We start from the raw sequence: 144,179 nt of genomic DNA on the forward strand, positions 1-144,179 counted from the left end.
CATAACATCACAGGAAATAAGAAAGAGCGGCATGGACATGGTCATGTGACCACGGCCCAGAACAGGAGACAGAAGCAATACAAGTATAAGAAATACATTACAAAATTCCAGCTGATTATTTTAAAGGATGTTAAACAAACCAGAAAACCTGGACAGAGGTTTTAAAACAGAAGAGGTCCTCCTGCTCCTTCATTTGTCCAGCTACATCTGATATTGAGCTACGTCTCAGCTCATGAGTTTACAAGCTCTTCAGTTGATTTTTGGAGTCATCAGAGCAAAACCCTTCCTTGTATTTCTTGCTAAATATGTGTGCGTCTGTGGATGATTTCTTCTGTGTATTCATTAAAGCCACTTTATATAAAGTGAAGTTGTGAGAAGGATTTATTCCCATGGATCCCCTGCTCGTAGCTGGATACAACTGTGATGATGTCTAGTCTGATATTATGTCACTAGATGGCAGAAACCTCTTGCTGCTCAGGCCTCGTGATGTTGATACACCCAGTTCAGCAATGATTTCCTTTCCGTGCTAGTGGATTAAATAAGTGACCTGATCTATAATTCATTTTCTTGGGCGACAGGCCAGGTAAGTATAATAGAAGTACAAAGCAGGGTTGTGGAGTCGGAGTCAAAACTGGTTTTGGGTGGAGCCAGTAGAAGTGTACCGACTCCAGCGTAAAAAGAATATTATCTGTTATTGCATGGCATGGTCACATGCACTGCTTCAGCCAATGACTGGCTCCAGTGGGGACATGCTGCTTGTGGCCACATCACTGCTGAAGCCAGTAATTGGCTACAGCAGTGCATGTGACCATGTCCATGGACCGCCAGAAGAAAACAGTGCGGGGACCAGAAGGTAGAGATAGCTATGGTAACATGGAGGAGTGGAGCAGGTAAATTTGAATCTTTTGTTTAAGGGGGCAGGTTGCGGGCAATTGCTTAAAAATATTAACTATTTGAAAACCCCTTTAAAGGCGTTATCTGGAAATACGTAACTTTTCACTGGAGACCGCAGCCTTCCGCTACCATACTTACCTACTCCCCCCTGGTCCAGTCCTTAATGCTGGCTCCTATGTATCCATCTTCCGGTCCGTAATTTGTCCCCAGCACGGGCATGATCTTCTGCTCCACTGCAGCCAACTGGCTTCAGCAGTGATGTGTCTCTTGTGGACACGGCACCACTGAATCCAGTCATTGCAGAGCAGATGTTGGGGACGAATTAAAGAAGCCATGGACCGGAAGATAAGCGGGTAAGTATAAATTTTCCCATAGTGGAGAATAGCAGCGGGCTCCTGTAAAAAGTTATATATTCCCAGACATCCCTTTTATGGCAGCATTGAATATAGAATATAGTAGCTATACTTTTTACATGTTTCTTTTATTCCCATTTAGACTTCACATTATTATGAGAGTAACCTCTGTGTGCAGCACAGACAGCAGCTAGAAGGACTAGGAGTGACTCAGTAAGGTCCTGGTAGGTTGTCGCAGGTATGTGGAGCCATGCTGACTGCACTGCATCCCACAGCTGCTGGAGGGAGGATCCACAGAGCGAACACGAAAAGCAAGACGTTCCCACAGATGTTCAACTGAATTGAAGTCTGGACAATTAGGGGGCCAGGGAAGTACTTGGAAGTCTTGGTCCTCCAACCAATGTAGAACTTTTCTAGTCGCATGACATGTCGCATTGTCTGGCTGGAAGATCCCATCCATCCCAGGGAAGATAATCACTCCGTCCGTATGTATGGATATATATGCCGGGGTGGACTGGGAACTTAAAGTGGCCCTGGAAAAATACCTAAAAATGGCCACATGATGTAGGTCCAAATTGACAGAAGGTGGACAATGCAAGTAGGCAGGGACAAGAGAAGTATGTCTGGCCAGCAATATCATAGTGTAGCTCAAAATACAGCCCCAGCAGAACCAAATACCACAGTGCAGTACAAAATACTGCAGTATTTAACTGTGAGGATGGCGATACAGTTGAATTCAGAAGGACACCTGCGGCCGCCAGCCAGGTGCATAAGTACCTGATGCTCCCAGCATAAATTGATGTTTTGAGCATCGGATCATTATGTGTCCGGCAGGTGCCTGTGAGGAGGGCTTGGGTGGCCACCTGGGGAAATTTCCCTGTGGGGTCTATGGCCAGTCCGCCTGTGGGTACACGGGATCTGCAAGGATGGATTCATACCCAAATCTGTTGAGGGTGCCTTCCACATGGATGAGTGGGGCCAGAGAACGTCACAAAAGCATTCCCCAGACCATAACGCTGCCACCACCAGCTTGTGTTCTTCCAGCACTGGTTGTAGGGTGTTTGTTCTCTGATGTCTCTTGCCTGACACGCCAACGTCCATGAATGAAAAATGAAGCTGCAAACGTAACTCATCAGAGAAGGCAATCCTTCGCCAATCAGTAGAAGGCCACTACGTATCTGCGCTGCAGCGAGCGGTGGCCATAACCCCTGGAAATAGGCAGAGTATAATGCGATGGAAAAATAATGAGATTTGAGCAGCATCATGGTGTCATCAGGAGGCTAGGAGGTGGAGAGAAGAAGAGGAGGGGAAGAGCAGGGCTCCGTTCTGATGGGTGCAGCTGGGTTCATTTAGGCTTAAATACAGGCCCTCGATCTCTCTTATTCCTCATGAGCATAATTATAAAAACTTGTTTTTAGGGGTCAAATTAAGAGGTTGCAGGACATAAAGATATATTTGGAAATCACAATAGGAGAGCTACACTGCAATGCAAAGGGTTAAAAATGGTGGTGAGAGACTCCCTTTAAAGGGGTTGTGTCACTTCAGCAAGTGGCATTTATCATGTAGAGAAAGTTAATACAGGGCACTTACTAATGTATTGTGATTGTCCATATTGCTTCCTTTGCTGGCTGGATTCATGTTTCCATCACATTATACACTGCTCGTTTCCATGGATACGACCATCCTGCAACCCATCAGTGGTGGTCGTGCTTGCACACTATAAGAAAAAACATCGGGACCGTGGGAGCTCACATAGGCTGGTGCTTTGTGCAAGCACGGCCACCGCTGCAGGACTGCACGGGGGTCATATCCATGGAAAGAAGCAATGTATAATGTGATGGAAACATGAATCCAGCCAGCAAAGGAAGCAATATGGACAATCACCATACATTAGTAAGTGCCTTGTATTAACTTTTTCTACAGGACAAATGCCATTTACTGAAGTGAAACAACCCCTTTAAGGTTATGTTGCTAAGTTAAAACTTTTAATAGGCACATCGTCTTAAGATGAGGGTATACCACTGCCATCAGCAATCAGATCCTCTAGCGCTATCACAGGAGAGATTACATGGCTAATTGGAATCAATCGGCTTTCCATGTAACGCAAGGACGTGCTGCTGGGTCGAGTCAAATACAAATACCTTCCAGGCGCAGAAGATAACAGGGATGTTCAGAAATTGACTAATTAACTGACAGTCACTTGTAACCGGAGAACGGGGCATTATTAGCCCTGGAACGTGCAGATTATTGGTTACTGCTCCACTTCTGGACATCCTTGTTGGTATTTGTCCCCGGAGTTTGACTTGACATCTGACTCCATCATCACGATCACCCCCTTGTACTTACTCAAACTGTTTAAGCTACTTACTTATGCAATATTACAGGAATGCATCTATTACTGGCTAACTGGGCAGTTTTCCAAATCAAGAGTCGTGGCAAGTAAATTAGAGCCACTTATAAACAGTTGTTCTCGTAATTTTAAAATAAAGATTTAAAGCACAAATAGACTTCTTTTTATACCCACATACTGCCATAGAACTTCAAATAATACTTCCATATAATGCCTACACAATACTGCCATTCAGTGTCCAAATAGTACTACCATAGAATGCATAAATAATACCTTCATACAATTTCCAAATAATACTAACATATTGTGCCTGTATAATACTGCCTTATATTTCCTACTGCCATTCAATGCCCAAATAAAACTTACATTCAGATTCCAAATAATACTGTTATACAGTGTCTAAATAGTGAAGGGTTAATGGGAAAGTCCGGGATGGCCTAGGATAGTGGACCTTAGGAAATGGGGATCTTGCCCAGTTTGCCAACCCCCTGAAACTAGCCCTGAATTTAATGGGGGTAATATAGGTCGTCACCAAGTTTCCAGAAGCAGAAATAATAATTAAAAGTTTAATAATGTGACAGAAAAGGATAATTCAGTCACTTATCTTTACTGGATGTACAAGTTCTTTCTCCTTAAAGCCAAAAAAAAAGAAAAAAATGGTGTTGCTTTGGCAGGATTTGAGGTGGCCCCCAATGTTATGCTGGATCCCCCGGACACTGCCAAGGTGTCACCATGCTGCTCTCCGGAAGGGAAGGGAAGGTGTGATGCTTCTTTAGTGGAGGAGCAAAACAATACAGGCAACACACTGAGCTGGCTTCCCCAGTCTCTCCTCTGGTAGCAGAGAAGGTTCTGCGCTGCGGAAAGGCCTGAGCTAGCAGTCCCTCTCCTTCTTGGAAGGCTGGTACCCTGGGCAAATGGCTGGGACCCCCAGATGAAGGTTCGCCGAAACGCGCGTCGAGGTTGGCACCATCCCGGAGGAGGCACAGCATGGGTAATATATTCTGCCTTGACGATTCATTATATTGACACAATTGCACTTGCACTTTATCTTGTTATTATCATGTGGAGCAGTGTGAATTGTTGCCAGTGTGCTCTCCTATGGTGATGTCGCCTTGTCCCTGCACTTGTTTTGTTTGTTTCATTATGTATTGTCCTTTGAATCGTGTTTAATAAATTGTTGTTATATTTTCATGCGGTCTGGTAGCTTTTTTGTAGGTTCCAAAGGGCTGGTGATCCAGGGTCTGTGGCTCAGGGGTCTGGCTGGCTCTTTTGTCAAAGGGCTGGTGAACCAAGGTCTGTGGCCGGGTATCTTCATCTTAGCATCTTCTTCTGATCACTCATGTAGTCTGGCAGAGTCTCTCCTACTAAACACTGGTCCCAATCTGCAGACAACTACGGGCTCTGACTGTTCTACTTTTATACAGTTTCTAACTGATCTAGAACCTTCTAATGTTAAGGGTAAAGCTAGAGAAGCACAGCCTAACAAAAACAATGTTGCAGTTCAAGGCTGCTATAGACTTGCACTGGGTCTCAATATAATTCAATGGGAATGACCAAGAAGTTGTCAGTCGTAAAGAACAGTCTGGCAGAGCTAAATAAGATGGTCAAAAGTTCACTGTGTCTGGCTTTTCACTACAAAACTCAGCTCTGCATAGTTCCTTCTCACAGCAGTGGAAATTACTAGCTTCTCAGTTCACAGGTAGGAAATTCCCAAAGTCTCTTAGTGTGAACTGGCTGTCCATTAATCCTTTCCACAATTTAGTGCAATAACAATGAACAATATATATATATTGCGGGGTTTCGCTCTGGTAGATAAGGTAAGCGGGCACAGTACAGAGGCAAAATACAAGTTCTTAACTCAAAACATCAGTGTTTATTCAAACTTGAGGCAATTGCACAAAACAGCACGTAACTTTGCAGTCTTGGTGTTAATTCACACTCAATGGAAAGTTCATATAACACAAGTCACCTTGCTGGCAGTTCTGCCTCCAGTAGTCCACAGCAGGCTTTAGGGGGTCTGTTTCCCCAGCGTGCGGCTCTCAGCCCTCCTGCACGGCACAAAACCTCAGATCCCAAAAACAGAGACATCTCTGCTGAGCCCAGCTGCCTATTTAAGGACAGCCAGGTGCTGCCAAAACCCGGACCGGCACTTAAACTCTGGTCCGGTATTTGACCTCACCTGGCTGGAAATCAGCCCAGCCACACATGCTGGGAGGAAAATACCTGCCTTGCCAGACACCACCCCTTACTGTGTCACACCCCCCCCCCCCCCCCCACACTTTGTTAAACCCTGAGGGGGTGGACAGACACCAGACAATGCACCCGGGAAAGGGCATCCGCGTTTCCCTGCAACCGGCTTGCTCTGTGTTCTACAGAGAACTTAAAGTTCTGCAGAGACAAAAACCATCTGGTGACCCGGGCATTCCTGTCTTTGGCCTGGCTCATCCACTTGAAAGGGAAGTGGTCGGTCACCAGGCGGAACTTTCTCCCCAACAAATAGTAGCGGAGAGACTCGAGTGCCCACTTGATAGCCAGGCACTCTCTCTCCACAATACTGTACCTGGTTTCAGCTGGGATGAGCTTGCGGCTTAGGAAGACAACAGGATGCTCCTCCCCGTTGACTTCCTGAGACAGTACAGCACCGAGGCCTACTTTAGAGGCATCCGTTTATACCACAAACTCCCTCTTGAAGTCGGGCATCACCAAAACCAGTGACCCACACAGGGCCGACTTCAAAGCAGCAAAGGCCTCTTCCGCCTGATCATTCCAGCGAACCATCACTGATTTTCCTCCCTTCAAGAGCACTGTCAGGGGCGCAGCTAGAGTAGCAAAGTGGGGAACAAACCACATGTAATAGCCCACCATTCCCAGCAATGTCTTTATTTGCCTAGTGGTGACAGGTCGGGGCTAAATCTGTATCGCCTTTATTTTGTTCACTTGTGGGTTTGATGACTCCGCACCCAATGACATACCCCAGGTACTTAGTCTCTTCTAACCCTATCGCACATTTTTTGGGGTTAGCAGTTAGGCCAGCTTTCCGAAGGGAGTCTGCAGCCAGCCAGTAGCGCAGGGGCAACACGTGAGGTGCACGGTGGACCGATGAGGGGCAAAATAATAACACACAGTTCATCAGTTTATTCACGGTTAGCAGAAAGCCTCCCTGGGCTGGCAGCACAGTGTTGAGGTGGACAGCACGAAATCCTTCGGGGCACGCTCTGTGGTAGGAAAGCATCAGCCAAGATGGTGGTTGAGGTGCCCTTGATGTTAGGGGTGCTAAGGGTGTTTGTTGCGGCTGAGTCCCTTGATGGTATTTGTCGTGACGCCAGTACCGTTAATGGTGGTACAACCAATAGTGGTAATAATGAGGTAGACAGTGGTAAGATACAACTCACAACTTTTACTGATGTTGGTTCCAGTTGCATTAGGTACATAAAACAAAATGCAGTCTTTGGTTAGCGGTAGAGTTATCCTGTGAATCCATTGTTTATAGGCTTTCTTGGCTGGATTTAAGCTGTGGATATGGAGTACCTTATTCCAGTTGGTATGCTCAGTCCTATACCTTGTCCTTTCCCTCCAAGCTGAATATTGGGACAAGTAGCTAATCTGTTTCCCAGAGTTATGGTGTGGCGGCCAGAAGCCCTAAAGTCCTCCACCATGTGCAAAGGTGTCTGTGGCCCTAAATAACGGCTATTATCACCGATGAATCTTTCTGGTGCTTGGGTCTGTTCCAGGGAGGCAAACTCTCTCCTACTGGTCAGGGATGCAAGTATATAGTCCGGCCACTGAAGGAAAACGCTCTTCTGCGCCTCACACCTTGGTACTACCACATAGCGAAGTTGGCTCCACTCACTAATCTGTGGTGTGAAGTCTTCACTCTGTATTCTCAACTCTGTTGGAACCACTAACTTACTATCTGTCTAAGCTTCACCCACTATCTAGGCCTGACCTAAGTATTTATAGAACCTAAGTGTTATCCCCATCTAGTGGTGGGATGTATAAATTACACCTAATCTGCCCAGTAACAGGGATTTTGCAGATAAGTTAGTACAAAATTACATAGCAGAGCATAATACAATTCTTAGAGGAAAAAGTGCTTTTAAGCAGTGCCCACACACATGTAGTGGGACGCTGCAAGTCCACTACAGCCTGCACTTTGGGTAGGTGACTTTCCCAGTCGGCTCTGTGGATGACAATATCGTCCAGGTAAGCCGAAGCGTACCGATGATGTGGAGGAAGCACAATGTCCATTAGTCGCTGAAAAGTGGTGGGGGCGCCATGCAGACCAAAGGGTAAGACCTTACATTGATACAGACCCTCAGGTGTGATAGAGGCAGTTTTCTCTTTGGCAACCTCCGTTAAGGGCACCTGCCAGGACCCTTTCGTGAGGTCCAAAACAGAAAAATACCGGGCTTGTCCTAACCTCTCAATGAGCTCATTCACCCGGGGCATGGGATACGCATCGAATTAGGAAACCTCGTTAAGTTTTCGAAAGTCGTTACAAAACCGCAACGTCCCGTCCGGCTTCAATACTATAGGACAGGCCCACTTACTTTTTTACTCCTCAATGACGTCTAGCTGCAACATTAGCTGCACCTCCTCTGATATGGCTTGTCGCCGAGCCTCGGGCACCCGGTATGGTTTTAATGAGACTTTTGCCTGAGGCTCAGTGACAATGTCATGCTGGATTATAGAAGTGCGTCCAGGGAGGTCCAAGAACATATCCGTGTTCCGACTAACGAACTCCCTGACCTCCTGAGTCTGTTTAGAGGAGAGGCTGTCAGCAATTTTTACTGTGACAGCCGCTTCTCTTGCATCAGACAGAGGGGCCAGTACCTCTTCTCCTAAAAAACCCAGCCACGGGCTGTCTTCTATATAGGTTTCCCTATCTTTCCACGGTTTGAGTAAGTTCACATGGTAAACCTGCTCTGGCTTTCACCGCCCTGGCTGGTGTACCTTGTAGTTTACATCTCCAATTTTCTCGAGTACCTCGTAGGACCCCTGCCACCTAGCCAGGAACTTACTGTCCACAGTCGTCACCAGAACCAAAACCCAATCACCCGGTTAAAGATCCGGACCCGAGCCTGCCGATTATAGACCCGACCCTGGGCTCGCTGAGCTGCCTCCATATGCTCCCTAACAAGAGGCAACACTGACTCTGCCCCAGGTTGTTGTGGTCACCATCTACTATTACCACATTTTCCCAGGCACGGGATAGGGTTGGGTCCCGACATTGGGCAGTACCAAAATTATCCCCGGAGACATTGAGGTCTGCCAATTCAGGACCCGGCGGCAAGTTCTCCACGTCTCCCACTATCACACTTAGCGGGGTTGTCTCCCCCTCTTCCACCGAAGTGGCGGTCAGCCCTACCGCTGGCCCTTCGGTCTCAGGTTCCCAGGGTTCTGGTCTCCCCCCTGAGCCGGGCAACTCTGCTAGGGTTACCCCTGTCTCATGGGTATCAGTCACTCTCATAGCAGGCCACAGTGCCGGGAAGCCCGGGAAGTCTCTCCATAATATGAGTTCATAATGTAGATTTGTGGCGACAGCCACCTCGTGGGTCCATCTACCGGCCACCGTGGTTAGAGACACCAGCGTGGTGGGGTAGTCTCTTAAGTCTCTGTGGATACACATCACCCTGACTTTCCAGTCAGTATACTCAGTGGACCGCACCAGGGTAGCCCTTACTAGGGTCACTAGACTCCCTGAGTCCAGCAGAGCCTCCGCCAGAGTGTCTCCCACTTCCACCTGGCACAAGTGATCTAGAGACTCTGGGGTACCTGTTGCACACAGCCTCCTGGCATATAGCGACTGATGGTAGCCATAGTTAGTGTCGAAGGGCTCAACCCGATGGGGACAGTCAGCCCTTACATGGCCAGGCTCCTGACACCGCCAGCAGACTATTGGAGCCAGGTCCGCCGTGGGTACATCCCGGGCGGGTTTTATCGGCTCAAATCTCTAGGCCTGGGGTAGAGATTTCCGGGGTTTGTCGACCCTCCTCCCGACAGAACCATCCTTTAGATTCCTGGTAGCTTCATAGCGTTCCACCAAGTCTACCATCTCAAGGGCATTGCCAGGAGACACCTAACCGATCCAGTGCTGGAGAGGATATGGCAAAGCCCTCTAGAACATATCGGCTAATAGTCTATCCAGCATAGCCAGGGGACTCAGCACATTAGGCTGTAGCCACTTTTGCAAGAGGTGGAGTAAGTCATAATACTGGTTCCTCGCAGGCTCAGCCGGCTTAAACCCCTACTGATGTACTCACTGGGCCCGGACCAACACATTCACCCCCACTCTTGCCAAAATCTCACCCTTTACTTTTTGGTAGTCGGCCGCTTGATCGTCCGGCAAGTCGAAATACACCCGCTGGGAATCGGATGCCGGAAATGGAGCGACTATCTCAGCCCACTGGTCACGGGGTAGCTTTTCCCTGATGGCCACTTTCTCGTACATTGCCAGGTAGGTTTTGATGTCGTCTGCGGGGGTCATCTTTGAAATCGCAGCACGGACTGCTTTCTGGGCATCGTGGACGCTCAGAGTTGCTCCTGCTGTCTGAAAAGCCATCACGTGTTGTAGCAGCAACTGGTTAGTCTCCTGCTGCTGCTTATTAGCCTCATGTTGCTGCAGGCTTGTCTCTCGCTACTGCAGATTAGCCTCCATGAGGACCTTCACAACAGCCTCCATTTTGTAGTGGGGCACTGGTTGTAATACCGCTGGTTTAATGTACGACATACAACCGTGCCTGAAATATGCAGAAACCAAAAATATTGGTGTTCACGCCAGCCTCACTGCTCTTGCCCGCATCCTTCACCAATTGTGGGAACTCGCTCTGGTAGACAGGATTAGCGGACGCAGTATAGAGGCAACAACAAGTTCTTTGGATCAAACAGTTCAGTGTCTTATTCACACTTTAGGCAAGTGACAAAACAAGCAGTCATATTAAAACGAAAAGTCACCTCGCGGTGTTGGTGGTAATTCACAATATGCAGTATTTCTGTCTCAAACAGTCCTTGCTGATAGCAGCACCAACCTGTTTTCACGCCAAACAGGTAGCAAGCCTTCATCCAGACACAAGGCTCCCAGATCCTAACACAGAGACCTCGCTTCTGAGCCCAGCTGCTTATTTAAGGACAGCCAGGTGCTGCCAAAACCCGGACCGGCACTTAAAATCCAGTCCGGTATTTGACCTCACTTGGCTGTAAATCATCCCAGCATCACATGCTAGGAGGAAAATACCTGTTTTCCCAGACCAAACCTCTCACTGTATCACAATATATATATATCATATAAAAAGCAATCCAACAGTATAAACCAGTATAAGTGCAAACAACGGCATAAATCACAGTGCAAGTTAAATCTTCAAAGTGCACCAAAGTAGTGAGTTGATGGCTTTGCATAGCAGCAATAGGGGCAAAGGTCCACAAACGTACCTTGCTCCTGGGCACTACAAAGTACTTTAGTATAATACATACATAGATTATGGCAGGAAGCATAGCATTATCACATATGTCTAGCATAACTGTTGAATAGCAGTAATTACACACCATTGACTCGCTCTTATCACATACATAAAGGTTATTGACTAGCTCTCATTGCCCTTTATCAGTCATTGACTCCCAGTTATCGCTCTTCTTTATTCACAGACTACTCTCAAAGCTTTCTGTCAACCATTGACTAGCTCTTATCCCCCTGATTATAATTCTGCCGCTCTGTCCTGATCGTTCTGCATTCCACCCATTATCTTTTATTAAACAGCGAGATATCCAGCTCATTATCACATGGTCGGCAGCAGCACATTCCATCTCAAGGCTTTTATCTGACCAGATGTTCTACAAAAAAAATAAAAATGTACTACCGTACCAGTGTAAAAATGTCAGGGGTGTAAAGATATAGCTACTCACAGGGTTGGACTGACCAACCAAAGTACTGCTGGATCTGGCCTGGTGGGTCCAGGTTCTGACACATCTTCTAGCCAGATCTTCTGCTACAGATTTTGCTGCACCTGTGCCGCACGTATGCCCATAAGATCCGCAATGATTGAACATAATACATACCCATAAAGGAATTGTCCAGGACTTAGAAATTGATGACCTATCCTTAGGTCAGTGGGGGTCCAACAACCTGCACCTCCACTGATCAGCTGTTTTTGCCAGCCGCAGGCACCAGACAGTGGATGAAAGGCTCTGTCCACTCTGCAGTTTCCGGCACTGGTGCACTGCAGCTCAGCTCTCATTCACTTGACCCTGCACAATGAATGGAACCTTCTGCTTCCAAGTTCCTCCACTGTATAGTTTCCAGTGGCTGCCCGAAGAGCTGATTGGTGGTGGTGCCAGCTCTTGGCTCTCCACTGATCTAATGCTGATGACCTATCCAGAAGATAGTTGCAGAAAAACCACAGCCCTCCTTCATGGCAAGCTTGAGAAAGATTTTTTTATAATTCAAAGCATTGCATATGTTTTGTGAAGACTACAGATTCGGCTGCAATGAAGGAGTTCTGTGTTTCTGCCATCAGTGTGAACCGGGACTTTAAAGGGGTTCTCCGGGTTTTTAGTATGGATGACCAGTCCTCAGGATAGGTCATCAATATCAGATCAGTGGGAGGGGTGCACCTAGCCTTTCTGCTGTCTGAGGCGAAAACTGAAACGTCCGGCTCAGGCAGCGCGATAATGATGACACTGGCCTCCGATAGGCTACAGAAAATAAAACTAAAGCCTATTAGCGGAAACGGTGGGCCAGGCAGACATCGCTCCCGTGCCCCTGAGTACAGCGATGCAGTTGAATATGTAGAGATGAGCTCATTGCCTTTGGCCCTTCTGCTGCCCCCCTCTTGCCTCTAACTAGTGCTGCCTGAGGCCTCCTTGGTGGTGCACCCTTGATCGGTTCTGTCTATGGAGTACAGATGACCCATGGAGAGCAAAAAACGGACACAAGGACCAAACACGGATCCTTCACAGAAATCTTGATGGATGAACCACTGACCATCTTGTCATGGATATCATCATAAACACAGATGTGTGAAAGAAGCCTTAGGCATATACTAATAAAAATAAATTCACTGGTTCAGCCTTTTTCTGCATGCTCAGCTCCGGTCACGAGCTCCGTCGAGGAGTTTCTGGCTGGGATGGAATGCACGGAATCTCACACTGTACGCTACATTATCTATTAGAGGTTCTTCATTCATTTTCTAGCTAATCTCATTGGAATTTAGCAATAGGGAGCCCATAGGAGTTGGATAGTAAAAGATTTACCCTCCAAGGGAAAACAGGTTAATCTTCTGTCAAGGAGTCACAGGAAGTCACCTTCTCGAAAAGTAATTGCGGGTGAATGACAGCACAACAGTTGTAGAGAATTTCTACAATGCTGTGAAGAAAAGTATTCGTCGAACTTGTTTCAGAAAACAAACCAAAATTTCATGACAACAAAGGCAGACATTGGGGCGTTCTCTGTCACTTGATCGTTCACTCCTGTGACGTGACCAGCAGTGGTCATGCTAGCGTCCAGGCCTGCCATGTATGGAAGCCTAGTAGGCTAGTTTCACACTAGCGCTAAAATGTTCCGGCAAGATGTTCTGGCAGAGGAACAGCCTGCCGGACTTCATCGCATCCAGCATAGCCAGAAACTGGAGGAGCACTGCCGAGCCCCATTGACTACAATGGGACCTGTTGGGGATCCGGCCTGTTTCCGGCATCAGTGTTGAAATTTGGCCGGACAAATACAGTTGCAAGCAGCGTTTTTTGGCCGGTCAAATCTCTGCACTAATGGTGGAAATGGAGTAAAATGTGCGTGGCCGTGTTTGTCAAACAGATGTTCACCAGATGATTGACTGTTCAACTGCTGTTCAACCATAAACCAGCTTCGGGGCGGTCTGGAAACTTAATGTGGCCCTATAAAAAAAATAAAAAATAAAAGTAGACCCATGTTAACCACCTCAGCCCCCAGTGCTTAAACACCCTGAAAGACCAGGCCACTTTTTACACTTCTGACCTACACTACTTTCACCGTTTATTGCTCGGTCATGCAACTTACCACCCAAATGAATTTTACCTCCTTTTCTTCTCACTAATAGAGCTTTCATTTGGTGGTATTTCTTTGCTGCTGACATTTTTACTTTTTTTGTTATTAATCGAAATTTAACGATTTTTTTGCAAAAAAATGACATTTTTCACTTTCAGTTGTAAAATTTTGCAAAAAAAACGAGATCCATATATAAATTTTGCTCTAAATTTATTGTTCTACATGTCTTTGATAAAAAAAAAATGTTTGGGTAAAAAAAAAAAATGGTTTGGGTAAAAGTTATAGCGTTTACAAACTATGGTACAAAAATGTGAATTTCCGCTTTTTGAAGCAGCTCTGACTTTCTGAGCACCTGTCATGTTTCCTGAGGTTCTACAATGCCCAGACAGTACAAACACCCCACAAATGACCCCATTTCGGAAAGTACACACCCTAAGGTATTCGCTGATGGGTATAGTGAGTTCATAGAACTTTTTATTTTTTGTCACAAGTTAGCGGAAAATGATAATTTTTTTTTTTTTTTTTTTTCTTACAAAGTCTCATATCCCACTAACTTGTGACAAAAAATAAAAAGTTCTATGAACTCACTATGCCCATCAGCGAATACCTTGGGGTCTCTTCTTTCCAAAATGGGGTCACTTGTGGGGTAGTTATACTGCCCTGGCATTCTAGGGGCCCAAATGTGTGGTAAGGAGTTTGAAATCAAATTCTGTAAAAAATGACCTGTGAAATCCGAAAGGTGCTCTTTGGAATATGGGCCCCTTTGCCCACCTAGGCTGCAAAAAAGTGTCACACATCTGGTATCTCCGTACTCAGGAGAAGGTGGGGAATGTGTTTTGGGGTGTCATTTTACATATACCCATGCTGGGTGAGAGAAATATCTTGGCAAAAGACAACTTTTCCCATTTTTTTATACAAAGTTGGCATTTGACCAAGATATTTATCTCACCCAGCATGGGTATATGTAAAAAGACACCCCAAAACACATTCCTCAACTTCTCCTGAATACAGAGATACCAGATGTGTGACACTTTTTTGCAGCCTAGGTGGGCAAAGGGGCCCATATTCCAAAGAGCACCTTTCGGATTTCACAGGTCATTTTTTACAGAATTTGATTTCAAACTCCTTACCACACATTTGGGCCCCTAGAATGCCAGGGCAGTATAACTACCCCACAAGTGACCCCATTTTGGAAAGAAGACACCCCAAGGTATTCCGTGAGGGGCATGGCGAGTTCCTAGAATTTTTTATTTTTTGTCACAAGTTAGTGGAAAATGATGATTTTATTTTTGATTTTTTTTTCATACAAAGTCTCATATTCCACTAACTTGTGACAAAAAATAAAAACTTCCATGAACTCACTATGCCCATCAGCGAATACCTTGGGGTCTCTTCTTTCCAAAATGGGGTCACTTGTGGGGTAGTTATACTGCCCTGGCATTCTAGGGGCCCAAATGTGTGGTAAGGAGTTTGAAATCAAATTCAGTAAAAAATGACCTGTGAAATCCGAAAGGTGCTCTTTGGAATGTGGGCCCCTTTGCCCACCTAGGCTGCAAAAAAGTGTCACACATCTGGTATCTCCGTACTCAGGAGAAGTTGAGGAATGTGTTTTGGGGTGTCTTTTTACATATACCCATGCTGGGTGAGATAAATATCTTGGTCAAATGCCAACTTTGTATAAAAAAATGGGAAAAGTTGTCTTTTGCCAAGATATTTCTCTCACCCAGCATGGGTATATGTAAAATGACACCCCAAAACACATTCCCCACCTTCTCCTGAGTACGGAGATACCAGATGTGTGACACTTTTTTGCAGCCTAGGTGGGCAAAGGGGCCCATATTCCAAAGAGCACCTTTCGGATTTCACAGGTCATTTTTTACAGAATTTGATTTCAAACTCCTTACCACACATTTGGGCCCCTAGAATGCCAGGGCAGTATAACTACCCCACAAGTGACCCCATTTTGGAAAGAAGAGACCCCAAGGTATTCGCTGATGGGCATAGTGAGTTCATGGAAGTTTTTATTTTTTGTCACAAGTTAGTGGAATATGAGACTTTGTATGGAAAAAAAAAAAAAAAAAAATCATCATTTTCCACTAACTTGTGACAAAAAATAAAAAATTCCAGGAACTTGCCATGCCCCTCACGGAATACCTTGGGGTGTCTTCTTTCCAAAATGGGGTCACTTGTGGGGTAGTTATACTGCCCTGGCATTTTCCAGGGGCCCTAATGTGTGGTAAGTAGGTAAATGACCTGTGAAATCCGAAAGGTGCTCTTTGGAATGTGGGCCCCTTTGCCCACCTAGGCTGCAAAAAAGTGTCACACATCTGGTATCTCCGTACTCAGGAGAAGGTGGGGAATGTGTTTTGTGGTGTCATTTTACATATACCCATGCTGGGTGAGAGAAATATCTTGGCAAAAGACAACTTTTCCCATTTTTTTATACAAAGTTGGCATTTGACCAAGATATTTATCTCACCCAGCATGGGTATATGTAAAAAGACACCCCAAAACACATTCCTCAACTTCTCCTGAATACAGAGATACCTCATGTGTGACACTTTTTTGCAGCCTAGGTGGGCAAAGGGGCCCAAATTCCTTTTAGGAGGGCATTTTTAGACATTTGGATACCAGACTTATTCTCACGCTTTGGGGCCCCTAAAATGCCAGGGCAGTATAAATACCCCACATGTGACCCCATTTTGGAAAGAAGACACCCCAAGGTATTCAATGAGGGGCATGGCGAGTTCATTGAAAAAATAAATTTTGGCACAAGTTAGCGGAAATTGATTTTTTTGATTTTGTTCTCACAAAGTCTCCCTTTCCGCTAACTTGGGACAAAAATTTCAATCTTTCATGGACTCAATATGCCCCTCAGCGAATACCTTGGGGTGTCTTCTTTCCAAAATGGTGTTATTTGTGGGGTGTTTGTACTGCCCTGGCATTTGAGGGTCTCCGCAATCATTACATGTATGCCCAGCATTAGGAGTTTCTGCTATTCTCCTTATATTGAGCATACAGGTAATGAGATTTTTTTTTTCCGTTCAGCCTCTGGGCTGAAAGAAAAAAATGAACGGCACAGATTTCTTCATTCGCATCGATCAATGTGGATGAAAAAATCTCTGCCAAAAAAAGAAAAAGGAGGGGAAAGGCGTCTGCCAGGACATAGGAGCTCCGCCCAACATCCATACCCACTTCAGCTCGTATGCCCTGGCAAACCAGATTTCTCCATTCACATCAATCAATGTGGATGAATAAATCATTGCCGGGATTTTTTTTTTTATATATACAAAGTGTTTGCCAAAGTATATGAACACCGCCACCTCCTCAGCTCATATGCCTCGGCAAACATATCTTTTACTGCAGAGGAGAAATCTCGTCTTGCAGCGCCGCATACACCGACTTGCGTGTAATCTGACAGCAGCGCAATGCTTCTGTCCGAATGCACATCAGTGCTGCAGCTAGTCGATCGGTTGGTCCACCTGAAAGGTAAAAAAAACAAAACAAAAAAGAAAAAACCAGGCCGCAAAGCAATAACTTTATTAACTTTAGAACAGAACATATTAACTTTTTTTAACTTTTTAAACTTTTTTACTTACCGGTAATTTTTTTTTTGTTTAGTTTTTTTTACCTTTATAGAACAAACCTCTCCTTCCCCATGGGACAATGTGCAAAGCGCAAATCGCCCAAAGATGTGGCGAAGTACGTTATGCACTTTACCCCAGGTGAAAGGAGAGGTTTGCAGCAGCTGAGAGTAAAAGGGCCCTAATAGCCCTGTGTGCCTGTCCTGTGAGATGCAATCCCTATGCTAGGTGTACCTGTGTGTGGTACTTCCGGAAACACTCACCAAAGCATAGGGCAGGGTGGTCAGGACAGTCAGGACAGAAATAGCGGGTGTCACGCCTTATTCCACTCCTGCTACAGACACGACATCTTTTTCGGGGTGACGGTTGGGTTGAGGTACCAGGAACGACACTGGGGAAATGTCGCTCGTGTAGACGGCTAACTACACTGGTGGATGGGGCCACGGAACCTCCTGGGTAAAGGAGGTTCTCGATGATCTCTTCCTGGAATTTGAGGAAAGATCGTGTTCTCCCAGCCTTACTGTAGAGAACAAAACTATTGTACAGCGCCACGCGACTAGTTTGCGCGGTGCCACAGGCGCAAATCCGTTCTAGAAACAAATGCCTAAAGAGGGCCACACTTGTGTAAAAATTGTCCACATAAAGATGGTACCCCTTGCCGAATAAGGGTGACACCAAGTCCCAGACTGTCTTCCCACTGCTCCCCAGGTAGTCAGGGCAACCGACCGGCTCCAGGGTCTGATCTTTTCCCTCATAGATCCGAAATTTGTGGGTATAGCCTGTGGCCCTTTCACAGAGCTTATACAATTTGACCCCATACCGGGCACGCTTGCTTGGGATGTACTGTTTGAAGCCAAGGCGCCCGGTAAAATGTATTAGGGACTCGTCTACGCAGATGTTTTGCTCGGGGGTATACAAATCTGCAAATTTCTGGTTGAAATGGTCTATGAGGGGCCGAATTTTGTGGAGCCGGTCAAAAGCTGGGTGGCCTCTGGGACGGGAGGTGGTGTTGTCGCTAAAATGCAGGAAACGGAGGATGGCCTCAAATCGTGCCCTGGACATAGCAGCAGAGAACATGGGCATGTGATGAATCGGGTGCGTTGACCAATATGACCGCAATTCATGCTTTTTTGTCAGGCCCATGTTGAGGAGAAGGCCCAAAAAAATTTTAAGTTCGGAAACTTGGACTGGTTTCCACCGGAAAGGCTGGGCATAAAAGCTTCCCGGGTTGGCGGATATAAATTGTGTGGCATACTGGTTGGTCTCTGCCACGACTAAGTCCAAGAGCTCCGCAGTCAAGAACAGCTCAAAAAATCCCAGGGCCGAACCGATTTGAGCCGTCTCAACCCGAACTCCAGACTGGGCGGTGAAAGGGGGAACTACAGGTGCGGCTGAAGTTGGTGACTGCCAATCAGGGTTTGCCAGCACCTCAGGGATTCTAGGGGCTCTACGGGCCTGTCTGTGCGGTGGCTGCGACGGGGTAACTAGTGCACGTGCCACCGTACCAGCTTCAACTGCCCTTCTGGTGCTCGCCACGTCACCATGTTGTACGGCAGTGCTGGTACTAGGTCCAGGGAGGGCTGCGCTGCTGGTGTATGCCTCACCACGTGATCCGGCAGCGACAGCCCCACTCTGCTGCTCTTGAAGCGGATCCTGCATAACCTGTGGTCTAGCGACATGGGGCCGGGTACGCCTGGTGCTGCCAGGGACCTCCACCTCCTCGTCCGAACTTTGGGTCAGAGAGCCACTGCTTTCCACAGGTTCATATTCTGACCCACTAGATTCATCAGATGAGGGTTCCCACTCCTCATCCGACTGGGTCAGAATCCTGTAGGCCTCTTCAGAAGAATACCCCCTGTTTGACATTTTGGACTACTAAATTTAGGGGTATTCCCTGAGACTACCCAAGAAAAAAAGCAAGCCTGTCTTACAAAGGGGAGGCTAGCGAAGTACCGGAGGCCGCTGCGGTTGATAAAAAATATCAAAACTGATTTTTTTATCGCCGCAGTGCGTGTAAAATGAATGTGCAGTGATCAAAAAATATATATTTTTTGTCACTGCGGTGGGGCGGGCGTGGGTGAACGCACGTGTGGGCGACCGATCAGGCCTGATCGGGCAAACACTGCGTTTTGGGTGGAGGGCGAGCTAAGGTGACACTAATACTATTATAGATCTGACCGTGATCAGTTTTGATCACTTACAGATACTATAAAAGTACAAATGCTGATTAGCGATACGCTATTCAGCGAATAAAAGTGACTGCGGTGCGGTGGGCTGGGCGCTAACTGACGCTAACCACCTAACCAAGGGGCCTAAACTATCCCTAAAACCTAACAGCCAATACCAGTGGAAAAAAAAAAGTGACAGTTTACACTGATCACTTTTTTTCCTTTCACTGGTGATTGACAGGGGCGATCAAAGGGGTGATCAAAGGGTTAATTGGGGTGCAGGGGGGTGATCAGGGGCTAAGGTGTAGTGTTGGTGCTACTCACAGTTCAGTCTGCTCCTGTGCTGGATCCAACCGACGAAAAGGACCAGCACAGGAGCAGACAAGCCATATAACAGATCATATTTACTAATATGATCTGTTATATGACTTTTGATTGGATTTTTTAAAAATCGCCAGCCTGCCAGCCAATGATCGTTGCTGGCAGGCTGGTGACGAACTTCTTCTTTGAATTTTGCCGGCCCGCGATGCGCATGCGCGGGCCGGCTTGGAGCGAAATCTCGCGTCTCGCGAGATGACGCGTATATGCGTGATTGTGCGCAGCGCTGCCACCTCCGGAACGCGAATCTGCATACAGCGGTCCGGAGGTGGTTAAAGGGGGCAACCCAAGTAGGCAGGGTAAGCCTACTTAGCGCAAAATACCATCCTATCAAAACCATATAGCACCAGGGGTGGACTGGGACTTTAAAGTGGCCCTGGAAAAAAAAACTAAAGAGGCCCTAATGTTGGAGATGGGTCTAAATTGACAGAAGGCAAGGCAACACAAGCAGATGGGGCCAATACAAGTTGCCAGGGTCAGCGATACCATAGTGCAGCACAGAATACCATCCCAAAGAACCAAATACCACAGGGCAGCGCAACATACCTCCCCAGAAGCTTGTTTCTCTGTGGTGGCCATCAATAGCTGCTATGTTCTGTCCTCCTCCTCTGCCAAATAAGATATAGAGCAGGGGGCTTACGAAGAGAGATGTGGGCCACAGCACCAAATCCACAGGGCTCTTCACGGTCCCTATTACCTCGCCCTAAGATGGCCTCCTGTCTACCACCCCAGGACATTCTAATATATTTGTTATTACCATTGTAGTATCTCTCTGCAATAATAAAAAAAATTCTGTATACGATCATGTTACTCGCTCCGCCATGGCATCATGTAACATTCTGCATCATCTATAGTTAATACATTCCATATGTCTTTAGAAAAGACCTTTGCTTATTAGGCTACTTTCACACTAGCGCTGTTTGAATCCGGCGGGCAATTCCGTCGCCGGAACTGCCCGCCGGATCCGGAAAAACGGGTGAAAACGGATTACATTTGAATCCTGATCAGGTTTCTGATCACAATGAAAAAATGCATTGGAAAAAACGGATCCGCCATTTATTTATGCACATTTTTTTGCACACAGCCGGATCCGGTTTGACGGAACGCACGGCGCCGGATCCGGCATTAATGCAAGTCAATGAGAAAAAATGCCGGATCCGGCTTTCATTCAAAGTGTTCCGGATTTTTGGCCGGAGGTAAAAAAATACAACATGCTACGGTTTTCTGAAAAGCCTGATCAGTCAAAAAGACTGAACTGAAGACGTCCTGATGCATCCTGAACAGATTTCTCTCCATTCAGAATGCATTGGGATAAAACTGATCAGTTATTTTCCGGATTTGAGCCCCTAGGACGGAACTCAGCGCCGGAAAAGAAAAACGCTAGTGTGAAAGTACCCAAAGTTGTACTCTTGTCTATATCTATACCAGGCCGTAAACAAGGTCCAGGTTTGACTGAAACGTTGGCCAATGACTAAACATTACTTCTTTTGGATGGATTAAAAAATTACAACAAAATAAAATAAGTTCATACAACAGAACTTAGGGTACTTTCACACTAGCGTTTTTCTTTTCCAGCATAAAGTTCCGTCACAGGGGCTCTATACCGGAAAATGCATTCTGAATGGAGAGCAATCCGTTCAGGATGCATCAGGATGTCTTCAGTTCAGTCATTTTGACTGATCAGGCAAAAGATAAAACCGCAGCATGCTACGGTTTTATCTCCGGCAAAAAAAACTGAAGACTTGCCTGTTCCCCATAGGAATGTATTAGTGCCGGATCCGTCCTTCCGCATGACAAGTAAAAATGTGAAAAAAGATACAAGACGGATCCGTCTGTCCGCATGACAAGCGGAAAGACGGATACGTTCTTGCAATGCATTTGTGAGACGGATCCGCATCCGGATGCGTCTCACAAATGCTTTCAGTCACATCCAGATCGGCAGATCCGGCGGGCAGTTCCGACGACGGAACTGCCCGCCGGATCACACTGCCGCAAGTGTGAAAGTAGCCTTAGGCCCCTTTCACACGGGCGAGTATTCCGCGCGGATGCGATGCGTGAGTTGAACGCATTGCACACGCACTGAATACCGACCCATTTATTTCTATGGGGCTGTTCACGTGAGCGGTGCGTTGCGTGAAAATCGCAGCATGCTCTATATTTTTCACGCAACGCAGGCCCCATAGAAGTGAATAGGGTTGCGTGAAAATCGCAAGCATCCGCAAGCAAGTGCGGATGCGGTGCGATTTTCACGCACGGTTGCTAGGAGACGATCGGGATGGAGACCCGATCATTATTATTTTCCCTTATAACATGGTTATAAGGGAAAATAATAGCATTCTGAATACAGAATGCATAGTAAAACAGCGCTGGAGGGGTTAAAAATAAATAAATAATAATTTAACTCACCTTAGGGTCTTTCACACCTGCGTTCTTTTCTTCCGGCATAGAGTTCTGTCGTCGGGGCTCTATGCCGGAAGAATCCTGATCAGTTTTATCCTAATGTATTCTGAATGGAGAGAAATCCGTTCAGGATGCATCAGGATGTCTTCAGTTCCGGAACGGAACGTTTTTTGGCCGGAGAAAATACCGCAGCATGCTGCGCTTTTTGCTCCGGCCAAAAATCCTGAAGACTTGCCGCAAGGCCGGATCCGGAATTAATGCCCATTGAAAGGCATTGATCCGGCCTTAAGCTAAACGTCGTTTCGGCGCATTGCCGGATCCGACGTTTAGCTTTTTCTGAATGGTTACCATGGCTGCCGGGACGCTAAAGTCCTGTTTGCCATGGTAAAGTGTAGCAGGGAGCGGGAGAGCAGCATACTTACCGTCCGTGCGGCTCCCGGGGCGCTCCAGAGTGACGTCAGGGCGCCCCAAGCGCATGGATCACGTGATCGCATGGCACGTCATCCATGCGCATGGGGCGCTCTGATGTCATTCTGGAGCGCCCCGGGAGCCGCACGGACTGTAAGTATACCGCTCCCCCGCTCCCCGCTCCTACTATGGCAACCAGGACTTTAATAGCGTCCTGGGTGCCATAGTAACACTGAACGCATTTTGAAGACGGATCCGTCTTCAGATGCTTTCAGTTCACTTGCGGGGTGTAATTCCGGCAAGTGGAGTACACGCCGGATCCGGACAACGCAAGTGTGAAAGAGGCCTAAATCCACTTGCTCGCGCTCCCCGGCTTCTCGTCTGTCTCCTTTGCTGAACAGGACCTGTGGTGAGCATTCATTACAGGAACAGGACCTCTGGTGACGTCACTCCGGTCATCACATGATCTTTTACCATGGTGATGGATGATGTGATGACCGGAGTGACGTCACCACAGGTCCTGTTCAGCAAAGGAGACAGACGAGAAGCCGGGCTGCGCGAGCAAGTGGACTAAGGTGAGTTAAATGATTATTTATTTATTTTTTAACCCCTCCAGCGCTATTTTACTATGCATTCTGTATTCAGAATGCTATTATTTTCCCTTATAACCATGTTATAAGGGAAAATAATACAATCTACAGAACACCGATCCCAAGCCAAGAAGTTCGGGTTTGGGTACCAAACATGCGTGATTTTTCTCACGCGAGTGCAAAACGCATTACAATGTTTTGCACTCGCGCGGAAAAATCGCCGGTGTTCCCGTAACACACCCGCACATTTTCCCGCAACGCCCGTCTGAAAGAGGCCTTAGAGTGCCATGGTTTATTCTGAATTTTAAGAAGCTTTAGTGTACCGCCAGGGGCATTGCTAGGGTCTCAAAGGATCCGGGGCCCAAGCCCCAATGAATATGGCCCAATTCTCTAAGGCTACTTTCACACTTGCGGTAGCTTTCTCCTATAGGCTGTTCCGGCAGGGGTGTGCTACCGCTAGTGCACCGTGCCGCCGGAAGTCCGCTCCGGCCCCATTCACTATAATGGGGCGGGCCGGAGGTCTGGCCGCAGCACGGCAAACATGCCGAGAGGCGGCTGGAATAAAACTGCAGCATTCTGTAGTGTTTTCAGCCCACCTCTTGGCATGTTTTCTGTACTCCCCAGGAAGACGACCCTCCCAGCGCACACCGCATTTTGCTGTACTTGCTATACAGCAGCATGTACCTCTCACATCCCGGGCCTCCCAGGTGACGTCCCCTCTGATGTAGATCTTCTCTGTCATCATCTTCTCCACTCTGTCCAGACAACCTCTCTCAGCCTCCTCGTCTCTGCAGAGTGTGACACACAGACATCTTAGCTTCCTCACTTTTCTATCATCATCCCTCAACCTGGAGTCTCCACAGTGTTATCCTGCTGCCATACAGATATCCCCCCCCCCCCCCATAGTAATACTGCTCCTGGTAGTCCCACCAATAGTAATTCCCTTCTAGAATGCCCTCCTTAGTAATACTGCCCCCTATAGTGCCCCCAACAGTAATAATGCTCCCCAAGAGTGCCTCCATTAGTAGAAGAGTAGAAGAGCCCTCCAGTATTAACAATGCCATCACAGACCCCTCAGTACTAATAAGGCCCCCATAGTGCTCTTTGTAGAAATAAGGCGGATCTATAAGACCCTCCTTTAGAGCCCCCAGTAGTAATAAGAACGCCTAATGTCCCCTGTATTTAAAATGCCCCCACAGTGCCCCCAGTATTTATATTGCCCCCTCTTGTTATAATGATCTCCCCTGAAGCGCCCCCTGTAGTTATATTCCTCCTCTTAGTGTCCTCACAAAATATAATTCCTCAGCCCCTCCACCATACAGTCCTATGTAAATAACACTATTTCCCTCCCTCCGCCATAGAGTCCCATGTAAATAACATCACACCATCTCTCCAGCCCCCTACAATATACAGTCCCATGTAAATAGCATCACTCTCTGTCTACAGCCCCCTCCAATATACAGTCTTATGTAAATACCATCCCTATCTGTCTACAGCCCCCTCTAAAATACAGTCCCATGTAAATAACATCACTCCCTCCCCAGTCTCCTCCAACATACAGTCCCATGTAAATAACATCACTCCCTCCCACAGCCGCCATCAACATACAGTCCCAAGTAAATAACATCACTCCCTCCAACAGCCACCTTCAACATACAGTGTAACAAAACAATAACAAATACAGGTGCACTCTGCAGTCTAACTAAACCCTCAAACTGATTTTAAAATTGAGAGATTAGTCAACATGTCCTACGGTATAGAACATGTCTGAGCCCGGGCACCACGCCAAGGTTTCTCAAGTAGCCCGGGACCTAACACTCTCCTACCTGAGCCGTATGGGCGATACCAGGAGCCAGTGGGCAAATTACAGGAGCATAAAGCCGACACACAAACAGCTCACCAGTCACCAGTTACCTTGTGTAGGATGTCTATTGTGGTACTTGTGGTTCGCCGCGGGCATCCTCCACCGTATGCATTTTGCTGGGGATTGCCATTAGCAACGGGCCACAAGTGCAGGATTTGCTCCCCTATATATATGCACAACTGCATGTGGGTTTGAGCAGCTCCTGCTAATGCCAACCTGTCTTCTTAGTTTGTATATCTAGATTCCTGGAGGTGTATAAACTCCAATTTAAATGTGCCTGTTTTCCATCTACAGGCCACATTTAGGTGCACCTGTGAGGCCTGGGACATATCAGCAAGTCTTGAGTGGGACTCGCAGACTCCTCCCTCCTCCCATTGCAAGCATGGCCACATGCTGTAGGTAACTGGTGAGCTGTTTGTGAGTCGGCCTTATGCTCCTGTAATTTGCCCACTGGCTCCTGGTATCGCCCATACGGCTCAGGTAGGAGAGTGTTAGGTCCCGGGCTACTTGAGAAACCTTGTCGTGGTGTCCAGGCTTAGACATGTTCTACACCGTAGGACATGTTGACTAATCTCTCAATTTTAAAATCAGTTTGAGGGTTTAGTTAGACTGCAGAGTGCACCTGTGTTTGTTATTGTTTTGTTATATTGTTATATTAATTACAACATCTGCACTTGTTACCTTGTGTAGGATGTCTATTGTGGTACTTGTGGTTCGCCGCGGGCATCCTCCACCGTATGCATTTTGCTGGGGATTGCCATTAGCAACGGGCCACAAGTGCAGGATTTGCTCCCCTATATATATGCACAACTGCATGTGGGTTTGAGCAGCTCCTGCTAATGCCAACCTGTCTTCTAAGGCTACTTTCACACTAGCGTTCGGGTGTCCGCTCGTGCGCACCGTTTGAAGGGGCTCACGAGCGGCCCCGAACGCATCCGTCTGGCCCCAATGCATTCTCAGTGGAGGCGGATCCGCTCAGAATGCATCCGCCTGCCAGCGTTCAGCCTCCGCTCCGCTCAGTGAGCAGACACCTGAACGCTGCTTGCAGCGTTCGGGTGTCCGCCTGGCCGTGCGGAGGCGAGCGGATCCGTCCAGACTTACAATGTAAGTCAATGGGGGCGGATCCGCTTGAAGATGACACCATATGGCTCAATCTTCAAGCGGATCCGTTCCCCATTGACTTACAATGTAAAGTCTGAACGGATCCGCTCAGACAACTTTCACACTTAGAAAATTTTCTAAGTTTTAATGCAGACGCATCCGTTCTGAACGGATGCGAACGTCTGCATTATCGGAGCGCATCCGTCTGATGAAACATCAGACGGATCCGCTCCGAACGCAAGTGTGAAAGTAGCCTTAGTTTGTTCAACATACAGTGCCATGTAAATAACATCACCCCCTCACACAACCACCATCAAAATACAGTCCCATGTAAATAACATCACTCCCTCCCACAGCCGCCATCAACATACAGTCCCATGTAAATAACATCACTCTCTCCCAAGCCACCATCAATATACAGTCCCATGTAAATAACATGACTCCCTCCCACAACCACCATCAAAATAGAGTCCCATGTAAACATCACTCCCTCCCACAGCCGCCATCAACATACAGTTTCATGTAAATAACATAACTCTCTCCCCAGCCACCATCAATATACAGTCCCATGTAAATAACATCACTCCCTCCCAAAGCCACCATCAATATACAGTCCCATGTAAATAACATCACCCCCTCCCACAGCCACCTTCAACATACAGTCCCATGTAAATAACATCACTCCCTCCCTCCCACAGACACCTCCAATATACAGTCCCATGTAAATAACATCACCCCCTCCCACAGCCGCATTCAACATTCAGTCCCATGTAAATTACATCACTCCCTCCCCAGTCACCATCAATATACAGTCCAATGTAAATAACATCACTCCCTCCCAGAAGCCGCCTTTAACATACAGTCCCATGTAAATAACATCGCCCCCTCCCCAGCCTCCTCTAACATACAGTCCCATGTAAATAACATCACTCCCTCCCCCAGCCACCATCAATATACAGTCCCATGTAAATAACATCACTCCCTCCCACAACCACCAATATACGGTCCCATGTAAACATCACTCCCTCCCACAGCCGCCATCAATATACAGTCCCATGTAAATAACATCACTCCCTCCCCCAGCCACCATCAATATACAGTCCCATGTAAATAACATCACCCCCTCCCCCAGTCACCATCAATATAGAGTCCCATGTAAATAACATCACTCCCTCCCAGAAACCGCCTTCAACATACAGTCCCATGTAAATAACATCATCCCTCCCCAGCCTCATCCAACATATAGTCCCATGTAAATAACATCACTTCCTCCCCCAGCCATCAATATACAGTCCCATGTAAATAACATCACTCCCTCCCAGAAACCGCCATCAACATACAGTCCCATGTAAATAACATCGGCCCCTCCCCAGCCTCCTCCAACATACAGTCCCATGTAAATAACATCACTCCCTCCCCCAGCCACCATCAATATACAGTCCCATGTAAATAACATTACTCCCTCCCACAACCACCAATATACAGTCCCATGTAAACATCACTCGCTCCCACAGCCGCCATCAACATACAGTCCCATGTAAATAATATAACTCACTTCCCCAGACACCATCAATAGACAGTCCCATGTAAATAACATCACCCCTCCCCCAGTCACCATCAATATACATTCCCATGTAAATAACATCACTCCCGCCCAGAAGCCGCCTTCAACATACAGTCCCATGTAAATAACATTGCCCCCTCCCCAGCCTCCTCCAACATACAGTCCCATGTAAATAACATCACTACCTCCCCCAGCCACCATCAATATACAGTCCCATGTAAATAACATCACTACCTCCCACAACCACCAACATACAGTCCCATGTAAACATCACTCCCTCCCACAGCCACCATAAACATACAGTCCCATGTAAATGACATCACTCCCTCCCACAGCCACCATCAACATACAGTCCCATGTAAATAACATCACTCCCTCCCCCAGCCACCATCAATAGACAGTCCCATGTAAATAACATCACCTCCTCCCCCAGTCACCATCAATAGACAGTCCCATGTAAATAACATCACTCCCTCCCCCAGCCACCATCAATTGACAGTCCCATGTAAATAACATCACTCCCTCCCAGACAGTCCCATGTAAATAACATCACTCCCTCCGCCAACCACCATCAATAGACAGCCCCATGTAAATACCATCACCCCCTCCCACAGCCGCAATCAGCATACAGCCCCATGTAAATAACATTACTCCTGAACATTTAGTCCCATGATAACATCCCTCCCTTTAGCCCTAACATACAGTCCCAGTTAAATAACCACAACTCCTAGCATTGCTTTGCCTCTCCTCTCCCTTCACTTACCTCTCCTCATGTACAGACATCACCACTGCTTCTTCTCCTCTTCACTGCTGTCCTCTCCTGCACTGGTCACATAATAGTGACATCATGGCAGGTCCTTCTTAACCCCTGCCTTCTGCACTGATCACATGACCTGTGATGTCATCACAAGTCCTTCAGCTCTTGCGGTGCATTAGATTCAATTGTATCTGCCTGGCAGGCAGTATATTCGGGGCCTGGGACAAAACATCAGGGGCCCAGGCCCCGAATGTTTTAGCCTAACAACGCCCCTGTGTACTACTGAGAACCGCCTTCATTCTAGAGGTGTGCCGTTCAACTCTTCCGTCTGACAGCACCAAGCCAGACCTACTTTTACATGCTACCTAGACTTCCTCTAATAATGACACCTATAGTGCCCCTAGTAGTATGTACCTAGCCACTGCCAGTGAGGAGGAATCGGGTGGCCCTGTGGGGCATTGGCCCACTGGGAATATTCCCTGTAGGGTCTATGGCCAGTCAGTCCCTGACCAGCTTCTAATGTGTATGGCCACACATGGTTGGCAATGACCCAGGATCAGAGATAACTCAGTTCCTGGTGGTCAAACCCCTGAGATGTCGCAGCTTCTCACAGATCCTCTAATCAGAGCTCCATGGTAAATAAGAGCATTCCGGTTTCAGATGATGATGATCTATCATAAAATTTCACCCAAAGAACATTTGTTTTGGTTTAAATAAATTTTAGACTAACGTGTATGGCCACCTTAACCACCTCCGGACCGCTGTACGCACAGACGCGTCCTGGAGGTGGTTGTTTCATTCCGAGTGGACGCGCCGGCGCGTCCTCTCGCGAGACGCGAGATTTCGGTCACAGCCGGCCCGTGCATGCGCATCGCGGGCCGGCAAAAGTTCGAGGAGAATTGCATCAGCAACCTGCCAGCCAATGATCGTCGCTGGCAGGTTGCTGATTTTTAAAAAATCGAATCACAAGCCAGATAACAGATCATATTAGTAAATATGATCTGTTATATGGCTTGTCTGCTCCTGTGCTGGTCCTTTTCGTCGGTTGGATCCAGCACAGGAGCAGACTGAACTGTGAGTACACCAACACTACACCTTAGCCCCAGATCACCCCCCTGCACCCCAATTAACCCTTTGATCACCCCTTTGATCGCCCCTGTCAATCACTAGTGAAAGGAAAAAAAGTGATCAGTGTAAACTGTCACTTTTTTTTTTTCACTGGTATTGACTGTTAGGTTTTAGGGATAGTTTAGGCCCCTTGGTTAGGTAGTTAGCGTCAGTTAGCGCCCACCGCACCGCAGTCACTTTTATTCGCTGATTAGCGTATCGCTAATCAGCATTTGTACTTTTATAGTATCTGTAAGTGATCAAAACTGATCACGGTCAGATCTATAATAGTATTAGTGTCACCTTAGCTCGCCCTCCACCCAAAACGCAGTGTTTGCCCGATCAGGCCTGATCGGTCGCCCACACGTGCGTTCACCCACGCCCGCCCCACCGCAGTGACAAAAAATTATTATTTTTTGATCACTGCACATTCGCTTTACACGCACTGCGGCGATAAAAAAATCAGTTTTGATATTTTTTATCAACCGCAGCGGCCTCCGGTACTTCGCTAGCCTCCCCTTTGTAAGACAGGCTTGCTTTTTTTCTTGGGTAGTCTCAGGGAATACCCCTAAATTTAGTAGTCCAAAATGTCAAACACGGGGTATTCTTCTGAAGAGGCCTACAGGATTCTGACCCAGTCGGATGAGGAGTGGGAACCCTCATCTGACGAATCTAGCGGGTCAGAATATGAACCTGTGGAAAGCAGTGGCTCTCTGACCCAAAGTTCGGACGAGGAGGTGGAGGTCCCTGGCAGCACCAGGCGTACCCGGCCCTGTGTCGCTAGACCACAGGTTACGCAGGATCCGCTTCAAGAGCAGCAGAGTGGGGCTGTCGCTGCCGGATCACGCGGTGAGGCATACACCAGCAGCGCAGCCCTCCCTGGACCTAGTACCAGCACTGCCGTACAACCTGGTGAAGTAGCGAGCACCAGAAGGGCAGTTGAAGCTGGTACGGTGGCACGTGCAGTAGTTACCCCGTCGCAGCCACCGCGCAGACAGGCCCGTAGAGCCCCTAGAATCCCTGAGGTGCTGGCAAACCCTGATTGGCAGTCACCAACTTCAGCCGCACCTGTAGTTCCCCCTTTCACCGCCCAGTCTGGAGTTCGGGTTGAGACGGCTCAAATCGGTTCGGCCCTGGGATTTTTTGAGCTGTTCTTGACTGCGGAGCTCTTGGACTTAGTCGTGGCAGAGACAAACAGGTATGCCACACAATTTATAACCGCAAACCCGGAAAGCTATTATGCCCAGCCTTTCCGGTGGAAACCAGTCCAAGTTTCCGAACTTAAAATTTTTCTGGGCCTTCTCCTCAACATGGGCCTGACAAAAAAGCATGAATTGCGGTCATATTGGTCCACGAACCCAATTCATCACATGCCCATGTTCTCTGCTGCTATGTCCAGGACACGATTTGAGATCATCCTGCGTTTTCTGCATTTTAGCGACAACACCACCTCCCGTCCCAGAGGCCACCCAGCTTTTGACCGGCTCCACAAAATTCGGCCCCTCATAGACCATTTCAACCAGAAATTTGCAGATTTGTATACCCCTGAGCAAAACATCTGCGTAGACGAGTCCCTAATACATTTTACCGGGCGCCTTGGCTTCAAACAATACATCCCAAGCAAGCATGCCCGGTATGGGGTCAAATTGTATAAGCTCTGTGAAAGGGCCACAGGCTAAACCCACAAATTTCGGAGCTATGAGGGAAAAGATCAGACCCTGGAGCCGGTCGGTTGCCCTGACTACCTGGGGAGCAGTGGGAAGACAGTCTGGGACTTGGTGTCACCCTTATTCGGCAAGGGGTACCATCTTTATGTGGACAATTTTTACACAAGTGTGGCCCTCTTTAGGCATTTGTTTCTAGAACTAGTCGCGTGGGCTTCCCCCAACGGCTTGTAACCACCCGTCTTGCAAGGGGGGAGAGGGCTGCCTTGTGTAACGAAGAACTGCTCGCGGTGAAACGGAGAGACAAGCGTGACGTTTACATGCTCTCCTCTATTCACGCAGACACGACAATCCAAATTGAAAGGGCAACCCGTGTCATTGAAAAGCCCCTCTCAGTCCACGACTATAATGCGCTCATGGGAGGGGTGGACTTCAATGACCAGATGTTGGCTCCCTATTTAGTTTCCCGCAGAACCAGACGCTGGTATAAGAAGGTGTCTGTATATTTAATTGAATTGGTGCTGTATAATAGTTTTGTTCTCTACAGTAAGGCTGGGAGAACAGGATCCTTCCTCAAATTCCAGGAAGAGATCATCGCGAACCTCCTTTACCCAGGAGGTTCTGTGGCCCCATCCACCAGTGTAGTTAGCCGTCTACACGAGCGACATTTCCCCAGTGTCGTTGCTGGTACCTCAACCCAACCGCCACCCCGAAAAAAATGTCGTGTCTGTAGCAGGAGTGGAATAAGGCGTGACACCCGCTATTTCTGTCCTGACTGCCCTGACCACCCTGCCCTATGCTTAGGTGAGTGTTTCCGGAAGTACCACACACAGGTACACCTAGCATAGGGATTGCATCTCACAGGACAGGCACACAGGGCTATTAGGGCCCTTTTACTCACAGCTGCTGCAAACCTCTCCTTTCACCTGGGATAAAGTGCATAACGTACTTCGCCACATCTTTGGGCGATTTGCGCTTTGCACATTGTCCCATGGGGAAGGAGAGGTTTGTTCTATAAAGGTAAAAAAAACTAAACAAAAAAAAAATTACCGGTAAGTAAAAAAGTTTAAAAAGTTTAAAAAAAAGTTAATATGTTCTGTTCTAAAGTTAATAAAGTTATTGCGTTGCGGCCTGGTTTTTTCTTTTTTGTTTTGTTTTTTTTACCTTTCAGGTGGACCAACCGATCGACTAGCTGCAGCACTGATGTGCATTCGGACAGAAGCATTGCGCTGCTGTCAGATTACACGCAAGTCGGTGTATGCGGCGCTGCAAGACGAGATTTCTCCTCTGCAGTAAAAGATACGTTTGCCGAGGCATATGAGCTGAGGAGGTGGCGGTGTTCATATACTTTGGCAAACACTTTGTATATATAAAAAAAAAAATCCCGGCAATGATTTATTCATCCACATCGATTGATGTGAATGGAGAAATCGGGTTTGCCAGGGCATACGAGCTAAGTGGGTATGGATGTTGGGCGGAGCTCCTATGTCCTGGCAGACGCCTTTCCCCTCCTTTTTCTTTTTTTGGCAGAGATTTTTTCATCCACATTGATCGATGCGAATGAAGAAATCTGTGCCGTTCATTTTTTTCTTTCAGCCCAGAGGCTGAACGGAAAAAAAAAATCTCATTACCTGTATGCTCAATATAAGGAGAATAGCAGAAACTCCTAATGCTGGGCATACATGTAATGATTGTGGAGACCCTCAAATGCCAGGGCAGTACAAACACCCCACAAATAACACCATTTTGGAAAGAAGACACCCCAAGGTATTCGCTGAGGGGCATATTGAGTCCATGAAAGATTGAAATTTTTGTCCCAAGTTAGCGGAAAGGGAGACTTTGTGAGAACAAAATCAAAAAAATTAATTTCCGCTAACTTGTGCCAAAAAATGTTTTTTTCTATGAACTCGCCATGCCCCTCATTGAATACCTTGGGGTGTCTTCTTTCCAAAATGGGGTCACATGTGGGGTATTTATACTGCCCTGGCATTTTAGGGGCAGTACTCATTCCCCACCTTCTCCTGAGTACGGAGATACCAGATGTGTGACACTTTTTTGCAGCCTAGGTGGGCAAAGGGGGCCACATTCCAAAGAGCACCTTTCGGATTTCACAGGTCATTTACCTACTTACCACACATTAGGGCCCCTGGAAAATGCCAGGGCAGTATAACTACCCCACAAGTGACCCCATTTTGGAAAGAAGACACCCCAAGGTATTCCGTGAGGGGCAAGGCAAGTTCCTAGAATTTTTTATTTTTTGTCACAAGTTAGTGGAAAATGATGATTTTTTATTTTTTTTTTTCATACAAAGTCTCATATTCCACTAACTTGTGACAAAAAATAAAAACTTCCATGAACTCACTATGCCCATCAGCGAATACCTTGGGGTCTCTTCTTTCCAAAATGGGGTCACTTGTGGGGTAGTTATACTGCCCTGGCATTCTAGGGGCCCAAATGTGTGGTAAGGAGTTTGAAATCAAATTCTGTAAAAAATGACCTGTGAAATCCGAAAGGTGCTCTTTGGAATATGGGCCCCTTTGCCCACCTAGGCTGCAAAAAAGTGTCACACATCTGGTATCTCCGTACTCAGGAGAAGGTGGGGAATGTGTTTTGGGGTGTCATTTTACATATACCCATGCTGGGTGAGAGAAATATCTTGGCAAAAGACAACTTTTCCCATTTTTTTATACAAAGTTGGCATTTGACCAAGATATTTATCTCACCCAGCATGGGTATATGTAAAAAGACACCCCAAAACACATTCCTCAACTTCTCCTGAATACAGAGATACCAGATGTGTGACACTTTTTTGCAGCCTAGGTGGGCAAAGGGGCCCACATTCCAAAGAGCACCTTTCGGATTTCACAGGTCATTTTTTACTGAATTTGATTTCAAACTACTTACCACACATTTGGGCCCCTAGAATGCCAGGGCAGTATAACTACCCAACAAGTGACCCCATTTTGGAAAGAAGAGACCCCAAGGTATTCGCTGATGGGCATAGTGAGTTCATGGAAGTTTTTATTTTTTGTCACAAGTTAGTGGAATATGAGACTTTGTATGAAAAAAAAAAAAAAAAAAAATCATCATTTTCCACTAACTTGTGACAAAAAATAAAAAATTCTAGGAACTCGCCATGCCCCTCACGGAATACCTTGGGGTGTCTTCTTTCCAAAATAGGGGGTCACTTGTGGGGTAGTTATACTGCCCTGGCATTCTAGGGGCCCAAATGTGTGGTAAGGAGTTTGAAATCAAATTCTGTAAAAAATGACCTGTGAAATCCTAAAGGTGCTCTTTGGAATATGGGCCCCTTTGCCCACCTAGGCTGCAAAAAAGTGTCACACATCTGGTATCTCCGTACTCAGGAGAAGGTGGGGAATGTGTTTTGGTGTGTCATTTTACATATACCCATGCTGGGTGAGAGAAATATCTTGGCAAAAGACAACTTTTCCCATTTTTTTATACAAAGTTGGCATTTGACCAAGATATTTATCTCACCCAGCATGGGTATATGTAAAAAGACACCCCAAAACACATTCCTCAACTTCTCCTGAATACAGAGATACCAGATGTGTGACACTTTTTTGCAGCCTAGGTGGGCAAAGGGGCCCATATTCCAAAGAGCACCTTTCGGATTTCACAGGTCATTTTTTACAGAATTTGATTTCAAACTCCTTACCACACATTTGGGCCCCTAGAATGCCAGGGCAGTATAACTACCCCACAAGTGACCCCATTTTGGAAAGAAGAGACCCCAAGGTATTTCGTGATGGGCATAGTGAGTTCATAGAACTTTTTATTTTTTGTCACAAGTTAGTGGAATATGAGACTTTGTAAGAAAACAAAATATATAAAAAAATCATCATTTTCCGCTAACTTGTGACAAAAAATAAAAAGTTCTATGAACTCACTATGCCCATCAGCGAATACCTTAGGGTGTGTACTTTCCGAAATAGGGTCATTTGTGGGGTGTTTGTACTGTCTGGGCATTGTAGAACCTCAGGAAACATGACAGGTGCTCAGAAAGTCAGAGCTGCTTCAAAAAGCGGAAATTCACATTTTTGTACCATAGTTTGTAAACGCTATAACTTTTACCCAAACCTTTTTTTTTTTACCCAAACATTTTTTTTTTATCAAAGACATGTAGAACAATGAATTTAGAGCAAAATTTATATATGGATGTCGTTTTTTTTGCAAAATTTTACAACTGAAAGTGAAAAATTTCATTTTTTTGCAAAAAAATCGTTAAATTTCGATTAATAACAAAAAAAGTAAAAATGTCATCAGCAATGAAATACCACCAAATAAAAGCTCTATTAGTGAGAAGAAAAGGAGGTAAAATTCATTTGGGTGGTAAGTTGCATGACCGAGCAATAAACGGTGAAAGTAGTGTAGGTCAGAAGTGTAAAAAGTGGCCTGGTCTTTCAGGGTGTTTAAGCACTGGGGGCTGAGGTGGTTAAAGGGGTTTGTTACTTTCTGGCTACTTGTGCCTAATGTATAGGTAATATGACTACATGGCACTTAATATACACTCACCTAAAGAATTATTAGGAACACCTGTTCTATTTCTCATTAATGCAATTATCTAGTCAACCAATCACATGGCAGTTGCTTCAATGCATTTAGGGGGGTGGTCCTGGTCAAGACAATCGCCTGAACTCCAAACTGAATGTCAGAATGGGAAAGAAAGGTGATTTAAGCAATTTTGAGCGTGGCATGGTTGTTGGTGCCAGACGGGCTGGTCTGAGTATTTCACAATCTGCTCAGTTACTGGGATTTTCACGCACAACCATTTCTAGGGTTTACAAAGAATGGTGTGAAAAGGGAAAAACATCCAGTATGCGGCAGTCCTGTGGGCAAAAATGCCTTGTGGATGCTAGAGGTCAGAGGAGAATGGGCCGACTGATTCAAGCTGATAGAAGAGCAACGTTGACTGAAATAACCACTCGTTACAACCGAGGTATGCAGCAAAGCATTTGTGAAGCCACAACACGCACAACCTTGAGGCGGATGGGCTACAACAGCAGAAGACCCCACCGGGTACCACTCATCTCCACTACAAATAGAAAAAAGAGGCTACAATTTGCACGAGCTCACCAAAATTGGACTGTTGAAGACTGGAAAAATGTTGCCTGGTCTGATGAGTCTCAATTTCTGTTGAGACATTCAAATGGTAGAGTCAGAATTTGGCGTAAACAGAAGGAGAACATGTATCCATCATGCCTTGTTACCACTGTGCAGGCTGCTGGTGGTGGTGTAATGGTGTGGGGGATGTTTTATGAGCACACTTTAGGCCCCTTAGTGCCAATTGGGCATCGTTTAAATGCCACGGGCTACCTGAGCATTGTTTCTGACCATGTACATCCCTTCATGACCACCATGTACCCATCCTCTGATGGCTACTTCCAGCAGGATAATGCACCATGTCACAAAGCTCAAATCATTTCAAATTGGTTTCTTGAACATGACAATGAGTTCACTGTACTAAAATGGCCCCCACAGTCACCAGATCTCAACCCAATAGAGCATCTTTGGGATGTGGTGGAACGGGAGCTTCGTGCCCTGGATGTGCATCCCTCAAATCTCCATCAACTGCAAGATGCTATCCTAGCAATATGGGCCAACATTTCTAAAGAATGCTATCAACACCTTGTTAAATCAATGGCACGTAGAATTTAGGCAGTTCTGAAGGCAAAAGGGGGTCCAACACCGTATTAGTATGGTGTTCCTAATAATTCTTTAGGTAAGTGTAGCTTCTGTTAATATTCTGTGCAGTTTTCTATATTTCATAAGTCATGTCTCCTTGTAGGTAAATCTTCTGTGCTGTCCGCATAGAGGTCCTGTCCATAAGATGGCCGGTGATGGAGGCACATCACTCCTCCTCCAAACACACTGGACCTACACTAAATTCCCAACCCTGCAAGTGCAGATGCAGGATCGGAGTGGGTTTCCATTGGCCCCCAGAGGAAATTATTCTCGGGGCCCAACCTCCATGTCATTGATGAAGTTATTGGCTCTAAAGGCAGCTCCAAGTATTTTTTTTCTTTCTTCAGGGGACTATGGGGCCCACTATGGTATCAGAGTATAAGGCCACCAAGGATCCTGTGGTACTCTGGTGGGCCAGTCCAACCCTGTACAGATGTCAGGTACAGTGTATTTGAATGGAGCAGACAGCCTGATCACGTGATCCTCCATCAGCAGCCATTTTATGGACAAGATCTCCATGTGGGCAGCACAGAAGTAAAGAGAAATATAGGAAATGGTGCAAAATATCTACAAATGTTATAGTAGTAGGTGCTATATAGTCATCTTACCTACACATGGGTCAATAGTAACCAGGAAGTGGTCAACCCCTTTAACTGTCTAAACCAGTTCTCTTCAGGCTGCAGTAGTAAACACGTTGACCTATAGATAAGCTTTTGACTCCACTTACGTGAAGGTTAATGTATACCCGATTGAATAGCTGTGATTATCCATAGCGGTCAAGAATGTCAAAATGCCTCAAACCAAAAGGAGGACAAACCCCCTAATTGTTCACATTGGGTGAGTGTAATTACATAAGGTGCTGTTCTCTCCTGGAATGTAAGCCGCTTGCATTCTCAGCATTCCTTGGCCAAGTATTGTGGGTGCCCTCCAGACCTCAATGGGTTACAGTAGTTTTCTTTAATCTCTTTAAAAACAAATGCCATATAAAAGAGTCAGTCACATGCGGGGGAGGATGGGAGTCCGAGGGCGTATGAGGAAGATAATGGTATTACAATGGCTATTTACACACTTCTTCCCTCTGGGCTCATTTCGTTGGCCAATAATTTGGCACTGAAATGAGCAGAAGACATGACTAACCGCTAACTGTGTCAGTATAGAGGGGGGTACACCTACCTACTGTCTTGTGCAACCTACGGCTTACAAAAGACAAAAGAATCCTGAGGGCAGTGTTTCGGTATATGGCTGCGCCCTGAGAGTAGGTCCATGGATGACTGTACACACCTGGCTGGGGGTCATATCTTTCTGCATCCATTCTAATGACCTTCTACATTGCTATGTTTTCTTTTCTTATTTTTGTGGATATACATACTATAATAGAATATAAGCCAAGAGCCCAGCCCTATTTCCAGTGATATCTGGTGCTCATGAACAGCGGCTGCTCCGGAAGTAGAAGCACTACGCCACAATTCAAGTGCGGGAGAGAGGTTACAAAAGTATGTTTAGAGCTTACGTGTGTCCCCTTCCTATATGATCCATGTGGTCATGTCTTTATTTCCACCAGTGCCGACTGGCTCAAGGAAATCCAACAGAACAAACCCAAAAGTAGCTTGACTGATCATGTGATTTTCATACTAAGTCATACTATGTCCGAAACGCGTAGGTTTTGTTTTTAGTAGTTGTACAAGATGTTTTTAAGGATTTTCCAATAAAGAAGGGAAGGAGGATTTTTTTTTTTTTACTTACCAGGTGAGCGCTGAGCACTTCTGGGATCACGTCAGGCAGTCTTGGTCGCTGTGAACTGTCCGCGCCATAGGCTGCCTGACTACGCAAGCACAACCTGCAAACTTAATTGTACGTTGAAACGGGGCTAGGATCACGTGCCCAATATACTTTTTGCGAAAACCGTTTTTTTTTTTTCTATTTAATTTCCTCCTTTGCATGCTAGGTGCAAGCGAGGAAACTAAAAAACAAAAATGTATCGTGGAGCATATAGGCTATATAGCGTCTAAAAGGGGGAAAATTGTAGCTGCCAAACACTTCATAGATATTCATGATGGATCGGTAGATAATTTTTTTGGGGGTTTGGAATTCGTTAATTACCCAGAAAGAGGTGGTGATCGGAAAAAGAAAACTATTTAGGAAAGAAGCATATTGGATTTTGAAATTAAACACTAGGGAGGACATTTATCACGACAAATGTGGCGTAAAGGTGTCCGAAGTTTTGGTGCACGGCTTATGTGGACTATAACTTGCGACTTTTCTGAGCTCACGCCACTTTTCCAAAGGAGGTGTGGTGTGGACGGGAAAGCGGGTGGGCCGGCATTTATCATTTTACACACAGGTATTTGGTGTGGAAAATGGCTTAAATCTACTCCAGCAAGAAGGCTGATGTAGAGTTAAAGGGGTTGTGCAGCGATTTGATATTGATGACCTATCCCGAAAATCTGAAAATCACGCAATCAGTGAAGCAGCAGGATTTGTTTGGTTGCGTTCAGTTTTAAACAGGTTGAGGTGTATATACTAGTTTATGCTGTAACTAAAAACATAACTGTTCGAAACGCGTCATAAGGCTTAATGGATACATCATGGAAATCTTTTAATGGATATGAAATAAAGCGGGATGTTTTTATGCAAGATGTGTGGAATTTAAACCACGTTTGCTTTTGTATCACAGGAGAAAGACTCTCAGGGCCCAGCAAGATGTCCGGCCTGTCAATGAAGTGGGTATAGATATTGTTATTTTGTATGACTGCTCCTGAGGAAGGGGGTTTTCTAAAAAAAAAAAAACGCGTTGAGCCCACCTGTGATGATAATAAAAGGAAACCATAAGAAGTAACCCTTGGGCACTGCCGTGTTTGTTCCTAACATACTACAAGCGATCCTGGCGGGGGAGGCAGAGTCATCAGGTGTCTTGAGCGTTATCCCTTTGACCTCCTCCTCATTTTATTTTATTTCTTATTTCTTTTAACATTGAATTTTATTGTTGAAACAGCTTTTACAGCAACCATTGCACGTTTTAATAACTTTTAGGCCCCTTGCACACGGGCGTCACGGATGCTTTGCGGGTGCATTGTGGGAAACCCGCGTGAGTGCGCACGCAATTTCAGTCAGTTTTGTCTGCGATTGCGTTGTTCAGTTTTTTCTGCGCGAGTGCAAACCGTTCTAATGCATATGCACGTGCGTGACAAAAAACTGACTGTGGTACCCAGACCCGAACCCCGACTTCTTCACTGAAGTTCGGGTTTAGGTTCGGTGTTCTGTAGATTTTATTATTTTCCATTATAACATGGTTATACATACAGAATGCTAAGTAAAATGTCCCTTGAGGGTTAAAAAATAATAAAAAAATTACTCACCTCATCCACTTGATCGCGCAGCCGTTATCGTCTTCTTTCTTCTTCTTGCAGGACCTGCGCTGACGTCATCGCACTCACCACCAGCTGCCTCAGTGCTTTACTCAGAGACCATTGGAGTCTGTGGCTCCCCCTTGGTGGCTTTATCCCCTTTTCCTTTTTGGTTTACACTGTCAATGAAGTGGCAGGAGAGCGCTCCTTCAGCAGCAGGGACAACGCCTCGCAGGTGAAGAACGCTCATTGATGAGACAAACCGATTCATACAAAATGATTCGCTCATCTGTAGGCCTGGTGTCTTTTACTTATCTAAAAGCCTTTCATATAATTACTTGAATAGTGTTTGTTCTTGAGTTTCATGGGTTCATTTACACCTGGGTAATATACAGAACCTACCATTGGTGTCATGGAAGCAAGATGGTCTCTCATGGTAGGATATGTCCGAACACCTAAGTCAGTGAGGCAGTTCCCTCAGTACACTGATCAGTTTCTTGATGATGAGAAAGATAGACCTTGGTCTACAAGAAGGGAGAGCATTTGTCAGGTACAAGCAACTGAGTGGTGACTAAGGAGATGACAGGCAACAGATGGCATTGCCAGGTTGTCACAGTGGATTCTCTGAAATGCTGAGCTAACCAGGGCTTTTTATGGAAAGAAATGTATGTGTCTGAATATGGCCACTAGATATGAATCTGGACTTTGCTGCAGGGAGACCCCAGGTTGGGATGTCTTCATAAACACCTACAAAATTGTTCCCAAGGGAACAAATGATGATACCCAGAAACAGTATATACTAAAATATAAAGTTTATTAAGAATAAGATCAAACAAACATGATTACAAAAACATAATAGAGGCAGAAAAAACATAAAACAATGGTTAAGGTAACCATAATTATAATAGAGTACCAGGCCCACAAGTCACATGTCCTCCAATAAGATGAAATACATGTCATAACCAAAAGTGGGAAAAAAAAATAATAATAATACTAATCAGGAGCTCCCATATGGTCCTCATTATAAACTAACCAAGGGGGGCATCCCAATGGTACCTTCCATAGGTGTCTGACCAGGCTCCAAGATAAACACAATATACATATACAGGGAGTGCAGAATTATTAGGCAAGTTGTATTTTTGAGGATTAATTTTATTATTGAACAACAACCATGTTCTCAATGAACCCAAAAAACTCATTAATATCAAAGCTGAATATTTTTGGAAGTAGTTTTTAGTTTGTTTTTAGTTTTAGCTATTTTAGGGGGATATCTGTGTGTGCAGGTGACTATTACTGTGCATAATTATTAGGTAACTTAACAAAAAACAAATATATACCCATTTCAATTATTTATTTTTACCAGTGAAACCAATATAACATCTCAACATTCACAAATATACATTTCTGACATTCAAAAACAAAACAAAAACAAATCAGTGACCAATATAGCCACCTTTCTTTGCAAGGACACTCAAAAGCCTGCCATCCATGGATTCTGTCAGTGTTTTGATCTGTTCACCATCAACATTGCGTGCAGCAGCAACCACAGCCTCCCAGACACTGTTCAGAGAGGTGTACTGTTTTCCCTCCTTGTAAATCATACATTTGATGATGGACCACAGGTTCTCAATGGGGTTCAGATCAGGTGAACAAGGAGGCCATGTCATTAGATTTTCTTCTTTTATACCCTTTCTTGCCAGCCACGCTGTGGAGTACTTGGACGCGTGTGATTGAGCATTGTCCTGCATGAAAATCATGTTTTTCTTGAAGGATGCAGACTTCTTCCTGTACCACTGCTTGAAGAAGGTGTCTTCCAGAAACTGGCAGTAGGACTGGGAGTTGAGCTTGACTCCATCCTCAACCCGAAAAGGCCCCACAAGCTCATCTTTGATGATACCAGCCCAAACCAGTACTCCACCTCCACCTTGCTGGCGTCTGAGTCGGACTGGAGCTCTCTGCCCTTTACCAATCCAGCCACGGGCCCATCCATCTGGCCCATCAAGACTCACTCTCATTTCATCAGTCTATAAAACCTTAGAAAAATCAGTCTTGAGATATTTCTTGGCCCAGTCTTGACGTTTCAGGTTGTGTGTCTTGTTCAGTGGTGGTCGTCTTTCAGCCTTTCTTACCTTGGCCATGTCTCTGAGTATTGCACACCTTGTGCTTTTGGGCACTCCAGTGATGTTGCAGCTCTGAAATATGGCCAAACTGGTGGCAAGTGGCAAGTGGCATCTTGGCAGCTGCACGCTTGACTTTTCTCAGTTCATGGGCAGTTATTTTGCGCCTTGGTTTTTCCACACGCTTCTTGCGACCCTGTTGACTATTTTGAATGAAACGCTTGATTCTTCGATGATCACGCTTCAGAAGCTTTGCAATTTTAAGAGTGCTGCATCCCTCTGCAAGATATCTCACTATTTTTGACTTCTGAGCCTGTCAAGTCCTTCTTTTGACCCATTTTGCCAAAGGAAAGGAAGTTGCCTAATAATTATGCACACCTAATATAGGGTGTTGATGTCATTAGACCACACCCCTTCTCATTACAGAGATGCACATCACCTAATATGCTTAATTGGTAGTAGGCTTTCGAGCCTATACAGCTTGGAGTAAGACAACATGCATAAAGAGGATGATGTGGTCAAAATACTCATTTGCCTAATAATTCTGCACGCAGTGTATAAATACATCCTACAAGGAGAACCCACCTAAAGACATGATCAGAGGTTGTGTGTCCAGGGGACCAGCAGATACCTCAACGCGTGTTTCGCTCATAACCACTGAAAAGTTCCATTTATCTGAATGGGGTTGTTTTGACGGCAAGCACATGGCATTCTGCTTTATTTAGATGAATGAAACTGATTTTCATTTGATGAAATTTCTGCAACAAAATCTGCCCCTTGTGAAGGCATCTGTAGACGTTCCAGGCATAGTTTTGGATTATCGGTGGGGTGCAGCAAGAAAAGGAATAAGTCGTATGTAGCTGAAGTCAGACCAGAGAATTGGTCAGATGATGGAGAACCAGATTGACAGTCAAAGGAACAAAGGAACAAAAACGGGGACAAAACCAAGGATGAGAGTCAAAGTAATCAAAGTTGAATCTCAATCACAAGACAGCGTTTGTTTGCTGGAATCTGGGTCAAGCCTGATGACCTCCGGCACCAATACTCAAAACCGGAAGTGTGGGTCCAGAGCTGGAACCTTTGAGCTACTGTCCCATGCTGGAAAGACACTGTAGGACAGGGATCAAGAACCTTCGGCACTCCAGCTGCTGAAAAACTACAACTCCCAGCATGCAACATGCTCGGCTGCTCTTCTAACTCCCGTAGAAGTGAATGAAGCATTCTGGGAGTTGTAGTTTCTGAACAGCTGGAGTGCTGACCCCTGCTGTAGGAAGAAAATAACATGTTGCCTTAGTGCTCGAGGGCTGGAAGCAGCTGCGTTGCTGGATTGGGAAAACGTGTCCAGTGGCAACTACGGACCCTGTGAGCTATCCAGATTAGCCATGGGCACTATTGCATTTTTCTTTAAAGAGAGTTAGGCCCCTTTCACACGGGCGAGTATTCCGCGCGGATGCGATGCGTGAGTTGAACGCATTGCACCCGCACCGAATCATGACCCATTCATTTCTATGGGGCTGTGCACACAAGCGGTGATTTTCACGCATTACTTGTGCATTGCGTGAAAATCGCAGCATGCTCCTCTTTGTGCGTTTTTCACGTAACGCAGGCCCCATAGAAATGAATGGGGTTGCGTGAAAATCGCAAGCATCCGCAAGCAAGTGCGGATGCGGTGCGATTTTCACGCACGGTTGCTAGGTGACGATCGGGATGGAGACCCGATCATTATTATTTTCCCTTATAACATGGTTATAAGGGAAAATAATAGCATTCTGAATACAGAATGCATAGTAAAATAGCGCTGGAGGGGTTAAAAAAATAATAATAATTAAACTCACCTTAGTCCACTTGATCGCGGAGCCGGCATCTCTTCTGTCTCCTTCTTTGCTGATTGCAGGAAAAGGACCTGTGGTGACGTCATTCTGGTCATCACATGATCCATCACATGATCTTTTACCATGGTGATGGATCATGTGATGACCGGATTGACGTCACCACAGGTCCTTTTCCTGCTATCAGCAAAGAAGGAGACAGAAGAGATGCCGGGCTGCGCAATCAAGTGGACTAAGGTGAGTTTAATTATTATTATTTTTTTTTTTAACCCCTCCAGCCCTATTGTACTATGCATTCTGTATTCAGAATGCTATTATTTTCCCTTATAACCAGGTTATAAGGGAAAATAATACAATCTACACAACCCCGATCCCAAGCCCGAACTTCTGTGAAGAAGTTCGGGTTTGGGTACCAAACATGCGCGATTTTTCTCACGCGAGTGCAAAACGCATTACAATGTTTTGCACTTGCGCGGAAAAATCGCGCATGTTCCCGCAACGGACCAGCACCTTTTCCCGCAACGCCTGTGTGAAAGAGGCCTTAGACTTTCGTCAAGTCATTTTCTCTGATATTGCACATATTCACTGGAATGGGTGTGAGCTGCAATAGTAGACACAGCCCACGGGCATGCATGGCACCATCTGTAATAACTGCAAAAGTACCAGTACTGGTAACATAGCACTCTGTGATTACTGATTATTTGGGTCACAGTGGTCATACCCCCACCAGACACTGACTGCACATCTGATGGATGTCACTAATAGTATATCTTGGAAAATGGACTATGTATGTGACATTAAAGAGGTTTTCCAGGATTTGTTCCCTTTTAAAGTAGGTCCCCTAGCATTTGACACCTGATAAAAGAACCATACTCTCTTTCTCTCCGCCACTCAAGTCCTGCATCCTGGCTTCGTCTGGTGATTTTACAGTCCCCGATTTATTTCTAGCCGGGGCACGGCCAGGGAGGCTGTAGCCAATGACTGGGCTCAGTGGTGATGTGTCCCCAAGCGGCATGTGACCCAGCCTTGACGAGCCATTTGGAGACACACAGGACTGGTGCAAGGATTTTAGCAAACACAAGCAAAGCTACATTTTGGCGCCTCCCCTTCCCTCGCAGCTCACCTGGCCCTCAAAGACGCACCTAGGTTTTAGAGGAGGATAATAAGAAAAAATTTTTTTCCATTACACCTCAGGTCAGACCAACAATCAGACCCCCAATGTTAATCAGACCTCAGATCAGACCCCCAATGCCTCAGATCAGACCCCCATGTCAGACATCAGCCCCCCATGTCAGCCATTAGCCCCCCATGTAAGCCATCATGCCCTATGTCACATTTCTCCCCCTCCATGTCAAATTTCCCCCCTATGTCACATTTCTCCCCCATGTCAGATTTCACCCCCTCAATGTCACATTTTTCCCCCTCCATGTCAAATCACCTATGTCACATTTCTCCCCCTCCAAACCATGTCACATAACCCCCTTCGTGTCACATCATGATCACATCATTACCCCCTATTGTCTCACATTTCATTCCCCCCCCCATGGCACATCCCCCCCCCCCCCCCATGTCACAAACTACAGACATTGTCCCCCCTCCCATCATGTCACGGTCACCATCCCCCCCCCCCCCCCACATTTATTATTGTTGTTTGTGTAATAATTTTTTTAAAACACTCCTCAGTGCTCACCTACCCACCTGTCCTGCTGCTACTGCAATCTGGCTGTGTGCGAGTCAGACTCACAGACACAGTCAGCTCCAGTCCCTGCTGCCACCCGCCGCCGATGTGCCACTCGCCAGTGACACCCCCCCCCTGGCCTGACCCCGTGACTGTGTTGCCGGGCTCGTGCCGCTGTGTGAGTGAGGGCCGGGGCCGCACGGCGCACGCAGACTGGGCTGGGCGGCCGGCGGCGCTGCGGCGCAACTCACAAGTAAGTGAGTAAAAAAAAAAAAAGAAGGTTCATTTTTCCGCCCTCCCCCAGGGTGCGACCTAAGGCAGCCGCTTGGTCTGCCTTATGGTAGCGCCGGCCCTGGAGACACACCACCGCCAAGGTCAGTCATTGCTTGCAGCGTAGCATGTGACCCCAGCCAGAAGAAAACTAACCATGTCTGTCCTTGATATTGATGGGAGTCCCCACACATAGCGTGCGCACGCCTGGCTGGTCATTACTTCTATTACAGGAGAACCCCTTTTCATACATTTACGCAGGGAAGGACTGGAGTGTCTTGGGCCCACCAGAGGAAATTATTCCCAGGGCCAAGTGCAGATGTGATCAATAAAGTCTAGTAGGTTTCTACTCAAAGAAATAGACCCCAGTGGCAAGATCTTGTCTCCAAAGCCACCTCCAAATGTTTTAAAGTTTCTCTTGGACCTTTTGGGCCCACTATAAGAGCTGGGGCCCATCAGTGGGCCAGTCTGACCCTGCATTTATTTTCTCCAGATTTCAGTATGGCCAAGCGGGCAGTCATTGATCTTCCTGTTTCCAAAAGAAAATCTGTGTTGAAGGAATGTAATGGACAATTGCAGAGGTCACATTTTATGCAGATTTTAATCTATGGTTCCAAATAGTTTCTTGCCCTGGCAAGAAGCGCTTTCCTGGCTCCTTACCCTGACATTTTAATGATGGAGCAATAATATTACACAATGTCAGATGGCTGTGTGTAAATGGTAAGCAGTGCACCATCAAGAAGCAAAGAATGTGACAACCGGCTTATCCCGAAATATTAGGCACTGGGTATAATGAACTGTATATGTGGCACGTATAAGGCATGGCCTAGAAGGCCATCAGCATCTAAAGGGGTTGTCCCATGACAAACACTTATTCCCATCGACAGGTCTGACCACTGGGGACCCCATGCTCTATTCAATTCTATGGGACCGTTCAAGATAGCCAAGTACAAGCACGGCAAACCCATAGAGTTGAAAGGAACAGTAGCATTCACGCAAACAGAGGAACACAGGACCCCCATCCTTCTGATTGGCAGGGGACCAAGTGGTCGGACCCCTAACAATCAGATAACTATAAGGGCTCTTTCATATGAGCGTATTCCGTGCGTGGAATCCGCTGCGTGAAGGACAGCTGAGCCCCGCTCCGGACAGCAGAGACACGGAGCAGTAACATGACTGATAATGCTCCGTGCCCCTCTGTGATCTGTGACAACTTTATCTCACCGTGATTTTGTAGTAAAAAGATCACAGAGAGGCACGGAGCATTATCAATCATGTTACTGCTCCGTGTCTCTGCTGTCCGGAGCGGGGCTTGGCTATCTTTCATGCAGCAGATTACCAGCACGGGATCCGCTCGTGTGAAAGAGCCCTAAGTGTTTGTCATGAGGTGTCTACCTTCCATTGTTTTCAATAGGAGGAAGCGGTGCAGTTCACGAGGCCGGTAGTTTAAAGCCTCGGTGCAGCAGAGCAGTCTGTGTCATGTGGGGCAGCAGAGCAGTCTGTGTTATGCACACGATGCAGCAGAGCAGTCTGTAATACATACGGTGCAGCAGAGCAGTCTGTGTCATGTGGGGCAGCAGAGCAGTCTGTGTTATGCACACGGTGCAGCAGAGCAGTCTGTAATACATGCGGTGCAGCAGAGCAGTCTGTGCCATGCGGTTCAGCAGAGCAGTCTGTGCCATGCGGTTCAGCAGAGCAGTCTGTGCCATGCGGTTCAGCAGAGCAGTCTGAAGCCATGCGGTGCAGCAGAGCAGTCTGTGCCATGCGGTGCAGCAGAGCAGTCTGTGTCATGCATACAGTGCAGCAGAGCAGTCTGTGTCATACAGTGCAGCAGAGCAGTCTATGTCATGCTGTGCAGCAGAGCAGTCTGTGTCATACGGTGCAGCAGAGCAGTCTGTGTCATACGGTGCAGCAGAGCAGTCTGTGTCATACGGTGCAGCAGAGCAGTCTATGTCATGCGGTGCAGCAGAGCAGTCTATGTCATACAGTGCAGCAGAGCAGTCTATGTCATGCGGTGCAGCAGAGCAGTCTGTGTCATACGGTGCAGCAGAGCAGTCTGTGTCATACAGTGCAGCAGAGCAGTCTGTGTCATACAGTGCAGCAGAGCAGTCTATGTCATGCGGTGCAGCAGAGCAGTCTGTGTCATACGGTGCAGCAGAGCAGTCTGTGTCATACGGTGCAGCAGAGCAGTCTGTGTCATACGGTGCAGCAGAGCAGTCTGTGTCATACGGTGCAGCAGAGCAGTCTGTGTCATACGGTGCAGCAGAGCAGTCTGTGTCATACAGTGCAGCAGAGCAGTCTGTGTCATACAGTGCAGCAGAGCAGTCTGTGTCATACAGTGCAGCAGAGCAGTCTGTGTCATACAGTGCAGCAGAGCAGTCTATGTCATACAGTGCAGCAGAGCAGTCTGTGTCATGAGGTGCAGCAAAGCAGTCTATGTCATACACACAGCCCGGAGTCTAGTTCCTCCCACTCACGTGACTAATCACATGATCATGACATCCCAAAGGTCCTTTAGCCACCAGGATTTAGCGTATACCTTCCCTGATGACTCCGCCCCCTTCTCATCCTCTTCCAATCCTCAACTTGCAGTGAGATGACGCAGGCAGCGATGGACACGTGATCACAATGGAATGCAAACAATGCGGTGAACGTCCAAGTCCATCCTGCTGTTCTGTGTCTATGGGCTGCGGGGGGAGACCGGAGAGAAGACCCCGGGAAGCTGCACCTGGACCGTAACCAACACCGACTGAGCTACCGGTAATAACCCAGGTCCTCCTCACAGCAGACACATGTACGGCGTGCGCAGGACACGTAACACCAGACACAGCCGTCAGCAGGAATACAGGGCAGCCAGCATTACAGGAGGGCACGAGGCGTTACCACAGGGCAAGCAGTGGTAGGAAGGGTATGCAGCATTACTACAGGGTAAGTACTGGTAGAGAGGACATGCGGCATTACTACAGGACAAGCAGTGGTAGAGGGGGCATGCAGCATTACTACAGGACAAGCAGTGGTAGAGGGGGCATGCAGCATTACTACAGGACAAGCAGTGGTAGAGGGGGCATGCAGCATTACTACAGGACAAGCAGTGGTAGAGGGGACATGCAGCATTACTACAGGGTAAGTACTGGTAGAGAGGACATGCGGCATTACTACAGGACAAGCAGTGGTAGAGGGGGCATGCAGCATTACTACAGGGTAAGTACTGGTAGAGAGGACATGCAGCATTACTACAGGACAAGCAGTGGTAGAGGGGGCATGCAGCATTACTACAGGACAAGCAGTGGTAGAGGGGGCATGCAGCATTACTACAGGACAAGCAGTGGTAGAGGGGGCATGCAGCATTACTACAGGACAAGCAGTGGTAGAGAGGACATGCAGCATTACTACAGGACAAGCAGTGGTAGAGGGGACATGCAGCATTACTACAGGACAAGCAGTGGTAGAGAGGACATGCAGCATTACTACAGGACAAGCAGTGCTAGAGGGGACATGCAGCATTACTACAGGACAAGCAGTGGTAGAGAGGACATGCAGCATTACTACAGGACAATCAGTGGTAGAGAGGGCATGCAGCATTACTACAGGACAAGCAGTGGTAGAGGGGACATGCAGCATTACTACAGGACAAGCAGTGGTAGAGAGGACATGCAGCATTACTACAGGACAATCAGTGCTAGAGGGGGCATGCAGCATTACTACAGGACAAGCAGTGCTAGAGGGGGCATGCAGCATTACTACAGGACAAGCAGTGGTAGAGAGGACATGCAGCATTACTACAGGACATGCAGTGCTAGAGGGGACATGCGGCATTACTACAGGACAAGCAGTGGTAGAGAGGACATGCAGCATTACTACAGGACAAGCAGTGGTAGAGGGGGCATGCAGCATTACTACAGGACAAGCAGTGGTAGAGGGGGCATGCAGTATTACTACAGGACAAGCAGTGGTAGAGGGGGCATGCAGCATTACTACAGGACAAGCAGTGGTAGAGGGGGCATGCAGCATTACTACAGGACAAGCAGTGGTAGAGGGGGCATGCAGCATTACTACAGGACAAGCAGTGGTAGAGGGGGCATGCAGCATTACTACAGGACAAGCAGTGGTAGAGAGGACATGCAGCATTACTACAGGACAAGCAGTGGTAGAGGGGGTATGCAGCATTACTACAGGACAAGCAGTGGTAGAGGGGGTATGCAGCATTGCTACAGGACAAGCAGTGGTAGAGAGGACATGCAGCATTACTACAGGACATGCAGTGGTAGAGGGGGCATGCAGCGTTACTACAGGACAAGCAGTGGTAGAGGGGGCATGCAGCATTACTACAGGACAAGCAGTGGTAGAGAGGACATGCAGCATTACTACAGGACAAGCAGTGGTAGAGGGGACATGCAGCATTACTACAGGACAAGCAGTGGTAGAGGGGACATGCAGCATTACTACAGGACATGCAGTGGTAGAGAGGACATGCAGCATTACTACAGGACAAGCAGTGGTAGAGGGGGCATGCAGCATTACTACAGGACATGCAGTGCTAGAGGGGACATGCAGCATTACTACAGGACAAGCAGTGGTAGAGGGGACATGCAGCATTACTACAGGACAAGCAGTGGTAGAGGGGGCATGCAGCATTACTACAGGACAAGCAGTGGTAGAGGGGGCATGCAGCATTACTACAGGACAAGCAGTGGTAGAGGGGACATGCAGCATTACTACAGGACAAGCAGTGCTAGAGGGGACATGCGGCATTACTACAGGACATGCAGTGCTAGAGGGGGCATGCGGCATTACTACAGGACAAGCAGTGCTAGAGGGCATGCTTTGTTAATTGTGTCCTAGCAGCATCTTGCTCGGGAGCCATTGCTGTGGACATCGATCTCCCTCCTTTCTTGTGATAATTGGCCTCATCTGTCACTAAGTGACCGTTCATTGCCTATTAATGGGGCAGTGCGATGTGTTCCTGCAGGGTAACATCCTAATGACATGTATCACGGAGGTGTCCAGGTAACGGCCTGAAGCCTGCCAGTGCGAGGAGCTCCCGGGACTTGTCATCGTAGTGATGTCCTTATTTCACGCCATTTTGAGGGGGTTATTGATGGGAAGTTTGCTATGTCTGGTCTTTTCTTATTGGGTCAGTTATTCAGGCTTTATAGTCTGCCTCCTGGCACTAACTGAAGGGAGAGGTCCGTATGCTTTGGGGAAGAACTCCACTCCATAGAAATGAATGGGTCCGCAATTCCGTTCTGCAAAATCGGAACGAAATTGCGGACGTGTGAATGGACGCTAACTGTAGTCCTTCAATGTACTGGTAGCTGTGAGTGCGACCTATGACAGATCTGCGGGGCATTGATGGAGTCGGGCCATGTTCACATGTGGTGTATTTGATGTGGATTTTGCGATCGAGTACAGTACAGGGAGTTTGCTAAGCAGAAAAACCGCCTGCCGGGATATGAAGGCACGCTCTATGGCGCCGCAGGTTTTTCTGGCTCTACTGCCGACTGCAATACTTTACATTCAGAACAATCCTGCCGATAAAGATGGTTCAAGTAGCAAATCAGACGCAGTTTTCTGGTGTTCCAGTCAATTTATGATGGCGGGTTTATGATATGGTCTTATGGTGTGTTTTTTTTTTTTAATCCAGCAATTGTTGTGAAACGTTGTAGTTTTGATAGAATTTTATGAAAATCACAGCAAAACCATTATGTGTGAATAAACCTTTAGGCTGGTTTCACACGGCCATTGCGGATTGGGGCCGGATGCGTTCAGTGAAACTCGCACTATTTTGCAAGCAAGTTCAGTCAGTTTTGTCTGCGGTTGCGTTTAGTTGTTCAGTTTTTTCCGCGCGGGTGCAATACGTTTTGATGCGTTTTTCACGCGCGTGATAAAAAACTAAATGTTTACAAACAACATCTCTTAGTAACTATCGGTGAAAAACGCATCGCACCCGCACTTGCTTGCGGATGCGATGCGTTTTTCACGCAGCCCTATTCACTTCTATGTGGCCAGGGCTGCGTGAAAAACGCAGAATATAGAACATGCTGGGATTTTTTTCACGCAACGCCAAACTGATGCGTGAAAAAGAACGCTCATGTACAAAGCACCATAGAAATGAATTGGTCAGGATTCAGTGCGGGTGCTATGCGTTCACGTCACGCATTGCACCCGCGCGGAAAACTCGCTCGTGTGAAAGGGACCTTAGGGGCACGTTTATTAAGACTGACGTTTTAGACACCGGTCTTAATAAAGCCCTGGCATAGCAGTAGACACGCCGAAGTTATGAAGAGGCGCCGGCCTTCGCTGTATCCACCGCCGATTCTTAGGCCTCTTTCACACGGGCGTTGCTGAAAAATGCGCGGGTGCGTTGCGGGAACACCCGCGATTTTTCCGCGCGAGTGCAATACATTGTAATGCGTTTTGCACTCGCGTGAGAAAAATCGTGCGTGTTTGGTACCCAAACCCGAACTTCTTCACAGAAGTTCGGGCTTGGGATCGGTGTTCTGTGGATTGTATTATTTTCCCTTATAACATGGTTATAAGGGAAAATAATAGCATTCTGAATACAGAATGAAAAGTAAAATAGCGCTGGAGGGGTTAAAAAAAATAAAAAATAATTTAACTCACCTTAATCCACTTGATAGCGCAGCCGGCATCTGCTTCTGTATTCTTTTCTTTAGGACCTGGCTAAAGGACCTTCGATGACGTCACTCCGGTCATCACATGGTACGTCACATGATCTTTTACCATGGTAAATCACCATGGTAAAAGATCATGTGACGTACCATGTGATGACCGGAGTGACGTCATCCCAGGTCCTTAAACTATAGTTAATGCTCTCCACAGGTCCTATACAGTAAAAGAGTCAGACGGAGATGCCGGGCATCGCGAGCAAGTGGATTAAGGTGAGTTAAATGATTTTTATTTTTTTTTAACCCCTCCAGCCCTGTTTTACTTAGCATTCTGTATTCAGAATGCTATTCTTTTCCCTTATAACCATGTTATAAGGGAAAATAATAAGGTTCGGGTCTCCATCCCGATCGTCTCCTAGCAACCGTGTGTGAAAATCGCACCGCATCCGCACTTGCTTGCGGATGCTTGCGATTTTCACGCAACCCCATTCATTTCTATGGGGCCTGCGTTACGTGAAAAACGCACAAAGAGGAGCATGCTGCGATTTTCACGCAACGCAAAAGTGATGCGTGAAAATCACCGCTCGTGTGCACAGCCCCATAGAAATGAATGGGTCGGTATTCAGTGCGGGTGCAATGCGTTCACCTCCCGCATCGCATCCGCGCGGAATACTCGCTCGTGTGAAAGGGGCCTAAATGTAAGACAGCTTCTTGCATTTAGATCATTTTCCACGCCTAAACCAGTGGCGTATATCTGTTCGTAAATGACCGCCTTAGGCCTCATGCACACGACCGTTGTTGTGTTCCGTGTCCGTTGTTCCGTTTTCCGTGATTTTCTGCGGACCCATTGACTTTCAATGGGTCAGTTGAAAACTCGGAAAATGCACCGTTTGTCGTCCGCGTCCGTGATCCGTGTTTCCAGTCCGTCAAAAAAAAATATGACCTGTCCTATTTTTTTCACGGACAACGGTTCGTGGACCCATTCAAGTCAATGGGTCCGTGAAAAAACACGGAGGCACACAAGATTGTCATCCGTGTCCGTCTTTTTCCTATCATTTTCAAGGCAAACTTGACATTTTTTTTTCACTTTTCATGTCTGGTGATCCTCCAAAAATCAAGGAAGACACACGGAAACAAAAACGGAACAACGGAACCCTGTTTTGCGGACTGTGAAAAAATACTGTCGTGTGCATGAGGCCTAAGTCTTTGTTCTCACATTGCAGTCCTGCTGCACTAAACCATAAATGTGATCAGACTGTGGTAGTGTGAGCGCCGGACCGGGCGACATATTGTCTGTGATGTGCGATATGTGAGGCTGCCTGTTGGAACTTGGAGGAGGGGTTTTAATTGGATTTCCAATAAACAAAAACAAAAGAAAATTGTGATTCTCATTGCATTCAATGGATGGATGTTGGACAAATGGATGGATAGATAGAAGTTGCATGGATAGATGGGTGGATATGGGATAGAAAGAAGAATAGGTGAGATGGGTGAAAGGATTGATAGATAGATTTAAGATGGATGGATATGGAATGCATAGTTGGATGGTGGATAGATCGATATGGGATAGATGTAGATATTGGACAGATGGATATGGGATGTATAAATATTGGGTGGATATGGAATAGATGGATATAGAATAGCTACATATATTTAGATATATGATGGATAGGTAGATATGTATATGGGATGTATTGATAGATATTTGATGGATGGTGGATAGATCGATATGGGATAGCTATAGATATAGATATCGGATGGATTGATAGATATGGGATGTATACATTTTGGATGGGTGGATATGGAATGCATAGTTGGATGGTGGATAGATCGATATGGATGGTGGAGTGATTGATATGGGATAGATATAGATATTGGACAGATGGATATGGGATGTATAAATATTAGATGGGTGGATATGGAATAGATGGATATAGGATAGCTACATATATTTAGATATATGATGGATAGGTAGATATGTATATGGGATGTATTGATAGATATTTGATGGATGGTGGATAGATCGATATGGGATAGCTATAGATATAGATATCGGATGGATTGATAGATATTGGACAGATGGATATGGGATGTATAAATTTTGGATGGGTGGATATGGAATAGATGGATGGATATAGGATAGCCACATAGGTATAGATATGTGATGGATGGATAGGTAGATATGGATATGGGATGTATTGATAGATATTGGATATATGTATATGTGATGGATACATTGATGGATATGGGATAGATGGGTGAATAGATATTGGATAGACATATGAGATAGATGAATGGATAGGTATTGGATAGATGGGTGGGTATGGAAAGATGCATATGGGATGGCTGCGTAGATAGATATAGATATGTGACAGATGAATACACATGGATAGATGGATATGTTTGTATACTCCATTACTCCAGTATTTCTTTAGTCACTATTATTGTCCGGCCGGTGTGTCTCGCGGTTGTCTTTGCAGAGCTTGCAGCTCCTTAAAGAAAAAATGAAAAAGGAAACCAAAACCTGCTGATCAGTCGGGGTTCTCGCTCATTCCTGCTGCATATATCACATGGGGATTTTTCTCTCCTTTCCTAAGACTCTCTGAAGGGCCTGTAAATTCTCCCCAGCTTGGAATGTGCCTCTGTGACTGAGGAGTTGACGCCAAGAGGAAAGAGGAGGAGGTGAAGGAGGAACTTTGAGCAACTTCCCAAAGAGAAAGGAGGTGTCCTATTCCTTGGATTTCCCCCCCCCTCTGTCACAGAGAAGTCTTTAAACGGCGTCCCTCTATGAAGGAAACTACCATGCCATTAACTGGAAAGACTGGGAGCCCGGCCAAGGTAACGTGTACCAGGCAGTTTGCTCTCCCTTGCACTGTGCGCCGGGTTGAAAACCAATTTGTCAACACGCCGGACACGTCCTCGGACTGCTGAGCTCTGTTTAGCGGAGGGGTGTCATGAGGCCACTTTTATGTGGAGCCGAATAAACAGGTCGAGGTTGTTTAAGGCTTGTGTGGGAATGTAAGGCGATTAGGAAAGCGGAGAGTAGTAGCCTTTTTATGGGGGGGGGGGGGGGGGGGGGGAGGCAAAGCAGCCGTGGACCATTTATCCTCCTATAACTGTTCACATCATGCCCTTTGACCAACTTGGGGCGCTGAGACTTAGTCCTACTATGTCATCCACTCTTGCGGTTTTACTGTTTGATATATGGCGGTTTTCATACCGGGTTGTAAAGCAGATGTGCATTTTTGTCCGTAAAATAGCTGAATATAACATGACTCATTGCAATACGTCTGTTCGAGTGGCGATCCTTGTGTGACCACAGGTATGTGGACTGTGCTGCGGAGTCCATTATCAATCCTTGGATTCCATCGGGCACTGTGCGTGCTGTCCTGTGTGGGGGGGGGGGGGGGGGGGGGTGAAGGGCTTTTGGGGTCCAGTTTGCATCCTATTCTAGCCCAGATGTGCGTTTAACCTGTTTCACTGACCCTTTAACAAGCCCATGAAATGCCTTGTATGGCTGTAATTGGAAGAAGATGTGCACAGTCTTATCTCCGCCATATTGTGCTGCGGGATCTCTGCGGCATATGTTCTTGATATTTCCTTCCAGAACTTCAATGAAACGTTTCCTTGCAGATATGCCGCCCCCGCAGTGTATTCCTGATATCATTTATAGGGCGCGTGATGAAACCAGATTTCAGGAGCAGTGACAGGCAAGCCATTGCTGTTTAGTTGGTCCAAATGATGGCCAAGTCATCCTGCTCAGCGGTATAGTCACAAGCGGATGGCGGATGAAACGTAGCAGTGTGTGGGCAGTATTATTCACATGTTCTCATTTGTGACGGTGCAGCAAAATATTTTTTGCACTGGTTAGGGGCCAGGTGAAACGATGCGGGGACCTGACCCCATTTGGTGCCGTTGCTGAAACTGCTATTCCAATCACTGCCAGAGCGTCGGTAATCTTTGAGTGGTGTTAAAGGGGATCACTTACTTTATAGATTGCTGCACCTTCATGTTGACTGGAGCACATGGATTCGACCAATAGGATCTTTTTAATGGAAATGTAGAATTCCTCTTTAAGAACCTAATCCTTGTTTGTTTGTTTTTTGGGAGGGATTCTTAAAGGGGTTTTCCATAAATGAAAGTGGTTGTCTCATCATGGACAATGGGGGCATATCGCTAGGATATGCCCCCATTGTCTTATAGGTGCGGGTCCCATGCGCAGCAGCCCTCCATTCATTTTCTACGGGGCCGGCGAAAATAGCCGAGCGCTGCTTCGGCTATGTCCGTTGGCCTCACAGAAATGAATGGGAGCGGGGGCTGCGCATGCGCGGTACGCTCCCTTTCACTTCTATGGGGAGCCGGCTTGGTGGTGGCCGGGCCGGAGTCCTCCAGCCGCCTCCTTGCCGGGCTCCGTTCTCGATATAGGTGCGGGTCCCAGCGGTGGGACTCGCACCTATAAGACAATGGGGGCATATCCTAGCGATATGCGACCCATTGTCCATGATGAGACAACCCTGTTAAGTACTGATTTTTTTGCTATGGGTTCGCATCTGCAGCAGCGGATCCAGCAGAGAGCATTGAAACATTGCTGGATTCTGCAGTTCTATGTCAGATCCCCATTGACTATAATGGGGTCTAGCAGTTTTTGTCTGGCCGACAGCCAGCATTTATGCCGCAACAGGCTACCAGAATAGCCTGCTGGATAGAAACTGTGAACCTGCCCTATAGGAGAATGCTGATACAGCGTACTCCAGTTTAAAGGGGGTTTCCAGGAGTTCCATACTGATAGCCTTTCCTCAGGATAGGTTATCAATATCTGATAGGTGGGGGTGATGGCAGTCTGACCACCACCAATCAGCTGTTTGTAGAGGCTGCGGCGCGCTGCAGCCTCCACAGCATACTAAGTACAATGCCATACATTGGATAGCGGCTGTGCTTGGTATTGTAGCCCAGTCTAATTCACTTGAATTGGACTGAGCCGCCTGTAGGCCATGAACGTGACTTCACTGGTCTAGGAAAAGGCTGCACCACTCAACGGAGTGCCGTGGCCTCTTCAAACAGCTGATCGGTGGGGGCGCTGGGAGTCGGACCCCCTCTGATCATATATGGGAGATGGAGTTGTAGGCGGCTACTGGAATTACAACCTTTCTTGTGGTTGTCAAGAAATGTTGTGCATCGGAGAGAGACATTGAGGTTGCATGATTTTCGGAGGAACTTGATTTGCCACCAGGTGACTAAAAGTTACCTCGGGCTTTAGTGGTTGGGGGGCTCTGCCATGCCCATGCTGCCCATTTTAGAATGTCCTGTTTGTCTGTGCTAGAAGAAATGTCCATGTAATGATTATCCCGAATTTCATGTAAGATTGGTCGCCCTTCTAGGACCGTGCCCGCTCCTGCTGCAGATGGTGCAGATCTCACAAGCTTATCTGAATGACCCCAGATAGAGACCTGATGCTGTCGCTCTCCGTAGAAGTTAAGCAGGCTGCAACCTTGGAAGGTTTAGTATAAACACATGAGATATTTCAGGTATGTTATTAAGCGCACAGGAATATACAGACTTGGCTTTACTTGCTCTTTCCAGTCCCTGAAGGCATGTACAGGAATCCTTGAACATTCCTCTGGCCGCACATCCAATTGAGGCCATTCAGTGTGACAACCATTGTTCTGCTCATGAAAAACAATGAGAAGTTGTCATTGTCGGGGGATAGTTTCATTATTCTCCACTGCTGCCTGCACTGCCCTAACATAAGGGCAGATGTATTCATTACATGTGCCCTTATGTTACTACTCCATTACTCTAATCTCAGAAGGTGCTGGTTCCTCTTGTGGAGAACTAGGGAATCTTAAAATGCTCCCTGGGAAAAATATGCAAATCGTCTCTCATCCAAAATGAGGACAACTGCATAATGCCACCTAAAGGTTGGCACCCTGTCAGTCAGAGTTTGACCCATTCTGTAGACAGGGCTGTTTTGGGGTTTTTGCTTCTCATCAGTACAGAGTAGGATGCTGCTCTGTTGATGGTTCTTTGTTTTTTTATGTGTGCTGGTCCCGGGACCCCATATTTATACCCTGCACGTTACATGATTGCAGGAGGCTGGTGCAATGACATTCCATCCATGTTAATGTTGCATAAAGTGGCAATGGCCTGCTACCATGGTCATGTCTTCAGAGGTGGTGCAGTACTTTGATTTCTCCACCATTGCTTGGAACTGCTTGCCTACGTGTAACATCTCTTTACGTTTCTTCTTTTGCAGGTTGATAATATGGATCGCTTCACCATTTGTGAGTGGTTGCACCATAATACATGGAAATGCTATGGTAATCCAACCTCCTAAAACAGTTGCCTGCTGAACACCATAAACTGAATTCACCATGAGGCCAAAAACTTTCCCCACCACCACGTATTCTGGAAACAGCAGGCAGAGACTGCAGGAAATCCGTGAGGGATTGAAACAGCCATCCAAACCACTGGCTCAGGGGATATCTGTTGGATCTGCCAACGACAACCTAATGGACTCTAAGGTTCTCCCTGGAAAAGACGCAGGAAGACAGCAGCAACAACAGCAGCAGCTGCGGCAGCCGGCCAAGTTTGCACCCTACCAAAAGGCTCTTCGGGAGATTCGCTACTCCCTTCTACCCTTCGCCAATGAATCTGGAAACCTGGCGGCGGTAGAGGTGAATAGGCAAATGCTGCAGGACCTGGTGAAAGTGGGCTGTGATCAGGTATGCTCCAGGCAAAAGCTGAATTAAAGCGTGCATATTTGCTTTTCCTGTGTGCTTTGACCATATAACATGGTGCAACGCGTTCTCAAGTGCTGCAAACCTACCACATCTGGAGAGTATGGTGCACGGGTCCACATCACTCCATGCAAGATGGTCAGATCACTTGGGAGAACAAAAGTGTATGTACGCTTTAAAGCATAATTCTGTCCAGAGGTTGATTTTGTTTTGTGGTTCCCTGAGGTCCACCTACACGGTTCACTTGCTGAAGGCTTATGATTGCTGGTTGTCTTGGCCCAACTCTCAGACTTTCTCCTGATGCATTTCAGAAAAGTGCATTGCAGTGCAGCTGGCAGAAAATCTAATGTATGTTGGGGCAGCTCAACAAACCCCCGATGTCTGCTGTAAAGCCACATGCTGTCATTTTTGGGAGAGGCTTAAGAAACTCTTCATCCTACTACAGACAGGGCAGAGGGGGAAGCTCCTGCTGCAGCCAGATGCTTTACAGCCAGACACAGGTCAATGAAGAGAAGGAGAGGGCACAAGAGCTCCTTGGAAATGATTTCTTAATACAATTGTCAAATTAGAAGTGCATTATGAAACAGAATAGGATCAATGGAAAGTTAGTGATCAAGAGGGTTTATCAGTATTTTGATATCGATGCACTATCCTCAGGATAGGTCTGGGGGCGGTCCGATACCTCCACCCTCTGCTGATACTTCGGGAGTATCTCCGGTACCGGAACTACACGGCTCCACTACACATGGAGCTGCATACTTCCAGCACTGGAGATACTCCCGAATGGCTGAATCGGCTGGGGTGTGGAGTATCGGACGCCCTCCAGATATATTGATGGCCTCTTGTGATGACATAAAGGGGATGTCCTTGTTCAGAGCTTGAATGGGCGGTCTTTAGCGCTGCCCTAGCCCGTAAAAACAGACTAGGGCAGTTCTCAAGACCACCCATTAGTGCCGGTGACGTTACTGGGCTCACTGCTAGGCTGCAGCCTCCGCCTAGCTTATCCATGGAGAGCCTGGTATGTCAAAATTCCCTAGCCCTGCGCGAGTTAGCACAGGGCAAGGGGTAGCATCGGACCGTGAAAAGCTCAGATGCTCCACTCATTCATGGTGAATGAGTGCAGATCAGGTTGTGTTCAGGTTCAGCTCTGAACACAGACAACCCCTTTAAGTGACATCTAACAGTATAAGTATTTTTGATAATCTCGTTCTGTTGGGCAGAAATACGACTGATATATAACTGATATCAGTGATAGATCATATGAGTGCATTCTGAAAGAGATCGGATTGCAAACCTGGTCATAGGGCAATGGTTTCCAGTGGAAAGTGTTGCCGTCTGCTAAATTCACCGCATTGATGTTGTGTCGAGCATATATAAATATATTGACCAGATTGTCCAAATTCTCTTCCAAAGATAAAGCGGTCTCCCTCCAAACCAGGCTTATCCCCCCCAACTACATTCCAGTGTGCAGTGTATTTAAAGGCTGAGGTCTCGACACTGTCTTGAAGAGGAATCTAGAATGGCTGGGATGTTTTCGTGCTAAGCTGGTCTGCACCTACCTAGATCTTGTCATGTGCATTACATATTGGTCTTGGAATTTAAGTGTTGGCTTATCTTTCTTTTTATTGATTGCATTCCGCCATTCCTTTGATCCTTGTGGCATGTGGTTGCATTTTTTGAAGTTTTTCACTCGATTGGAGTCTCCAAATGTATCTCTGAATTAATTAGTAAATATAAATTCAGTCTGAAGCAAATGGCCATGTTATATATAGCACCTCTTCACCTCAGAGCAGTGGTCTTCAAGCTCTCCAGCTGTTGCAGAAGTACAACTCCCAGCATGCTCTGACAGCAGCAACCACAGCAGTTCTGCAACAACTAGCAATAGGTTAGGGAGCACCGCTCTTTGGAGGCTAAGTGATGAGGCGTGCTCTACTTTGGTGCATAGCCTAAGCTTTCCAATTAATAATATTATTGCATATCAATAGATGGGGACCCCCCCAAAACTTCCTCACCATGCATAGAACAAATGGGTTGTAGCCTGTTTGGCATTTTTTTGCTATGTATCAGCAGTCCTGACCAAGGATGAACCTGTGAACTGCAGAACAGGACATTTGCTTTGGCCATTGTGGAATTCACATTTGTGGGACCTTCCCCAATTAGACGTTGATGGCATGTCCTGGCAATATGGCCTCCTATCAATATTTATGAGGCTCTGTATCACATTCAAGAGATCCTTTGCTATGTTCCTTAAGCATATATGGTCATTTCAGTAAGCAAATCCAGATAAGTAGTTGTCAGATATCTTTAGTGCCATCCTGGTGAACAAAGAAATGGTCAAGTTGGACCCTACTTCTCCCCTATAGAGACGGATGGGAACGGTCACTTGATTTCCAGCTGAGCCTCGTGGAATGGGTGGGCTCTGTCAAAGAAAAAGCCATGTATGGCCAGCTTATGTCTGTATAGAGAAGGTGTTTCCATACAGGCCGTGGTTGGCACGCTGCTTGTTAGGCCTCATGCACCCAACTGTATTTTTGTTCCACATCTAATGCACATGATGCAGACCCATTCATTTCAAGGGGGCTGCAAAATATGCAGACATCACACCGTGTGCTGTCCGCATCCATATGTCCATACTGCAGTCCTGCAAAAAAAAAAAATAGAACATGTCCTATACTTGTGGACAAAAATAGAACACTTCTATAGAAGGGGAAAAAGAAAATGGCGGCATGCACGCGGCCAGTGTCCATGTTTTGCGGTCGTGTGCATGAGGCCTCATTGTGCAGTGCTCCTGGATAAGGTTGCCACCCAATCTTGGCATTTGCACCAGTATAGTTTCTCATGAAGCAAGTACAAAGGACACGTTTGGGCTCATCCTCAAGCATTTTCTTACTGCATCATCCTCCAGTCTGTCCTCAAACTGTACAAAAAGGTTTGAAGATGGCTTCCGATACGGTGGACAGATGGGGCATAGTTAAATCCTCATTTTGTAATGCCCTGTTTTTCTGCAATCTTTCGTGGTCCTGTGACATTTTCTGCTGTGTTAGTTCCCTGTCCTGATGACATCATGTCAACATCTGAGGTGCGGCAAGGCTTGTAATGCTCTGCCCTGTCTACACATCCTCAATGACCTTGCCTCTGCGGTTGGTGTTCTACTCCTTCTCCTGGACCCTGCCATGTAAATGTGATGTCAGCAATGATGCCATGTCTCAGGGCAGGGTTTTTCAAGCAGGGCTTCAAGCAGGCTTGGATCGGTGATGTTCAAGCTGTGCAGGGAAGGACAGAGACTCGCTGTGTGTTCAGACCGGGATGTAAACACAGGGTGCGGGTCACAGATCACAATTACACCGGAGGAGGCAAAATAGACTCAGAACTTCATCATCTGACTCATGTTATGCAGTAAGGATGAATGCTGGTGGTATTTTTTTGTGTAACTGGAAAAACCCCTTTAACTTTGATAGGTCTAGTGGAGAGTTTGACTGTAATGGTGAAAAGATGAATACCGTTTTCTCCATGTTGAGTTTTAGTAGACGATGCTCCACTTCGAGGTACAGTAGCTTACCTGAGCGGGTTTTTCCATGGTAGCACCCACCACCTGAGGAATAGGAGTCTACAGACCCAAATCCCGCTAGGCAAGACAGCTTGTGGCTGCTGACTAAACGGCGGCGAGGTCTTGTCATCCAAGTCTATGGGTGTTGTCTTGGAAAACCCCTTTCCATGTGTTCCATTGGCAGATCTGAGATGGGGGTTTTCTGTAAAGAACAAGGTCTTTCATTTAGAGAAAGCCTACGTCTAACATTTTTGTGGGGTTGTTGCCGTATTTTAGTGCTAGTTTCTATGTTACTATCCTTATAGGCTTTCATGTCTTTTTTTCTGGATGAAGTTACAGAAGATGTAGATCTGATGCTGAATGCAGCTAATAAATAAAACCTAAAACATAACTTTTAATCAAAAAATATATAATATAAACAGCCCCTACATAAATGAGATAATTTTATATAATTGCCCACAGATTAATTTGTGTGACTTGATAATTTATAACCGATACAAAGTCACAGGTAGAGCAATTGTACGTAATCAGCACCATATAAATTCACAAAATGGGCCTCTTGATGAGGTTACTCACTGTTCCCGTGATTATTAGATATCACCAGTTGATGAAGTACACAGATGAATTCACGGTTCCTGCAATCTGAGAAAAGTTGCTCCGCAGGGTATGATGTCACCGAGAAGTGTGTTGTCGGGAGATGACCTGTCCCTGGGTGTCCCTTTTGGCTATCCCTGCCTATAAGCGGAGCACCCGCCCCGAAAGGGGCGACCCCACTTCTCGGTGGCTAAACCCTGTACAATAGCCCCAGAAGACCCTGAAAGAGTTGTCAAGGTGAAGTCCCGACACGTTTCCACATTAAAAAAAGATAATAAGGGCTCTTCAGGGGACAAAAAAGCATAGTCCAATATAGACGGATGATGCTTTAGACATATGATAGTGGCTACCCTGATGCTGTAGGCGCAATTGTCTATCAGAGAAGGTCCCCTATTTATATTTCACATGGGCTGCGTTTTGAAAGTGGTCCTCCCGCGCAAAAAAACGGAAGAGGAAATTGCACACAACTTCCGGTGCGTGGAACGCGTGATACAAAGTTAATAAGGGTTATTAGATGCCAAAAAGGGACACCCAGGGACAGGTCATCTCCCGACAACACACTTCTCGGTGACATCATACACTGCGGAGCAACTTTTCTCAGATTGCAAGAACGGTGAATTCATCTGTGTACTTCATCAACTGATGACCATTAAGAGGCCCATTTTGTGAATTTATATGGTGCTGATTACGTACAATTGCTCTACCTGTGCCTTTGTATCTGTTATAAATTATCCAGTCACGCAAATGAATCTGGGCAATTATATAAAATTATATCATTTATGTAGGGGCTGTGTATATTATATATTTTTTGATTAAAAGTTATGTTTTATTATTATTTTTTTTGTTTTATGTGAGCTACATATATATAACTCCGGTATACTGATTTCTGTGAGCTTATTAAAAGCAGCTAATGTATAAATCCATCTTCTCTGAGGTTTTGATTCAGGGCTACGGTGTCCTGTCAGGTTATAACCATTATGATCAGTTGCCCATAGCAACCAATCGGATTCCACCTTTCACTTTCCAAAGGAGCGCTGAAAAATGAAAGGTGGAATCTGATTGGTTGCTATGGGCAACTAAGCCAGTTCTACTTTACACCAGTTTGATAAATGTATGGACCCAGATTCACACACAACCCCCCAAAAAAGTCTAAGATCTTGTATAGAAGGCCATTGATCATTAAATGTCAATTTTTTTTTTTCCTCTATGTGCAGCAACTACTGTGTACAACCAAACCTTATGCTGGCCATACACTTCACCTTGACCCCATAGACTAAGTAAGCTCAGCTCAGTCTATGTTAATTACCATGGTGAAAGGGTACATTGTGGGACTGTTGGGCTGCCCCTTACACATTAGGCCACGTTCACATCTGTTTTAGGTGCAGATTCCATCGAAAATGCTGCACAAAATAGCTCAGCGTGCAGCATCGCCTGGTGGAAACCCACAGCGGGCAGACTGGCTATAGACCCTACAGGGAGGTTTTCGGGTGGGCCAATGCCCAAGGGTCTGGCCAAGCACTCCACCTGGCCATCAGCCAGGTACATAAAGATCTGATGCTCTCAACATTAATTAACGTAGTAGCCACAGGTGCCCTCCAGAATTCAACTCTATTGCTGTCCTCAGGTCGATAAGGCCTCATGCACACGACCGTTGTTTTTATTCCGTGTCCGTTCCGTTTTTCGTGATTTTCTGCGGACCCATTGGCTTTCAATGGGTCCGTTGAAAACTTGGCTAATGCACCGTTTGTCATCCGCATCCGTGATCCGTGGTTCCAGTCCATCAAAAAAATATAACCTGTCCTATTTTTTTCACGGAAAACGGTTCGCGGACCCATTCAAGTCAATGGGACCGTGAAAAAACGCAGAGGCACACAAGATTGTCATCCGTGTCCGTTTTTTTTTCCTATCATTTGCATGGCAAACTTGACTTAGATTTTTTTTTTTACTTTCCTTCATTTCTGGTGATAAAGGAAGACACACGGAAACGGATCAAGGAACAACGGAACCCCATTTTGTGGAACGGAACACAACAACGGTCGTGTGCATGAGGCCTAATACAGTTTCATACGGTGGCCCGAGCGGCAGTATTTTATGTTGCGCTGTGGTATTTGATTCCTCAGGGGCGGTCTTTTGTTCTGTACTACAGTAATACTGGCCCCACCTACTTCTGTTGGCCCTGTCTTCTGTCAGTTTGGACCTACCTACAACATGGGGCCACTTTTTAGTTTTTTCTCTTTTTTTTTTTTTTTTTCCCAGGGCTCCTTTTAAAGTTCCCAGTCCGCCCCTGGAAACTCAATGGGCTCCATTATAGTTAATGGGGTCCATCAGGCGCTATTCATATCCATTCTGTGAGTGATCTAAAGCTTTGTTGTTCTGCGCCATAATTGAGCAGGACAACAGAAAGTACACCAGTGTGAACACGGCCTTTAGTTTTTTTTTTTGTTTGTTTTTTTTTTTTACTTGCGTAACAACCGCTTTGCTGTAATCTTTGCAGATTGGCAGCAGTGCAGCTTTCTGCTGCACCGTTCCCACCATGAATGTGCCCGACCTGCAAGAAACTACAGAATGGCAGAACAAGAAAAGCCCTGTTACTCAATTTACACTACTAGTTAACCCCTGGTGTACATGACTGATGACAACCTAAACAGCGCTGCACACATGCTAGCAACTAGTTATTTGCAGAGTTTTCCAGTACGCCATTTAAAGAAATCCCCTGTATATGGTGCACGCGTGCTGTCTGCACAGAATCCAGACGGAGACAAATGGGTTAACCAAATCGTACATTCCAGAGTGGAAATACTGGGGCAGTGTGGTCCTGGGTGGGGGGTGGCCTCAGTTTCCTTGCCGTTTCTCCAGCCCCGTTACTGGGAGAGGAAATGTGTCAGGCTAATTACAAGCATTCCAGGCTTTTTTCCAGGGGGTGTTGTCTCTTCCTTACCATTGAATTGGCTGCGCAGGACAAAGCATGTAAAGAGGATTATTAATGGCTGCAAATATGAATAAAATGTAAAGTACGATCGCAGGAAATTTAGGTTCCTCCGAAAATGTAGCTGAATAGAAAATAATCTCTTTATTTCTCTGTTATTCTGGCCTGTGGAGACTTTGCCGGCATGAATTTTATGTCTTATCTTCAGTTACAAGCAATTAAGTGGCTTTTACTCCGCAGTGAAAATACTAAAACTATGTAATATACAGGGGCTGAAAATGAATACCCTGCACTTCACAGGTTACTTTAGACAACAGCCCATAATCCACTGGTGCAGGACATTTGCTTCGGCTGCTTTCCATCATAACATATAATTCCTGGTTCCGTGCCCGCCACTGCCCTGCTACTTCGAACAGGCATGGGCATTTTGGCAGCGGGTCCAGGTGCCTGTGTCCTGCTTGTCCCTTGGAGATATTTCTCGTTGAACCTCACCTTTCTGCAGTATTGCAAGGGTTAACACTCCTTTGGTTCTGTGTGCAGCTATTTCTAATGTGTTAATCACCTCTGCTACATATCTGTTTGTTTGTCTTCCTCTCTGCCTGAGCAATAGGTGGAGAGTGAGCGGCCTGACTGCTTCCTGGCTCCACAGCTAGAGCCGCACGTGAAGAAGCAAAGAGCCGCATGCGGCTCAAGAGCCACGGGTTGGCCCTGTACTAGAGGATCCGCAAAAGAAATCTGAAGCTGACATTCGAATTTCTCCCTCAGATGTGTTTGTTATGCCACAGATCCCCACAAGACTTGGCCTAATTCAACGGGGCTAATCCGACAGCATTTATATGCAGAATCGCAAGAAGAAATGCCTTGCTACTTGTGGAATTTGTTTTCCGTGGAGATATTTTTTGTGGACTCCAAGTGAATATCCTCTTCAAATCCTAAACATGTCTGCAGGGCCTAAAAGGGGTTCTTTGGGACTTGGATAATGGTTCCTATCCTCCGGATAGGTCATCAGTATCCGATCGTGGGGCACCCACCTAGCATTTTTGGACTAGCACCAGAAATGATGCAGTGGATAGAATCTTGTGGTTCGGGTTGTGTCCACTGTATAGTTTCTGGCACGGATAACAACTGATGGGTGAATGTTGTCCTTGTGCAATCAGCTTCCCTATATTGTGTGTAGTAAGTTTATCTATTATATGTCTTTTATTGCTATATCTCCTTTCGGGGGCGGCAGAGAAAGTGCCCTGATCTTGTATGCCCTCCCTTCCTATCACCTCTGGTCACTGTGCGTGGCAATGAGCAATAACAGGAAGAAGTTTGGTGTGGCACGCCTACCACCTGGGCTTCTTCTTGACTTGTACTGTCAGAATAGGGAAGGATAGGGAGTGGAATTGGCCCTTCCCCTGCCATTGTATAAATCCTCTACTTTGAAGGGATTACAAACGCGGCACTGCCATTTCTGTTACTGCTGAAACCCTTACGTTAAAACTTGGTGCGTTCCTGAGAACCTAAAGATTTTGAGATAATGAATCGTATCTTCTGTGATTTGGGGACACGGGTTACTTGCTTGAACCAAGTAAAGAAAATTAGGTAGTGCATAGATGCCAACCGTTCCAAATTTGCATGGATTGTCCACAATTTGCTGTTTGTCCTGGGCCAAAAATGGCTGGGACTTATGTAAACTCCTCCCATGAGTGGGCATTCTGGGACATATCATACCAAGGTCAGGGCTTAAAGGGGTTGTCTCATCATAGACAATTGTCCCAGCACCTATATCAAGAACTGAGCCCTGAAAGTGGTGGAGAGAACACTGCGCATGCACAGCCGCCATTCATTTCTATGGGCAGAACGCTTGGCGGTGGCCGGACCGGAGTCCTCCAGCCACCACTTTGCGGGGATTCGTTCCCAATATAGGTGCTGGTCACAGTGGTGGGACGTGCACCTATAACACAATGGGAGCATATCCTAGCGATATGCCCTCATTGTTTTAGATGAGACAACCCCTTTAAAATTACACAAATTTACCAACACAAATGTTGGTAATTATGGTAGTGACTTAAAACTGGCTGACCTTGTCTCTTGTTCATATGTTCCCGCATTGCTGAGAAAAATGAAGTTTTAATATATGAAAATTAGCCTCTAGGAGCAACAGGGGCGTTACCCTTACACCTAGAGGCACCTTGTAGATCCAGTGGATCTTAAAGGGGTTTTCCCATCTGGACACTTATGGCATTTCCATAGGATATGCCGTGTATGGCATATAGGATATAGGATATGCAAAAGGATATTTGCATATAGGATATGCAAAAGAGTGAAAATAAAAGAGTCCAATTGCCCCCCGAAACAATGCCAGAACAGGTCAGAAGCACAGAGGTTAAGAAATGATAAGCTCAGAGTCATGTCTACAAATGCTCGCAGTTTAGGTAAAAAAATCAATGAACTTGGGTCAATAATGGCATCTGAGAATGTAGATTTAGTGGCTGTTACGGAGACATGGTTTAATGAAAGAAATGACTGGGACATAAGCATACCAGGGTACTCTTTATACAGAAGAGACAGAGAAGGCAAGAAAGGAGGAGGAGTGGCCCTGTATGTGAAAGATAGCATTAAATCTAACCTAATACAAGTTGGTGAGGCCAACATAGAGTCAGTTTGGGTTACGTTGCAGTTTGCTAACCATGCAGTAACTCGTGTAGGTGTGATATATAGACCACCTGGTCAAGTTAAAGAACTAGATGATCTACTAGTTGAAGAAATAGCTAAAATGACAATGAAAGGAGAGGTTATCATTATGGGAGATTTCAATCTTCCAGATATAAACTGGAAAACCAAAATAGCAAGTTCTACCAGGAGTACAGATATTCTAAATTCCCTACTGGGGTTATCTCTACAACAAGTGGTTGAGGAGCCAACCCGGAAGGAGGCCATTTTGGATTTGGTATTCACAAATGGGGATTCGGTATATGATGTCATTGTAGGCGAAACCTTGGGATCTAGTGATCACCAGTCAGTGTGGTTTAATATAAGAACTGTGAAAGAGTCCCACCACACAAAAACAAAAGTTTTAGATTTTAGAAAAACAGACTTTTCAAAAATGAAATTAGTCATAAATGAGTCCTTATCAGACTGGAACGGATTACATGGAGTCCAGGAGAAATGGGACTACTTAAAAGGTGCATTATTGAAGGCAACAGAAAATTGCATTAGACTCGTCAGTAAAAGCAAAAAAAGGAAGAGACCACTGTGGTACTCAGCAGAAGTGGCCCAAATCATTAAAAATAAAAAGCTAGCATTTTGTAATTATAAAAAAACCCAGAGCAATGAAGATAAGGAAATCTACAAGATTAGGCAGAGAGAGGCCAAGCAAGTTATAAGAACTTCTAAAGCGCAGGCAGAAGAAAAACTAGCTCAGTCTATGAAAAAAGGGGATAAGACATTCTTCAGATATATAAATGAAAAAAGGAAATTAAAACAAGGAATAACTAAATTAAAAACAAAGGACGGAAGGTATGTAGAAGAGAATAAAGGGCTAGCCGACTGCCTTAATGAATACTTCTGTTCAGTTTTTACAAAAGAAAAAGGAGAAGGACCTCCACTAGAAAGAATGACTATTAAATCGTTTGATGCATGTATCTTTACAGAGGAAGATGTTCTAAGTTTGCTGTCTAAGGTGAAGACAGAAAAGTCACAGGGGCCTGATGAGATACACCCAAAATTATTAAAAGAGCTTAGTGGTGAGCTGGCAAAACCGTTAACAGATTTATTTAACCAATCATTAGTAACAGGAGTCGTCCCGGAAGATTGGAAATTGGCAAATGTCGTGCCCATTCACAAGAAAGGTAGTAGGGAGGAATCGAGCAACTATAGACCAGTGAGTCTGACATCAATAGTAGGCAAATTAATGGAAACCCTATTAAAGGATAGGATTGTGGAACATCTAAAATCCCATGGATTGCAAGATGAAAAACAACATGGGTTTACTTCAGGGAGATCATGTCAAACAAATCTTATAGATTTTTTTGACTGGGTGAATAAAATAATAGACGGTGGAGGTGCAGTAGACATCGCATATCTAGATTTTAGTAAGGCTTTTGACACTGTCCCACATAGAAGACTTATCAATAAACTGCAGTCATTGAGCATGGACTCCCATATTGTTGATGGGATTAGGCAGTGGCTGAGTGACAGACAACAGAGGGTTGTAGTCAATGGAGAACATTCAAAACAAGGTCATGTTACCAGTGGGGTTCCACAGGGATCTGTACTGGGACCGATTTTGTTTAATATCTTCATAAGTGATATTGCAAAAGGCCTCGCTGGTAAGGTTTGTCTTTTTGCTGATGACACAAAGATATGTAACAGGGTTGATGTTCCTGGAGGGAAACGCCAAATGGAAAAGGATTTAGGAAAACTAGAAGAATGGTCAGAACTCTGGAAACTGAAATTTAATGTGGATAAGTGCAAGATAATGCACCTGGGGCGTAAAAACCCAAGGGCAGAATATAGAATATTTGACACAGTCCTGACCTCAGTATCTGAGGAAAGGGATTTAGGAGTAATTATTTCAGAAGACTTAAAGGTGGGAAGACAATGTAATAAAGCAGCACGAAATGCCAGCAGAATGCTTGGATGTATAGGGAGAGGTATAAGCAGTAGAAAGAGTGAAGTGCTTATGCCGCTGTACAGAACACTGGTGAGACCTCACTTGGAGTATTGTGCGCAGTACTGGAGGCCATATCTCCAGAAGGATATAGATACTCTAGAGAGAGTTCAGAGAAGAGCTACTAAACTAGTACATGGATTGCAGGATAAAACTTACCAGGAAAGGTTAAAGGACCTTAATATGTATAGCTTGGAAGAAAGAAGAGACAGAGGGGATATGATAGAAACTTTTAAATACATAAAGGGAATCAACTCGGTAAAGGAAGAGAGCATATTTAAAAGAAGAAAAACTACCACAAGAGGACACAGTTTTAAATTAGAGGGGCAAAGGTTTAAAAGTAATATAAGGAAGTATTACTTTACTGAGAGAGTAGTGGATGCATGGAATAGCCTTCCTGCAGAAGTGGTAGCTGCAAATACAGTGAAGGGGTTTAAGCATGCATGGGATAGGCATAAGGCCATCCTTCATATAAGATAGGGCCGGGGGCTATCCATAGTATTCAGTATATTGGGCAGACTAGATGGGCCAAATGGTTCTTATCTGCCGACACATTCTATGTTTCTATGTTTCTATGTCTGATGGGGACCTGTTCTTACAATATCCTGTCTTGCACCACAGTGAATGGGACTTCTATGGGATCACTTTTTGGAACTTGGGTGTAAGCGTGCTCTGCTGTTTTTGGAGGCCACAGATGTATGACCCCCCCCCCATTCACAGTGGTGTGACAAGGCCCCTTTCTTGACATTGGTGCAGGTCTCACATCTGGGTCCTGCTCCTATCGGACACTTATGTCCTAAATGTCCAGATAGCAATACCCCTTTAAAGTCGTGGGACAACCCCTTTAAGTTAATGGAATTGTGCTGTTAAGAGGCACCTATTTAGAACTATAAATTGATTGGATGCGGTTGATTTTCCTCCTTTAGATACTACTTTTTCTGGAATTAAAGGTGTTGTCTGGACGGATGTGGACAGCACACTGTGTACGGTCTGCATCTTTTTAAGCCCCATTGAAATGAATGGGCCCGCACCCCTTCGGCAAAATTGGGGAACATATGCAGACTCATTCATACGGTCATGTGAATGGACCCTTAGGGTGATGTTCTTCTAATGTGTGTGGCAACTCTATTCTGCTTTTAAGCATTAGAAAGCCGGACCCTTCTGGGTTTTTGCTTCTGCTGAATATTTGACGCCATTCTGTCAATAGCTTGTGCCAGGAAAGTCACTTATTATTAGAAAGTCAAACGTTCTGGGTGTAGACTCCTAATCATTGCTCGGTAATTACTGAGAGGAGGTAAAACACATGACTGTTACACTTGGCAGTGTGCGCCGTCTGCAGCCATGAGCGGCAGGATGAGAGTCCACGGCGGGTATATCCCATAGTACCTGCGATTTATGGGAAGAAACCAGACTCGGTAGACATTCTTGACTTGCAGTGCTGGCTTCCTGCTGGATGTCTTCCAGATCTGCAGGCCGAGCATCTGGTATTAACCATATTTAGATTTATTTTTTAATCATAAAAAGGGTGATTTAAAATGTTACCGGTGTGTGTGTATATATATTATAATTTATTTTATTTTTCTTCCAAACATCTATTGAACTTATTTTCATGGTTAATCGTCCTTTTAGGAAGATAATGATTAATGGAGTTATAACGAAGGCTGTGTTTCCATCAGCGCCATTGATTTCCGTTGGTCTGCTGTATTATAGGAGTCGAACAACAAAAATAACAGGAGTGCTGCACCTGGCACATAACTGAAATTATCGGCACCAGGCGACTCCACTGAATGTAATGAGGTCTGGTGGGTTTCTGTTATGGTGCATGAAGAACTATTTTGCTGGGTATTTTTGACGAAATCTGCTATGGAGGCCTCATAATGGAGCCTCTGACACATTCGAACCCAGTCTAAGATAGTTTAAATATGTTACCTAAACAGGGAATTATAATCTGTCTTTATGTCTGTAAAGGGAACTGGGTAATAAAATCCTGTGATTACAGCAGCATCAGCACTGATTCAAGCAGGCAGTCTTTGCAGTGTTTTTGGTAAGTGATTTTGAGCCAAAACCAGGTGCTGCTCTAAACACAGAACAGGAGCAGATCTTTCCCTTATACCTTATGTCTGTGGAGGCTTCAATCCTGGTTTTTGCTCACAATCACTGATTGCAATCACTGGTCAAACACTGACGTGTGAATGAGGCTTAAAGGGGTTGTCCAAGTTATTTTTATTGATAAAAAGGGTGATTTAAAATGTTACCAGTGTGTGTGTGTATATATATATATATATATATGCCCTGCTAATCAGCTGTTTGAAGAGAAGGCGCGCGCCGTGCCATCGCTGCCTCCTCTTTATTGTTTACCTGCTCGCCGTCACATCTGCAGCAGCAAACAGGTGTAATTACACCCAAGCCGTCCTATTCATTTCAATAGGACGGCTCGTTCCTATACACTTGTATAGGAACGATCCGTCCCATTGAAATGACTGATCTCAATACCGGAAAATGTGAAAGTAGCCTAACATTTAACGGTGGCGCAGCCCCTTTTAAGTTTTTGTCAGTTTTATTAAAGGGGTATTCCCATCTTAGACAATGGGGGCATATCGCTAGGAGCGGGGAAAGTGGTGGCTAGAGGACCCTGGGTTTCCATGATTCTGGCCACCACCAAGCGCTCTCCCCATAGTAGTGAATGGGAGCGCGCACCACGCTTGCACGGCCACTGCTCCAATTCACTTCTATGGGCCCGACAGAAATAGTCGACCCAGCGCTCGGCTATTTTCGGCGGCCTTATAGAAATGAATGCAGGGCGGCTGACCATGCGCAGTGCACCCTCAACCACTTTCAGGGCTCTGTTCTCTGTGTAGGTGCTGGTCCCAGAGGTGGGACCCGCACCTATCAGACAATGGGGGCATATCCTAGCAATATGCCCCCATTGTCTGAGATGAGAATACCCCTTTAAGTCTTTAATAAATCTTCTCTATTATGTAAACTTTAAGCTTCAGCTTTCAGAAAGCAGCACAGATTTTCCAGAAAAGACATTGTAGCGCGGACCAGCGAGAAGGCAGCTCTTACATAGTTTAACATGTCTCCAGTGAATGATTTACTCTGTAATGTAGTTGCCTCCTGTGAAGGTATGAGCAGTATGTATATCTTTCACATTCCTCTCCGGATATAATTCATGCATTGGCTCTGACTAGACATGTTGTTTAAAAAAAAATAAACACTAACCTTTGTGTCTTGAAAAATGTATTCCTCTGAGCGGTTTTAATGGCTAGAAACCTGGATATTTATGTGAGTGTCAATATGCGACATTCATCTAGGCTCCTGATGACTACTCTCAAGCCATGACTCTATTGTATGGAGCCATGATACTTCACCTATAGAGATGCATGGCTCAGATTTCATACTAAAATTCTATATTATGGATGTATTCTCCCCTAGAAGTATTGCTTCTCCCATATAGGGCACCTGATGGAGCCTCATATTACATATAGCAAGTGGAAATCCTGCAGGTATGTAATATTGAGCCACATGCGACTGTGTGCCACGATACAGTCTTCAGCACGTGACTCGTGCTGTGAGCATGAGGCTGTAGGGTAAGTTCGGACAAGGCGGAAAAATTCCACCATGCGTTTTGCCATGTAAATGTTGCAGCAGATTTTCCTACGATCTTCTGCTTGTTTCCTAATAGGTTGTAATAAAACCCAGCCTGCAAACCCTGCTTCTCCTGCTCAAACAGAATGATTTGAGAGTTCTCTCTGTATACAAGGTCCTATCACTGTCTGTGAGAACAGGAAGCAGGACTCTTGGGCTCTATGTGTCGACAGGAGAGGTAGGACTCGCAGGCTTTCTTATGTGTCGACAGGAGAGGTAGGACTCACAGGCTTTCTTATTTGTCGACAGGAGAAGTAGGACTCACAGGCTTTCTTATGTGTCGACAGGAGAGGTAGGACTCACAGGCTTTCTTATTTGTCGACAGGAGAAGTAGGACTCACAGGCTTTCTTATGTGTCGACAGGAGAGGTAGGACTCACAGGCTTTCTTATGTGTCGACAGGAGAGGTAGGACTCACAGGCTTTCTTATGTGTCGACAGGAGAGGTAGGACTCACAGGCTTTCTTATGTGTCGACAGGAGAGGTAGGACTCACAGGCTTTCTTATTTGTCGACAGGAGAGGTAGGACTCACAGGCTTTCTTATTTGTCGACAGGAGAAGTAGGACTCACAGGCTTTCTTATGTGTCGACAGGAGAGGTAGGACTCACAGGCTTTCTTATTTGTCGACAGGAGAGGTAGGACTCGCAGGCTTTCTTATGTGTCGACAGGAGAGGTAGGACTCACAGGCTTTCTTATGTGTCGACAGGAGAGGTAGGACTCACAGGCTTTCTTATTTGTCGACAGGAGAGGTAGGACTCGCAGGCTTTCTTATTTGTCGACAGGAGAAGTAGGACTCACAGGCTTTCTTATTTGTCGACAGGAGAAGTAGGACTCACAGGCTTTCTTATGTGTCGACAGGAGAGGTAGGACTCACAGGCTTTCTTATGTGTCGACAGGAGAGGTAGGACTCACAGGCTTTCTTATGTGTCGACAGGAGAGGTAGGACTCACAGGCTTTCTTATTTGTCGACAGGAGAAGTAGGACTCACAGGCTTTCTTATGTGTTGACAGGAGAAGTAGGACTCTTAGGCCCCTTTCACACGGGCGAGTATTCCGCGCGGATGCGATGCGGGAGGTGAACGCACTGAATACCGACCCATTCATTTCTATGGGGCTGTTCAGATGAGCGGTGATTTTCACGCATCACTTATGTGTTGCGTGAAAATCGCAGCATGCTCTATATTCTGCGTTTTTTACGCAACACAGGCCCCATAGAAGTGAATGGGGCTGCGTGAAAATCGCAAGCAAGTGCAGATGCGGTGCGATTTCCACGCATGGTTGCTAGGTGACAGTCTATTCACTGTATTATTTTCCCTTATAACATGGTTATAAGGGAAAATAATAGCATTCTGAATACAGAATGCATAGTAAAACAGCGCTGGAGGGGTTAAAAAAATAAATAAAATCATTTAACTCACCTTAATCCACTTGATCGCGTAGCCCGGCATCTGCTTCTCTCCCCTTTACTGAATGGGACCTGTGGTGAGCATTAATTATAGTTCAAGGACCTGTGATGACGTCACTCCGGTCATCACATGGTACGTCACATGATCTTTTACCATGGTGAATCACCATGGTAAAAGATCATGTGATGACCGGAATGACGTCACCACAGGTCCTGTTGCTGCACAGAGATCAGATGAAGCCAGAAGGAGATGCCGGGCCGCGAACAAGTGGACTAAGGTGAGTTAAATATTTATTATTTTTTTTTTAACCCCTCCAGCGATGTTTTTTACTATGCATTCTGTATTCAGAATGCTATTATTTTCCCTTATAACCATGTTATAAGGGAAAATAATACAATCTACAGAACACCGATCCCAAGCCCGAACTTCTGTGAAGAAGTTCGGGTTTGGGTACCAAACATGCGCGATTTTTCTCACGCGAGTGCAAAACGCATTACAATGTTTTGCACTCGCGCGGAAAAATCGCGGGTGTTCCCGCAACGCACCCGCACATTTTCCCGCAACGCCCGTGTGAAAGAGGCCTTAGGCTTTCTTTTGTGTGGGTAGGGGAAGTGGGACTCGCAGGCTTTCCTATGTATGGACAGGGGGGTAGGACTCATGGGCTTTCTTATATGTGGGAGCGGGGGAAGTGGGCAGTTGCTTTAATAACAAATTTTTCCTAAGACCTCATGCACGCGGCCGTCTTTTTTCAGTCCGCATCTGATCCGCAAAATATGTGGACAGCACACCGTGCGCTGTCCGCATATCCATTCCGCGGCTCTGCAAAAAAGATAGAACACGTCCTATTCTTGTCCGTTTTGCGGACGAGGGTAAGAAATTTCTACATAAGTTTAAAAAATAAATAAATGGTGGCATGCACTCGGCTGGCATCCATGCTTGTGGACCGCAAAAAACACAACCGTGTACATGAGCCCTAAGTCTTGAAGGAAGTCATCTGATGATTTGGTAGCTTCTTGTTGACTCTTGGGATCGTAGGCTCTTCATCAGGAAGTAGTCCATGAATTTGATATTCGAGCAGAACACCGTTTTACCATAATGTATGGTCAAGCACTGTAAGGGTCTACCTAGGTGGAAATAGTAGCTTACAGTTCTGTCACCAATCTGGAGATGCAATTTCTGGATCGTTTGGCATTAGATTTGCGGATCCTCGTATTATATTGTATGTGGAGAGCTATTGGCATGTGTAACGTCTGCTGGGCTCAGTTACGGTATATTTGGACTCCTGGTTAATACTGACCAAGCACAGCTAGCGCCTGCCATTTGGGTTTCCCATGTCGTATGCAGTCCAGACATATTATTTTTGGACTGGGAGTGCTTTTTCAGATTTAGTTGTATACGTTGCTGGCTTGAGACATTCTGCACATAGCTAGAAGGCTATAGCGGCCGAATTTGTAAAGCCAGACTGCAGAAAAGAGATTCCTCACATAATAAGTGATCTTTTTAGAACGACAGAAGTAAACAGGTGGATCCATGTGGGGGGCGACTGAACAAATATAAAACGGAATTCCACACGGGTTCATAAGACGTTGAAAAATTTGGGTTCAAAATGAGACCCGTGCTTTAGTTTTTCAGAAGTCTCATCTGTATCTCTCATATTAATATTATTATATAATTTTTATTTATTTTTTACCTTCCAGGGTAAAAAATAGTGGTAGACAACCTTAAAGGGGTTGTTCAGGATTTTGACATTGCTGACATATCCTCCCCGCTGTTTTGGAGTAGCTCTAGTGCCGTACATTCTGTAGTGTAGCGGTTACTGCATCGCTACTCCCGTTTTCTTCATTGCAGTTACAAGCTCTGTCCACTACACAACTGAGGGAGCTTTTTTGCTTTGTTAATTTATTTTTTATTTTTTGCAGTACTATCACTTTAAAATTGTTGCAATGGAATGGAACTCCAGCAGTTGATGGACCGTTTTCACCCGCAGTATTTCTTAGAAATCTGTCTTTAATAAGCAGGTATGAAATGTTTACATTCTCAGAAGAGAATGACAGGAATGATGACTTGGATTACGCCCCTCCGACTCTGGATTACATGTGTTCTCAATCTACAGGATCTTTTGTGCTGAACGGGGGAGCATTATTACCCTGTGAGAGGGTATAGATGAACTAGAACATTACTATGGTACATTATTACTATTGTATTTATCGCTCATAAGGGGTCAAATTTAAAGGAATTTTAAAAATGAATGGCACCCCTGCTGATCAATTTAAAGGGGCGGCGATACTATTGCAAGCAATGCAGCCTCTTCACTGTTTTCATTGGTCTGTCCTGCACAATCCCGTACTTTTCGTTGCAGTCGGCAATGAAGAGGCCGCAGACCCTTCAACAGCTGATCCACAGGGGGTGCTATAGGTCGGACCTCCACCAATCTAATATTCTTGGCCTAATCCAAAGGATAAGCAATTGTGTTTTATACCTTTTATAACTCTTTGAAGTATATGTTCAGGTTGGGGTGCGGCAGGTTTGGTTACTCTTGGATAGGGATGAGCAAACCTGAACTTTACGGATGGAGGGAATTCCATTATGGATTCCGTTATAACTTTATGCAGGAAGGAAAACAAAGTCCTGCATAACAGAAACCAGACTGATCCGTTATGCTTGGCCATAGACTTCTATTATGACGGATCAAAACGGAATACCCCTTAAAGGCTTCCATTTTGCATTCCGTCGACGAATTCCATTATAACGGAATTCCCTCACCACCCGAACACTGAACCTGAACCTGTAAAGTTCGGGTTTGCTCATCTTGCTAGTGTTGAAGGAATCAGCTCCTCCATGTGCTGGAAAAATGTCCTCTTCTCCAACTACTTCTTCAAGTCCGGAGGGCTTGTGCTCTACAGGTGACTAGAAATCACTTCCCGCTTCTTCCCAATGATTGGCCTATGTAAGCGTGATGCAGATCACCAGACAGGCGAGCAAATGTTTGTCTAGGTGGGGAATAAACCATCTTTTTTTGCCGGTGGCATGACATCCAGTGTGAACAGATTATATGCTGCTGACAGTATGCAAACTGATTGGGGGATGAAAGATCATAATAACGATTGTTCATCCATCATTTGTGCAGTGGGCCATGTAAAAACCAGCACGGATCAACTTGTATATTGTCGTTTGTGGCCCCTTCAGGGCTGAAATTGCAAAATGTAAAAGGGCTTGTAGCTACCTTGAAGATATTCCACACTAAAGGTTTCTTGCATATAGACGACACACTAGGGGGAACTCTAAAAAGGAGGAGTGCCTCCATGGAGTTTAGGATGGAGAGGCAGATACCTCCTGAAACAATACTGGGACCCTGATCCAAAATCATTACACGCCCACCAAATGTGACTCTTACTTCCCTGTTCTCTGCTGCATCTCAAGCATGTATAATATCTGGCACCAATGAATACAGTCAGGTCCATAAATATTGGGACATCAACACAATTGTAAAATTTTTGGCTCTATACACCACCACAATGGATTTAAAATGAAACAAACAAGATGTGCATTAACTGCAGACTGTCAGCTTTAATTTGAGGGTATTTACAGCCAAATCAGGTGAACGGTGTAGGAATTACAACAGTTTGCATCTGTGCCTCCCACTTGTTAAGGGACCAAAAGTAATGGGACAATTGGCTTCTCAGCTGTTCCATGGCCAGGTATGTGTTATTCCCTCATTATCCCAATTACAATGAGCAGATAAAAGGTCCAGAGTTCATTTCAAGTGTGCTATTTGCATTTGGAATCTGTTGCTGTCAACTGTCAAGATGAGATCCAAAGAGCTGTCACTATCATTGCAGCAAGCCATCATTAGGCTGAAAAAACACAACAAACCTATCAGAGCGATAGCAAAAACATTAGGCGTGGCCAAAACAACTGTTTAGAACATTCTTAAAAAGAGCTCAGCAACACCAAAAGACCCTTGAAGACCTCGGAAAACAACTGTGGTGGATGACCGAAGAATTCTTTCCCTGGTGAAGAAAACACCCTTCACAACAGTTGGCCACATCAAGAACACTCTCCAGGAGGTAGGTGTATGTGTGTCAAAGTGAATAATCAAGAGAAGACTTCACCAGAGTGAATACAGAGGGTTCACCACAAGATGTAAACCATTGGTGAGCCTCAAAAACAGGAAGGCCAGATTAGAGTTTGCCAAACGACATCTAAAAAAGCCTTCACAGTTCTGGAACAACATCCTATGGACAGATGATACCAAGATCAACTTGTACCAGAGTGATGGGAAGAGAAGAGTATGGAGAAGGAAAAGAACTGCTCATGATCCTAAGCATACCGCCTCATCAGTGAAGCATGGTGGTGGTAGTGTCATGGCGTGGGCATGTATGGCTGCCAATGGAACTGGTTCTCTTGTATTTATTGATGATGTGACTGCTGACAAAAGCAGCAGGATGAATTCTGAAGTGTTTCGGGCAATATTATCTGCTCCTATTAAGCCAAATGCTTCAGAACTCATTGGACAGCGCTTCACAGTGCAGATGGACAATGACCCAAAGCATACTGCAAAAGCAACCAAAGGGTTTTTTAAGGGAAAGAAGTGGAATGTTATGCAATGGCCAAGTCAATCACTTGACCTGAATCCGATTGAGCATGCATTTCACTTGCTGAAGACAAAACTGAAGGGAAAATGCCCCAAGAACAAGCAGGAACTGGAGACAGTTGCAGTAGGGGCCTGGTAGAGTATCACCAGGGATGAAACCCAGCGTCTGGGGATGTCTATGCGTTCCAGACTTCAGGCTGTAATTGACTGCAAAGAATTTGCAACCAAGTATTAAAAAGTGAAAGTTTGATTTATAATTATTATTAGTATGTCCCATTACTTTTGGTCCCTTAACAAGTGGGAGGCACATATGCAAACTGTTGTAATTCCTGCACCGTTCACCTGATTTGGATGTAAATTACCCTCAAACTAAAGCTGACGGTCTGCAGTTAAAGCACATCTTGTTCGTTTCATTTCAAATCCATTGTGGCGGTGTCCCAATATTTATGGACCTGACTGTACAATCAGCAAAGAAGGACCTTTTAATCATCTACAAACTGTTCTAAACAAGTCACCCGCACCTTATCGGCCATGGCCCTATCTTTTTACCCATTGCAATGTAGAGGGGTCGGGTTCTGTTCCCTTTCTCTGGTGCTGCATTATAAATGCAACTGGGGGAGGCCAAGGAGAAAAGGGAAAAGTATAGTGCTGAGAGTGCATAGGCGGGATGTGACGAGGAGTGACACATCTTCAAATCGGAGTTCTCTGCCGCTTCCAAAGCAGCCATAATCCTCCTTCGTACTGATGAGGGACAAGCACCTCGAAACATCTGTCTACAGAGGTATATCTGGCTTGTCTATATTCCCTTGTCAAATCCCAAGGCTTGTTAGAAAGTCGGATCTTGACTCATAGGGAGCCACTTCCAATAGGTGGTTGCCGGCGAGATGGTTGAGAACTCTTTGGATATTTGTTTCTGATCGAGCATTACCAATAACATTACCAGACACCCTGCCTAAGCAAGTAAAGGTGGAGGAGTTCAGTAGAAGTAGGTACTACTCATACTAACTCTAGTCTAATAACTAACTTTACGTTATTACATAAAAACCATTTGCCGTCCCAGTTTCTGGAATAAACTTTGAATGTTCTTGTTTGTTCCACCTCTCAGTCAATGTTCGTCCACCTTTTGTTATGGTCAGCGTTGCCTCCATCTGTATGACTGATGGATTTGTACAAAGTACAGCGTGATGTTCATCTTTGAGCATTTTCGTCTCCCAGCTGGAGGTTGCTTATAATCTTAGCCATGAATCTAAAATTATTCTCCGAATTCTTAGACGTCAGATTAGCTCAGCTTTCTTCTCTGCAGCGACTTGAAGTAATCCTTTGCGTGAGATACCCTCTTAGATAGGTGGATTCCTGGAGCCTCGTTAATTTAGGAATTATGGAAAAAAAAAAATAAACTTCTGGTATGTCATGTGGCCTCTTTTCCCCTCTCATCACATGGAAAGTTCTTTGGCCTTCCTTACATTTTGACTTCAAGGAGAATCTTTACGATCTGGGAGTAGTCTTGTTTATGTTGGCATCTGCTGGGCAGGTTGGGTTTTCATCCTGCGATTCTGTGAAGATCCAACTTGTGATACCATTACATGGTGATTGCAAATAATTAAACAGAGTTCTCATAGAGGTAACACAATTTGGCTGACTATGCTCATTTTCTCTTTTAAGGCTCAAGTTTCTCTTTTTTGACAAGACCTTTTTGTCACCCAGCAATGATCAGATTAAAGGGATTCTGTCATGAGATTTTACCCCATAACCTAAACATATGCTAATGTCCGGACTAATCAGAATCCTAAGCTGGCCTTATTAAACCTCACTGTGACTCTATTTGCCCAAAAAACAGGTTTTTATAACCTGTCAATCACTTACTTAAGGTGCCCAAGGGGAGGTCCGTTAATACAGGGTGCCCGACCGCACCCCTCGCCGTCTGGTGCCCAGTGCCGCCTTCCCTATCTTCTGCGCCGCCTTCTACAGCTTAGTGCCGCCTCCACAATACTACCCATCCCTCTGCCAGATCCCACGCCTGCGCACTAGGCTCAGCCGCTTCGTTGAGCGAAGTGCGTATGCGCCGGCCTGATGCAGTACCCCAGCACGACCACTGGTTTTATCCACTGTATAGCTTCCAGGACCACAGCTGATCGGTGGGGGTGCCGCATGTTAGGACCACCACTGATCTGATATTGGTGACCTATTGTGAGGAGGCTGAAGGGACACTCTTGGCCACTGGGTGAATAGAGGTCTATGGATATGTTTGATATGTACGCCAAGCTTTCCCTGCTAACATGTGCCATACAAGGCTAGTATACATGGAGCATTACTTTAACTATCCAAAAATACCAGGCCGGATTAGCTCATTAGTCTGAGGACCAGGGCAATGGAGGAGAGCTGGTCCATTCGTGAATTGCTGGGTGACATTCAATACATTTCGATATAATCCTGTAAAGGATCAGGAGCAGGTTAATCGGCATAGACCTGCATATTCGTTGGGTGGGATCGCTGGTGATATAATTGATGGTTAGTAAACCTGCTGATGACATCAGTGAAGTGTCACCCTGTCTGACCGTCTCTTATTTCATCCTCTGCTCTTCTGCGGTACTACCAAAATAATCGTAATCCATTCTGATTCAGCGTGGAAAGCTGAAGTCACAGGCTTCATATTTGTTGCTGTTGCTTAGATTACTTGGACCTCCTTTCTGTAGATTTCCTTTCCACGTTTTCTGCTCCGGGTGAAATGTTCACGCCACTTTTATAGATGACTGAAGAAGGCACGATGTAAGTGGATAAAGCTCAGCCCAAAAACTGTAAATGACGCTGGTATCACTTGATGCGGCTTAATTCGTGTGATTTTTGCCTAATGCCACCACAGACCTACCTAAAAAAAAAAAGAGAAAATAATTTTAAAAAAATGCACCTTTTCCGTGGCATTTTTCATGACCGTGTTTTTTATTTTGGTGGCCAGCTATTACTTCTACAGTCTGTATTGAAATATAAAATACAGTACATACAAAGAGGGACATTTATTAAGACCACAGTTTTACTGCCACTTATTAAAGAGGTTGTGTCACAAACATAGTCTACATTTTTCAAACCAGCCCACGGATCTGAATACTTTTGTAATTGCATGTAATTAAAAATTTTGTATAGCCATTGAGTTATTCAATAAAATGAATCTGTATAGCGCCACCTGCTGTCTGCTCTTTTCTCCTTATTTTCGCTGATCTGGTTGAACGGACTTAGTTTAAATCATCTGCCACCAGCCATATGTTCTGTTAGAATCTGTGGCAGTTACATGGAGAGACCTGCAGCAGAAAGGACACACCCCCTGAGCTGCCAGGCTGAAGAGAATCTAGCAGAACAATTGGAGCCGTGAATATGGAGATCTCTGGACCCATGTGAGGTACAGGGCTGGTTCTAGCTTTGTTAGAAAGGTGTTGTCATGTAGTATATGACGTCTGATTTTCATTTTTTATTTTTTTTACACACAATCATGACATAACCCCCTGAATACAGGTTAAGGCCTCATGCACATGGTGGTCTGCAAAACAGATACCGGCCGTGTGCATGCCACATCACTGTGCGGACCCATAGACTTCAATGGGTCCGTGATCCGCATGTTGTGGCGAAGTTTAGGACATGCCCTATGTTTTGTGGCGTGGCTGCACAGATGCAGAAGCACACAGAAGGGCTACTTTACATGATGGATTTTGCAAAAGGTGGCAGTTTCTGCCTCAATTTTACCATTTCAATGCAAAGGTCCCGTTTTCGGTTTAGCCCAATAAGATTGAGCTCAACTGTGGGTGGGTGCTACCACGGGTTCCAGAGGCATCTATGTGGACACCACCCCAAGAAAGGACATGTACTTTCAAAAAAAATAATAATTTGGCACAGTCATGCCTATAAACTGCGGCCACATGAACTGAGAGGCAGACTCCTTGTGGCTGCTGGCGGCATTTTTGGCATGGCGTCTGCACCGAATTCCACCAGCAAAAGACTCTGTGTGAACAAGGCCTTAGGATGGTAGAATTTATAACAGATTGGGTCATTTATGATCTCCATGCCACAGCGGCATTTACATGCACTTATTGTGTTAAAGGTGTTATCCAACGTCTATAATGCCCCCTCCTCCCCATATGCCCGGGCCCCTCACAGAGGTTGTACTTATCCCGCTGCCCGGCACCCGAGTCGCTTCTGATGCCGGAACGGTGGGGGGGCAGCCAATAGCAGGCCACAACGGGAACAAGCCTCCCTAGCATCGCAGGTGACGCTAGGGAGGTTCGTTCCCGTCGCGGCCTGCTATTGGCTCCCCCCCAAACGCCGGATGTTTCGTCTGGCATCAGGAGCGACACGGGTGCCGGGGAGCAAGGTAAGTCTGTGTGAGGGGCTCAGGCATTTAGGGGGGCATTATAGATCTTGGATAACCCCTTTTAATGCATTTCTAAGTCACCAACTAAAATGAATGATTTCCAATGACCATTTTTCAGCTGAAAAAATTGTGAACTGGCGGCTGAGAATGTGATTGGCCAGGTTAGAACATTTTGGCAGTTTCCCTCCGAAACTATACATGCATGGCGTGATTGGCTCAATTCAGCTGATTTGCCATTGTGTTCAAGGACCAAGGCTTCAGTTTAATCTGACATGTTGCTGGTAGCTGCAATCTGGCCAATCGTTTTTTAATTTTTGTGGAAGGGTTAACACGGTTAGGGCTCATGCACACAAGTTTTTTTTTTTTTTTTTGGGTCCGCAAAAACACAGATGACAGCCATGTGAATTTTGCAGAACGGAAGGGCCGGCTCCTAATAGAACAGTCTGTACTGCGGGCAATAATAGGACATGGCTATTTCCGTTTTTTTTTTTTTTTTTGCGGCCCCATTGAAGTGAATGGTTCTGCATACGGGCTGCAAAAAAAACTAGAACGGAGCCTTTAGGCTGAAGCGAAGAAGAACTTAGAGAACAGCCTACATGGCAAAAAATTGCAGTGTAGCAATGCCTGCGTTGCAACTAATCAAAGTGAATAGGGTGACAATAAATCCTTAACTTACAGGCTGCAGTGCAACCCCATTCACTTTCATTTGTTGCGATGCAGGCAGTGCTGTAATTTTTGGCCCTGCAGAGTGTACCACGGCCATAGTGGCTGTATAATCCTGGCCTAACTGATGATGTCCAGTTGTCATTTGTCATCGATCTTCTCATTCATTCTTTATTATTTCCTTTGTAAATAGGAAATGGCGATACGCGCTTTGAAGCAGACGGGGAGCCGGAGCATTGAGGCAGCCCTGGAGTTCATCAGTAAGATGGGATATCTGGACCCCAGAAATGAGCAGATTGTCCAAGTGATCAAGCAGACATCACCAGGTAAACCCTATGTGAGCAATGATTCTCTGTATACATGCGGATATCTATCAGTGATAGAAGTACGGATCAGCATAAAAAAATAATATCCAAATGTATGCTGTGATGTACCCATAGCCATATATGGCTCTAATGTGTGACAACTTAAAGGGGGTTGTCTCATGAAAAATATTCTACAGTTTTCAAACCAGCACCTGGATCTGAATACTTTTGTAATTGCTTGTAATAAAAAATTTAGCATAGCCACCAAGTTATTCAATGAAATGTATCTGTATAGCGCCACCTGCTGTTTCTTCTTTTTCTTATTTCTTTGTCCTGCTCACTGAGAAGGCCGCACATGCTCAGTTTCATCCAACTGCCTCCCGAGCTGTGATAGGCAGAGCTGAGACACGCCCCCTGAGCTGCAGCAGAAAAGACACTCCCCTGAGCTGCCAGCTTGATCTAAATCTAGCAGAGCAATGAATGAGGAGATCTCTGGACCCATGTGAGGTACAGGGCTGGTTCTAGCTTTGTTAGAAAGAGATTGTCATGTACGACGTCTGATTTTTCATTTTTATTTTATTTTATAATAATCATAGGATAACCCCTTTAAAAGCATTGTCACATTAAATGTTTTAATATGATTCAGAATGCAAAACTAGTTACTTTTGTAATTTACTTTCTGTTACAAAAATGTTCCAGTTGTGAGATATGCTCATACCTTCATTATAATGGTGCCCCCTGGTGTTTAATCTGGAAAGTAATGTGCACATCCGACTGAGGTGGTCACACAGGCTCAGTTCCATCCTTGTCTACTGTTAGAAGTTATGACAGTTACAAGGAGCGAGCTAGAGCAGAAAGGGCATGCCCTCTGAGCTGTGAGAAGGAGAGGGCTGAAGCAGAAAGAACATGCCCCCCTGTGCTGCCATCTTGAAATAAATCTAGCAGAACAATTGGAGCAATGAATGGGGAGATTTCTGGATCCATGTGAGGTACAGGGCTGGTTCTAGCTTTGTTAGAAAGAGGTTGTCATGTACTATGTGATGTGATGTATGCCAATCATGGCATAACCCCTTTAAGTTGGTTTGGCAGTATAAAGCAGCTGTATATTGAAGAGCATGTGAACATTTTTATTTTTTAACAGTGGGAATCGGAGGCAGACGTATGCTACTATATGAGTATCTAGGTGCATCGGTCTGGGGCAGTAGTGGCACTGACGAAACTGGGTAGAATTTCCACAAAAGTCCATGGCAGAAACCGCATGTGTTACATGCAGGTTTTTATTCAAATTTGCCTTACAAAGAGTGAAATCCACGCTGCAGGTCAATTTGTGGTGCAAATTTTTTTTTTTCTGCAACATGTGAATGAGATTTAATAAAATCTCATCCACTTTGTTGGTACTGTAGTTGATTGCAGATTTTCCACATACAATTCCACTGCAGAAAACCTGCAGCATATCCACTATGTGTGAACATACCCCAATAGTCAAACATCGCAGAGGAATCGGAAGTGCTGAGTAGAGGTCCCAGTTTAATACATTCTCCCAAGGTCAGAAATGGAGTTTGGTGCCCTAGCCTTTGAAATTCTGTTTTTGCTCTTGGTAATTAGTAGTAAGACCTTTTAGAAATTGGTTAACGTTTGCTGTTTGTTTTATTTTTATGCTTTAAAGGTAAAGGTCCATCCCCAAATAATGTTCTTCATCGGTCAAGCTTTGAAGGACCAAATGAACCTTTTCCTCCATATCATCCAATGAATAATGCCTATGACGGGCCAAGTTTTCCTGTTGAAGGTGCCAATGTTCTTAATGATGTTCCACGGCAATACATGGACTACTTGCTTTCTGCACCCCAGCCAGGCGCAATGAATGGACCATCTTCAAGACCTACTACTGCAGGTCATCAGCACCAACAGAAGGCCTATGCCACCAGTGTAGAGTCTGTTGCAATGAATTACACTATTCCCAACCAGGGACTACCCATACAGGCTCCTCATACATCAAATAGCCCACACTATGCCCGTCAGCATCTTATAGTACAAGGGGAACCTATGGGTTACGGAGTGCAAAGAACCCCATCGTTTCAAAACAAAATGCAGCAAGATGGCGGCTATGTTAATATTCAAAACAAAGGACCAGTGGCACAAACCAGCCCAGGCCATACGTTTCAGCAAGCACCAGCCGCTTTGTACATGCCGCACCCCCACCACAAGCAGTCAAGTCCTTCTCACCAAATGCTTGTCATGTCTAGAGGGTCTCCATATACAAATGATTTTCCTGACTCTCCTCAGAACCTCCTTAATCAAAATAGCATGAATATGGAAATGTATGATATGGGAGGTATGTGGCAAAATCCACAGTCCCGACGCGATTCTCTCCAAGGTCCTGGCATGGAATCCTCAGCACGACAACACATCCCCTTCAGACCAGAGTCGCAGGTACCAAGCCGCACTAACTCCTTTAATAACCACCAGCAACAAAAGCAGGTCCAGATGTGGCCAACTCCTCAAAACAAACCAGATACTTCTATGGCCTCACCTACCATCACAACCGTGACATCTGCCCACATACTTCAGCCAGTAAAGAGTATGAGGGTGATGAGACCAGAACCTCAGACTGCAGTAGGTCCATCTCACCCTGCCTGGTTGGCTTCACAAGCAGCTGTCGCAGACAATCTAGAGAAGATGGAGCCCCATCCAATATCTGTTGGTGGTCCAGGTGCTTATGGGATTGAGGCAGAATATAACAATCAGGATATGAGATTTCCACCACCTCCTTACCGAACGCACCTTTTTCACTCAGAACAGCATGAGATAAACGCCTTATGCAAAGGAGTGGAGCAGAATATGCGGGTTGTGGACACCGTGACAAGTAGTCAAGCGGAGGAAGCCAATGGTGACGTAAAACACGAGAAATCAAGTAAATCTTCTAAACCCAGTAAGCCTGGGAAGGATAAGAAGCAGATACAAACGTCACCTGTACCAGTGCGTAAAAACAGCAGGGATGAGGAGAAGAGGGAGTCCAGAATCAAGAGCTACTCACCATTTGCCTTCAAGTTTTACATGGAACAGCATGTGGAGAACGTTCTCAAAACCTACCAGCAAAAGATTAATAGGCGGCTTCAGCTGGAACAAGAGATGGCCGAGGTAAGCTCTTCCATTTAGTATGTTTTTACTAGACCTCAGAAATGCAGGGAAGAAACATTCTGTTACCCCTGACACAAATTCTAGATCTTTGTACCCAAAGGCAGTTATTTGGAGTATTATGGAGTTTCATTTTCTGTGTCCAATGTGGGCAGTGCCATTTTGCATGGCCTCCAATAAATCTGTAGGCCATAATATGGTGATCTGCCCCTGACCGGTTAAGAGCCTGCATTATGTCCTCAAGGCTATGACTTTTTTTTTTTCTGTTTAAGTGAATTGATCTTATCACTATATCACTGGGGCAGATTTACTAAACCTAATATTGGTTCATGGATGATAAATTTGGTGAATGTCAAGAACATTTTGTCTTAAACGGGTTGTCCAAGGCCTATAACGCTGCATCTCCCCATCACATGGATGAAAAATTCGGGGGGACGGAGGTCAGCCAATAACGGGCCGCGACGGGAACGAGCCTCCCTAGCATTGCGGGAGCCGCTAGGGAGGCTCGTTTTCATTCGCCGACGGGGAGATGCAGCGACGGCCGTGCCAGCATCAGAAGTGACGCGGGTGCCGGGGAGCGAGCTAAGTGCAATCTGTGTGAGGGACCTGTGCATATGGCGGGGAATGGGGGGGGGGGGCATTTTAGGCCTTGGATAACCCTTTTAAAGGTTTTCAAGTTATCCACAGGATAGGGGATAAGTAACTGACTTTTGGGACACCCACCGATCTCTAGAATGAAGGTCCCACTACATCAGGTTGGTCTTCTCTGTTCATCTTCTATGGCACTGCCGGAAAAAGGTCCACCACTGTACTCGGCTTTCTCTGGTAGTCCCATAGATAATGAATGGAGTGTCAGGACACATGCCCGACTTGCCGCTCCATCAGATGGGCCTGCATTCTCGGGATTGGTCAGATCCCATTGGTCAGTTATTCCCTAACCTGTGGATTGGGTGATAACTTGCAAATTTGGCACAGCACCTTTAATTGTACACCACCTATTGGTTGGCTTACTTTTTGCCAATGTTGCATCTTGAGCCACGCCCTTTTCCAACTAAGTTACATCCCTTTCCCGCTACGTCATGCCCTTTTGGTAAGTTAGGGCAAATTTGAGTGCATTTTACAACAATTTTAGATGGACTCGCCAATTTTAGATGGACTGTTTTCTAAGCTGGACTCGCCTTCACCGTGCAGGGTCGGTACATGGAGCTTGAGATGCTAAAATGTCGGCATCTACCAAGGCTTCATGTAGGTAAGGACAATATACCCTTCAACGTAAAAATATGCAGTTAGAGAGCGGGCAGTTGCTGGATGGGTAATAAGAGCTGGTGCTACATTCCCCCTGTCAGACATATAGACAGATCATGGGCACCTCTCAAAAATAAATCCAGGATTAAATTAGATGACACGCTCATTTATTTTCTATATTTAGAGACATTTTGTTGAAACATTTATTTTGAGATTTTCCAATTATGACTGTCGTGACAGCTGTAGAGACAAAATCATCTATTTTCAATTCTCAGAGCTTTCCTTCTGTCATCTGCAGATAAAGTCCCTAAAATGTTTATAATATAGGAAGGCAAATTGTGTCCGTCTTGAAGAAGATATTTTTTTTCCCTCGGAATCTATAAGGGTTCATACAATGGGACGTAGCTTTTTGGAACTGTGGACTGCATATAGAGAGTCCCTTTTATTTTTGGTCAAATTTTTGTATTCTTGTATTCGGGTAGTTGAACTTACATCATATTAGTGCATTATATTGATGTTCTTTATTAACCCCTTCACGCATTATGACATCACTGTATGTCATAATGTGTGAGGGGATGTATGGAGGGGGCCAGTTGTGCCTCCCCTGTAATTTAACCCCTTAGGTGCCGTGATCAACGCTGATTGCGGCACCTGTGAGTGAAGGCAGAGGGATGCGGCTCCCTCTGCCTTCAGATTGGAGCCCCCACAGCGAAATTGCGGCGCTCCGATTGGTTGCCATGGCAGCCTGGACGCTGCTGAAGAGCTCCAGGCCTGCCATAGCAATCTCCATACCGAGCTATGCACGAGGCATAGCTCAGAATGGAGACTGTAAAAATCCTATTCACCCTAATAGAGATCTATTAGGGTGTATAGGAGAGGGGATCAAAAGATCCCATGTATTAGACCCCTAAGGGGTCTAATAGTTTAAACAACAAAATAGTTTAAACAACAAAAAATAAACACCAATATAGTAAATGTTTAAATCGCCCCCTTTCCCAATTTTACATATAAAAATATATAAACAATAAAAAAATAAAACCTATTAGGTAACGCTGCATCCGAAAAGGTCTGAACTATTAAAAAAAAATTTTTTAATTCCTGTGCGGTGAACGCCGTAACGGGGGAGGGGGGGGATGAAAAACACGCAATTAACCAAATTTTTTTTTGTCATCTTGTCTCAAACCCCCGCCCCCCCCCCCCCCCCCCCCCCCCCCAAAAAAAAATTAAAGTATAACTGTTATATATATATATATATATATATATATATATATATAATTTTTTTTTTTTGAGTATTGGATTGTGGTGATCAATATCACCTTGGTGGCCCTAGTTCAACTTTTCACTGTGTATTCAATTACCCCTTAATTCCACATTTTTGTTCCCTGTACTGCCTACTTTTACCTGTGCTTAAAATAGGGTTGCTAGGCATGGTCCGTCTTAGACGGAGCACGCAGCGTGCAAGGTCAGATTACTGACAGCCAGGGACTGTAAGTAAATGATTAAAGCCAGGTCCTCCCCAGCAGCTGATAACAGTGCCTGGGCTGTGTGCACTTCTCCCTGTCCCTGCACTTGGCAGACGCTCCCTCACTCAGCAGAGCTGGAGAATGCAGAGTCGAAGCAGCGCAGACCAGGGAAGGGAGATCTGCCATCTGCTCAGTGTATAAATGAAAGCAACATATGGTAAGAGGACCCCTCTGTGCTGCAGGAGATTAACCCTTTAGGGGGGAGGGCTCTGGTTACTGACACTTTTGGGGGCTATTGTTACTGGCTAGTGAGGGCAGGCGGGATTAGCCTCAGGGTGAGGGCAGTGGCGGCCATCTTAACTGAATAGTGAAATTTCAGTTTTATGCAGACTGGTTGCTAAGGGCTGAATCTTCTTAAATATGGGGTAAGTCAGTCTAATGGTAACTGATTCTGGAATATCATGTTATTAGTAACTACATATATGAAAATTTAAATTAGGGTCTAAGTGTGACAGTTATCCTTTAAATAAAAAATTAAATAACAGCGATCAAAAAGACGTACATACCACAAAAATGATACCAATTAAAAAGTTTGTTACGCAAAAAACAAGCCCTTATACAGCTCTGTAGACCAAAATATAAAAAAGTTACGGCTGTGAGGATTTGGCAATGCAAAGAATTTTTTAGTTTTTTTTAAAGTAGTAAAACAAAAAAAAGTATACAAGTATTAGTATTGAGCCGCAGAATAAGGACGTCAGGATGCCATTTTTAGTGCACAGTGAACGCTATGATGTCAAAACCCCAAAAATCTTGGCAGAATTCTGGTTTGTTTGTTTTCAATTTTGCCACAAAGAATTGGTAAATTAAATGCCGGCGTTAAAAAAAACTCAATGTGTCCCTCAAAAAATAAGCCCTCATATAGCTACGTGAACGGAAAAGTTATGGTTATTGGAACGTAGGGAGGAAAAATCAAAAATGCAAAAATGAAAATAGGCCTCAACCCCAAAGGGTTAAAGCTGTTATTATTATTGGAATCCCTCTTGAGCCTCAGGGGCATCCTGACATGCAGGACAATGGGGGATTTCACATTTGTGCTAATGTTTCCATCTCGGACGGTGCTGACAGATCTTAGGCTACTTTCACACTAGCGTTCGGGGCTCCGCTTGTGAGTTCCGTTTGAAGGGGCTCACAAGCGGCCCCGAACGGATCCGTCCAGCCCGAATACATTCTGAATGGATGCGGATCCGCTCAGAATGCATCAGTCTGGCTCCGTTTGTCCTCCGCTCCGCTCAGCAGGCGGACACCTGAACGCAGCTTGCAGTGTTCAGGTGTCCGCCTGGCCGTGCGGAGGCAAACGGATCTGTCCAGACTTACAATGTAAGGCTACTTTCACACCTGCGTTTAGGTCGGATCCGTCTGGTATGTGCCCAGACGGATCCGCACCTATAATGCAAACGCTTAGATCCGTTCAGAACGGATCCGTTTGCATTACCATGAACAAAAAAAAAAAAAATAATAATATTTTTTTTTTTTTTGTTCATGATAATGCAAACGGATCCGTTTTGACTTTACATTGAAAGTCAATGGGAGACGGATCCGTTTGAAAATTGAGCCATACTGTGTCATCTTCAAACGGATCCGTCCCCATTGACTTACATTGTAAGTCTGGACGGATCCGTTTGCCTCCGCACTGCCAGGCGGACACCTGAACGCTGCAAGCTGCGTTCAGGTGTCCGCCTGCTGAGCGGAGCGGAGGACAAACGGTGCCAGACTGATGCATTCTGAGCGGATCCTCATCCACTAAGAATGCATTAGGGTTGGACGGATCCGTTCGGGGCCGCTTGTGAGCCCCTTCAAACGGAACTCACAAGCGGAGCCCCGAACGCTAGTGTGAAAGTAGCCTAAGTCAATGGGGACGGATCCGTTTGAAGTTGACACAGTATGGCTCAATTTTCAAACGGATCCGTCTCCCATTGACTTTCAATGTAAAGTCAAAACGGATCCGTTTGCATTATCATGAACAAAAAAAAAAAATATATTTTTTTTTATTTTTTTTTTGTTCATGGTAATGCAAACGGATCCGTTCTGAACGGATCTAAACGTTTGCATTATAGGTGCGGATCCGTCTGGGCACATACCAGACGGATCCGACCTAAACGCAGGTGTGAAAGTAGCCTTAGATGCCTTTTATAATTCAGGAAATGCTATAAAAAAATCCTGGCCCTGGCCGGTCGCTGTGGTCTCGCCGGTGCCGTAGGTGTTGGTGACTGCTCCATCGGTATCCCGGCACGTTGTAGAACCTCACAGCCTTCAGTGCACTGTATGGGTACGGGAGTTCAGTTGGAAGGAGAGGGCAAAAGGGAACCCCCATCTATAGCGCATCTGCGCCTTTTGTAAGGCTTTGTGTTGCCGGTTTCATCTCCCTGCATCTGCAGAGTGTAGACGGTGCCAGGTCAGCATATAAATGAACTGAGGAGGGGAGCCCGGGTAAGGCTACTTTCACACTTGCGGCAGAGTGATACGGCAAGCCGTTCCGATCTGCATGCAAACGGACAGCATTTGTAGACAGCTCTGGATGCGGATCCGTCTTACAAATGCATTGCAAGAACGGATCCGTCTCTCCGTATGTCATCCGGAGAAACGGATCCGTTATATATTTTTTTCACATTTTTACCGGTCTGCGCATGCCAGCATTCCGGCAACTGATCCTGAATTTTGGACGGATAAAATACTGCAGCATGCTGCGGTATTTCCTCCGTCCACAACGCCGTTCAGTGACTGAACTGAAGACGTCCTGATGCATCCTGAACGGATTTCTCTCCATTCAGAACGCATGGGGATAAAACTGATCCGTTCTTTTCCGGTATAGAGCCCCTATGATGGAACTCAGTGCCGGAAAAGCAAAACGCTAGTGTGAAAGTACCCTAAGGTGGTCAAGTTCCGGGTTGCCGCCAGGATCTGGTCTCTCACCTCCGGATAGTGAAACTTAAGTACAACATCTCTCGGGAGCTCTGAAGCTCGGCGTTTTCCCAAGACCTTATGAATAGAGATGAGCGAACTTCTGTTTTAAGTTCGGCGTCTAAAGTTCGGCTTCCGGTTAGCGGAGGATCCCGATATGGATTCCGAATTCCGTTGTGGTCCGTGGTAGCGGAATCAATAATTGGCCATTATTAATTCCGCCACCATGGACCACAACGGAATTCGGAATCCATATCGGGATCCTCCGCTAACCGGAAGCCGAACTTTAGACGCCGAACTTAAAACAGAAGTTCGCTCATCTCTACTTATGAACTCTGTCCATTCGGAGCTGGCTTGTATCAGCTTGAGGAAGCAGGGCCGCAAACAAGGTGAGCAGGGTAGCAGATAGATCGGAAAAAGTCTCTGGGAGGCCCCTGACCCTCAAATTGCCTCTGCGTGACCTATTTTCTAGGTGTTCCATTTTCAGCTGAAGGGCAGCCAACTGGGCCGCATGGGAGTTGATGTCCTCCTTGTCTGCACCAATGGCATCTGAAATATCATCTGTCCACGTCTCCAGGTCAGAGACTCTGTTTCCTAAGTCTTGGATTTGGCGGCTAAATTCCGCCACGGCCTGCGAGAGTTCAGTACAGAACAGAGAGGCGATGTTTTTGTACAAATCTGCCAGACCTTGGTCTGGAACGGCTGAATCAGACGGGAGACCACTTTTAGTGGGGGTCCGCCATGATGGAGTGCTTGGTGAGTCGGAATATCTCCGGTAGTGTCTGCGACGGAGCCAGGGTGCCCGTAGTTTTTGCATGACCTCCTCGTGAGCCGCGCGCATGCACCTCCAGTGTTGTTTTTTTTAACCCCTGTCTAATAAGATTTCCTCGCCTGAACAATCCCTTTTAAATGGGTATTCCAAGATTCTTTAAAAAACTTTTAGTTTTTTTATTATTAGAAACAATCCCATTCTTGTCCTTTCACTGCATCTGGTATTGCAGTATAGTCCTATTCACCTGAACGGGGATGAGCTGCAGTACCATACAGGGCCTATGGACCAGAGAGGCAGTGTTTATAGGGCAGAGGACAGAGCCTGGACAAAACATTTAGGAGGGATTTCAGTGCGCAAGAAAAAGGAAATTGCGGCACTCACCTTCGAATGTAAAAAACTTTCTGTATTCTTCCATTGTTTAAAAATGGGTCAGCGGGACAGATGTCCTGCTGACTCATTTTTAAACCATGGTAGAATAAAGAAAGTTTTTTACATCCGAAGGTGAGTGCCGCAATTTCCTTTTTCTTGTGCACTGGCCTCTTGAAGATATTGCCTGTCGATGCAGAGCACCACCGGACGTGATCAGTACAGGACTATTACGGCATACACGTAGTGCCACTCGAGCTTTTTCTATGGTATTATTTTGGATTTAGGAGAGATTTATCAGCTCCCTGCGCCAGAAAAGTGGCGTTAAAGAGTTGCAGATGAGTGTGTTTTGCAGCTTTTTACATGCAACTTTTTTTTAAAGAGTTGCACAGGAAAACTGCCCTCACACCATTCAGAAAGGGGTCGTGACGCGGCCGGTAGCAGAGCGGAGCCAGCTGCCACCACTACTTTATCTTCATTTACACCAGTCTTTTGGTGCAAATTAAGCCAGAAATCTATGGCAGCTGAGGATTTCTGTTTAGGGACACAGGCTACCAGAGGATGTGCTTAATTTATGGCGAGGCCGGAGCCTCGTCATAAATTAGGCGCATCCTCCAGCAACCAGGAAGCGCCAGTCTTGATGAATCTCCCTCTATTCTGACTTGTACTTGTTGTGAGGAAACCTACCTGTATCTACCAACTTGTGGCCCTTTATTGTATGGGGGTACATCTTGTACTTTATGGACACCCCTTGAATAGCTCCTGCATTGATCTGATTTACAAAAAGCGGAGTTGTCCTTTATTACATCTCTAATGCAGCGTGACCAGATTATGTGCAGATGTAGCACAAGTTATCCGTAGGCAGTCACTCAGCTCTTTGTCCCGGCTACATATTTCTTGAGGTGTAGGAAGTCTGACTTTCTCTGTCTTGTTGACTTGGAAATAATGTAAGCAGATTGTCTCCCATCAGGACTAAAAATTTGGATTGTGTGATGTGTAATTATTTTTTTATTCTTGGGTGTGAACTTTGTATTCATTACCATATGGAAATTATGTTTCCCATAATCTGAGGGACATCTGCTTGGGCAAGAGAATATCTATTTTATTCATTTATGTATATATCACTAACATATTCCACAGCGCTGTACCGAGACTGTAATCAATCACATTGGTCCGTGTCCCCGTTGGGGGTCATAATCCAAATGAGAAATTAAATGGGTTATATATTTTTTTTTTATTGGATACAGCTCCACTTTTGCTCATAGGCTGTGTCTGGTACTGCAACTCTGTCCTGCTGACTTGAACAGGTGCAATACCAGACACAGTCCATGCACAAGAGAAGTGCTTTATTAGGGGGGGGGGGGGATAGATTCTTCTGATCCTGCGCAACCCCTTTAACCCATCTGTATGTTTGTGGAGCGTGGAAAGAAACTGGAGTACTTAGGGGAAGCCTACACAAACACAAGGAGAACAAAGTCTATGCAGATGTCATCCTTTGGGTTGACATGAATTCACAAAATCCTGTTAGCAACAGTGTTATCCATAGAGCGAACACAAGGATCGAGGTGATCCGACAGATGGGGGTTCAAGTCTGGAGATTTAGGGGACCAGGGTAGTACTTGGAAGTCTTGTTCATGCTCTTTCAACCAATGTCGGACATTTCTAGCCATTGTCTTGGTGGTAGATCCTATCCGCCCTATGGAAGACAATCGGCATGTATGGGTGTACGTGATCTGCATGGATCAGTTGAGAGTGCCTTCTACATGGACGAGTGGTCCAGAGAACGCCACAAAAACATTCCCTAGACCATAACTCTTCCAGCAATGTTTGCAGGGTGTTTGTTCTCTGATGTTTCTCGCCTGACTCGCCAAAGTCCATCTGCTCAATGAAGCAGAAAACGTGACTCATCCGAGAGACCCACCAAGCCAGCTCACGACGCGTTTCTGCAGTCCGCAGAGGCCCAGCTCTATTACTGCCACAAAAATTTCAACCGTTTCTGCTGATGCAACTTTGTTAGCCTTTGTTAGTGACCATCCTTCTGCTTTTGAGCCCTATATGCAGTAGGGTTCGCTGAACTGTTGTGTTAGACACACGTCTGGTAGCCCCTTGGTTTATTTCGGTGGTGAGCTGCTCCACAGTAGCATGTCAGTCCACCCTTGTGCACCTTTGTAGGCCACGTTCATCTCTCATATTGATGGCACGTGGTGCTCCGCAGTTGCCTTACACTTTCACCACAGCAGCACGAAAACAGGTCACAAACTGTGCAGTGTCAGATATACTGGCACCCTTGGCCCACAAGCCAATAATCATCTCTTTTTGCAACTCTAATAAATCATGCCTTTTACTCATGACAGCAACGAGGGATACTTGTGCAGACAGCCTATCTCACACCTTATATACCAACCAAGCCAGGCCACCACACGTGACTTCCTGCATGAGCTCCGCACCGTCAATGTCGAAAGTAGGAAGTGGTCATAATAATGTTACTTGACTGTGTATATATTTTACCTTGCTGATTATAGTTTGTGAACCCTTAAGAATTTTCTATAACTTACCTAAAATTGCATCAAATTTTCGCACAGGTTTTAAAAGTAGATGAAGATAACCAAATCAATTAAATGATCCAACAGACATTAGCTTTGTCATTTATTTATTGACGAAAATGATCCAATATCATATGTCTATGAGTGGCAAAACTATGTGAACCTTTACGTTTCCAGTAATTTTTTGATTAGTTGTTCACATTGGCTTAGTGGAATTTTAGCCCATTCCTCCATACAAAACCATTTCAAGTCTGTTATGATGGTGAGTTTCTTCCCGTGAGCTGCTCACTTTAGGTCCTTCACAATCAGTTTTATTGGATTGAAGTCTGGATTCTGATTTAATCATTCCAAAGCTTTAATTTTATTCTTATTTAGCCAATGACTTGTGTGCTTAGGGTTGTTGTATTGCTGCATAACCCAAGTTCTCTTGAGATTCCACTCACAATGTCTTGACATTTTTAGAATTTACTGGTAACATTCAGAATTCATTGTTCCATCAATGATGGTAAGCCGTCTTGGCCCAGATGCAACAAAATGGGCACAAACCATGATACTACTACCACTGTGTTTACAGTTGGGATAAGGTTTTTATGCTGGAATGCAGTATTTTCTTTTCTCCAAATATAACGGTTCTCATCCATCCACAAAACATGGTTCCAAAAGCCTTCTGGCTTGTTCGGGTGCTCTTTAGCAAACTGCAGATGAGCAGCAATGTTCTTTTTAGAGAGCAGTGGTTTCCTCTTGTAATCCTGCCATGCACGTCCTCCTGAGGGTTGTCTCATGAACATTAACTAATGTGAGAAGGGCCTTTAGTTGCTACCTTGGGTTCGTGGGCGAACTATTACACACAATGTCTTTGTTGGTTGACCACTTCTGGGGAGTGTAATGATGGTCTTGAATTTCCTCCATTTGTACACAATCTTTCTGACTGTGGATTGGTGGAGTTCAAACTATATAGAAATGGTTTTGTAACCTTTTCCAGCCTGATGAGCATGAACAGTTCTTCTTCTGAGGTCTTCAGAAACCTCCTTTGTTTGTGCCATGGTACACCTCTACAAACGTGTTGTGAATATCAGATTTTGATAGATCCCTGTTCTTTAAATAGTACAGGTCGCACACTCAAACCTAATTGTCATCTCATTAAGGCCTCATTCACACATATGTGGATTTTCACAGACCACGGTCCGTGAAAACCCATCCTGCTGAGTCCACAAGCGCACGGCGTCATTAGTTGCTATGACGCTTTGCGCCGTGGCCACTGTACAGTAATACACTCGTATGATCTATACTGTAGTTTTAGGTGAAATTTCTGCAGAATTATAGAAAATTCTGAAGGGTTCACAAATTTTCAGACACCCCTGTATGTTTTACCTTAGTGACTATATTCCTATATATGTTTTACATTACTGGTATATATTTTACATGGTGACTGTTACTGTATATGCTTTACCTTAGTGACAATAATACCATATATATTTTTACTTTAGTGACTAGTGTTACTAGACTTAGGCCCCTTTCACACGGGCGAGATTTCCGCACGGGTGCAATGCGTGAGGTGAATGCATTGCACCCGCACTGAATTCGGACCCATTCATTTCTATGGGGCTGTGCACATGAGCGGTGATTTTCAAGCATCACTTTGTGCGTTTTTTACGTAACGCAGGCCCCATAGAAATTAATGGGATTGCGTGAAAATCGCAAGTGCGGATGCGGTGCGATTTTCACGCACAGTTTCTAGGTGACGATTGGGATGGAGACCCGATCATTATTATTTTCCCTTATAACATGGTTATAAGGGAAAATAATAGCATTCTGAATACAGAATGCATAGTACAATAGGGCTGGAGGGGTTAAAAAATAATAATAATAATAATTTAACTCCCCTTAATCCACTTGTTCGCGCAGCCGGCATCTCTTCTGTCTTCATCTGTGAGGAATAGGACCTTTGACGTCACTGCGCTCATCACATGGTCCGTCACATTATCTTTTACCATGGAAATGGATCATGTGACTGACCATGTGATGAGCGTAGTGACGTCATCAAAGGTCCTATTACTCACAAAAGATGACAGAAGAGATGCCGGCTGCGCGAACAAGTGGATTAAGGTGAGTTAAAAAAAAAAATTAACCCCTCCAGCCCTATTGTACTATGCATTCTATATTATAAGGGAAAATAATACAATCTACACAACCTTGAACCCAAACCTGAACTTCTGCGAAGAAGTTCAGGTCTGGGTACCACATTCAGTTTTTTATCACGCACGTGCAAAACGCATTGCACCCGCGCGATAAAAACTGAACAACGGAACGCAATTGCAGTCAAAACTGACTGCAATTGCGTACCTACTCGCGCGGGTTTGCCGCAATGCACCGGGATGCATCCGGACACGCTCGTGTGAAAGAGGCCTTAGTGTTAGAGTGTTATTTTTTTTATCTTGGTGACTATTGCTATATTTGTTTTACCTCAGTGAGTGTATTACTATATATATTTTACCTTAGTGACTGTATTACTGTATATGTTTTACCTTGGTGACCATATTACTATAATCATTTTACCATAGTGACTGTATTAAAAAGATATATATATTTGAAAAAGGCTCTTGTATGAGCTGAAACGTTGCCATCCACATGGGTGAATAAACACCACTATCTTTTATCTGGAGTGCTGTCCGTTTTTCATCTCCTATATATATATATATATATATATTCATTTTACCTTAGTGACTGTATTACTATATTCATTTTACCTTGCTAACTATATTACAGTATATGTTTTGTGTGTTGTATTTTACAGGCTGGACTCTGTGAAGCGGTGCAAGAGCAGATGAGGAAAATCCTTTACCAAAAAGAGTCAAACTACAACAGGCTAAAAAGAGCCAAAATGGACAAGTCCTTATTTGTGAAGATTAAGACGCTGGGCATAGGTGCTTTCGGAGAGGTGTGTCTGGCCAGCAAAGTGGACACCAATGCTTTATACGCAATGAAGACCCTGAGAAAGAAGGATGTTCTGAATAGGAACCAAGTGGCCCATGTAAAGGCCGAGAGGGACATCCTGGCGGAGGCGGACAACGAGTGGGTGGTGAAACTCTACTATTCCTTCCAGGACAAAGACAATTTGTACTTTGTGATGGATTACATCCCTGGAGGAGATATGATGAGTCTTCTCATACGCATGGAGGTATTTCCAGAACACTTGGCCAGGTTTTATATTGCGGAGTTGACTCTGGCCATCGAGAGCGTCCACAAGATGGGATTCATCCACAGGGATATCAAGCCGGATAACATTCTCATAGATCTAGATGGACATATCAAGTTAACAGATTTTGGACTTTGTACTGGGTTTAGATGGACACATAACTCAAAATACTATCAGAAAGGTATGCTGGATGTTATCATCTGTAATGCTCTACCCAGAGGTGTGCTGGACTTGTGTATATGATGGGGAAGATTTATGAAACTGTCTAAAAGAAAAACTATGTCGCCCATTGTAACCAATCACAGCTCAGTATTCATTTTCCATGATCACTATAAGAAATGAAAGCTGCACTGTGATTGGTTGCTTCTCTACATGAGGATGTCTGCTGTCTCTAATCCCACTCCAGCTCCATTCTTTGGAGAATGTACTGATGGGGATTTTGAGTTCAGGAAATAATACATATTGCAGCTTGAGATAAAAACAGGGCTAATTAATGAACTTTTCATTTTCTTAGGGTACTTTCACACTTGCGTTAAACTTTTCCGGTATTGAGTTCCATCCTAGGGGCTCAATACCGGAAAAAAACTGATCAGTTTTATCCTAATGCATTCTGAATGGAGAGCAATCCGTTCAGTATGCATCAGGATGTCTTCAGTTCAGTCACTGTACGGTTTTTGGACGGAGAAAATACCACAGCATGCTGCGGTATTTTCTCCGTCCAAAATTCCGGAACACTTGCAGGAATGCCGGATCCGGCATTATTTCCATTGAGTGTTCAGGAACAACGGACCCGGTTTTGTGATCTGCGCATGCGCAGATCTTTAAAAATGTGAAAAAGATAAATACCGGATCCGATATTCCGGATGACAACCGCAGAGACAGATCCGGTATTGCAATGCATTTGTGAGATGGATCCGGATCCGTCTACAAATGGTATCCGTTTGCATACAGATTGCCGGATACGCCAGGCAGTTCCGGCGATGGAACTGCCTACCGGAATCCATCAACGCAAGTGTGAAAGTAGCCTAATCTGTGCTAGAGAAATTAATGGAGTGTTCCAAGATTTTTTTTTTTAATCATCAGTATCTGATCAGTGGGGGTCCGACACCCGGGACCCCCGACAATCAGCTGTTTGAGAAGGCAGCAGCGCTCGCACAGCTTTCTCTAGCTTTGCCTAGGCCATGTGACGTCACGTGGCCTAGGAGCAGCTCAGCCCCAAAGAAGTGAATGGGGCTGATCTGCGATACCAAGCACGACCACTATACAATGTATGGCGCTGTGCTTGGTGAGCTTAGAGAAGGCCACAGCACTACTGCAAGTGCCGATGCAGCTAATCGGCCACGGCAGATAAAAAAAATCTTAAATTTAAATGGATTTTCCAGAAGTACAATTTTGATGGCCACTTATCAGATATTGATGTAACCAGGCACGGCCACTACAGTGTATGGAGGGATCCATGGTGTTTCTGTGCACAGAAGCTCCTGAAATGAGCTTATCGTCTGGGGGCCTGGGAGTCGAAACCCCACCAAATATAATATAGATAGTAGGTCATCAGTAGTAAACTCCTGGAAAATCTCTTTAAACAGTTTGTACCATGACAACAGCTTATCCCATACCCACAGGATAGGGGATGTGTTTTGATGCGCAGGGGGTCTAATCACTGGGGTGCCACAATCACTAGAACGTGGGTCCACCCTTGTTCTCCCGTTTGAATGGATGCTTTTACCCGCTTTGTGGGACTGCCGGGGATAGCTGAGCTATGTACTTGGTTATCTCTGGCAGACCCATATAGTTGAACAGAGCGGCAGACACTCGTGTTCCCATTTAGACACGTGGACCCGAGTTTTAGTGATCGGCGGGGGCCCCAGAGGTTTGTCCCTGGCTGATCAGACACTTATCCCCTTATCTTGTGGACAGGGGATAAGTTGTCATGGGACAACCCCTTTAAACTGAACATAGAAGAGACTGTAGGGTCAGTGTGAAGTATAATGGAAGATGGCATATATGTTACCATATACACAAAAAAATTAAAATATTTTGTGCTCATTCCAGATTTCTAAATTTCTCTCTTCAGGGAATCACATTCGCCAGGACAGCATGGAGCCCAGCGAGCTGTGGGATGACGTGTCCAACTGCAGATGTGGAGATCGGCTGAAAACGCTGGAACAAAGGGCTAAGAGACAACACCACCGATGTCTGGCTCATTCCCTAGTAGGGACCCCTAACTATATTGCCCCAGAAGTCCTCCTGCGTAAAGGTGAGCGGCATCAGAAGCCCTGGATATCTTCTCTTTCTGTGACCTCTCTCGGATAGCTGGGCATTTTCTACTTTCATGACTTAGGGCCATTTTGTCTTGGTGTCCATAATGATCACCGATCGGGCAGTTCTTTGATCTTCTGATTATTATTATTACTATATGTCAGTATCTAGGTATTTTCTTCTAAAATCTGAACAAGGCAAGATAGTGTAAAAGTAATGCCCGCCTATGTCTACTTATGTCATTGTGCAGGGTACACACAGCTCTGTGACTGGTGGAGTGTGGGCGTCATCCTATTTGAAATGCTGGTCGGACAGCCTCCTTTCCTTGCACCCAACCCAACTGAAACGCAACTGAAGGTGAGAGCCGAGATCTTCGGACATTTTCTACTGAAATCTCCCATTTGCAATTCCCATTGACGTTCTTTGAACTTTTATATAAAATCCATCAACCTCAGTGAGGAACATGGACGTTGTTCTTGCCCCCATTGGGTAATATACAAACACTATGCATTCATGAGAAAAGTAAGCGGACGTTGCCATGATAAACTGTAGGAGATCCAAATTTTTATTTTCCAGAATAAGATCACAGCTTTACTCCCATGCGAAGACATTTGAGATGACGGTCTGGTATTTTACATGCAGCTAGTAAACTATACCCCGCTGGCATAAGATGTACCACAAGTCTTAAAAGGGTATACCCATCTCAGACTGGTGGCATATCACTAGGCGATTCCATCAATGTCCGATAGATGCATGTTCTACCTCTGGGACCTGCTCTTATCTCCAGAACAGGGCTCCCCAAAGTGATGGGAGAGCAGCTGTTCATTGCTATGGGACTTCTGAAAATAGGCAAGCGCGCTCGCTCAGCTATTTTCGGGCACTCCCCATAGCAATGAATGGAGAGCACTCTGCGCATTCTAATTTTAAGTTGCATTACTGAAATAAATGGACTTTTGCACGATATTCTAATTTTTCGAGTTTCCCCTGTATAATGTTATGGCACTGCATTTGACATAATTGTAGGGAGTTGTGTCCCACAAAGTGATTAGCCTATTCGACTTGCTTTATTGCTAATTTATAAGAAGTCAATGGCAGGTGTGAACCCAGTTCACTGATGCCGCCTTCTAATGTGTACACTGAATCCATGCCATTTGACCTGCCAGAACGGTGACACTGGTGAGCCGCGTCCACCACCTGCAACAAAGGAACCAGCGGAACCAACCCAGCTCAGCAGCGCCACCTTCTGACAGGTCAGATGTCATACGCTCAGCATAAATATAAATGTAGGCCAAAAGCCCAGGAGAGGCATGACTGTTAGAGTAGGTCCCGTCTGTTGGGGGCCACCTTATCGCTGGTAGATGGGCCCGACATATTCTTGATCAAAAATATGTACAAAGAGCTTCTACTTTTTATTTAGTAAGTATAGCAGTGATACAGTTTACACTTTCATGTATTCACCATTTATCTATTTCTTTGTGCATTAAGCAGTGTGCTGCTACTTGTAGTTCTACGCATTGTGTTGCAGCCAAGGTAGCAAGCACCTGTGTCCCTTTTTTTATATAGATTTTGGAGGTGCTGGACTGCTGGTTTATTTTCTTTTGTGATCGGTGGGGGTCTGACACCCAGGACCCCTGCTGATCAGCTGTTTGAGAAGGCACCGTCGCATGTAGTAGCACGGCATCCTTCCCACAGCTTTCCCTAGGCCGGGTGGCGCCACAGCTCAGTCCCATTGATGTGAATGGGGCTGAGCTGCGATACCCAGCATAGCCGCCATACAATGTACAGCTCTGTGCTTGGTGAGCTGAGAGAAGGCCGCGGCGATGATGTCTTCTCAGATAGCTGATCGGTGGAGGTCCCGGGTGTCGGACCCCCACCGATCAGATACTGATGACTTATCCAGAGGATAGGTCATCAGTATAAAAGTCTTTGAAAAGCCCTTTTAGTATTTTGCTACTTTTTTACTTGCAGTTCGTCTTAGACCTTTTGGTGATATTTTAAGTAGTTATGTTCAGCATAAAGTGAACAGCCATCTTTGATCTCAGACAGTAAACTTTCTTTTTTACATTAGCTGTTTCTGGTATCTTATTTTTTATTTTTTTAACATAAGTTTTACTTTTGTTTTAAAGGTAATAAATTGGGAGAACACGCTTCACATTCCCTCCCAAATCAAACTTAGCCCAGAGGCCACAGATGTGATCACTAAACTTTGTTGCGCAGCGGAGAACCGACTCGGCAGAAACGGGGCAGATGAAATCAAAGCTCATCCATTCTTTAAATCCATTGACTTCTCTTCTGACATTCGGCGGCAGCCAGCACCTTATGTCCCTAAAATAAGCCACCCAATGGACACGTCCAACTTTGATCCAGTGGATGAAGAAAGCCCTTGGAATGAGAGCAGGGACAGCACTATGGCCTGGGACACCCTCATGTCTCCGAATAACAAACACACAGAACACGCTTTCTACGAATTTACCTTCAGAAGGTTCTTTGATGATAATGGCTACCCGTTCCGCTATCCAAAGCCATCGCGAATGGAGCCCGCCCCATGTGAGGAATCGAAGGAAGAAAATCAAGAGGCAGAGTCAGGTGAAACAGAAAATTGCCAACCCGTCTATGTATGAAATGGTGACTTTTTGGGTATTAAATATCTTTTGCAGAGAAGCTGGTATCCATGACTGATGCCCATTTCTGTCTGCAGAGAGTTCTCTGCCTCCTGCCATAAAACTGAGGCGCTGAGAACATGCCACTCATCAGGATGGACGGAGGAGAGCCTTTAATATGAGACAGACTCATGATGAGCTCCCAGCAAATAACCAAAGACAATGGTACCTTTACCATGTGGTGCCTTCTTGGCAACATCGTAGAACGGTGCCCTCTAATGCAGCACAGTTTATTCTTTTCCTGCATAGCAATAAGCTATCGTTTTCCAGCGAAGTCTTTCAACCAGACAACTTTAGCGTCTTGGGCCTGGAAAATATTCTAATATGAGGCCGCATCTTGGATCATTTTCTAAAACAGTGACAAAGGGGGTCCAGCATTTAAAAAAAAAAAAAACACACAGATATTCTGTGTGTTGTGGCTGAACTGTGACGTGCAGGTGGCGACCACCGCCGGGGTCGACTGCAGTGTGGGAAAGAGGAAATCCGCTGCTATTACCTATAGGTTCAGAAATATTTTTACGGATATTGAAGGAGCGTATTCTGCTTATTATTATTATTATTATTATTATTAATATTATTATTTTTATTTTTTAATACAAACTTTATATATCTTAAGACGTCTGTTACTGACAACCTCAACAATTACCTATGTATTTTCTCAAAAAGAGCACTTATATATTTTCTAATATCTGTCTGACCTTTGTGGACTTAAGCTGCTGTTTATCGGATCTATTCTCTGTTCTGCAGATTTTTTATTTTTTTTTGTAAAAAAACAAACAAAAGCGGTTTAAAAGTAAAATGTACTAGATGGCGGCATGACAGTATTTTGCAGTGCAGGTGGAATCAAAGTTAAAGGTGTTGTCTTGGCTACAGATAGTGAGGACCTCTCCTCGGGCTAGGTCATCAGTAGGGATGAGCGAATCGACTTCGGATGAAACATCTCAAGTCGATTCGCATAAAACTTTGTTCCAGAATGTATTGGCTCCGATGAGCCAAAGTTATTACTTCGCAAAGTTTCGCAAGACTTTGCATAATAACTTCAGAAATTGATTTATACTGTAAAAATAATTTCCCAAACTCAGGTTCGGGAAATTGTTTTTTTTACAGTACAAATTAATTTATTGCGCGAAGTCTCGTGAGACTTTGCAAAGCAATAACTTCGGCTCAACGGAGCCAACACGATCTAATACTGTACGGAGCTCCTGCTGAGTACAGTATTAGAACGAAGTTTTATGTGATTAGACTTCGGAAGTGTTTCATCAGAAGTCGATTCACTCATTGGTAGTTAGTGGTATCACCCCCACTAATCCGTGATTTCAGACACCAGCGGCGTTGGAAACTACACATTGTACGGAGCCCATTCGCTGTATAAATTCCGGTGCTGCGGCCGCCCAAAACAGCTGATCCGTGCGGTTGCCGGTGTCAGACCCCCATTGACCTGAAGATAGGTCATCAATATCTGTAGCCTGGATACCCTCTTTAAGTCTCTTTTTCCCCTATTGCCGTCCCTTTAGGGCAGGCATCCTCAAACTGCGGCCCTCCAGCTGTTGCAAAACTACAACTCCCAGCATGCCCGAACAGCCTACAGCTATCAGTCTACAGCAGGGCATTGTGGGAGTTGTAGTTTTACAACAGCTGGAGGGCCGCAGTTTGAGGATGCCTGCTTTAGGGCTTATGTTATTTTTGACTGCAACCTGTCTGACTCCGGTATAAGTCACTGGGACTTATCTGGAAACAAATCTGTCATAGCTGTCATGGCTCCGAGATGAATGGAAGCTATAATGTTGGTGTGAACAGAACCTAACTAATAGAGGTTATGTAGAGGATCCAAAAAAAAAGTTTATGGAAGAAAGCAGCCATGTTTTCCTAATCCTGGACAAACCTTTACATTTTTATATAGATTTCAGTATTTTTGATGATCAAGACTTGCTTGATGAACTATGTCAAGGAGTACCCATGCAGAAAATCTCCCTTAAAGGGGATATTCAAACCTGTAAACCATCCCCAGGCCCCTCATAGAGGGAAAGCCTACCTGGTCCCCAACGCCTGTGTCCTTCTGGATCCCTTCACGGCCGTCGCTGCATGTCCCCGTTTTTGTAGATCACAACATCCACCGACAGGGTTGGGGGTTGTGCGGCCAATAGCAGGCCGCAACGGAGACCTGCCCCCTTGCGTCACTAGTGGCGTCACCCATGATGCAAGGGGAGCAGGTCACCGTGTCCTGCTATTGGCTGCAACACCAACCTTCCGTTACGCGAAGTTGTGAACTGCATGATGGGGAGATGCAGTGACGGACGTGGAGGCATCCGGAAGGACACAGGCGTCAAGGTCCAGGTAAGTTCTTCTCTGTGTGAAGGGCCGGGTATTGTGTGGATAACCCCTTTTGAGGGGTATTCCTATCTAGTACATTCTTGGCATATCTACAGGATAGTCCATAAAAGTCCAGGTTTTGCCTGGTATCCTCACATATTTGTAGTAAGGGAGGGGTGCCCTGTGTTGAATTTACAGCAAGATGCTTGCTCAGGCTTTCTCATATCTCCCATAGACTTCAATGGAGAAAGTCAAGACCAAATGTAGCCACCTCTCCTTTGAGCAAATCTGCTCCACAACAGTGCAGAACTGTCGGGTTAGTCACCAACACAAAGCCATCGCTTTCTGGCGTTCTCTGCCAGTGGCTTCTTTAATAACCTTGGTCAAGGTCGACCCGTGTTTGTAACCCATCGAAAGCAACGACTTTCCCACCATCAATTCGTTTTCGAAACCAAAAAATCTTTTGTAAACCATCTCCGTAGAATATACATAGGCGTATTTGTACAAAATATCCTTATGGGTAGATGTTTTAACTCTATCACACACACACACAAAAAACACCTTTTAGGCCTTTAAAAAATACATGTTAATGGAATTTACTGACTCTACAAAAGGAAAAAAAAGTTTGTAAATTGTAAATTAAAATAGATTTTTATATAAAGTTTTATATCTCTCTCTCTCTATCTATATATATATATATATATATATATATATATATATTGATGAGATTGCACCTAAAAAAGAAAAAAAGTCATTCTAACCTAGGAACGGCCTCTAACCCCACAACATGTGACATCTTCTCTTGTGCAATATGAGTGCAGTATGTTTTATAAGCGTGTTTGTGCCATTTATAGAGACTTCTTGATTTCTTGGCTGCTGTATTTGCCTGGTAGGTTTTTGGTAGAACGTGTGAGGAAGTGATTGCCTATTTGCGTGGTTTTGATTCTTAGGTTTTAGTTTTTTTATTACTGTCCCCAGATTCACAGGCCGGTTCTGTGAGGCTGTGTAGGAAGACGTTGGAATGGCGACGTAGTGATGTGCTTAATAATTGCATGTCTGTCCATGCAAAAGCTGGACCGCAGGGACGATGGGTGCGTTGGAATCCCAGGAGGTGGATGCCACAGTCTCCGTTTTTCCTATGCACTTGACTTCTACAGTATGTCCAGCTTTTCTGCCGGGAGAGAGAAAGATGGCGGCTCTCTGGGGCTCTGCTACAGAATGTCTATGTACAAGTATTTTGTGTATTATATTCTGATTGTTCTGTATGTATCTATACATATACATAGATATCTATATGTCACCGGCATGCGGCGGTGCAGTCAGCCGTTTCTTGCTGGGGGTTGAACCTTCTTGGTGGTTCTCACAGATCGGCTGCCTCCACCATTGGCTGGTGACGAGTATTACTGCGATATGTGAATGATTTTTGACCCGCCCCTGTCTAAGGCTTTGGCATTATCGGTTTTAATAGATTGCTTATGTGGAAGCTGCTTCTTCACTAAATGTATTTTCATTTTTCAGGAATTCTGTTTGGATCAAGTGCTTTGGGGGTTATCCTATGAGAATCGGTGCTGCATCAGTGATTCAGAATCATTTTATTTTTTTTTATTTTATTTTAAAAACAGGTGCAGCAGAAATGAATTTGTCATTTGGTGCAACACGTAGTGGTATCTTTTGTTTTTTTAAAAGGATGCAGGGAAGACTAATGGACTTCACATAATAAGGCGTCATGCACACAATCCTGTCCGTATTGCAGTCTGCAAAATATGGCTACCTATCGTGTGCATTCCGCATTTCTTTCACTCCTGTCACTAGACTTTACTGTTCTTATCCTATTTTTGTCACTATTGTGAACATATTCTGTAATTAGCGGAATGGACATATGGATGCTGACGGCAGACAGATGACATCCATGTGCTGTCCACTATATATTTTTTTGCTGATCCATAGAAATGAATGGCTCGATGTGCAATCCGCAAAAAATGCAGATTGGACGTGGATGCAATACGTCATGTCCCTGAGGCCTAAACTAAGGCCAGCATGGTAACATTAAGAAAAAATAGCAGGGAATCGATCAAGACTGGGCTTGATCTCCTGTGTTCTGGAGCAAGATGCGCCTAACGTCTGAAGAGGCACAGGCCTTTTAATAAATTAAATGAATCTCTAGCCCTCCCTGCACCAGAAAGTGAAAGGCGTTGTCCAGGATTTTACAAGAGATGACCCATCCTCAGGATAGGCCATCACCATCTGATTGGTCAGTGGGAGCAGCGCTACAGTAACCAGCTCCATCCACCACACATCTGTGTAGTTCTGAAGCCAAAGCTGGAGCTACTGTAGAACACTGGATCATCGGAGGGGGGGTTGCGGTGGATCAGACCCTCACCAAATAGTGACGGTCTACCCTGAGGATAGGCCATCATCACTAGTAAAATCCTAGACAAACCCCTTTAAATCGTTGACTCATAATTGACGTCAGTTTAAAGTAAATTTGCTGGACCATTGTATCCCCCTTCCCACTCTTCTGAAAAGTGTCAGTCGGGGCACAGAACAATAAATAACAACATTAACAACCAGAAAACAGTCATAGACTGTTTCATAAATTCCCCCCTTCTTTTGTAAGGCTGAAAAAGGCATCTATCCAGTGTAGACAGAAGCTTGCAGGGTAGCTAGCATGGAGAAAACCTGTCTGACTTGAACCTAAAGGTTTATTCTTAAAATCCACACACAACACATATCGGGGCACGGCCCCTTCAGATGAGCATGGAAAAGTACATAGTGCAAGAAAGATCCAAATGTCAGTCTTTGTTGGTACTTTTCCATGCTCATCTGAAGAAGGGGCCGTGCCCCGATATGCGTTGCGTATGGATTTGTCTCATCATAGACAATGGGGGCATATCGCTATGGGACCCGCACCTATATAGAGAACGGAGCCCCGCAAGGTGGTGGCTGGAGGACTTCGGTCCGGCCACCACCAAGCCGGCTCCCCATAGAAGTAAATGGGAGCGTACCGCGCATGCGCGGTCCCCGCTCCCATTCATTTCTATGGGGATGATGGAAAAAGCTGAGCCAGTGCTTGGCTATTTTCACTGGCCCCATATAAAATGAATGGAGGGCGGTTGCGCATGCGCAGTGCGCCCTCCTTCAGTTGCAGGGCTCCGTTCTCGATATAGGTGTTGGGTCCCAGCGGTGGGATATGCCCCCATTGTACTTTACATTCTAGTTGGCCAGCGATCATGTCCTGTTTTTTTCCATGCTAGCTTACTCTGCAAGCTTCTGTCTACACTTGTGACTGACACCTGCAGCTAATCCAGCCGACTCCGATAGGTTGGGGCACATCTATCATTAGTGTAACCTAATAATAGTCCCCACCTTACTACTCTATGAAATGCCTGGCGCTGTTCATTTTGTGTTTTGTCAAGCATTGTCCATCCTGCCTAGTTGATCCAGAGGAAGAAGGCAAAACACTCATGAGGTAGAAGCCAATTTTCCTCATTTTAGGGGGAAATAAAATCCTTCCCGACTGCGATCAGGCAATCAGAATAACTCCCTGGATCAACGACCCCTCTCTAGTAGCTATAGCCTGTAATATTATTACACTCCAGAAATACATCCAGGCCCCTCTTGAATTCCTTTATTGTTCTCACCATCACCACCTCCTCAGGCAGAGAGCTCCATAGTCTCACTGCTCTTACCGTAAAGAATCCTCTTCTATGTTTGTGTACAAACCTTCTTTCCTCCAGACGCAGAGGATGTCCCCTCGTCACAGTCACAGTCCTGGGGATAAATAGATGATCTCTGTACTGACCCCTGATATATTTATACATAGTAATTAGATCTCCCCTTAGTCGTCTTTTTTCTAACGTGAATAACCCTAATTTTGATAATCTTTCAGGGACCTGTAGTCCACCCATTCCAGTTACTACTTTAGTTGCCCTCCTCTGAACCCTCTCCAGCTCTGCTATGTCTGCCTTGTTCACAGGAGCCCAGAACTGTACACAGTACTCCACAGTGGAAAGACTATGTTCTCATCATGTGCATCCTACTTTGCCCACTAGAGGGACCCGAATCCCCTAGATGCATTCTCTGCTTGTTGTATTTTTCTGCTGCATCTGTATAAATGTAATCTCTGATATCGCTCATTTTTACAGCATAAGGTCTCTTTCACACTACAGTATGTCCATTTCAGTGTTTTGCATTCCGTTTTTAACGGATCCGTTGTTCCGTTTTTTTGGTTCCGTTGTGTTTCCGTTCCGTCGTTCCGTTCCGTTTTTCCGTATGGCATATACAGTATACAGTAATTACATTGAAAAAATTGGGCTGGCCATAACATTTTCAATAGATGGTTCAGAAAAAACGGAACGGAAACGAAACGGAAACAGAAGACATACGGATGCATTTCCGTATGTGTTCCGTTTTTTTTTGCGGACCCATTGACTTTAATGGAGCCACGGAACGTGATTTGCGGCCAAATATAGGACATGTTCTATCTTTCAACGGAACGGAAATACGGAAACGGAATGCATACGGAACACATTCCGTTTTTTTTGCAGAACCATTGAAATGAATGGTTCCGTATACGGACCGTATACGGACCGCAAAAAACGGACCGCAAAACGGAAAAAAAAAACGGTAGTGTGAAAGAGGCCTAACCCTCATTGTCCTCCCAGTGCCTAACCTTAATCCATTGTACACGCCATAAACTCCAGTAACTAACAGCATTGGGAAAGAAGAGTATGTATCACACTATGGATAATTTGTATCCCATCCTGTCAAGTTGAACTTAAGGGAGACAGAATTATTTCCGATAAATATGTATGATACATTGAATAAATCTCTTTATTTTAACATAAAACTGCATCTAAATTTGTGCTTGGGACTAAAGAAAAAGTTAATCTTTTTTTTTTTATTCTTTATTTATAAAGTGTAGGAAATACAGAAAAAAACAAGAAACATGTTTTGTTTTTAGCAAGAGAAAGTAGATATCGCAGATATCTGTTTCATAGACGCATGTAGAGTAGTATAAAAGGCTACTTATAGAATGAGCTAAATCAACATCGATCTTATAGGGTGTCCATCTAGTTGAGTAGGTAGGTCTTAATCGGATAAACCACAATGCTTTAAACATCTCCTTCCAAATAACATTGAGAGCTATACTTTAAAGTTAGTATGTATCCACAACTAACAACATAAAAAGGGGGGGAAGGGACAAGGGGTAGGATGGGGGGGGGGGGGGGTAGGAGAGGTATAGTAATATAGGACACAAAATCATGTCAGCAAGGTCTGGTACTCTGGAGTGCTTTGGAACTCAAACCATGAGGTCCAAGCAGTATTGAACCCAACAAGGGAGTTTTTCAGAGAAGCTGTCAGCTCCTCCATTTTCCGGATATTCTCAACTTTGTGTATCCAGAGGTCCACAGACTGTGGAATAGGAGACTTCCATCTAGCTGGTATACATGCTCTGGCCGCAATCACCAAATGGCGGACTATAGACTTATTGAGCAAGCGGTGAGGTAAGTCTGAGTGTAGCAGCAAGAAGAAGCCCGGAGACTTTGGGATGGAAAATGAGAAGATAGAAGCCATGGTCTTGTGTATCGACAACCAGAACTGTCTAAGTTTGCTACAGTGCTAGAAAGTATGAATTAGAGATCCTTGAGCTGAGTCACAACGCCAACATAGCGAGGTGGTCGACGGAAACATTTTATGAAGACGAGTCGGGACATAATACCATCTAGAAAACAATTTATAAGCTGCTTCTTGGAATTTGCTAGCGATCGATGACTTATGTGTGTAATGGTAAATTTTGGGCCATTGGTCAGAGGGGATGTCCATTCCTAAGTCGGCTATCCAATTGTTCACGAATGAGGGGCGAATACCCAGGTTTTGAACCACTAGCTCCTTATAAAATTCAGAAAGGGAGTGTTGGTATATACCTGTACCAATACATGCTTTTTCAAAAGATGTGAGGGATCTATCAAAGTTCGGTGATGAAGGAATAGAGGAAAGAAAATGTAAAAGTTGTCTGACCCTCCATGAGCTGCACGGTTCCAATTGATTTAATAGTTCGGTCTGTATAAACCATCTTCCTGCTGTTCTAAAGAATGGGGCTCGACACTTACCCCCCAATCTCCATTGAGTGAAAGGGCCAGATGACCAGCCCGCAGGGAAATTCGGGTGACCCAGGACTGGGAATAGAGGGGAAGGAGATGGTAAGATCCCACTCTTAGTAGCGTTTATATGGTATAGGTGTAGAGTCAGCCCTATGGTAGGATGAGTCGATGGCACCTGTGAAGTCTTAGTCATCGTCCAAGGCAGTAGATCAAGGGGGGATTGGGAGCATGACTGTTCAATGGAAACCCATTGTTTAAAGGGGGTATGACGGCACCAGTCCAGCACACGCTGTAGCATGGTAGCCGCAAAGTATTTACGGAGTTCCGGTAACCCGAGTCCCCCTTGCTCTTTTGGAACTTGTAGTAAAGGGCGGGGTAGTCTTGGCTTACGTTTCCCCCCCCCCCCCCTATATAAACCTGAAAAGGTCGCGATGAGTGGCGACAAAGAATTTTGAAGGCAAGTGTATAGGGAGAGTCTGGAAAAGATATAGCAGACATGGTAAGACATTCATCCTATAGATGGCACACCGTCTAAACCAAGTATATAGACCTTTGGACCATGTATTCAGATCTTCTCTGATCCAGCTAAGGAGAGGGGTAAAGTTTCGACTATAGATCTCTTTCAGGTCCCTTGGAATCCAAGTTCCCAGGTATTTGATTGCTCCCGCTGACCATCTAAAAGGGAAAGCAGTGGCCAGGGCAGATTCTTGTGCGCCTGTCAAAGATATGTTGAACGCCTCTGATTTTTGGGTTGGTGAAGGTGTTATATGTGTTGAATTCTGCAATTAGGTTAGGGAATGAGTTCAGAAGTTTGGTAATGGTGAACATCAGGTCGTCCTGGGTCCTAGCTGAGATGCCAGTGATATTAGGGTTCCTCCAAATTGTGCAAAGTAATGGTTCTAAGGTGAGTACAAAGATTAGAGGGTAAAGAGGGCACCCCTGACGAGTGCCATTCCATATGTCAAAATCCAAAGAGAGAAACCCGTTAACCTTCGTTGCTGCAGTTGGAGAGGTATAGAGAGAACAAATCCAGCCCATCATGGAGTCCCCTGTGCCTACGTAGTTTAAAACTTCAAACAACCATCTCCAACTTACTGTGTCAAATGCCTTTTCGGCATCTGTAGACAGAAGGCACATCTGTAAGTTTTGTACTTTGGCCTGGTGTATCAATTTTGAACACTTTAGTTGTGTTATCACGGGCCTCCCTGGATGGTATGAAACCCACTTGATCGGTATGGATTAGTTCTGTTAGTAGGGGGATGAGACGCATGGCTAGAAATTTTGAAAATAATTTCAGATCTACATTTAACAATGAGATTGGCCGATAACTCGCACATGCTGCTGGATCTTTTCCCTCCTCTTGTATTACCGTGATGTGGGCGTGTGTCATGTCTCTTGGAAGTGGGTGTCCCGTAGAGATCGAGTTCAGTGCCTGTGAGTGGGGTTTTCAGAATGGGCAGGTAGGATAGATCATCAGTTAAAAAAAATCTTAGAAAACCTTTTTAGTACATCTTAATTGCATCAGCTCTTTTTTAATGCTCCAGACACCTTGGTGTATACACACAGCATTTGCGGTGTATATTTGGGGTATGTACCAGGAAAGCTCCTGCTGTATACATCAAATCTACCCATAGGCCCATTCACCTGTGTGTGTGTGTGTGTGTGTGTGTGTGTGTGTGTGTGTATAGTTGTATAGGAATCAAATCAAACCTATTAATGTAATTATATATGTAAGTGATTACAATATTAGACCAAAAGAAAAGGTTTATACAGTAATTTATTGGGTAAAACTGTACAATTTGAAAGGAAGCTCCTGGACCCTGTTGGGTGCCTCTAGCCTGGATACAAGATGAGATATGGTTGGACATGGAGGCATACAGGTTCCATATGATATCCTGCGGCCCACAAATATTGCAGCTGGACCTGTAGATCCTGCAAACGCATAGATTGCCCAAGCAGGCGTCCCAGCTGGTCCCATAAATGCTCGATTGGTGATAAATCTGATGACTGTGTAGGCCAAGGAAGTGTTGAAATCTGATGGATACATTCCTGGGAAACCCTTGCTGTATGTGGGGAAGCATCATCCTGCCATGGAAGACAACACATGTGGTGGCAGGATATCCTGCACATATCGCTGAGCTGTTAGTGTGCCTCGTATCACTACTAGGGGTGACCGACTGTCGTATATGATGGCTCCTCAGATCATCACACCAAGATTGAAGTGCTCACCACGAGGCCTCCATATTCAAACCCAACCATTGTGGGATCCCAAACAGAACATGGATTCATCACTAAAGAAGGTACGGTTCTAGTCCGTAGCAGTCCCGGTTTCTCATTCACGACAGCACTGCAAATGAAGGTGATGGTGGCTGGCTGTCAAGGGCAGGGCACTTAATCGACACCTGGAAATGGTCCGGACAGAGACAGCGGTGTGTAATGAAGGTGCCACCTGTGTCTGGATGGTGGACAACAAAATCGTGGGAGCCTATCCTAAGGACAGGTCATCAATATATAAATCACGGAGAACCCCTTTAAGTTTTAAAGAGAACCTGTCATCAGATTTTGCTGATGTAACTAATTACATGCCCCTGCTAATATTATTTTTGAGCAAATGTCTAATGAAATACTATTGAAATGGTGTAAATACTGCAGATTTGCCTACGGCAAATCCGTAGTGTTGTACAGTACCAGCAAAGTGGATGAGATTTTAAGAAATCTCATCCACGCGATTCATAGAAAATTCACAACATAAGTGGATTTGCACTGCTGGTTTTCAATCGGCAGGATGTGAATTTATGCTGCTGCCTTACCTGTCGCTTGCAATCCCAGCAGCGATGTCACTGCGGAAGCTAGGCTATTTCAGATATTTTTTGCTGCGGTAGTTTTCATCCTGATCTGCTGTGGATTTTTCTTGCCACATGTAAACCCGAAGGCCTCGTGCACACAACCATATTTTAGGTCCACCTTCAATCTGCTTTTTTTCTAATTTTCTATTGCCTAAACCTGGAGTGCATCTTATATATATGGGGGCCAGTAGAGAGGGACTTGATATATAATTGTTTATGCTGTAGAGGACACTAGTCCGCACACACCAGTTGGGGTTTGAGGAGAATGATGCCACGACACCCACTCACCAGAGGGCAACTCCTGCTACACTCACAGTAAGCGCCCACATCAAAGCACTGTAGAGCAATGTACAGCGTGATGTCGGCGGTATCAAGCGGGGCGTTGAGGCAGTCGTCTCATCCAAACTCACTCCAGTGTGCTACACTAACCTGCAGGGCCGGCGCTTCCATAGAGGCAAGGGGGGCAATTGCCCCCGAGTCCTTAGGAGCCCCCCCGCGCCGGCCCGCAACTAACTATAGGCAGGACAGTCACACGGAGATGAGCGCTTCCATTGTGGAAGCGCTCATCTCCAGTCATCTGTATCGCCGTCCTCAGGACAGCGATACAGATGGCTGGGCAGCAGGGGAGGGAGAGGTGTGTCTCTTCCCCTTCCTCTGATAGGCTGCCGACCTAGTGCCTGCAGCCTATCAGAGGCCGGCGCAGGCGACGCGATGACGTCATCGCGCCACCTGAGCCGTACAGCGCGTGACACAGGCCGGAAGAGGCCTGCATCACATCGCTGCCAAGGAGGGAAGTATAAGTGTTTTTTTTTTTTTTGTTTGTTTTTTTTGTCAATACTGGTGGCTACTGGCACATGATCGGGGGGCCTATGGCTACTAGCACATTATAGGGGGGGCCTATGGCTACTGGCACATGATGATGGGGGGGCTCAGGCTACTGGCACATGATAGGGGGGGCTATGTCTACTGGCACATAAGGGGGGCTCTGGCTACTGGCACATGATAGGGGGGCTCTGGCTACTGACACATTATGGGGGGGCTATGGCTACTGGCACATGATAGGGGGGGCCTATGGCTACTGGCACATTGATGGGGGGGGGCCTATGGCTACTGGCACATATTGATGGGGGGGCTCAGGCTACTGGCACATGATAGGGGGGCCTATGGCTACTGGCACATGTTGATGGGGGGCTCAGGCTACTGGCACATGATAGTGGGGCTCTGGCTACTGGCACATGATAGGGGGGGCTCAGGCTACTGGCACATGATATAGGGGGGGCTCTAGCTACTGGCACATGATATAGGGGGGGCTCTAGCTACTGGCACATGATATAGGGGGGCTCTGGCTACTGGCACATGATATAGGGGGGCTCTGGCTACTGGCACATTATTGAGGGGACATCTATGGGGGCACTTATTACTGGCACATTGGGGGCACTTATTACTGGCACATTATGGGTGGGCACTATAGGGGCATCTACTGAGGCCACAAAGAACGGTTATTTTATATGGGGGCTCTGTACAGGGGCATTTTATACTGGGACACATTATGGTGGGCACTATGGGGCAGGTGGGAGAGGAGTACTATGGGGTCATCTACGGGGGCACTGAGAAGGGGTATTTTCTACTTACAAATTATGGGGGACACTGAGGGCATCTACTGGGGCACTATATATGGGGCATTTTATACTGGTACATTATGGGGGGCACTAGGAGGGGGGGAGAGGAGCACTATGGGGGAACTATATAGGGTATTTTATACTGCCACATTATGGGTTCACTATGGGGACATTAGCTCAACTGGGGGCATTACAAGGGGGTATTTTTTGCACTGTCACATTATAAGGAGAATTATTTCTACTGGGGGGGGGGGGGGCATTATGGTGGGTTTTATTACTCCCCCATGGTATGACCCCCTAGTAGCAGCACCAGCCTCTCCCTGCTCTGCTATCCCTCTGCCCCTTCTCCAAATACTTATTATGAAATCTTTCTCATTAGGATAAAACACAACATCAGCTCCACCGAGCCCCCCAGCCAAAGTGTGGAAGTGGTGTCCGAGATCCCCAAGGGTCAAGTAACTAAGTTTTCATGTGAAATATGTTTGTTATACACATATAGCATACACTGTGCCCCACAATATACAGTTTCTTCTGTAAAAGTCATCAAGTGTCATGGGGGGGGGGGCCTTATTGTTTTTCGCCCCAGGGCCCCATTTCACCTAGAACCGGCCCTGCTAACCTGCACATTTTTCTCAGCTGTTCCTGCTTCACCAACTTGTGGCCAGCCACTTCTGCTACATGCAGCACCCACATGGAAGTGCTGTACAGGGATGCGGGTAGTACAAAGCCAGGAGGTGGGGCGATGCTCACCGGCTTCTGTGCACAGCCGCTCCTTCTGCAGTCCACGCCCACTTGGAAGCTCTGTACATGCATGTACAGCATGACATGGGCACTAACAAGCATAACAGGGTTCACGCTTAGCGGATCCTGTGCCAAGCAGCTCCTGCTGCCCAAGCACGGAGATGGGAATAGATTCCACCAGTGTCTGCGATAGTAGGCCAGTGGGGCGACACGCAAAGGGACCTCCACAGGAGTATTCAAATTAGCTGATGCTAATAGTTACAACTATTATTCCTAATTTCTGTGAGCATGGATATTTCTACATCGAGATTACAGCCATTGTCCTGCAACAAGAACTCTGCCCGGGGAACATGGCGTGAGGCAGCATTAAGAAGAGCTCTCCTAAAAATCCTGGAGAAAATCCTGATTCCCCATCTCCCCTTACTGTAAAAACTCCTCACCATATACAGCAGAGACCCCTGGATATCCCTGAACACACAGGGCGACTGTGCAGTGGCAAGCGAGCGCTCGCGAGACCCACCATCACAGAGGGAGAGAGGCAGAAGCACGAAGCTAGCGCAGGTGCGGCGAGATAGATGACAGCCTGCGACTGCCAAGCTAAAGCGGCAGACCAGATCTACAGCCTCCCCACCTCTCGCATAAGACAGCGGTGCAGTCCCCAGTGGTGTACATGCGGGTGCAGCAGAGTGGTATGGCTGAGAGCCGTCTAAATGTGCCCATAAGTGGAGGTGGAGAAGTGGCAGCGCTCATGTAGTCTTGTGATTATACTCTAAAGGCCACAGCCATCTGGCGACTGGGAGCCCCTGATTAAAGAGAGCCTGTTTGTGGATAGGAACTTGAAGATCTAATATATGTATGTACATTGCGCTGAGCCCGGAAAATTTGGTGCCTAATTAACGATTCTCCAAACCACAGCTTATACTTGAATCACAACCTCTATAGAGAACAGCGTTGCACAGAAGTGGACAGAGCTGTATATGGGGCGGAAAACCGCACTGGCGCCCCCTTGCACACCAGGCAAAGTCTTGGTGGACAGCATGAGTCAAACTGAAAAAGACGATATGTCCACGTTTGAACCTGTTGAAATGCCACAAACAGACAAAATTACGTCGGCCATAGCGGCCTGCCTGGTAGCTCTGACTGCGAAAATGGATCACCTACAAAGTGACGTAAACTTCTTGCGGCATGATATTGAAAAAATTAAAACCCGCACTGATGAAGTGGAGAGAAGAGTGGGGGAGGCGGAAGACACAGCGCATAATACATCTGAGCTGACAAATTCGCTTATTCAGCAAGTAAAGACACTGCAAGCTAGAGTGGAGGATGGTGAAAATCGTAATAGGCGAAATAATATCCGTATACTTGGTTTACCTGAACGGGCAGAAGGCACTGACCCTGAGGCCTTCGCTGAGAATCTGATTAAGTCGGTGCTCTCGCCGTTGCATCTCTCCCAATGTTTTGTCATTGAAAGAGCCCACAGAACCCCGACTAGGCCTCTGCCTCCGGGCTCGCCGCCAAGACCATTTATAATAAAACTCTTCAACTATAGAGAAAGAGATAGTATTCTGGCGGCAGCTAGGAAAAAAGGATCTATTACATATGAGAACACAAAAATATCCTTCTACCCTGATTTTACCACTGAGGTACAAAAGAAGAGGAGGCAATTTACACATGTCCGGGCCAAGCTGAGAGAACTGGGCATACAATATGCGATGCTTTATCCGACCACGCTTCGAGTGCAAGTAGATCGGAGGACTCGCTTCTTTCAGACGCCAGAAGAGGCTTCGAACTGGCTGGACGCACGGCGGCCTCAAGAGGAGAGGCGATGAACTAGCTGCTCAACGTAACCGACTGCATTTTATGACCGAGGCGATCCTCCATCTTCTACAGTTCAATCGCTACAAGATATTGGAGAGGGGGGATCTGAGTGGGGAGAAATGTGCTGGAGTGGGGGAAATAGATATGTTTTTTTTGGGGGAAGCATCTCTGTGTTAACGGTTTTACTAAATTTACTTAATCTCAGATAGTTGAGGTTCCTTTTTGAAAGTAGGAGGTAGGACGCTTGTGACAGGTGTCGGGCAAGCCTTCCTGGACGACACTTGTCACCGGCTCTCTTAGAGAAGTTCATAATTAGAGGAGTGGTTAAGCGCCAGGGGAACTAGGTTTCCGCCTCTTAGTCAGTGATAGATATGGGCTGACGACCTAGCCCTAGTTTTGAGTGTCAGGTTAGCTTTCGATTTACAGTTTACATTGGGATCAGAGGCCCAGACAGGTTGGGGATGTGTGGGCAGGGAGGGGGTAGGGGAAGGTATTATTTTGGCCTAGATTGGTATGAATGGATGTGTGAATGTCACTGCGGCGCTGGGGGATTTTTCATTAAGAGGCATACATTTTTATTCTCGTTATGGCAACACTTAAATTAATCTCATGGAATGTGAGGGGCTTAAATTGCAAGGTCAAAAGAGCATTAGTGTTTAAACTATGTAAAATCTCACAACCCTGATTATTTTACAGGAGACACATCTGAGGGACCGTAAGGTCTTATCTCTGAGACGCCCTTGGGTGGGGCAGACCCATCACGCGACATATACGAACACAGCGCGGGGAGTATCTATCCTTGTTAGTAAGAAAACTCCACTACAATTACACACAGTTTCAATAGATCCTCATGGTAGATTAGTGATCATGATTAGTATGATATGGGGCAGTCCTATGATAATAGTGGGAATATATGTACCTCCCTCTTTCTCTAGATCTGTACTAGATGAGATCGTGGTAAAGGTTTCGCAGTTACCCCCCTCCCCCTTTATTATAGTAGAAGACTTTAATGCAGTCATGGATAATTGACTGGACAGACTCAAGCCGCCAAACAGACACAACCCTGCTCTATATAATTGGGCTATAGCACATAATTTAGAAGAGTTGTGGAGATGGAGAAACACCAGTGGCAGGCATTTCTCATGTTATTCGGCCTCTAGCAATACTATGTCACGTATAGACCTGGCATTTGGCAGCCCTGACTCTCTACCCATGGTGAGAGAAGTCAGCTATTTACCAAAGGGTATTTCAGACCATGCCCCACTACAGGTGATACTGGCTTAACCTCTGGAGGGTCCAGCCAAGGTATAGAGACTTAACGCAATGTGGTTAAGGGTGATCCCGGTGGAAGCTACCTGTAGGACGGAATTAGAGGAATACTAGAAAGCTAATAAGGGGTCTTCAAATCCTACAACGGAATGGGAAGCATGTAAGGCGGTGATGAGAGGTGTGACCATTGCCACTCACAGGGCGGAGTTGCGGATCACGATAGGCTGGTTGGAAGCTAGCCTCGCCGAAGCGGAGGAAGCATATATTGATGACCCTAGTGAGGAATTGCAGGAGAAATCCAGATGGCGATGGGCTCAATGGCCCCCCACAAGACTCCTGGTCCGGATGGCTTTCCCGCTGAGTGGTATAAACTGTACAATGAGGAATTTGGTGCCCGATTAAGCTCTTTGTTTGACTATGCTCTGGGGGCATCTGAACTACCACCCTCCTTCTCGGAAACTACTTTAGTAGTGATCCATAAAGCGGGGAAGCCTCCTGACCAGTGTAGTTCGTATCGGCCAATTTCCCTTATAAATTTGGAAGCTAAGGTCTTCGCTTTGCGGCTGGTGGGAGTTATTCTGTCCATAGTGGGACCGGATCAATCTGCGTTTTTGCCAGGAAAGTCGACAGATATCAACCTTTAGGCGCCTCTACACTAATTTACAAATTACACATGATAATGTACAGAGCCATTGCCTCATTAGATAACGAGAAGGCCTTCGACTTGGTCGACTGGATCTTCCTATGGGAAGTCCTAAACAGATTTGGTTTTCCAGAGAAATTTCTAAAATGGCTGCGTCTTATGTATCGGCAACAATCAGCTCGAGTACGAGTGAATGGGTACCTATCGGAACCATTCCCCTTGCACAGGGGCACACACCACGCCGCTGCTTTTTGCATTGGTGATGGAGCCCCTATCCAGCTTGCTAAACAGCTGTAATAGTATAGAGGGATGGAATATTGCAGGGATCACTGAGAAGTTGTCCCTATATGCGGATGACATGTTAGTCTATCTGGGAGATACCGGGAGGTCACTAGAGAAGCTGTTGGAGGTGGTTAGGGAGTATGGCAAGTTCTCTGGCCTGAGGGTCAACTGGGCCAAATCTGCACTTTATCTGGTGGATAGGAAGGATAAACAGGCTGCCACACCTCAATTAAAACTTTTGGTGGTGGACCATTTCAAATATTTAGGGATTATTGTTCATAAGGTCATTCATCAATTTTTCCCCATTAATATAATACCCACAATGGAATATATTGCCCGGAAATTGAAGGCATGGAAGACCCGTCCTCTGTCCCTTGTGGGACGTAAAAATATTTTGAAAATAATAATTCTACCCAAGCTGCTTTATCTGTACAGGGCGACACCAATAGCCACTCTGAAATCCCACTTTGTGGCGATTGACAATATTCTGACCCCCTTCCTTTGGGCCAATAAGAGACCGCAACTAGGTAAAAACACTCTCAGAGCGCCATGTACCAAGGGGGGTCTGGCCCTACCAGATTTGTATAAATATTATTGTGCAACTCAATTGGAATATGCAAGCTGGTGGGTAAAAGCAGATGCCAATAATCCAGCGACGGTATTGGAAGCGGTGCTCCTGGGATCCTACGAAGCTTTGACAAATTTTCCCTATAGAGAAGGTAATTCCTCGGTTCGATGTCTCACTTCTAAATTGGAGCCAGTGCGCTTGGGTGAGGGGGGCATTGGTCTCCGGTAATGTCGTTTTGGAGGAATTCCAAACTACCAGAGTTGCAGAAATTGCAAGATTTTGAGTTCTGGCCACGGAATGGGGTTAAATATTTGACACAACTGTACACGGGGGGACTCATTAAAAACGATGTAGATCTAAAGAACGAATTCCCCCTACCCGGTCTAGTCTATATAGATATCTCCAACTTAGACATGCTTGCACTGAACAATTCGGAAGGGGCAGGATCAAGGTAGAGTACGGAGAAGTTGAAAAAATTGCCAGACAGACAACACTATACAAACCAGTTTCTTCCTTTTATTTATTACTACTGAACCGACAGACTTCCCCGTTGTCCAGTGCCCTAGCAAAATGGAAGGTAGATATCCCGGGCCTAGAGGATAGGCATGAAAAGGAGCTGATGTATAACTGGAGAAACACAGTCATATGTGCTAGAGACCAGCTGATACAGGTTATGGTTGCACAGGGTTTATTTAACTCCGGTCAGACTAGAACGTATGCGCAAACTAACTAGTTCGCAATATACCAGGTCCAGGTGTAATAGAGGGAGGGGCACTCTGTTTCATATGGTCTAGGACTGTCCAGTAAAAGCGTGTATGAGTGAGCGAATGGTATTTAAAGACATTTTGCAGTTAAAATAACTACAACGGCGATTTTATAGGCTTACACAAAGATGTACTGTTGGTACTTTATGAAGTCTTTACAATGTATCCAGCCAGCCGCTGTAATCTCTATGTACTACATGTATATAAAGTGAATGAGCACTCTGATAGATGGAGTCACATACAGAATCAATACCAAATTGAACAAATTTAATTAGATTACACAATGTAAAACACTATAAGTATAAAATTCTGGCATGGATAACCACATGGCATATAATAAAACGTAAAATATTATAAAAATATTGGCACTAAATATGATAATATAATAATAATTAATGTCGATTACAAACTAAGCATGGTTAGCACATAGTGACATCCGGCAAATATAGCAAATGTTAGCACATATAATATCGTCACAATTGTTCAATGGTCTCTAGTATGTTGAGACACCGAATGATTAATGTTCATACAAAAAAGAAAAGAATCCAAAGTTCCTCAACGTGGATATGGATTGATACTGTTGTGCAGACTCACATTGGTCTGGCAGACAATGATGATAGTAATAATTGTTATTGTTATTCTTGATACACAGTGGTATATGTTGGTGATACCGCACGGATATTTGCACACAGACGGTTTATATATAATGATATTTGGTCTTTCCAAGAATATTATAAATTTTGCTAGATAACAGCAGGTAGTGATTACACAGATTTTGCTCAGCTCTCGGTATGAGCAGCTATTATTCAGTTAGCAGCCTCGATTCGTGGCGTCCCACGAGCTGTCCTTGTATAGTGAGGTTGCTTCTTGTTTAAAGATTTTTCATACGGTTGGTGTACCGAATCTTTATTCTATCTGTTAGAACATGGCTGTGTGGAGCTGTAACACACGCGGTCCCGATATTTGAGCTGATTTCTTTTGGCGTTCCACGTGTCTCCAAGTGTGCGGAGCCTCAGTGTTTGCTGAAATACCTGCTATGAGCCGGTTGTTTGCAGACTGTGGATTCCGCCAGTGGATCTCTTTAGTGAAGCGCTTCACTTGTGGACCATCTAGTCGATGTTGTCCAACATATGACCGGCTGTTTGAGTCTGATGACCGAAGGTTACCGCCAGACGCGTTTCGGGGACTATACTCGTCTCCTTCCTCAGTGGCTATGTTCGGTCTCTGTATGTAGCCGGGTTTTATACGTTTCCTCTCTGGATTGTCTGGAAAAAGTGGACTAAAAATCCATAGTGAGTCAATGTTAGTATATCTTTGTGATTGGCTCGCCCTGTCGATGCGGTGTATGTGCGTCTTTCTATGGTTTAATATGTTTTATTGGGGCCAGAGAAGTCTACGTCTCTTGTTCCTCCAGTTTCTGTGAGTTATTTACAATCAATATTTAACATTTATACAGCCCATTATATCTAAAATAGTGGAGTGTTCAAACATTATTGGACATTATAGAAAGTTGCCAATATCGTGTAAAATACAGTCTAAGGTAAATATCAATATAAAATCAACATACAAAAAGTACGATAAATGTCTGGAATCATTAAGATATACATTTATAAAAATACTTATACAAAATAATTCTAAAAAATATATATAATGCACGTCTTAGTTCGTAAAGGGTTTTTAGTTCAATCGTAAATTATATGTTGATTGTCTACTATATTCTGTTATACCGTTTGGTTCTTTTTTCTATTAAGGGTGAACCACATGGACATTGTGGACATATCATCTTCCCATATAGAACAAGCTATTTATCTGGTGATCTCCTACTTCCTCCTACTTCACGTTTCTTGGGCAGACTAGATGGGCCAAATGGTTCTTATCTGCCGACACATTCTATGTTTCTATGTTTCTATGTTTCAACACGTTTCATCACGACTACACTTTGAGCTGTCACATAATGTTATGGAATATAAAATGTAATATAAAATTAAATATATAAAAGAATCTCTCTCTCTTTCCTTTACACATGCACAAGCCGACACCTTTTTTCAAAAAACTATACACCTGGACCATATGACACAAATGTGATAGAATCATGATTAAAAGGAATATTAGAGCTTCACCATAATAGTTATAGATTTGATGCACTAAAAACTCAGTAATCTATTAAAAATGCTCATTAGAAATACATATACATTGCCAAACAATTGTCAGAGCATCACTAAACCTGCGCTTTGTCTTGCACTAAATTGGTCACGGCAATGTATCCATATCAAACAGACATCCTATATGATATATGTAGTGCTAGATAAATCTAGCAATTCCAGTTCAGAGAAAAAAGAAAGATTTCAGATAGAAGTTAATGTATTTAAAAACGCATACATACCGCAAGACAACCGCAGCGGTAGGAATCCAGGAGGAAGTAGGAGATCACCAGATAAATAGCTTGTTCTATATGGGAAGATGATATGTCCACAATGTCCATGTGGTTCACCCTTAATAGAAAAAAGAACCAAACGGTATAACAGAATATAGTAGACAATCAACATATAATTTACGATTGAACTAAAAACCCTTTACGAACTAAGACGTGCATTATATATATTTTTTAGAATTATTTTGTATAAGTATTTTTATAAATGTATATCTTAATGATTCCAGACATTTATCGTACTTTTTGTATGTTGATTTTATATTGATATTTACCTTAGACTGTATTTTACACGATATTGGCAACTTTCTATAATGTCCAATAATGTTTGAACACTCCACTATTTTAGATATAATGGGCTGTATAAATGTTAAATATTGATTGTAAATAACTCACAGAAACTGGAGGAACAAGAGACGTAGACTTCTCTGGCCCCAATAAAACATATTAAACCATAGAAAGACGCACATACACCGCATCGACAGGGCGAGCCAATCACAAAGATATACTAACATTGACTCACTATGGATTTTTAGTCCACTTTTTCCAGACAATCCAGAGAGGAAACGTATAAAACCCGGCTACATACAGAGACCAAACATAGCCACTGAGGAAGGAGACGAGTATAGTCCCCAAAACGCGTCTGGCGGTAACCTTCGGTCATCAGACTCAAACAGCCGGTCATATGTTGGACAACATCGACTAGATGGCCCACAAGTGAAGCGCTTCACTAAAGAGATCCACTGGCGGAATCCACAGTCTGCAAACAACCGGCTCATAGCAGGTATTTCAGCAAACACTGAGGCTCCGCACACTTGGAGACACGTGGAACGCCAAAAGAAATCAGCTCAAATATCGGGACCGCGTGTGTTACAGCTCCACACAGCCATGTTCTAACAGATAGAATAAAGATTCGGTACACCAACCGTATGAAAAATCTTTAAACAAGAAGCAACCTCACTATACAAGGACAGCTCGTGGGACGCCACGAATCGAGGCTGCTAACTGAATAATAGCTGCTCATACCGAGAGCTGAGCAAAATCTGTGTAATCACTACCTGCTGTTATCTAGCAAAATTTATAATATTCTTGGAAAGACCAAATATCATTATATATAAACCGTCTGTGTGCAAATATCCGTGCGGTATCACCAACATATACCACTGTGTATCAAGAATAACAATAACAATTATTACTATCATCATTGTCTGCCAGACCAATGTGAGTCTGCACAACAGTATCAATCCATATCCACGTTGAGGAACTTTGGATTCTTTTCTTTTTTGTATGAACATTAATCATTCGGTGTCTCAACATACTAGAGACCATTGAACAATTGTGACGATATTATATGTGCTAACATTTGCTATATTTGCCGGATGTCACTATGTGCTAACCATGCTTAGTTTGTAATCGACATTAATTATTATTATATTATCATATTTAGTGCCAATATTTTTATAATATTTTACGTTTTATTATATGCCATGTGGTTATCCATGCCAGAATTTTATACTTATAGTGTTTTACATTGTGTAATCTAATTAAATTTGTTCAATTTGGTATTGATTCTGTATGTGACTCCATCTATCAGAGTGCCCATTCACTTTATATACATTTGTTTAACCTGGTGAGTAGGGTGTCGCACTAGTTTTGGAGCACCTATACATCACCATCACAGGGGTGAGCCGTCCTATACCTTTTTGCTCTATGTACTACATGTCTGGTGTGTGCTGTGCACTACTTTTATATGTTATTTTTTCTCTTTTATAAACAATAAAAGACTGTTAGGAGCATTTTTTTTTTTTTAAGTGGATGCATTTTCTTTTACAGGGCTATCTACTAGTACATAATATACACTCACTTAAAGAATTATTAGGAACACCATACTAATACGGTGTTGGACTCCCTTTTGCCTTCAGAACTGCCTTAATTCTACGTGGCATTGATTCCACAAGGTGCTGATAGCATTCTTTAGAAATGTTGGCCCATATTGATAGGATAGCATCTTGCAGTTGATGGAGATTTGAGGGAAGCACATCCAGGGCACGAAGCTCCCGTTCCACCACATCCCAAAGATGCTCTATTGGGTTGAGATCTGGTGACTGTGGGGGCCATTTTAGTACAGTGAACTCATTGTCATGTTCAAGAAACCAATTTGAAATGATTCGAGCTTTGTGACATGGTGCATTATCCTGCTGGAAGTAGCCATCAGAGGATGGATACATGTTCTCATTCTGTTTACGCCAAATTCGGACATTTGAATGTCTCAACAGAAATTGAGACTCCTCCCATTGCGTTCTTTGCTGTTTATGGAGGGCTCGGTTGCTAAGTATACACTGAAAACACACAGTTCTATAACTATATATACATTACGTGTATGGTTAGAATCAAATTGGCTCGCATCATTATCCCCACACTATCCGATTTTAATGCAAATAAGGGATGCTTTTTTCCAAGCTCCTGTCCAGTTTCTAGATACTCTACCGTTGAGAGCGAAATCTCTCATTTCCCCCATCTTGAGTCTTTACAGGGAAGATGACATCCCTTCATTCGAAGATCTTCGCACACATCCGTTGCTATCTAACCTTTCTACGTTTCATTTGGCTTACTTGTTACAACAAATAAAAAAATACTTTACGGGTCTCCCGATTGCACCAACTCACACTCCCTTTGAAAAACTGGCCTTACAAAAAAAGGAACCAAAAGGTAAAATATCGCAGTTATATGACATCCTACTCTTAAAACAGGGATCAGAGACCCCTAAGTTCATTCAACAGTGGGTAGAGGATCTGAATATTTATTTATCCCCCTTAGAAGTAAAACAGGCGCTTAGGACGTTTCTTAAGGTGTCCAGGTGCGTCAAGTTGCAAGAGAACAGCTACAAAGTTTTAACAAGATGGTATTACACACCTCATAAACTTCATCGCATGTTTCCAGAGTGTAGCCCTATGTGCTGGAGATGCAACCTTGAGGTGGGCACGCATGCCCATATCTGGTGGGAATGCACCAAAATAACCTCTTACTGGCAGGAGATTTGTAAGATTATATCTAATTTATCTAGCCTGAAAATACCCTTATGCCCTAAAGTTTGTCTCTTGGGAGTTTTAGGAGAAACTAGAGGCCCCAAATATAATCACTCATTAAGTAACACATTGTTAGCTGCAGCTAGACTTATGATAGCAATAGCATGGAAACAATCTAATCCTCCGTCTATTCAAAACTGGATACTTAAATGCGATCAGCTCTTCCGCTTAGAACAGATAGCACACTGGGATGCTCGCACCTCTGTGAAGTTTGAAAATATTTGGAACCCTTGGAAGTCTTTTAGGAATTTCTCGGGAGTGTGATTTCTCAACGCAAAGGGTAATTTATTGAGAAAGGGAGTCTCCACTTGCGCATTTGAACCTCATTTATGGTACTTATTTGAATTGCCTGCTTCCGGATGGAATTGTGATAAGACATATCGTGTTGCACCGGCCTCAATGGTAATCCATAACATATCAAGCTCTCCTTCCCCCCCTTTCCCCCCCCCCCTCCTTTTCCATTTTATTTTTAAGTTATGTCTATGTCTTCCCCTTTCCATTTGTATCATTTTATTTCCTTCTACAGTTTTTCTTTAGTTAGTTGATATTTGGTCTATATAGATCTCTAATGGAAGTATCTTCGCCTTATTGTCAAGATCACTAGGGTAATGTACGCTCAGGATATATATTTATGTTTACTTCCAAAATGGTGAAACACTGTCGACCTGTATGTTCAGTTTTTGTGTTAAAAACTAATAAAAACAATTTTAAAACAAAACAGAAATCGAGACTTATCAGACCAGGCAACATTTTTCCAGTCTTCAACAGTCCAATTTTGGTGAGCTCGTGCAAATTGTAGCCTCTTTTTCCTATTTGTAGTGGAGATGAGTGGTACCCGGTGGGGTCTTCTGCTGTTGTAACCCATCCGCCTCAAGGTTGTGCGTGTTGTGGCTTCACAAATGCTTTGCTGCATACCTCGGTTGTAACGAGTGGTTATTTCAGTCAACGTTGCTCTTCTATCAGCTTGAATCAGTCGGCCCATTCTCCTCTGACCTCTAGCATCCACAAGGCATGTTCGCCCACAGGACTGCCGCATACTGGATGTTTTTCCCTTTTCACACCATTCTTTGTAAACCCTAGAAATGGTTGTGCGTGAAAATCCCAGTAACTGAGCAGATTGTGAAATACTCAGACCGGCCCGTCTGGCACCGACAACCATGCCACGCTCAAAATTGCTTAAATCACCTTTCTTTCCCATTCTGACATTCAGTTTGGAGTTCAGGAGATTGTCTTGACCAGGACCACCCCCCTAAATGCGTTGAAGCAACTGCCATGTGATTGGTTGACTAGATAATTGCATTAATGAGAAATAGAACAGGTGTTCCTAATAATTCTTTATATGCCCAGTACGGGGAGGTATGTCCCGCTTTCTGGCAGCTGCCTGTAACGATCAAGCAAGAGCCGTCAGTCGGCTCTCTGTTTCATAACCCCTGGATACAAGCAGTGTATAATGTGATGGAAAAATGCATCAAGCCAGCAAAGAGGCGATATGGACAATCACAAGTCTTCCAGTCCTGTGATGGCATTCGGTACTTTTAGGGGCCGTTCACATGGCGGAATTTGAAGGTAGAATTTAGGTTTGGACAGCATACAAAAATTCCGCTGGCCCCCACCTGGTGTCCCACTGAAAACAATGGGAGGCAGAGTGGAAGATTGTGGGTTGGTGGTTCAAAGCCTCGACTGCACCAAGAAGGAGCATGTCCCTTCTTGACATGGTGTGCCGTGGCAGCCAGGGGCGTAACTATAGGGGAAGCTTCTAATAGTAACATAGTATATGTGCCGGATTTTGACAGGGTCTTAGGGCTCATGCACACAAACGTTTTTTTATTCCGTGTCTGTTCCATTTTTTTTTTGCGGACCGTATTCGGAACCATTCATTTCAATGAACACAGAAGTTACACTGTGTGCATTCCGTTTCCGTATGTCTGAATGTCCCCAAAAAATAGAATATGTCCTATTATTGTCTGCATTAGGCTACTTTCACCCTAGCGGCAGGACGGAGCCGACAGGCTGTTCACCCTGTCGGATCCGTCCTGCCGCTATTTCGCCGTGCCGCCGGACCGCCGCTCCGTCCCCATTGACTATAATGGGGACGGGGCGGAGCTCCGGCGCAGCACGGCAGTGCACGGCGAAAGGCCGCCGGACTAAAAGTACTGCATGTCTGACTTTTTAGTCTGCGGCCTCTCACCGCGAACTGCCATGCTGCGCCGGAGCTCCGCCCCCGTCTCTATTATAGTCAAGGGGACGGAGCGGCGGTATAGCGGCAGGACGGATCCGACAGGGTGAACAGCCTGTCTGATCCGTCCTGCCGATAGTCTGAAAGTACCCTTACAGACAAGGATAGGACGGTTCTATTAGGGGCCAGCTGTTCTGTTCTGCAAAATACGGAATGCAGACGGATGTCATCCGTATTTTTTGAGGACCGCAAAATACATACGATTGTGTGCATGACAGTGGCGTACTAAGGGGGAGGGGGCGTGGGGGATGGTCGGCTCTCCCGGGTGCCGACTCTCAGGGGGTGCCAGAGTCCAGAAGCAATGAGCGCTTCCATCAATACAGATGGGAGCGCTGGGAAGCTGCGGTCCTGTCACTCACCTCTCAGCTCCTGCACTCCTCCCCTCCTTCAGGCCGGTGGCGCTATGAATGGTGAAGCAGGACGACTTCTCCCCGCTGCACCATTCAGCCTGCAGGCATGGATCGCGCTGCCTGCCTGTGTGGGCGGAACCTGCCGCACGGAAATCTGCATATGCTCCGCCCACACAGTGCTGCAGAGCGATCTGTGCGTGCAGGGAAGAGAGGACTGTGAGCTTCAAGAACGGGACAAGGTGAGTGGTTACTGTGTGTTTTTTTTTTTGTTTTGTTTTTTGTTGTTTTTTTTAACACAGAGGGGGCACAATGGGTATTGCTAATGTGAAGGGGGCACAATGGGCATTTCTAATATGGAGCGGCACAGAGGGCATTACTACTATAAAGGGGGCACAGAGGGCATTATTACTGTGAAGGGGACTCAATGTGCATTACTAGCACAGAGGGCATTACTACTATTAAGGGGGCACAATGGGGATTATTACTGTGAAGGTGGCACAAAGAGGGCATTACAACTGTGAAGGGGCACAGATAGGGCATTACTACTCTGTGAAAGGGGCACAGAGAGGGCATAACTACTGTGAGGGGGGGCACAATGAAGGGATAAGTACTTTAAGGAGGCACAATGTGGGCATAACTACTGTTAGGGGGCACACATCTGTACAAAACTACTGTGAGGGTTGTACAATGAGGGCAATACTACTGTGAGGGGTACAATCTTTTTAAAGTATTGGGGGGGGGGGTGCCAGAGAAAGGACCCGCCCCGGGTGCCAAACAACCTAGGCACGCCACTGGTGCATGAGCCCTTAGGGTACTTTCACACTAGCGTTTAAGTTTTCCGGTATTGAGTTCCGTCATAAGATCTCAATACCGTAAGAAAACGCTTCAGTTTTGTCCCCATTCATTGTCAATGTGGAAAAAACTGAACTGAACAGAACGGAATCCTCCAAAATGCATTCCGTTCCGGTTAGTTGCGTTCCCAGATCGGAGAGCAAAACGCAACATGTTGTATTTTGCTTTCCGTCCTGGGAAACTGATCAAGACGGATCTGTCATGACCCCCAATGCAAGTCAATGGGGACGGATCCGTTTTCTCTGCCACAATAGAAAACGGATCCGTCCTCCATTGACTTTCAATGGAGTTAATGACCTATCCGTCTTGGCAATGTTAAAGATATGTTAAAGATAATACAACCGGATCCATTCATAATGGATGCAGACGGTTGTATTATAAGTAACGGAAGCATTTTTGATGGACCCTGCCGGATCCAGCAAGAACGCTAGTGTGAAAGTAGCCTAACAAAGCCTGCAGGGTGGGACAGCACTGCGAGAGATGAGTCCGATGAACAACGCTGCCATTACATTTTACTGCAGTTTTGCAGTAGAAAACAGCAAGATCTACATACTTCAGGCCTGTTCTGTTTCTCTATTATTATTATTTTTTAGAACTGTTGCTTTAACAATTAGACTGGTGCTACACGGCAATCTTGGTTGTGACTCCTGACGTACAACCAGGGATCTCTGTATAGCAGTGCAGCCACTGAACTGAATGGGGTCACAGTGTGACTTGTAAGTTGCCACAAACCCAGAATTGCTTGTTTTTTTTTGCAATTCCGGAGTCACGGCAACTTGCAAGTCGTGCTGCAGCCCCATTCAGTTCATCAGCAGCACTGCTGCACAGCGACAGTTGTTTGCGCTCTGCATGTTGCAGCCAAGATCGCCATGTAGAACCCTTCTAATGTAGCTAAAATTATAGCAACATGGCATCTGGTTTCTGAGCTACTATTGCTTTATTAGCAGGGGTTTACACAGATTGTACAGGGTCCCATAGCAAAACTTAGTATGGGTCCCCCTGTGCCACCCAGTTTCCCAATACGTCTGCATCAGCCGGGCAACATGGAACGGAGAGTGTGACCCTCAGACTTCTGGCGATTTTATTTTTTATTTTATTAATACATTTTTTTTTAATTAGGAACACTCCAACTCACCTACTGTCTGACTTATGTGTCAATAAAGTGGAACAGATGCTTCATAAACATACCACTCACTGTGAACAGCATATTTCTTAATACTACATATACACCAGACAACTGGCATAAATACACTGCTATATCTCCTGCTTCCCCTCACACAATATACTATAAAACTGTTTGCCTGCAGTCACCCCTAGGGGGGAAATCAGTGCATGAGCCCCTAAGTCAACTAAAATGCTAGTGCATGCCCTCGTCATTTCCCGCTTGGACTACTACAACATTCTCCTCTGTGGCCTCCCATCTAGTACTCTTGCTCCCTTCCAATCTATTCTCAACTCTGCTGCCTGGTTATTCCGCCTCTCCCTTCTTTTCTCCTCTGCCAATCCCATCATTGGCTCCCCCTTGCCCAGCGAATTTAGTTAGAAATACTAACAACTACATAAGGCCGTCCACAACCTGTCCTGTCCTTACATCTCTGACCTGCCTTCCTGATACATCCCCACACGGAATCTCCAATCCTGGCAGGACCTTCTTCTTTGTGCTCCTCTCAACTGTTCTTCATACAGTCATCTACAATATTTCTCAGGTCCTTCCTCTCATACTCTGGAACTCACTACCCAGCACATCAGACTCTCCCCCAACATTTCAGTAAACTGAAATCCCACCTCTTCAGGAAAGCCTACTACCTGCAATAAGCATGCTGCCACCACACAGCCAGATGAGCAGCTATTACCCTCACCTATTGTGTTCTTACCTATTCCCTTGTAGATTGTAAGCTCTTGTGGGCAGGGTCCTCTCCCTCTCTGTACCAGTCTGTTAATAGTTTTGTGTTTAAGGTATTGATATTTTTCATATTATGTATGTGTAACCCCCTCTTGATGTACAGCACCATGGAAATAATGGCACTTTCATATAAAAAATAATACAGTTATCATTAATTTCAAAGGCAGATGCAAAAATGCTTTTGCTCTGAGCTCCGCCTAGTGGTGGCTTCCAGACATTGCAAGAGTTTTTCTATTTTCTTGACAACTTATCCAAAAATCATGGACAGCCAACATTTTCCATGGACAAATTGGAAAACCATAATGAATGATAGAGATTATAAGTAATACATGTCTATACTCAATGTACTGATAAGGACTATGCAGTCTGGGTCAAACGGAGCAGATGAAGAAAGAGAACTTCTACATCACAGAAGTTGTCACTGAATGTATGAGGTACTGTATGTGCTACTGTTTTTTCCTATATGTTTCGTAGTGCTGGCTGGCAGTATGCTGTAAGTAGGGCTCATTACTGTGACCTGTGCCTCACCTCCTCCTTCAAGTCTTTTTTTATTATATGTATTTTAAATTTGGTGACTACAATAAAAGTGTAATTTGGCTCCTAAATTTTTCAGTTTAGGAGCCCTTCCTAGGTATTTTTTTTAGTCTGGAGCACTGCTGATGTTGCCTCAGAGATCTGGGCTTTGTTTTGCCTTTAATGAGTCTAATGGCAAGTGGTTGAGCGGTTGCCGTTGTAGGCTCATTTTGTGCAGGTCCTCACTCATTGTTTCCTTGCTTCAAAAAATCCAATCAGAATGGACAGCAAGTCAGTTTGTCCAGAGATATTCAAAAAAGCTTAGACTCCTGTGAACCTGGAAAGAATGTTACCATGGCTAGAGGTTTATCCAGGTCTAATTCAGGAGGGATTTCAAAATGGCTTTTTTGTTCCTAAATTTTTAGGACTGGGTTTTTTTGTGGTATGAGAATCTGCCATCTGTTAGGAGGAATTTGGAAGTGGTTAAGAAAAAAAATAACAAAGAAGTAGCTGAAGGTAGAGTAGCTGGCCTGTTTAGTTCTCTTCCTTGTCAGGATTTTTGCTGGTCTCCCCTGGGTCTGGCACCTACAAAAACTCCCAATAAGTATTGGTTATTTCATAATTTATCATATCCTTGAATGATGAGTTGGACAGGGACACTGTATCTGTTTATAGTTTTTTGGATGACGCAGTGTCTTTGTTGAACTTGTTTGGTAAGGATTATCTGATGGCTAAAGCGGATATCAAATCAGCATTTCACTTGTTGCCTGTTAACCCTCTAGGGCAGGCTTTCTCAACTCCAGTCCTCGGGACCCACCTACCGGTCAGGATTTGAGAATATCCCACAGAATGAATACCTGTGGTAAGTCCTGATGCATGGACACTAATTTTATCACCTGCTGAATACTAAGGAAATCCTAAAAACATGACTGGTAGGTGGGTCCTGAGGACCGGAGTTGAGAAACCCTCCTCTAGAGTTTAATTCACTCAGTTTTCATTTTGAAGGCGAATATTACTTTGATAAATGTTTACCGATGGGTTCTTCACTGTCATGCCTTTACTTCTCCTTCCTGCACTGGGTTACTATGGATTCTGTGCGGGAAGGAGGTGTGATTCACTATTTAGACTTATTATTCATTGGCCCACGTGATTCTGAAATCTGTTCGAGGTTGTTGAATGGTTTTATGCTATATCCCACTGGTGCAGGAGAAAAAAGCTTTTCCAAGTAAGCGACTGGAATTTTTGGGAATTTCGATAGGTTCAGAAGTGATAGAATTTAGTTTTCCTATGGCGAATGGTGGATGTCGTGAAGGGGTTAAACAAAATAAACTCATAAGACAAAGCAAAATGTTCTAAAGCAAAAAATATCTGCCCCAACAATAACCGTAAACAGAACTATCGACTAGTTCTGTTACGGTTATTGTTGGGGCAGATATTTTTTGCTTTAGAACATTTTGCTTTGTCTTATGAGTTTATTTTGTTTAACCCCTTCACGACATCCACCATACATGTACGGCGGATGTCAGGTCTTTAACCTCCCTAACAGTAATTCCGAGTGTGGCTCTGGGTTAACTTCTGCAAGAAGCGGTAACCCCGAACCACACTCGGGATTACCATGGGTTAATTAGAACGGGGCAGAAATGGATGCGGACAGAACACAGTGACTTTTCCGGAACGCATGAGCATTTCAGGAACGCAGCGTGAACTTCCGGCCGCAGCTCCGGAAGAATGTACCACCTCGGGTACGAAAATACTACACAAATTAGACCGCCAGGGAGGTTAAAGGCAATGTACACCGTTGGGGCATTTTTAAAATTATTGCATTGTACTCATTTTGAGCTAAAAATCTTTTTTTAAATTGGTCTTTATTACAAATATGGAACCCTTTTTTCTGTACAGGGCTGAGATGCTCTAGTAGAGGGATCTGAATTTTCTCTCTCTTCCGTCCGCCAACTCAACTAACGGACTCCTTATCTCTGATCTCTGACCTTCTAAACACTCATTATAGCTCAGTTCTTATCTTACTGATAAGAATGTGGTTTAAATAAGTGTTTACGACCTCTTAGTAATTTAAAGATAAGGTTATTAGATGACCGGCACAAAATGAAAGCTAAAAGTACATTCACACATTTAGATAAACAGTTTACCCTTTGTGACCGAATGGCTCAATATTTTTTAATAAAGACCTATTGAAAAAAATATATTTTTTGCCCAAAATGAGTAAAATGCATTCTTTAAAAAAAAATTGCCTCCGAAGGTGTACATAGCCTTTAATCACTTCCAGACCGGGCCATTTGCTCCCTTCCTGACCAGGCCTAATTTTTTAAATCTGACATATGTCACTTTATCTACACACCACAAAAAATGAGTAAACTAAATTCTCATAAAAGTACTGTTTATTAAATAATGCCAATAAAATCACATAGCATTTTTTGCAATAAATATATATACGGTATTAACATCCGTAGAAATATCTAATACATAACGCCACCTTCATTCACAATTAATAAATAATTACGAGCACTCTTGGATTATGCATAAGATTAATAATCAATGCAAGCTGAAGTGACATCTAGTGAAAAACATCCTCATTAATAGGATCAGCCCCTGCACGAATCTACAAGTGTACAAATCCAAATGACTGCTAATTTATTTAGAAGATGATGGTAAGGCTCATCATACCTTTAAAATGGTTGGAATGGTGGTCGCTGGCTCCTCGAAGTAATACACTCGTATGATCTATACGAGTGTATTACTGTAGTGCAGCGGCGGCATGAAGCGCACGGTGTCATAGCAACCAATGACGCCGTACGCTCCTGCTGTCAGCAGGAATCCAGACCGGGATACCACGGACCGCTCACGGCAGTGTGCATTCGGCCTAAGAAAGAGAATAAAGACTCCCATTGCTTCCTTCCCATTAAGTTCTTGATTAATTCTCAGTGGATATCCACCTCTGCTATGGTGGACTTCGGGGCTAGGGGAAATTTCATGGACCTTTCTTTTGCTCTAAGGCATGGGGTTAAATTTTCTAAAAAACTCTAACCCGTGGTAATGGAGACCGTAGATGAATCTCCGCTGAGCTCAGGGCCAGTGGATCAAGAGACGGAACCATTTGAAATCATTATAACACCCCATCACCGTGAAGTTCTATCGTTTCTATTGATCTCTTCTCCACATTTCCCTGTTTTTCTAGGCCTACCCTGGTTGCAAGCACAGAACTGGGAAACCAAAGAAATAAGCTTCCAGCGGAGGATGTTCTTTCAACAGCTCAGTCTGAACAAGTTTCAGAAAATACGACATAAGATAATATTGTTACCCCCTGTATATAAGGAATTTGCAGACATTTGCGATAAACAAAATGCGGACAAGCTCCCCCCACACCGACCCAACCATTGTCCTATAGAATTGCTTCCTGGTGCATCTATACCTTTTGGAAACATCTACCCTTTGGCAGGTCCGGAACTAAAAGTCCTCAAGGACTACATAGAAGAAAATCGGGCTAAGGGGTTTATCCGCCCATCTTCCTCACCGGCAGGGGCTCCCATATTCTTTGTTAAGAAGGACAGTTCCCTAAGATCTTGCATTTATTACCGAGAACTTAACAAAATTACAATCAAAAACCGTTATCCTCTACCATTGATCCCCGAGCTTTTGAAGAGAGTGCGACATGCAAAATTTTTTACCAAGTTAGACCTGCGAGGCGCCTATAACCTGGTCCGTATCAGATCTGGAGATGAATGGAAGACAACTTTTAGGTCACGTTACGGACATTTTGAATATCTTGTTATGCCTTTTGGTCTTTGCAATATCCCGGACACTTTTCAACATCTCGTCAATGATATCTTCAGAGATCTTCTGGACCAGTTCGTAGTCATCTATTTGGACGATATCTTGATCTTCTCCAACTCTATGGAAGAACATCAGAGACATGTGAGACTCATTTTGGAACGTCTAAGAAAGAATCAACTTTACATTAAGATTGAAAAATGTGAATTTCACCAGACTGAGATCCAATTCCTTGGCTATATAATTTCACCTCATGGTCTACATATGGACTCTAGCAAGATTAAAGCAATAGTAGACTGGCCTACACCCAGGAGCATAAAAGATGTTCAATGTTTCACAGATTTTGCCAATTTTTATAGACGCTTCATTAAGAATTTCTCAGAAATAATTACTCCTATTACACAGTTAACTAAGAAAAAAAAATGTTTTTGCCTGGTCTCCCCAAGCACAGGAATCCTTTTGCCTCCTAAAGTCCAAGTTCACTACAGCCCCTGTATTACTTCATTCCGACCCAGAAGTCGCCTTAATTGTGAAAGTGGATGCTTCAGACTGTGCTATAGGGGCTATTCTGTCTCAGAGAACAGGAAAAAAGGGTTTATTACATCCGTGTGCTTTTTACTCCCAACGTTTATCCCCTGCTGAGAAAAATTATGATGTGGGGAATAAAGAACTGTTCGCTATCATTGCAGCTTTTAAGGAATGGAGACATCATCTTCAAGGAACCTCACAGCAAATAATAGTTCTAACTGATCACCGTAATTTGGAATTCGTTAGATCTGCCAAATGTTTATCTCCTGTCCAAGCTCGTTGGAGTCTATCCTCAATCAATTCAACTTTGTAATCTCGTACAGGCCTGGTTCCCCTAACGGCAAGGCAGATGTTCTATCTAGAATCTTTTCCAATGATTGCACTTCTACGATTCCGCTCAAGACTATTGTTCCTCAGTCTAATTTTGTGGGAGTAATCCATAATAAGGACTTGCTTGAAGAGATAAAAAAGGCCTATGACACCGACTCCTTGCTGTCTCGACCACCTGCTGATGTGCATTTAATGCTTAAGAACAAGGTGTGGACCCATGGGCAGCAGCTATATATACCTGAAACAATAAGACTGAAAATTCTAAAGTTAGTCCATGATTCTAAGATTGCGGGTCACAAAGGAGTGCAGAAGACACAGGAATTTTTATCCTGTTTCTTTTGGTGGCCCAATTATCAACAGGATGTAAGGAAATATGTCATGTCATGTGACGTTTGTGCTAGATGCAAGACTCCACATTCTTCACCCATGGGTTTATTACAGCCTTTGTCGGTCCCCTCTCATCCGTGGGGTTCTATTTCCATGGACTTTATCATAGATCTACCTATCTCTAAGGGGGAAAAAAAATAAATTCTGGTAGTAGTTGACCGACTCACCAAGGCTGCACATTTCATTCCATGTACCAGCCTACCTTCTGCCAAAGATACCGCTGACCTTGTAGTTCAGAATGTGTTTCGTTTTCATGGAGTTCCTGATAACGTTATCTCGGATCGTGGGGTGCAGTTTACATCAAAATTTTGGCGTAGTCCCCCCCAACCCTCTCCTCATCTTTTCCTTCTAACTTGTCCCTTTTTTCTCCAATTCATCATCATATTGTTTTTTTTATATGTTGATTACTGATTATTGACTTCTATTATTCTGATATGGCTTACATGAACCTGTAGCTGCATCTGTTATTTATTTGTGAGCGCCGGGTTTGTCGGCGACACAAATGTTACATCACATGTACTTTTCTGAAAATGATTGATAACGTTATATTGGAGTATGTAACTCCCTTATTCATTTTGATGAATCTAAAACTATAAATGTCGACTTTATGAACACTTTTGTCAATAAAAACATAATTGATAAAAAAAAATTGGCGTAGTTTTTGCAAATCACTTGAGATTGATATTAATCTATCAACCGCCTTTCACCCACAATCTAATAGACAAACTGAATGCACAAATCAGACTCTGGAACAGTATTTTCGATGCTATATCTGTCATTTAGAAGACGATTGGATCGATCTGCTTCCTGTGGCTGAGTTCCCTTACAATAACTCCCAAAATGCCTCCACCAAACTCCTTTCTTTGCAAATTTGGGGTATCATCCAAATATTCTTCCCAAATTCCCCGCTGTTTCACCTATTCCTGCAGTCGCGGAAAGGATCTCTGCATTACAGCAAAATTTAGAGCTACTAAAAGGAACATTAGAGAGGGCTCAAGAAAATTACAAGAAGGCGGCAGATAAATTTCGTAGACCAGCACCAATCTTTAAAATAGTGTATAAAGTATGGCTTTCCACTAGGAATTTGAAACTTAAGGTTCCTTCACCAAAACTAGGACAGAGGTTTGTTGGGCCTTATAAGATTATCGGGATAATTAGTCCAGTAGCTGTTCGGCTCAAGCTCCCACGATCTATGAAGATTCATCCTGTTTTTCATGTGTCTCTATTAAAGCCTGCTGTGCCCAACCCTTTTCCAGAACGTGTCCCTCCTCCTCCCGATGCGGTGGAGATAGATGGGCAAAAACACTTTGTTGTAGAGAAAATCTTGGACTCTAGAATTTTCAGGAACCATCTACAATACCTCATTAAGTGGCAGGGTTATGGGTCTGAAGAGAATTCTTGGGAACCGGTGAGTAATATTAATGCTCCCCGACTGATCAAACAATTTCATCAAAGACATCCTGGAAGACCAAGTCAGGTCTCGTCCAGAGGCCGCTGTTGAGGTGGGAGTAATGAAAGGAATCATCCTGTTTAGTTCAGACTGTCTTACCCTTAAGTTTCCCTCAGTTAAGATGGTGGATTGTGTCTCAGCTGGGTGCCATCTTACTTCCTGTTTCAGACATAAACCTCTCAAGCCTGTTACTCGTTGCTTGAGTATTGTGTTTTAGCTCCTGCTTGTGCAGTCCTCTCGCCTGGAACTTGCTCTCTGGTTTGTTCCTTCTCCTTGTGGTTTACCCTGCTACTCCTGGACACCTGCCGACCGCTTGCTGGGTTTCCCCCTGACCTCTCGTCTGGATCCCTGCCTTCATCTGTATTCCTGCTACCTCTAGTTCATGACTCCGGTGCCTCCTGTGTTTAGGCCTTGTCCCTGCCATTGGATTATAGCAGTATTCCACTAGTATCATGACCCCAGTCCAGCAAAATCTGCCTTCCAAAAACCATATGGCGTTCCTTTCCTTCTGCGCCCTGCCATGTGCCCTTAGATCAGTTTACGACCACATGTGGGGTGTTTCTGTAAACT

The 144,179-nt window shown here is 45.0% G+C and overlaps 1 protein-coding gene across 3 annotated transcripts; it reads left to right on the top strand.

The window, feature by feature from the left end:
• The first annotated feature begins 48,775 nt into the window (after positions 1–48,775).
• On the top strand, positions 48,776–107,411 carry LATS2 (large tumor suppressor kinase 2). Of its 3 annotated transcripts, none has more exons than XM_040426213.1 (8): positions 48,776–48,898; positions 59,021–59,489; positions 86,088–86,220; positions 87,866–89,337; positions 101,476–102,058; positions 103,952–104,134; positions 104,387–104,493; positions 106,263–107,411. In XM_040426213.1, the coding sequence occupies exons 2-8, from the start codon at positions 59,139–59,141 to the stop codon at positions 106,755–106,757; spliced, it is 3,324 nt and encodes a 1,107-aa protein (XP_040282147.1). In that variant the 5' UTR covers positions 48,776–48,898; positions 59,021–59,138; the 3' UTR covers positions 106,758–107,411. The 3 variants fall into 3 exon arrangements, with proteins under 3 accessions (XP_040282147.1, XP_040282146.1, XP_040282148.1); XM_040426212.1 differs by having other exon boundaries at positions 48,782–48,987; XM_040426214.1 differs by lacking the exon at positions 48,776–48,898 and adding an exon at positions 55,401–55,605.
• The last annotated feature ends 36,768 nt before the right edge of the window (positions 107,412–144,179 follow it).

The sequence above is a fragment of the Bufo bufo genome, chromosome 3, assembly GCF_905171765.1.
Source record: "Bufo bufo chromosome 3, aBufBuf1.1, whole genome shotgun sequence".
Lineage (NCBI taxonomy): Eukaryota > Metazoa > Chordata > Amphibia > Anura > Bufonidae > Bufo > Bufo bufo.

Coding starts and splice junctions, on each gene's coding strand:
- LATS2 (XM_040426213.1), top strand. CDS start 59,139: ATGAGGCCAAAAACTTTCCCCACCACCACGTATTCTGGAAACAGCAGG. Junction 89,338..101,475: donor TGGAACAAGAGATGGCCGAG/GTAAGCTCTTCC, acceptor TGTATTTTACAG/GCTGGACTCTGTGAAGCGGT. Junction 104,494..106,262: donor CAACTGAAACGCAACTGAAG/GTGAGAGCCGAG, acceptor TTTGTTTTAAAG/GTAATAAATTGGGAGAACAC.